Below are 111,611 nucleotides of genomic sequence, written 5' to 3' on the forward strand. Positions count from 1 at the left end.
TTTTATTGATTTACATTTAGATACTTGTTTTTTATATATTATAAAGAAATTTTAACATTTTTAACATATTACGAAATAAGAAATTTATGTAACAAATAATTGCAGAATGCGAGAACAGACACAAGTTATTTCAGGTACTACCCATGTATAATGTGCATCCTTGTTTTTCCCTCAAAAGTTTGGGCCAAAAAGTGTGCATTATACACAGCAAAATATGGTAGTTTATATGCCGAGTCCTCTGATGCCCTTTGGTAAAAGTCCAATGAAGGCAAAACTTTGTTGGAGAACACATCCACAGCCCTGGCCAGGTGGCTCAGTGGGTTGGAGTATCATTCCAGACACCGAAAGGTTACATGTTCAATTCCCAGTCAGGGCACATGCCTAGGTTGCACGTTGGGTCCCCAGTCAGGGTGCATCTGGGAGGCAACTGATTGAACATCACAAACATCATTGTGATGTTTCTCTCACAACAATGTTTCTCTCCTTCTCTTCCTCCCTCCCTTCCCCTCTTTTCAAAAATAAATAAATAAATGTTTAAAAGTCAAAACCATAAGAAAAAAAATGTAAGGAGATACCACTTCATACTCAAAAGTAAACTTATTATTTAAAAAGAAAATAAGCATTGATGAGGACGTGGAGAGATTGGAAGCCTTGTCCATTACTGGTGGGAATGTAAAATGGTGCAGACACGGTGGAAAACAATATGCAGAATCCTCAAAAAGGTGAACATAGAATAACCATACTATTCAGCTGTTCCACTTCAAGGTACATACCCCCCAAAAATTGAAAGCAGGGACCCAAATAGATACTTGCCCACCAGCATTCATGATGGTGAAAGGTGGAGATAACCCAAGTGTCCATCAACGGATGAATGGACAAACAAAATGTAGTATAGACACATAAAGGAGCATTTCTAGCTTCAAAAAATGAATGACATTCTGGTATATACTACAACATACATGAACTTTGAAAACATTATGCTAAGTGAAATAAGTCAGTCACAAACAGACAAATATTGTATGACCCCACTTTCTTGAGTTAACAGTAATAGGGAACTTCATAGAAATAGGAAGCAGAATAGAGGTCGGCACGGATGGGGAGAGGAATGAGGAGTTACTGGTTAGCAGTTACAGAGTTTCTGTCTGAGATGATGGAAAAGTTCAGGAAGGGGTTAGGGGCGATGGTTGCAGAACGATTGGAATGTGCTTAGTGTCACTGAACTGAACACTTAAAATGGCTAAAATGGTCAATTTTGTGTCATGTACATTTTACCGCAAGAAAAAATGCAGTTAGTGTATTGAATATAAAATGTTTTCGTAGCCCTCTCAAACCACCCATTTAGTGCCATTTAATTTTTTCCCTTTATTCAACCAGAATTTACCGAATGCTAACCAAATGTCGCTGTCTCTCATAAAGGACTTATAATCTGCTTGGAAAGTCATGGAAGTAAAATTGACGGGCAATCACGTGGTAAGTGCCGTGCCATTGGTAAGTATAAGGAATTAAGGAAGCACATTGGGTGGGAGCATTTAACTCAGACATCAAATATCTGGAAACACTTTCCACAGGATGTTAGTGACTAAGCCGAGGCTCAACAGAGAGAGAGGAGTTAGCCAGAAAATGGAACGGGTCTTCTCCGGCAAAAGAGAAGGTAAAGACAGTATGAGCAGATTGGGAAAATATGATAAATCGATGGGGGTAAGGCAGATAGAGGAAGGTGAATATTGGAGAGAATGGTGAGATTCAGGACATGGATATTTCATGTAAAATGGGAGTTTGTACTCTATCCTATAAATAGTTATTATATAAGATTCAGCACAGGCATCACGCGATCAGCTCTGCCTTTAAAATAGACCTCCCCGGCTACACTGTGGGGAATGGACAGGTGAGAGCCTGCCTCGCCACTCACACAAGGGAGGACTGATGCAGGACTGGAAGTAAGGCACTGGTAATGGCCATGGAGACTCGTGGAGTCAAAAATGTTCATGGTAATGACTCAGAAGACTAAGTACTGGTTGGATGTGGGTCTCAGCAAGACTCTCAGGTTTCTCGCTCGGCAAATTTGGTGAATGGTAGTACAATTCACTGAAATGAGGAACTCAGACCAAGTAGGTCTTGGACAAGAGACATCAATTCTGCTTGGAAATGTTGCATTCGAGGTGAGTATTGAGCAGAGATAGGTGACAACTTAGGTGTAGAGCTTTCGGGAAAATGCTTAATGTTCAGAGATAGATTGAAAGGCCCACTAAATTTAAAGAAGAATTTGTCTGAAGTTGAAGGAATCAGTGTCCAAATGTACAATTTCACTATAGACGTAAGTATATTCTTGCCATCTCGGGATAATTTAAGGAATGGAACAGCAACTCCATATGACATAAAAAATCAAACCATATGGGCAGTTGCCCACTCAACCTTGCATGTATTAAGGCTTATGAGAACAAACTTGTGATGGATAAATCTGGAAGCTTTCAAACTGGTTTTTATATGGAAGCAAGGAAAGACTTCTAATATGTATCCTGCCTGTGGCAAATCAAAATCCTAAGTCACTTCCCCTATTTCAGACAAATCATTTGAAAACCTTATCAACAATCAGAAAAGAGTGGTGAGCAAACAAAAGCAAGAAAAGATAAAACAAGTGTCAGTGTGCACTGCTCTGTTTTCTGTAACAGGCATTCACCATTTTCCCCATATCTGCCCTTCTCCCCTCCCACTGCTGACAGAAATTCATCTTTCTAGCAGATGGATTCTATCTGCAGAATTTCTGAGGAACTGCATCACATCCTATATGAAAAAAGAAAACTGGTTTAGGGTAAAAATAAATAAATAAATAGAAACCCTGAGATTGAGTTTCATTCTGTCATTTATGTGATTATGGACAAATTTACTAATTCGCTCACTCTTTCATTCACGCAACAAATTTTATAGGGTTCATTCCATATCACAGAACCTGTCCTAGTGCATAAAATAGTGAGTTAAAATGGGATTCTTGCTTGTAGACCAGTGGCAAGGCAGATACACAAACAGAGAATCACAGAGCAATGTAAATGCTAGAAAACTGGGCAAGTGATTGCACCCAACTCTGCTTTTTAAGAAAGCTTTACTGAAGCTTGAAAAAAGGAAAAGGTGCCTGTCAGGTGGGAGAGGTTTTAAGAAGTATAAGAGGGCAAACAGTCCTAGGGAGTGGGAATCAGAGGGGTTGGGGGTACACCTGGTTGAAGGAACTACAAGACTAAAGTCAAGGAGGCATTAGCTAGAATGAATTCGTATTTCAGAAGTTCCAAGTCATTTTCTACACTTGGAAAGCAGGGTAGGTACAATGAGTAACAGAGAAACGTGATAAAGGTTGATCCCTGGGCAGGGGCCACATCATGTACATTTTGCCTTGTTGACTGGACCTGCCTTTGAGGCATCCTCTTCTCTTTCCACACAGACTCAAGAAACACTGTCCTTTGGGGTAAGTGGTGCTTTTTCATACTGTCGTTGTCTCCTGCTCTCCACCTTGGAAACTCTCATCCACTATGTGGGGACTTTGACACTGTGTTCATAGGCTCCTGCCTAAATTCCATAGAATCCTATATTACTTGGGATTCTCCAGAGGAAAAGAACCAATAAGATATGTATGTTCACAGAGAGATATTTATTTTTAGGAGTTAGCTCACACAATTGTAAGGACTGACAAGTTCAAAGTCTGTATCGCAGGCCAGTATGCAGGAAACTCAGGCAGGGTTTCTGTGTTTTGAAGCAGAATTGCTTCTTCTTTGGGAAACCTCAGTCTTTGGTCTTAGGGCCTTCAACTGATTGGATGGGGTCCACCCACATGGAGGGAGGGTAATCTGCTTTAATCAAAGTCTGCATGTGTGTGTGTTAAATGTTAATCAGCTCTAAAAAAAATCTTAATGGCAACATCTAAACTGGTGTTTTACCAAACAACTGGGCGCCATAGCCTACCTAAACTGACACACAAAATTAACTACCACACATCCCTTAAGATTTCGAACTATTCAGCTATATTAGACAGGGGCTCAGCAGGAATCAGAATTCAATGAGATGGATTTTGTGAAGGGACTATCTTTAAAGGTATCATGAGGTTTAAGGGAACAACGAAGAGATGCCAAGGTATCTGTCAAGAACTATGAAGAATCTGGAATTCTTACTCTATTTGAAAGCTAACAAGGTAGCCTGTTAAAGTTTTCTGCATGCTGATAGAAGACATAATACTCCTAAGTCAAACACGAAGGACAGGTTATGACTGATAGCAATCACAGTAGCCAGAGAATCTGCATTTGTGTTCTGGTTTCCCATGCCCTAATTCCCAGAGTGACAAGGAGATGGCCAGATAACATCTTCACAGGCAATGGGTTGAGTTACAGGCCAGGAAACCCCGAGCTAAGGAACCCCAATCTTTTATAAAGGGCACTAAGCATGTTTGTCCTTTGCTTCAGAGGAAGACATTATCTTTATTATACTGAATGGTAAGTATGACCGCCTTTTGCTCTAAGGGGAGATACTGCCTTCACCTTCCAAGGCTATTTAGTATATATAACCATCCTTGAAAAGATGATCAGAAACAAAAGGCTGTTAATAACTCGTGCTCAAGTTGGGCGAAAACATGAGAGACTCATGAAGAATTCTCTCCTGACAGTATCTAGAAACCAATGGCGCTTAAAAGAAAATGTTATCACTCATAAAACCAAAATGCAAGAAGAAATAAAATCACCTGAGCCTAGTGAGAGCTGGTGCCTGGAAAACGGGCCACCAGTGGGAACTTCAGTCGTGGAGAGACACAGATGCCACTAGAGAAGCAATGTTGAAGCAGAGAGAATGGAAAGGAAACTGATCGCTCTTGCACTCTGATGTTTAACCATGTGGGTCAAAACCCACATGAAGCCAGCTAGCAAGAAAACCTGGATGACACAGTTGACAGGGGTCAGTCTCCCATATCCAAAGCAGCCCAGGGAGATGGTTGGAGAATCTATCTGGGATGCAGTAGAAGAGAATAATCAGCACAATATATGGTCCTCCAATAACCTAGCTTTGAAGCCCTGGCTGGTATGGCTCAGTGGATTGAGTGCTAGCCTCCAAACCAAAGGGTTGCAGGTTCAATTCCCAGTTGGGGGACATGTGTTGGTTTGCAGGCCAAGTCCCCAGTAGGGGGCATGTGAGAGGCAGCCACACACTAATGTTTCTCTCCCTCTCTTTCTCCTTCCCTTCTCTCTAAAAATAAATAAGTAAATAACCTTTTTTTTTTTTTTTTTTAAGTATCCTAGCTTTGAGGCTCCTTGACTTTATGGGATCAAATTATCTTCACTCACTCTGGTCAATTGCTCTCAAGGCTACACCCAACTTATCAACACCTAAGATCCCTCCACCTCTGAAATATTAAGCCTGAAAATAACAATCCCCGACCACACTTTCTAAACCTCCAGTTGGTTCACTCTCTTCTTCCCCAGGAGAACTGCTTTGCTTACCTGAGCACCACTGCTTCTTACATTCCATCAATTTCTAGTAGTTCCCCTCCTTCTTATTGAATCACTACATTTAATAATCCTTTCAGAGTCACTGAATGATAAGTTTCAGTCTTTTGGCTGCCTGAAAATGTTTCTACCCTATGCTCATTATTGTGTGATATTTTAGCGGGGTGCAAAGTCCTAGTCCACTCATTATTTCCTCTCGGAACTCTAAAGATATTATTCCGATGTTTTACTGCTTCTATTCTAACTGATGAGACTCCAATTTAATGCTATTTCCTCTGCAGGGGGCCTTTGTCTCTAGTGTCCTGCAGTTTCTCTATAATATGTTTACATAGGGACCTGTATTCATTTGTTTTACTCGTGAGTAAGCTTTCATCAATTCGAGTGATCAAGTCTTTTATAATTCTTAGAAAATTGTCAGCCCTGTCTCTTTGATATTGCCTTTTCTCCATTCTCTCTGCTTTCTTTCCCTGGAGACGACTATTACATGTGTACTGGATACCCTCCTCCATATCGTAACTGTTCCTTCATATTCTCCATCTCTTCTGTTTGTCATCCTGTAGCTATTCCCCAGTTCACTAACCATGCATTAATATGTAACTTAACCCCCTTAATTAGTTTTAATTTTAATAAAATTATTTTTTATTATTAGTAGTTCTACTTCTAGAAGTTATATTTTTAGAAGTTTTTATTTCTGGAAGTTCTACTTCTAGAAGTTTTATTTCTAGAAGTCCTATTTCTATTATTTCAAGAATTTCTAGAATTTCTTGGTTCCTTTTAAATCTGCCTGGTTTATTTTCAGTATCCTGTTCTTTCCTCAGGATTTCTGTATCTTCTTCCAGCTCTGATCCTTGTAAACTACTTATCTTATCATCTTTTCAAGACTGTTGGGTGAAAACAAGTTATCAGTATTCCAATTCTACCGTATCTGATAAATCTCTGCCTTCTGGGCTATTTCCCTTGTGGCCTGGAATCTGCCTATGAGCTCACCTTTGGTCATAATTGGTTTCCCCATTAGCGTCTCCTGGATTGCGGAAGCGAGCAACATAATGGCTTTAGATCTGCATCTTTCGGGCACAAAAATAATTTCACTGCCTAGGGTCACAATCTATCCAGAATCAGCTTTTATACTAATATCTCCTCTATAAGTATTCCCATTAACAAGAATAGGGTAAATTCAGATTCAAGTATGAGATGGGGCAAAAATACACTTTCTTGTTACTTTTCTTGAGAGCTTCTAGTTCCCACTTCCACTAAGGGGTAATGCTACCAGAATTGATTTACGGATCTCAGTTTCAGCTTGCTGCCTTGTTCTACATTAAGGCAATATTTCCAGTCCTTATGCAGCGGCTAGAAGCCCAGCCTCTAGAATACACATTCTGCTCTATATCCCTGGCTGATGCATCGGGTTTACAGATCCCTATTTCAGGCCTACATCTTTTCAGTGAGAAGGGGTGGCAGAGACCCTCATTGGCTCTTCCGCCATGATGCTACAACTGGCAGTTCCCCTGCATTGCTACTTTATTCATATCTCTAATTTCTTTGTTTCTCCATTGGCTTCTGGGAATGTTACTCCATTCATGGCTTTGGTAAGATGCCAGTTCAGCCTAGAATCCTCAGTACACCATTCAACCCCTCTACTTCCTACAGCCTAACAAGGTAGAATTCTTTATCCCGCCTCACCCACCTCAGAAACACTCAAGACTGGACATGTCTGAACAGCCCCTTTCTTATACCGCACCCATGACAAGCAGAGTACACAATGAAAGTACGGACTTTAGGGTAAAACAGCTAAATTTAAAGCCCAGTTCTGCCACTTATTAGCTCAGTAAGCTAGACAAGATATTAAACTCAGGGTCCCCAACCCCTGAGTGAAGCTCGGCTGAGCTCCACCCCACTTCCCGTGCCCCTCTCCATCCACAGCAGGCAAGCAAGCCATCTCACCTGAGTTCTGCCTCCCACGTCGTATTGTCCCCTCCACCCGCATTTTCCACAAAAACGGTCCCTGGCGCCAAAAATGTTGGTGACTGCTTATTTAACTTATCTAAACCTCCATTTTCTCTCCAGTAAAATGTAAATAATAACAATTTTTTCAAAGTGATTGTACAGATAAAATAAAATAATGAGGGGAAAGCGCTTAGCATAGCTCTTGACACTTTCAAGAAAAGTAGCTATTGTTAGAGTATAGAAAAAATCTGAGACTGATACTCACAAATATATTTTCTTCAACCTCAGCAAGACCATCTGTAAGGCTTAGAAACCCCTTTCACACGATGCCTTTTCCATTTCCCCCAACTGTGCTTGCAAATCTAGAGCCTTCTCCTCAAGTCCTGTACCACACACCTCTGACCCTACTCCCAGCAGGTACCTTTGCTTCCTGTGTCAGTAAAGACATCGAGAGTAGCGGATGCTTTCAACATCAGCTTGGGCAGCCAATGAGAGCAATCCGTCTTACTGACTTCATATGACTTACAGCAAATTTGGTCTTCATCTTACAAAAATTATTTGAGTACATACTGTGCACCAGGCAGTGTTCTCAGTCCTGTGGATACCTCCGTGAACAAATGAAATAAACACCCCCACCATGAATAGTTCACATTCTCCTGAGAAGAATAAAAAAAAAGATAAGTAAACTAGCCTGTGTTATAAAAAGTGGTAAGTGCTGTGGAGGAAAGCAAAATGCTGGCAGGGCTGTGATTTTAAATAAGGTCATTGGGAAAGTCCTCACTGAAAAGGTAACAACCACACCTAAAACAAAAACAAAACCAAACTAAACAAACAACTAAACAGGAACAGAACCACAGAAATGGAGATAACATGGAGGGTTATCAGCAGGAGAATGGGAGGGAGAGAGAGGGGGAAAGGTACAGAGAATAAGTAGCATAAATGGTAGGTAGAAAATAGACAGAGGGAGGGTAAGAACAGTATAGGAAATGTAGAAGCCAAAGAACTTAAATGTGTGACCCATGGACATGAACTAAAGAGGGGGGGACAGGATGTGGGTGGGAGAGGGTGTGCAGGGTGGAGGGGAATAAAGAGGGGGAAATGGGACAATTGTAATGGCATAATCAATAAAATATACTATTTTTAAAAAGGCAGCATCAGAGTCAAGGTGCTGAGGGAGTGAGGAAATGCAAAGTGCGGGGTCCTGAGGTGCAGCTACGCCAGGTGTGTTTGAGAAAAGCAGCGAGGCGAGCATGGCTGAAGAGAAGTGGGGAGGTGGAGACCTGCCAGGTGAGGCCAGAGAACTGATGAGGGCCCAGCTCGCGGAGGGCCTTGCCAGCCATTCCCAGCCTGCTGGCATCCTCTTTGAGCTCGATGGAAGGACTTCATGTTGGATTTTGAGTAGCGGGATGACATAGAGACTTACATTTCGATGGCATCACTCTGCTGCTGTGTTGACAACTGGCTGGAAAAAAAAAAGTAAGCCTAGACCCAGGTAGGCTAGATAGGAGACTTCGGAACTAATCCAGGCAGGAGATGCAGGTAACTCAAGGCAGTGGCACTGAAGGTAGCGAAGAAATGGTCACATTCTGCATGTATCTTGAAGCACCAACAGTTTTTTTTTCAAGTGAGATAAAACTGACATGTGACATAACTCAATGTTTGTATGCACTGCAAAATAATCACCGCAATGACACTAGTTAACTAACAGGTGTCACCGTACAAAGTCACAAAATTTTTTCTTGTAATGAGAACTTCCAAGATCTACTGTCTTAGCAACTTTCAGAAATGCAATACAGTATTATTAATAATCATGCTGTACATTACATCCTCCTGCGTATTTATTTTATAACTGGAAGCCTGTACCTTTGGACCCTTTCACTCTTCCTGCCCACCCCGGCCTGGCATCTGGCAGCCTCCATCCTGCTCTCTGTATCTGTGAGCCCGTTGTTTGTTTGTTTTTAAGTTTCCTCATGTAAGTGAGATCATATGGTATTTGTCTTTCTTAAGAAATTCTCAAATTCTGTGCATATTTTAAAGTGCCAACAGTTTTTGTTAATGGATTGGATGTGAAGTGGGAGACAAATAGAGGTTTCAAAGATGATGTAAGCTTTTTGCCTAAAGCAACTAGAAGGATAGAGATCCATCAAATTAGTTAAGAAATCCTGAGAGGACTGGGTTTCACGGGGGAGAATAAGGATGTTGAGGAATTTAGTTCTGCACATGTTAAATCAGAGATGTCCGCTTTCCACTGAAATGGAGATGTCCAGTAGGTTGCTGGACTTTGACAGTTGAAGGAGAGGTCCAAGCTGGGGCTACAAACTTAGAAGTTGTCCACATATCTTACTGCCATAAGACTAGATGGTATCCCCAAAGGAGTAAGTACAGATAGAAAGAACAGGTCTGAGGACCGAGGAGGGGGGAGTGAACACGATCAGTGAAGGAGACTAAGAAAAAGTGGCTGGCGAGGTGGGAGGAAAGCTGCATGTGCTTGGTGGTGTCCTGGCCATCGAGCAAGAACATATTTCCAGGAGGAGATGATGGTCATCTCTGTCAAATGTCACTGAGTCAGATAAGAACGGAGGATTGACCATTGGGTACAGCAACCTGGGGATAATCAATGAGCTGGATGAAAGCAGTTTGAGTGTAGCAGTGGGCGTGAAAGCCACTGGAGTGGATTTGAGAGAATTCACTCAACAGATGCCAAGGTTTGTGACGGCATTATTTCCAATAGCCAAATGGTGGAAACAGCCAAGCATCCACCGACAGATGAATGGATAAACACAAGCTGATATTCAAATACAATGGAATATTATTTACTCTTAAAAAGAAATGAAATTCTCATACATTCTACAATATGAATGAAACTTGAAAACATTATACTAAGTGAAATAAGCTACATAAAAAAGGAAAAATTATTACATTTACAATACATGAGGTATCTAGAATAGTCACATTCATAGACACATTCATAGACAAAGAGAGTGAAATGGTTGTGACCAGGGGTTAGGGTAGGTGTGGGAAATGGAAATATTGTCTAATGCTAGGGTGTCAAACTCATTTTCACTGGGGGCCACATCAGCCTTGAGGTTGCCTTCAAAGGGCCAAATGTAATTTCAAGTCCTTAACAGTTAAGGAGTAGTTATATTTATACAGTCCTAAAATTATTTTGGCCCTTTGAAGGCAACTTAAAGGGCCAAAAACTTAAAAAAAGAATTTAAAGAGAGGAATTGGAAAGAAGAGACAGTCTTTCAGGAAGTTTTGTTGTAAAAGGAAGCAAAGAAATGGGGCAATAGCAGGACAGAGACGGGGGGGGCCAAGAAAGGATTCTGTATAAATAAGGGAGAGATGACAAGTTCTTTGTATGTCTGCAGGAATGAGCCAGGAAAGAGGGGGAAATGGAGAGCAGAAAACAGAGGGCGGAGTGGCTCCCTCAGCGTCACCAAGTGAGTGAAAAGGGCAGGGTGTGGTGCCCAACAGCAGGGAAGCTCTGCTAGCAGCAGAGGGAGGGACGGACTCAGAAGGGAAGTGCTAGGATCCTGAGTTTTCCATGGACCCTAACAGGAAAGAGAACCCAGTACCTGGTTTTACACACAGGGAAGCTAAGTACGATTTGCTAATAAATTCTATCAATTCTCTTCTTACTGCTTTTCTTTTCTCTATGAAATAGGAAGTGTGATCATTATGGTACACAGAGCAATGGCACTCCAAAGATGTCCAGGTTCTAATGCCTGGAACCTGTGATGATGTCACCTCTCATAGCCAATAGTCACCTCTCGTGCAATAGTCCTTAAAAATGGAAGAGGAGAGCACTGGCTGGATGGCTTGGGTGGTTGGAGTGTCATCCTGTACACCAAAAGGTTGCGGGTTCAATCCCCAGTCAGGGTACACACGTAGGTTGTGGGTTGAATCCCCAAGCTGGGTGCATACAGGAGGCAACTGACTGATGTTGTCTCTCATCAATGTCTCTCTCACATTGATGTTTCTCTCACTCACTTGCTCTCCCTTTCTCTCTCTCTAAAATCAATAAAGACATTCTCAGGTGAGGATTTAAAAAGATTTTATTAAATGGAAGAGGAGAATAAAATACTGATACCTGCTACACCATAGATGAGCCTAAGTAAAAAAAAAAAGATGAAAACAACCTAAGTAAAAGAAGCCAGGCACACACAAAAAAAAACACAACATATTTTATGATTCCATTTATACGTTGAATGTCCAGAATAGGTAAATCCATAGAGATAGCAAATAGATTTGGGGTGGGGAGGTTGAAGGGTGACTGCTGAAGTATACAGAGTTTCTTTCAAGGTTAATAGAAGCTGGCCTATATTTGGTTGTGGTGCAAAATGCACAATTCTGTGAATATACTGAAACTATCTAAGTTACACTTTTAAAAATATTTTATTGTTTATGCTATTGCAGTTGTCCCAATTTTTCCCCCTCTCACCCCTTCCACCCAGCCCATCCCCCACTCCCACAGTCAATCTCTACACCATTGTCCACATCTTGGGTCACTCCCAACCCCAAATGTTATCTGACTACTCCCTTCACCTTTCACTCAGCCCCCACCCTGCCCCTCCCTTCTTACAGCTGTCACTCCATCCCACAATTCTATGCTGGTTCTATTTTGTTTGTTTATTTTGTTTATTAGATTTCACTTACAAGTGTGATCATATGAAATTTGTCTTTCACTGACTATTTCACTTAGCACAATAGTCTCCAGTTCCATCCATGCTGTTGCAAAAGGTAAGAATTCCTTATTTTTTACTGCTGCATGGTATATTATCATGTAAATGTACCACCGATTTTTCATCCACTCATCTACTGATGGGCCATTAAGCTTTTTCCAAATCTTGGCTATTGTAAATGGCACTGCCATGAACACAGGGGTGTATGAATTCTTTTGAATTAATGTTTCAGGAGTCTTAGGATATATCCCCAACAGTGGAATCGCTGGGTCAAAAGTTAGCATAAAAAGTTCCTTTTTAGCATTTTGAGGAAATTCCATGCTGTTTTCTGCAGTGGCTGCACTGGTCGGTCTACATTCCCTCAACAGTGCCTGAGGGTCTCCCTTTCTCCACAACCTCACCGGCACTGTTGTTTGTTGATTTATTGCTGATAACCATTCCGACAGGTGTGAGGCGGTGTCTCATTGTGGTTTTAATGATCATCTCTCGGATGGCTAGTGATATTGAGCAATTTTTCATGTCCATGGGCCTTCTGTATGTCTTCCTCGGAGATCTATCTAACTGTACACTTTAAACAGGTGAATTATGAGGTGTATGAAGTGTATCTTCAGTGCACCTGTTACTACAAATGTGGGAGAGAAACAGGAGATTGGGTCAGAGGAACATGTGACACTGGAAGAGGGTCAGAGAGTTGCTGACTTTACACTTGGAAGGAGACCATGAGCCAAGGAATGCCGGTGACCTGTGAGAGCTGGAAACGGCCAGGAGATGGATTCTCACTTGAGCTTCCAGAAAGGGACACGGCCCTGCCTAGACCTTGAGTTCTAGCCCAGTGAGACCTTTGTCAAATTTGTGACCTATCAACCGCTAAGATAATACTTTTGTGTTGTTTTAAGCCATTACATGTGTAGTAATTATTGTTATGGCTGTCGTCAATTATAAGTGAGCGTGGAGAAGAAGATATCAGAGGTTTGACAGAAGAGGGGGTGTTAGGAAGCAGTCATCTAAGAAAGCAAAAGAATGAATTAACTGGCAGAATGTATGGAACACACATTAGGAACACACACCAGGGAACTTTCCCCCACTTAGATGGCTCCTGTGGGAGTTCTGTTTCTTTATTACCCACCAGTGGGCAATATTTCATTGATCCAAAGACAATCATCTGCAACTCCACTTCTGGCAATATATCCAAAGGGACCTGAAACACTGATTCAATAGCACACAGGGGTGGGAAAACATAGGTTTATAGCTGTTCGTATGGAAAAATACATAATGCAGGGATAAATAATAACACAAGAATAAACTCTGTGTTTCAGGTAGTTGCAACTGTAAATCTACTTTTGCCTACCCCTGTATAGGCACCCCTCTGTTCATTGCAGCATTATTTACAATAGTCAAGATTTGGAAGCAGCCAAGTGCCCATTGGTAGATGAGTGGGTAAAAAAGCTGTGGTACATTTACGCAATGAAATACTACTCAGGCATAAAAAGGAAGTCTTACATTTTGCAACGGCATGGATGGATCTGGAGAGTATTATGCTAAATGAAATAAGCCAGTCAGAGAAAAACAAATACCAATAATGTCACTTACATGTGGAATCTAATGAACAAAATAAACAAACAAAATAGAATCAGGCTCATAGATATGGAGAACAGACTGACAGATGTCAGAGGGGAGCATGCTGAGGGGCTGGGTGAATGGTGTGGGTGAAGAGATAAAGGACAAAATAAACCTGATGGACACAGACAATGATATGGTGATTACCAGAGAGAAAGGAGGTAGGGGGAGCTAGAAGAGAGTAAAGGGGATAAATGGTGACAGAAGGAGACTAGACTTTGGGTGATAAACACACAATACAATACACAGATGATGTGTTAAAGGGTTGTACACCTGGAACCTATATAATTTTATTAAGCAATGTCACCCCAATAAATTTAATAAGAAATTTAAGTAAGTAAATAAATAAAGGGGAATTAGGAAAAAACAAAGATGACCATTCATCTGTTACAAGTGTGGCCAATCATTAGATCACACTCCTAACCTCAAACAATTTCTGGATTGGGTTATCAACAAACACTGTCCCCCAGCCAAATGAAAGCAATAGGAAGTTAACCAGTCTTAAAGAAGAACTAGCAAACAATAACTCAATTCTTGCAAAGTGAGCTGTGACTATTACTCAACCCTTAAGATAAGCCCCAGCCCAAATGTATTCACCAACAGAAAGTACACAGCTGAGGATTCTTCCCCATCTCTTTCTCCGGGTGGCCCTGTGAGTACAGACAAGGGAAATTCTCCCGGGGAAGAACCTGGGGCAGACATACTGAGCTCATTCCAATGTTAAGGAGGTGAGTTAACAAAGAGTTGCCCTTGAAATTTGTGTGTCCTATGATCTACTTTATTCATCTCCTACAGTAAGATATAAGACCTGTATCAGTTACCACTATATGTGGCTTTCATTCTCATTCTTTTCTAAAAGGGCTTTTTTTTCTTAAGTTGGGGATATCCTATTTGTCTTGCATCATTTTCTATTAGTTGTACTCCAGAAGAACAACATACACACATTTAATTTATGCAAATTCAAGTGGTGTTAGGAGAGAGAAACATTAGCACCAATTTGCTTGGTGAGTGATGACCAATAATAAGGAAGAGATGGAAGACGTGAATCTTTCATTTCTTCAGTTGGTCTCAGTTTCTGGGCACCTCTTGTGAGGTGGACCCCCAGCAGTCTGAGTGCAAGTCTGAAATCCCAAAACAAAAGCAGCAACTTCCTCCATAGAAGAACAAGCAGTCTGTTTCAACACTTGCAGGAAAACCCATGGGGTTGGGATTCCTCAGTGACAGCATGTCGGCCTCCAACATAAGCTCAGAAATACTACATATTATGCTTCAAGGGTAAGGTAAGGGATCTTCAAAGGTAATTTTCACTACACATGATTTTTAAATCTGTAACATATGCTTGTTATACTATTTAATAATTGTATTTTTATCTTCATTATATTTTTCTCATTACTATTTAGTCCCCTAATATTCCCTTTCCCCCAGAAATCACCACACTATTGTCCATGTCCATGAGTCCTTCTTCCTTTTTGCTCAGTCCCTCCACCCCATAGCCTCCCCTCCACAACTAGCTGTCATCTGCTCTCCATCTATGATTCTGTCTCTGTTTTGCTTGTTAGTTCAGTTTGTTCACTAGATTCCACATATAAGTAAAATCATACAGTATTGGTCTTTCTCAGAGTGGCTTATTTCACTTAGTGTAATGTTCTCCAGATCCACCCATGCTGTTTCAAAGGGTAGTTTTCTTCTTTTTACAGATAAGTAGTAATCCATTGTGTAAATGTGCCATAGTTGTCTTATCCACTCATTTATTTGATGGGTACATTTTGGTGATTGTAAATAATGCTGCAATGAACATAGGAGTACTTATGTTCTTTTGAAGTAGGGTGTTTGGTTCCTTTGCATATATAGTCCCAGAATGGGATCACTGGGTTAAAAAGCAGATCCATTTTTAATTTTTTGAGGTACCTCCATATTGCTTTTCACAGTGGCTGGATCAGTCTGCATTCCCACCAACAGTGCAAAAGAGTTCCCCTTTCTGCACATCCTTGCCAGCACCTCCTTTTTAATAACATTCTATTTTACTGTATAAAATAAGATAAAAATGAGGAGGCTAAATAAAACTGAATGTAGAAGCAAATAGCATGTGAGGTATGTTGGAGAGATATAAAAATAAGTGGGGCATGCATGTTCTGAACTACATAGAAAGGGAAGGAAGGACCAAGACATACCAATATTCATATTTCACTAAATATGCATGAGGCATATTAAACATTTGACATTTACGAGGTCTTAAATCAGCCACCCATAAATAATGCTGTTCTGGCCCCACTTGTCCATATGCCCAAGAAATGTAGATGAAATTCACAGCTAATTATCAAGCTAATTGATGAGATACAGCTACTTGCCCTTGCATCTTTCCAACAGACAAGTGTGTGTGTTGGCTCCACGCACCTTGAGTCTGCTCAGACCTCAACTCTGATCCCCATAGCCCCACCATCAGACAGGAAAGCTGACAAAGCAGGGGAAAAACAGTCTATGGCTATACCACCCTGAACACACCCGATCTCATCTGATCTAGGAAGCAGGGGGAAAACAGGTAGTATGATTCTTCCACCCAACTTGTAACTCATTCAAAATGTATGACTCTGCCATGGCCAGCGTGGCTCGGTTGGTTGGAGCAGCATCCCATAAACCAAAAAGCTGTGGTTCAATTCCTGGTCAGGGCACATGACTAGGTTGCAGGGTTTGGTCCTCAGTTGGGGTGTGTACAAGAGGCAATGGATTGGCGTTTCTCTCTCACATGTGTGTTTCTCTCTCCCTCTTTTTCTCCCTTCCTTCCCAATAAGCATGTCCTTGGGTGAAGATAAGTAAAATATGTATTACTCTATCCAACCTCTTTCCCCTTACTCTTTTTTTTTTTTACATAAACTGTGTGACTTGAGCTTCTTAGTTTGCTCTGTGAAACTTTCTTGTCTGTGGCCTCTGGGATAAGTTTGCCTGATAAGGGTCTTGGAGGATACCCCCGGCTCAAAGTCATGTTTCAGTGGCAGGAGCTAACTGTATTTAGAACCTTTGCAAAAAATTATAACTCTACTCTTTTGAGGGTCATTGCATTTGGCATTGAGCCCATAGTTTCAGAATTGTGTGCAACCACATCAAGGCCTGATCAACAGAGATCCCAGGTGTCAGAGATAAGAGAAGTAGCTAGTCACATTTTTTAAATAGTTTCTCACGGAGGGGGCAAGATATCTTCAGTTCTATGAGAATAGACTGCATTATGTTATAGAAAATGTATAAAAGTGGATGCGTGTGTGTAGTATACTATAAGACTGTCTACCTGGAATTCTTCCTTCCCCTAGAAACTGCCCTCAGCATCAACATACGTGACATGGATGCTATATGTGCTTGAGCACCCACTGCCTTGATTTCAGCTGATTGGTTTACAGACAGTCTGAGCTAAGGTACCCAACCTGAGCTAAGCCCCTTCTCTGGAATTTTTTAATTTAAGACCCAAAGAATTGAGGTCAGTTCTTCCCCAATGTAGACATTTGTGTAGCATATTCCTACAGATTGCAATATATTAGGATTTTAACCTGTTGCTTTGGGTTCTAGAGCCAAATTGCTTGGATTCAAATTTTGACTCTGACATTTCCTATCTATGTGAGCTTGGGCAATAGCTAAACCTCTCTTCAATCTCCTTATCTGTCAAGGAGAGAGAATTATAATACCTACTACATACAGTTATAGTGAATAATAGAACTCAGAATCATAGCTTAAACTCGATAAATGTTAGTCATCTTTACTCTTGACAAATCAAAATGAAGTATTATATTTTTCCCAGTTCTACTTCAATTCAGCGCTATTCAACTCAGTATTTTTTTGGCACACAAATTACACAGGCATACTCAGAGATATTGTGGGGTGTGTTCCAGACCACCGGAATAAGGCGAGTATCACAATCAAGCAAGTCATGATTATTTTGGTGGTGGAGGCACTCACCTTCAGTTTGTAAAAACCACAACACCTAGGAAGCATCATAAACCAAAGCACAATAAATTGAGGGATGCCTGTACTGCAAATATTAAGTTAACCTTAGGCGGAAAAAATGGTGCCAGAAGAGACATGGTCCCTGCCTTCACGGAATTGACAGTTCAATGGAGAAGGCAAATATTAAACAAATAATCACATAAATAATCTTAAGTACAAACTATGAGTTGTGCCACAAAGGATAAGTAGAAGATGGTGTGTGAAGTGACAGGTGGAATACCAGTCTAGTCTTTTTTAAGAAAACAATGTAATCCCAGACAAGAAAAAGCTGAAGTTCACCACTAGCAAACCACTATGACAAGAAATGTTAACAGAACTTTTTTAAGAAGAGAAAAAAATCAATCAAAACCATGAATAAGAAAATATTGCAAAGAAAAAATATTCTCTGACAAAGGCAAACACATAAAAAAAGCAGTGGCTTAACCAACACTTAAGTTGTTACAAAGGTTAAAAGGCAAATGCACACAAAATAAGTAGAAACTAATGACAAAAAAATGTGGAGGGGGTGAGTAAAAATGATAGTGATTATACAATGTGTTCAAACCTAAGCAATCATCAAGTTAACATAGACTACTATAAACATAGCCTGGTATAGATGAAGCTCATGATAACCACAAACCAAAAATCTATAAGAAATATTACAAAAAATGAGCAGAAAGAAATCCAAATAACAGAAAGTCATCAACATACATGAGAAGAGAGTATGAGAATAAGCAAGGAACAGATGGCTATAAAAACAATAAAAGGCAATAACTACATACCTATCAATAATTACTTTAAATGTAAATGAATTAAATGTTCCATTCAAAAGATGAATGAAGACAATCTGGTACTCGTATGAGCAATGTTACTCAGCCCCAAAAAATGAATGGAGTCTTATCATTTGCAACAACATGGATGGAGCTAGAGGGTATTGAGATAAAGTGAAATAGGTCGGACAGAGAGAGACAAATATCATATGATTCCACTTGTAAGTGGAATCTAAAAAAAAAGGAAACCAGGAAGACAGAGGCAAACTCATAGATACAGAGAACAAATTGCTGGTTCACAGATGAAAAAGGGACTCAGGGGCTGGGTGAAAATGATGAAGACATTAACAAGCATAAAAATAGTCATGGGCAGGGAATGTAAAGGACAGCTTAGGGAATATAGTCAATAACATTGTAATAGCATCTCTAACTGCAGTGCCACCTCTACCTGGCTGAGATCTAGCCTAAGAACAAGGAGGGTCAGTAAAGAGGTCTCCACACTGGTTGGTGGGAAGGCACGGAGAAAGCAATTGGCTACCAAAGCCACTTGCAAGAGCACACCCCCTACTGGAGGGGTGAAGGACCTCATCATTTCAGGCCTGGTACCACAGCACTCCGTAAAATTCGATGTTATCAGAAATCCACTCAATTTCTGATTCACTAACTTCCTTTCCAGCATCTGGCACAAGAAATTGCTCAGCACTTCCAAACAGAACTGCACTTCCAGAGTGCCCCTATTGGTGTTTAGCAGGCAACAAGTGAGGCCTGCCTAGTCGACCTTTTAAAACACACAAACCTGTGGTTATCTATGCCAAACATGTAACAGTTCTGCCAAGTAACACCCAGCTAGCACGCTGCATACGTGGAGAACATGCTTAAGAATCCACTATGATGGGAAACATTTCACTCTTTAAAACAAAAATTGTTTCCTTCCTGTTGTTGGTAGTTCTGAATGTTAGATATATTTTTTCCATGGTGTCAAAAATGTGCCTAAGTATATGATTCTAAGTGGAAAATAGGGGACAAAAAATAGGTATCGACAGATTTTCCATTTTCATTTACGTATGAATTTTTTAATACAAATGTGGGGACATAAAGCATTAATGCAACTCAAAATGTTTCAGTGAGCAACTCTCAGCAGTTCCACTTTGTAACAATTATAAATAAATCTGTTAAATTTTTCCAGACAATGCCAGCATTTGGATTTTTTTCTTCCTAATGACAAAATATTGTAATAGCTACACATGGTGTCAGGTGGGTACAAGACTTATTGGGGGGATCACTTTGTAAATTATACAAGTGTCTAACCACTCTGCTGTATACCTGAAACTAATATAATATTGAATGTTAACTATAATTGAAAATTAAAAATTAAAAAATTAAGTTAAGTTTAAATAAAAGAAAACAATGTAAGAGTTAGTAAGGGAAGAGAAGTTGGAGAAACCCTATCAGGTAGAGGAGTCATGTGCAGAGGCTCTGAAGTAGGAAAGATCTTGATGACTTAAGAAATGAAAAAAGGTCATCGTAGCCTGAATAGAGTGCGAAAGAGAAGAGGAAGGTAGCATGAGATGAGACTGGAGAAATAGGCAGGAAAGACAGATCATTCAGGACCTTGCAAGATGAGTCAGATACTAAAGACTCAAGATCTGGGAGGTTATCCCTGGCTGGGGTAGCTCAGTGGATTGAGTGTGGACTGTGAACCAAAGGGTTGTTGGCTCAATTCCCAGTGAGGGCACATGCCTTGGTTGCAGGCCAGGTGACCAATAGGGGGCGCATGAGCATCAACCACACATTGATGTTTCTCTTCCTCTCTTTCTCCCTCCCCTCCCCTCTCTCTAAAAATAAATAAATAAAATATTTTAAAAAATAAAAAAGATCTGGGAGGTTAGCTTAAGGATTTTTTATCAGGATGGCAGAGGTTGAAAATGAAGTAGGTGGAAAAGGGTTGTGAGATATTTAATAAAAGGGGAAAAATTAAGTATTTGTTCTGCTTTCTTACATAAACTAAACCACTAAGTAGTCATATAACTGATGAGGACAAATTTCCCTTTGTGGAAACATTGCAGCTAATAAATGAAGAAAGGTAGAATTATATCACCATTTTAAGTCCTAATGAATGAATTGATCCACGCATTATTCATCATTAGCAGTTAACATTACAGAGAGGCAAGCACACATTGGATGTCTCCTAATGGAAAAATATACAGCCCCCTATGAAGATATCTTGCCAAAAATAAAGTTTTAATCTGATAAAACCTCTAGATCTTACTACCGATTTACAGAAAACACAGAGGATGAGGGAACATGTTAAAGTACACCATGGAGATTGTGGCAAAAAATGCACAACAAACAACCTAGTTCCATAAATAACAATTTTAAATTACTGGGAAAACAAAAAAGAAAATATATAGAGTACTTAAAAGACACACCAACCAAATACAATATAGCTCCATACTGAAACAAACTGTAAAAAACATATATAGTATTAGTAAGTCTTGGAACTGTGAATACTAACTGTGTATTTCATATTAAAAATCGTTGTTATTTTTAAATTACGATAATAGCATTGTGGGGTTTTTTATGTTTATCTTTTTAGAGATAGACTAAAATGTTTAAATATAAAATGATATGATATCTGGGATTTGCCTCAAAATAATATGGAAAGGGGAGGTGGATGTGTGTGTGGATGAAGCAGCATTGGACATTGGTTGGATTTTGGCACTTAGGTGATATGTACATTCTTACATTTTAAAAAACTCTTCTTTCCATTCTTTATATGTTGAAATTCTCAAAAATGATCTTCAGACTTCTGGTCAAGATGGTGGCATAGGTAAACATGGTTTGCCTCATTGCACAACCACATCAGAATTACAACTAAAATATAGAATAGCCATTACCTGGAACCATCAGAAATCAAGTTGAATGGAAGTCTGACAACTACAGAATTAAATAAACCACATCCACCCAGAATGGTAGAAGGGGTGCAGATGCAGAATGGGCTGGTCCCACACCCGCATGTGGTGGGTAAAAAACTCAGGAGAGATATTTCAGGAGCAAGGAGTCCCAATCCCAAACCAGGCCATCTAGCCCAGTGTTACAGTGCCAAGAAGATAAGTTCCCATAACTTCTGGTTGCAAAAACTAGCCAGGATTAAGCTGGTTAAAGAAACTTCTAGAGTCCCAAGCAGTTCCCCTTAAAGGACCCACACACAACTTACTCAGACTACCTTCCTCTGAGCTCCAGCATGGCATAGCAGCTTGAAAGACACCAGTAGCACACAGAGAGCAACTGAAGTGTCTGGCATCAGGGTGAGAGCTGGAGGACAGCTTTCTCCCAGACAGAAAGGTGGGCAGAGGCTATGGTCCCTTTTCTGAGCCTTCCCCCAACAGAGCCACAGAAATAGCAGGCAGGTGCCATATCTGAGACTCCATCAACCTGGCTAACACTGTTTTCCTGGCCCTGGACATCCCCTCAGATTCCATCCCACCCAATTTACTGGGCTACCCAAACTGTTAACTGTGACCTTTCCATATAAATGGCTGATTTTGGCTCATGATTCACATTGGGGGATTCACAATTTCCTAAATCCTATCAAACAAGCAACAGCTGGCCTCAAAGCCCCCAGATCCTGTACCTCTTGTTAAGTGGCCCCAGGTCCAGTACTAGCAGCAGCCAACCTAGATTCATAGCTTGGCTTTGCCTGTGAATCTCTAAGCCCAGCACAAATAGCAGCCATCTCAGATTGTTTTATAGTTCACGCAGGTAGTGGTTGACATTGGCCTGCACCACCCATAAAACCCCAGAATTAGTGCACAGAGTAGATAGCTACAGACCACGTCAGAGCACTACCACCCTGCCCGTGCACAGCTGATCCTCCACAGAAGATGGAGGTTGGTGGTCAGGGCTGACAACAAGTCCTTGCAGTTGATCAATCCCTCCCATTGATCTGCCAATAGCAATCAACACTGAACTACAAGAGGAGGGTATACTCAGCTCACACAGAGAGCACACCTGGAATACCCAGCTTGGGTGATAGGGGAGGCTGTGCCATTGTACCACACAGGAAACCTACTATTTTAGGCTTTGCTACCAAGACGGGCAGTCATAGCAGCTCAACCTGATACATAGAAAAAAACACAGGGAGGCTGACAAAATGAGGAGACAAAGAAACATGATGCAAATGAAAGAAAGATCAAAACACCAGAAAAAGAACTAAACAAAATGGAGATAAGCTATCTATCAGATGCAGAGTTCAACACTCTGGTCATAAGGGTGCTCAGGAGACTTAGTGAGAACCTCAGCAGCATAAAAAAGATCCAATCAGGAACGAAAGATAGACTAGTTGAAATAAAGAACAATTTACAGGGAAACAACAGTAGTGGATGAAGCTGAGAATAAAATCAATGATTTGGAACATAAGGAGGTAAAAACAACCAATCAGAACAACAAGAAGAAAAAAGAATCCCCCAAAATGAAGATTGTGTAAGTAGTCTCCGGGACAACTTCAAACATTCCAATATGCACATCATAGGGGTGCCAGAAGGAGAAGAGAAAGAGCAAGAATTTACAAATCTATTTGAAAAAAGAATGAAAGCAAACTTTCCTAATTTGGTGAAGGATATAGATATGCATATCCAGGAAGCACAGAAAGTCCCAAACAAGATGGATGTTAAGAAGCCCACTCTAAGAAATATCATAATTGAAATGCCAAAGGTTAAAGATAAAGAGACAGTGTTAAAAGCGGCAAGAGAAAATCAGTCAGTTACCTACATGGGAGTTCCCATAAGACTATCAGCTGATTTCTCAAAAGAAACTTTGCAGGCTAGAAGGGTTTGGCAAGAAACATTCAAAGTCATGAAAATCAGGGACCTATAGCCAAGATTGCTCTACCCAGCAAAGCTATCATTTAGAATCGAAAGGCAGATAAAGAGCTTCCCAGACAAGAAAAAACTAAAGGTGTTCATTATCACCAAACCATTATTATAAGAAATGCAAAAGGAACTTATTTAAGAATAAAAAAGATCAAAACTATGAGCAGTAAAATGGGTATAAATACATATCCATCAACAATGGAATCTGAAAAACAAACTAAGCAAACAAGAAAAATGAGACAGAATCACAGATATGGAGAATGTTTTGATGTTGCCAGATGGAAGAGTGTAGTAGACAATGGTTGAAGAAGTGAGAGGATTAAGAAGTAGAACTAGGTAGTTACAGAACAGCCATGGGGATATAAAGTACAGTGTAGGAAATGGAGTAGCCAAAGAACTTATATGCATGACCCATAGACATGAACAATGGTAGGGGGATTGCCTGAGGGAATGGAGGATGCTGGGTGGAAAGGGCAAGGGGGGGAAAGTGGGAAAACTGTAATAGCATAATCAATAAAACACAATTTAAAAAATTCTCCATAGTAAAAAGGTTGTTTTTTAAAAGAAATTTGAAATGTAAAGTGGGCATAAGTTAATAACAAATTGGATACCTGGCAAGGGTAAGTGTGAGGGTGTCAGGGATGACCCTGGACCTAAAGTGGTACCCTTCTATGACTTAGAAAATAATAAGCATAGACCATGTTTACAAAAGAAAAGCCATCAATGTATTTGGCCTTGTTGAGTCCAAGGTATCTTTGAGACAACCAAGCAGAGTAGAGGCAGTTAGAGGGATAGATCTGGACAGCTGGGTAGAGACCTCTGGGCTAGTGGTATGCATGTAAGAATCAATAGCTTGCAGAGTTTATATAAGTGAATGGGATAGCCTAGGCATTGGTGCTCAAACTTGAACATGAATCCAAATTACATGGGGAGTTTATGCAAACACAAATGGCTGGGCCCCAACCCCAGAGCTTCTGATTCAGAGGTCTAGGTACAATTTAAGAATTTACATTTCTAACAATTTGACAGGTGATCCTGAGCTTCAAGTGCTCAATAAGACCAAATGTTGCTCAAAAATCCAGTAGGATGAGAGTAAAAAATGTTCTTTGGATCAGCAACATAGAAATTCTCGATGACTTTAAGGAGATACATTTTGGTAGAGTGAAGGGAAAATAAAAATAGAGGGATGAGAGAAGGTGCAAAAATAAAGAACCATAACAGTTTCTGAGAAATTTGGCTGTGACTCCTACAAAGGGGAAGAAAACTAGTGTTGTGGCTGGTGTGGAGGCGGGGCTGAGGGCAGATGTAAGCAATAAGATCAAATCACTGACGTCAAACCACTGCCCTGTTCCTCTAATATTTTTAAACATATTTTATTGATTATGCTATTACAGTTGTCCCATTTCCCCCCTTTATTCCCCTTTGCCCTGCACACCCCATCCCACCTGCATTCCCCCCGTTAGTTCACATCCATGGGTTGTACATCTAAGTTCTTTGGCTTCTATGTTTCCTACACTATTCTTAACCTCCCCATCTACCTTCTACCTACCATTTATGTTACTTATTCCCTGTACTTTTTCCCCTCTTTCCTATTCCAACTCCCCCGCTGTGATCTCCATTTCTGTGATTCTGTTCCTGTCCTCGTTGTTCACTTAGCTTATTTATGTTTATGTTTTTGTTTTTGTTCTTAGCTTCTGTTGTTAATAGCTGTGAGTTTGTTGTCATTTTGACAAGGGACTTAAGAGTTGGAAAATTTTAGTTTAAGTAATAGCTAATAAGCTTAGTTGTCAATGTAGGTAAAAGCTATTGTTCCAGGAACTGAAGGTATGACCCACCCTGACTCCAGGAGACCATAAGCAGTTCCACCTTTGTTCGTCAGAAGGACTGCGAGCAATTCAAGACGTTATCTGAGCCATTGTACTCTGGGGTGACGTGACCACTGCCCAAGACACAACTAAAGACCACTGCCTGGGGCACAGCTTAAGACCACCACCCAGGGCAAGATTGCTGAATCCAATTAACTTTTCCCTGAATTCCAAACCCCTTACCTACACTTTGTTCTCCTTATTAAAAGGGCCATTTAAAAATGAAATTTAAGATCGTCTACTAGGGTATGAACCCACTATCTCAGATTGCCAGCTATCTGAATAAAGTGCCCATAAAGATTCAATCCTTGTTTCTGCTTATTAGGTTTGGTAGTGACACACAGCCTGAACTCTGGTGTCTTTTCCAGTTTCAGTTTTACTGTTCGTATTTTTAATCTTCTTTTTCTTAGGTAAGTCTCTTTAATATTGTATATAATAAGGGTTTGGTGATGATGAACTCCTTGAACTTGACCTTATCTGAGAAGCACTTTATCTGCCCTTCCATTCTAAATGATAGCTTTGCTGGATAGAGCAATCTTGGATGTAGGTCCTTGCCTTTCATGACTTGGAATACTTCTTTCCAGCCCCCTCTTGTCTGCAAAGACTCTCCCAAGAAATCAGCTGACAGTATTATAGGAACTCCTTTGTACGTCACTGTCTCCTTTTCTCTTGCTGCTTCTAGGATTCCCCCCTTACCTTTAATCTTGGGTATCTTAATTATGATGTGCTTTGGTGTGTTCCTCCTTGGGTCCAACTCCTTTGGGACTCTCTGAGCTTCCTGAACTTCCTGAAAGTCTACTTCCTTTGCCAGATTGGGGAAGTTCTCTTTCATTATTTTTTCAAATAAGTTTTCAATTTCTTGCTCTTCTTCTCCTTCTGGCACCCCTGTGATTCAGATGTTGGAACGTTTAAAGATGTCCTAGAGGTTCCTATGCCTCTCCTCATTTTTTTGAATTCTTGTTTCTTCATTCTGTTCTGGTTGAAATTGTACTTATTCCTTCCACTCCAAACCGTTCATTTGAGTCTTGGTTTCCTTCCCATCATTGTTGGTTTCCTGTATATTTCCCTTTATTTCACTTGTCATGGCCTTCATTTTTTTCATATATTTACGAACATAGTCACCCAATTCTGTGAACATCCTGATTACCAGTGTTTTGAGCTATGCATCTGATAGGTTGGCTATCTCTTCATCACTTAGTTGTATTTTTTCTGGAGCTTTGATCTGTTCTTTCATTTGGGGCCTTTTTTTTTTTTTTGTCTCAGTGGGTCTGTTATGTAGTAAGAGGCAGAGCCTTAGGTGCTCACCAGGGTAGGGCAACCCACACCACTATGTTGTGACACTGGCTGTGGGGGAGGGGTCCAAGAGGGAACAGTGCTGTTTGCTCTGCTCTCTGCCAGATTTCAGTCATTTCCCCTGCTATCCACCAACAAGTTGGGCCCTGCTGGTGCTGGTTCCTGGGTGGGTGAGTTTGTGTATGTTCTAGGACCCTGTGGGTCTCTCCAACAAGCTCTCCTGTGAGGCTGGGAGTTTCTCCCACTGCTACCTCAACCCCCACAGGTGTTTTCAATCAGCAGTTTGAGGCTTTATTTCCCTGCACCGGAACCTTGGGTTGCGTGGTCTGTCTCACTGCCTCGTTGTTTTTCTTCCCAGTTATCTGCACGCGAATGTGGGATTGCTCAGTCCTCCAGCTGCCACCTTGCCCACCAGCCCCACTGCCTTGCCATGAGTCCTCTCCATCCGGCTGCCCATCTCCACCCCTCCTACTGGTCTGGATGAATATTTCTTCTTTAACTCCTTGGTGGTCAGATTTCCATACCGTTCGATTTTCTGGAAGTTCTGGTTGTCTTTTGTTTTCAAATTTGTTGTTGTCTTTCTTTTGGTTGTGTGAGGAGGCACAGTGTGCCTACCTACTCCTCCTGGCTGGATAACTAAGTTCTTTAGAATATTCTCCTAACATGCCAAGGTTGCAGGTTCAATCCCCAGTCAGAGCACATATAAAGAATCAACCAATGAATGCACAAATAAGTGGGAAAACAAATCAAGGTTTCTCTCTCTCCCTCTTTCTCACCCCTCCCCTTCCTCTCTCTCTCTCTAAAATAAATAAATTAAATTAAATAAGCCACCCATTCCCCTTCTGAAAATGAGTTGTATTTCAATACCTGCATCTTTAACATCTAAAGTTTTCAAAAACCAAAAGCATGGGACTTTAATCTCGGATATTCTAGCATCTTGCCCAGGAATGGGTAAGGTTGTTGGAGTGCAAGCTTCTTCCCTGAAGTCACAGGTCTTGGGAAACTGCCATTCTACAAGCTGATAAAATTGGCTTCCACCTTCATTTATTTCATCATTGACTCATTCACCCATTCAGCATTCATCAGATGCCTACTATGGGCTGGACACTGTGCTAGGCTCTGAAATTACAGTGGTGACAGACGAAAGTCATTAGAATTACAGTGGTAACTGGGAGAGTGTTAGAAAACTGCAGGGAGCTCTCAGAACGTATATACAGGGTCTACTGTAATCTGGGGAGTCACAGGAAGGTGGCCTTGAATGAGCGGTGGTCAAGAAGAGATCTGAATTGTTTATATGAAATGTCCAGAGTTGGCAGATCCGTAGTGACAGAAAAAGTAAATACATTAGTGGCTGCCTAGGGCTGAGGAGCTGGGGGTGTGAGGGGGCTGCTAATCTGTATGAGTTTCTTTTTTTTGGTTGATGACTGTGTTCCAAAATGTATTAGGGTGATAGCTGCAAAATTCTGTGAGTACACTAAGAGCCATTGAATTGTATACTTTTTTAAATGGGTGAATTCTATGGTATTTGAATTATATATCAATAAAGTTCATTATATTTACATATACGTGTATATACGTAGCTTAAGATTGAGAGGAATTCGCTAAGAATGAACTATTTCTTCACAGAGGGAATATGTGCATTAGGGGAAGAGAGTAGCGTTTTTTTTAGATTTTATTTATTTATTTTTAGAGAGAGGGGAAGGGAGGGAGAAAGAGCGGGAGAAAAACATTGGTGAAAAAAAAATCAGTTGGTTGCCTCTTACACACACCCCGTCTGTCCAGGGACCAAACCCACAAACCAGGCATGTGCCCTAACTAGGAGTCGAACTGGTAACTATTTGGTTCCCAGGCCAGCGCTCAATCCACTGAGACACACCAGCCAGGGCAAGAGTGGCATTTTTTAATCTAAGATTTTATTTGTTTTTAGACAGAAGGGAAGGGAGGGAGAAAGAGAGGGAGAGAAACATCAGTGTGTGGTTGCCTCTCACGCACCCCCTGTTGGGGACCTGGCCCGCAACCCAGGCATGTGCCCTGTCTGAGAATCAAACCAACAATCCTTTTCTTCACAGTCCAGTGCTGAATCCACTGAACCACACCAACCAGGGCAAGAGTGGCATTTTAGATGTGAAAAAAAAAAAAAATTCTGTGATGGGCATGTTCTTTGAAAGAGTACAACGAGAGATGAAATTGAAGATATGGAAAGGACCCAGGCTGCGCAGTGTTGTGAGGCCTCTGCTAAAGGTCTGGGACTTTATCTGAAGAACAATAGGAAGCCATTATTGGGTGATATACATTGTTACTGGAAAAGGGTCCTGACCCTGAGCTGGACTGCCTAGGGCCAGCCAGGAGTGTGTATGGGCTCTTCACTTCATATAGGGAAGATTTCACAACACAAGCCCAAGTGATTTTTGAAAGTACATTTATTAAAGCTGGGGACAGTGAAGCAGGGAAGGGCTTGAAATAATGGGAACAGCAGGAGAGCCAAACAGGACTGCCTTGGCTCTCTGGAAATGCAGTAAAAAAGAAGTGAGCCAAGGTGGCACTGCTTTAGCTCGCTGGGAACTGAGAGAAAAGGGGGCCTTGGAGACAGGTTCAAGGGGTGAGTCCAGCAAGAGCTGCCACTGCTCATTGCTGCCCTGGTCGCAAGTCTTGTGGGGACCCTTAGGGTTGCGTGATGCAAGCCTGTGGGGGAAGAAGACGGGGAGGGATAAGGGAAAGGGGTGCCTGCAGCTGGAGGGAGCACTTGCTCTGGGACCTTTGTTTGGAGGGGTTCTAAAGGCTGGGGCTTTAGGGGAGATTTTTTGGAAGGATCTCAATAGAATATTCATCAGCTTTATGCTGATGTACCAAAATGAGATTTATTCTCTTACTTCCTCTGTCCTTGGGTGTGGTTAGCAAAGAGCACTCTTTGGATGAATGCTGTCTATCTCCCTGAGTCACGTGATTTAAGCTATTTACCCTCTGGTTGGGGAGGAGAAGTGGAAACTGTTTACTCTTAAGTGTCCTTGGTTTGGGGAAAATAGGATTAACTAGATTTGCTGCTTGTTTAATTGTCTGTTTCCCTGTTCCACTGGTCCTGGCTTGGTAGCCTGTCCCATTATGGCCATGCACAATTCTGGCTACCAGGTATAGGGAAGGGAAAGTATATCTGGGAAACTAGAAAAGTGACATTTCAATTCTCCAGGCATGAGCCATTTGTGTCTTAGATTAGGATGGTGGCAGCAGAAATGGACACATTTGGCAGGATTCATTGATGGATTGGAATTGAGATGTGGTAGAATGGAGCAGCAAAGCTGACTTGCTCAACTGCGTGGATGATGACATGGGAAACTAGAAGAGGTACAGCTTCCATCGGGGGGCAGCATTAATTTTTTAATAGAGGTGGGGTGATCTAATGAGGGAGAGAGGTGGTCTGTGCAGTAAGGAGCTCTCCTCCATTGAATTCTTCAAGGCAGACTGGATAGAGATGAGCAGAAAGCATTCGTGCTCTAACATATGTTGTGAACTAAGTAACAAAGTTCCCATTCATTCAGCTCTAATAGTCTAGCACAAGAAAGTGACATTATTATTATTTTTTTTTGCCAGAATTTGGTCCCCCAAAAGTTCATGGCTGAAATAAAAAATGTATTTGTCTGAAATCTGAATTCCTTAGAATCATCCACACCAGGTTAGTAATTAAAGGTTCCTAATACTGTATATGTTTGTTTGTTTTACCTATGTACAGGAATCAGTTTCATCAAATCCTCCCAGCAACATTATTTAATTTAGTGTCAAAGAAATGTGCCTGTATTCCACTTACCCAAAGGCGAGCTTCTACTAGTCCAGGAAGAAAAAGATGGGAGACTGCAGAAGCCAGAGGCTGACCCTGCCCAAAGCCAAAAGAGAGAAGAGGGCTCCTACATAGTTAATCTTGCTATTTTTTTCTCCCACATCAGCTCCAAGAATCTAGCACTGTGTCCTAAGGGCCCAAACATATCTTGGTTAAGTGATTCTCCAGACCTGGAATAGGGAGTGAGGGCAGGTAAGAGGATGCTACAACTTGAAAATGTAACATGAAAAATAAGAAAGCACAAAAGGGAGGAAAGGGAGAGGAGACAATAGAATAATCTAAGGAAAGCTATTTTTCTGTGTGTCAGCGCTGTTAGTCTTGCCAGGAAGGGAGATGTCACCTCAGTCCATTGCCTAATGGTATTTTATTGACTGTCCTATTAAACACCTGAGGCGAGATAGACAGGATTAGCTTGACCACCATTAAACAGAAAACCACAGGCCCAAAATGGAGCCACTTGGGCTAAATTCCATGACCTCGCACCCAGATTTCATACCTGACCCAAATGCAGTTTCAACCTTTCCCAGGAATGCAGTCTTAGTCTGTCATCTGGGCCCATTCCAGCCCCCAGAGGAAGGTGAGGCAACCTGCCTGATGAAACCTCTTGCCTTCACCTGAGGACAGGTAGCCGTGCAGGAGACAATCCTTTCTTTTGTTTTGCTAATAACTTTGTTGCTCTTCCCTATTTCTGCCTTTGGAAGCTTTCCATGCTGTCTGGAAAACTTGCTAGATGGAATGCTCCATAAAGCCAGTTAGAGCCTGAGATTTACTTGATTGAATTTTTATTCTTTCTTTTTTTTTTTTTTAGTTTATTTCTTTTATTAACTGACAGCTATCAGCAGACAGGGGAGAAGTCCTGACCACTGCCCGTATACTGAATTGGAATATTCAAGGTAGGGAAGGAGGCAAATCTCTAATTTTGATCCATAGAATGGATAAAGGGGATAACATGAGGACATCAAAGGGAAGAACTGGGCAAGACTGGTAATGGGGAGTGTGTGGCTTGCTATTCTAATAGCAAGAATCGATGTTGAATTCTAATAGAATCGATGTTGAATCCACTTGTAACCAGGTGTTAACTGAATTTTTGTTCTTTGACACTACTTTGTTCTTACCCTGATTCCTCTCCAGTTTTACCCTGTGGCTCCCCCTTGCTCCTGAGCCTTGCTCTCCTAGGGTAAACATTCTGCCTTTTTTGGTTTTGCTTCTTCAAATCTCAGGGCAAAACTTTCTGGGCCAATTCACATCTTTCTGGTTTTCCTAAACTCCGAAATGGGAATAATAAACAGGATGATGGGAACAACAGTAAAACCTATGAATTACAGTTGCTGGGAGAATTAAATATATACATTGGAAAATGTGTTGGAAACTGCGGAGGACTGTAAGAGCCATTTTCATACCTTTATTTCGAAAGTGATTTCATTTGCTAGAATTAGGGTGCTAGGGTGCTTAGCTACTTTGGGTCTCAGGGAAAGGATTAACGTAAGATGTTACCCCGAAAAACCCACTTTTCTTCCAAGTGGAAATCAGCTCACCTTGCACATAGCACTTTGAAGAGGTGCCTTTCTGTTTAAAAGCTGGAGGCGTGGGAAAATAAAGTATGCAAATAGACAGCACCCGAGGTGCTCTAGGCCCCCAGGGCAAGAACCCCACTCCACCCCCAGGCACCCGCAGGTGGGGTTCACCTGGGGGGCGCTTCCGCCTATTGCTGTGAGCGCCCCTTTTCACCCCCTGATCTTGTTGCTGAGCGCGCGCCTATCATGCCTGGGGAAGCGAAGAATTAGGATCCTGGGAGTTTTAACTCTACCTGATTTGCCATTGACCTAGAACTCTAAAACTTCCGCAGGAGTACGCTCCACTCCGTGGAAAGGCCTGGGAAGTGATGGTGTAATAAAAAGTGAGATTAAAGGTCGTGGAAAGAATAGGCGTGGGTTTTGCAGCAGCTCTAAATGTCCTGTGTTGGGGGAAGAGACAGACTTGGGACTCGATTTCTCCCGTCATTTCAGAACAGCACGTCTTGCCAGTACGCCCAGGGAAATGCTAGAGCAATCTCAGAGCACTGAAAGGATGCCAAGAGATGCAAAAGGCTCTGCAGAGGACTGTAAGAGCCGTTTTCATACCTTTATTTCGAAAGTGATTTCGAATTAGAGTACCCGGCCAGGGCCAGGTCGGCTGTCTGCAAAGTGGAACCCTCACCTCTGTGGGCGGCCACCTCTTGGCAGGCCAGTTTCCAAGTGTTAAGTATGGGTGGTTTACTAGCTCACCGAAATGGTCTAGGGTGTTCCGGTTTCAGCCCCGCTACAGAAGCCACTCAAGAAAACAGTTTCTTTCGTTTTTAGTTCAAAGGGGAAAAATTGCAAGCGTGAGCCATGCCCAGAAATGCTTCTCTCGTGCAAGCAGAAAGCGGGCTGAGGGAAAAACTAGAAGACGAACTGGGCAGAGCTTGCAGCATATAATGTAAATCTGCGCGTGGGCACGTACTCAAAGGTGCACACACAGTGTCGAAACCCAAATTTTAAGCAGAGCGACTCGCCCACAGTTCAAGTCTGGTCGACCACGAACCGTTTCTCCTGCGCTTGCGTCAAAATTGTGGGTTCCCGCCCACCCCTGCTCACCCCGCCCCCGAGCTCGCCCCGCCCCTGATCCCGCCACGCCCCCTTTCCCTCCCCTTTCCAGCCCTGCTGCCTGCGTAGAGCATTGTGGGACACAAACAAAGTGCCCCCAAACAGGCTGGAGTGGAGCGGCAACGGCGGTGGCGCCGTCCCGCACGCGCGCCGCGGCGGCTCCCTCCCAACCTCCCCTCCCCTCCCCCTCACTCCCCTTCCCCTTCCCCCCAGCCAGGAAAACGCGAGCCGTCGCCACGCTCCCTAAAGCCTAAACCGCCGCCTGCCCGCCTGCCTGCCTGCCTGCCTTCCTTCGGCCAACCGCCCCCAACGGCCGTCCCCTCGCTCCTCCCCTCAGGCTTCTCTGAGCGCAGCGGGCGCTTTCCTCAGGCTGCCTCACACTCTCCCGCCCTGCGGGCACGTTGCTGCTGTGTGCCGCCATGCCCCAGCCGCGGGCCGTTCCCGGGCCTAGGCGCGGCGGCCCGAGATAGGGTCCCTCCAGCCTCCCGGGGGAGGAGAGAGGCCGCGAGCTGCGCGCTCCGCCCCCTCCCCCTGGGCTGTCGCTGCTGCTGCTGCTGCTGCTGCCGCCGCCACCTAGCTGCCTCAGCCTGGCGGGGAGGAGGAGGAGGAGCAGCGCCAGGCCTCCGGTCCGCGCCACCGCCCGCAGGTAATGGGGAGGGGAGGGCGCCGAGGGGGGCCGCGGCCATCGGCAGCCGGCCACCAGCGTCCTGGGGTGCTCCTGCCCAGAGGCGGGCACGGCGCGCCCCCCATCGGGGCGCCGGAGGAAAGGAAAGCCGGGTCTGGTCACCCCATCCGCCTCGGGAGACACCCCACTGAGTCCCCTCAGTGGCATTTAATCCTTCGGGGAGGCGGTTGGCCGAGGGCCCGCAGCCTAGAAGAAATTAGCCTGTCTTCCGGGGCGCCGCGCGTCTGCACGCCCGTCTGCCCACACCTTCGGCGGAGGAGGCTAAGGTGTTCCCCCCTCTCACCTGGGCGGGTCGGGGCGCCAGACCTGGCCGCCAGCTGCCTCGGGTCCCCTGCCGCCCGGCCTTTGGGACTGTGAGGGACGGGGTGGCACTTCCTAAAACGGGAGCAGACACGATCACCTCTTTCTCGGCTCTACCTGAGGATCACTCCTCCTCTGGCCGTTCTCTGCCGGCCTAACCAGAAGAAGGGGTTACCTGAGTGAGATAAATAAGTACGTTAGAACTGATGGGAGGAAATCACGTGCTTTGAGTTATATGAATCTTAATCAGAATTTAGAATAAAGCCCAATAATGCGTACTGCATTGGAACTTACAAAAAGGAAGGCAAACACTTTTTTTCACTATGTAGGTAATTGAGTGGCCCGGTTGCGCTCAGGGAAAAAAAAATCCTCTAACTTCCAGTTACTCTGTTAGTGTTTTATTCAGATATAGGCAAATACCAGAAGCACACTTCACAGTTGGATGGCAAATAGTTTGGATAGATAAAGATTGTTTTGCTTTTCTTATGGTTGTCTAGGGCTTCAGTTGGAACGATTGGATTTAAAAATATATTATGTAAATCCTCATTTCCTCCCTTAATTCACGTGACTGCCAATGGGTATTTAATTTTACCAAATGTAGTTTCTTATCATGGAATGTGAAAATAATGAAAGGAATGTTTTCCTGTAGTGTTGTACTTTAGGATGATTGCACTGTTAATTATGAAAACCAGATTTACGTATTTTATGCAAGGCTGCTAGGCATTTGCATATGTGATCTTATTTAACTCTCAGAATAACCTACCGATCTAAATTATAACTTGAGTTTTGTAGATGAGACACAAACTGAAGTGAAACTAAGGTGATACTAAGTAACGTACCTTAGGCCACACAACTAGTTAAGTAATAGAGGTGAGATTTGTGCTCACATATAATTCTATTGTATGAGTACAGGTACACTTTATTTTCAACTTTATTATGAAAAATTTCAGTCCTTTGGGAGTTGAGAAAACAATACAACGAATATCCCACTACCTAGATTCAGTGATTGATAGTTTGCCATCTTGATCCCCCCCTTCTCCCTTTCTCTGTGTGTGTGTACTGTTTGAATGCAGGTTGCAAACATCATGACATGCAGATATTTCAGCATGTATTTACTAAAAATAAGTACATTCTCCTACCAGTTCCAGTGATCAACATATGTAAATTTCCCTTAGTATTCCAGACTCTCTTTGGGAACCCCCCCCCCATCTCCCAATTGTATTCAGTCAAGATTCATGCACTGCGTTTGATGATTGTACCTTTTTTAAAAGAATAATACCCATCTCCTTTTTTCTGACAATTGACCAAATTGTCTTACAGAATGTTCCCACATTCTGAATTTGTCTGTTTCCTCATAGTATCCCTTAATTTATGACTCTGTCCCCCTGGATTTCCTGTTGCTGGAAGTTAGGTCTAAAGAAAAGCTCGATTCACTTAAAGTTAAACTTTCTTTGGCAACAGTATTTAATAGATGAGGTTATGTACTTGTATTTCATCATAGAGGAGGTGCATAATACCAGCTTGCCACACTATCAATTTCGCTGAATGTGACCACTTGCTTAAAGTGGTGTCTACAGAGATACAGTGTTACAAAGGTATGGTTTGCTTGTTTGTGATTTGTATGTGATGTCGTAGAGCTTTAACACCAAGCAAATACACTGTTTCTGACTGACTTTTTTGCTTGGTGATTTTAGTACCATTAACGACTCTATCCCAGTTATTTGCCTGGAGGTTTTCTGTAAGAAACGGTTTGTTTCTTCATTAGCCTGGTAAACTAAAGTTCCTCCTAGAAATACAAAGCAAATGTTTAGTTTCTTCTCTTTCATCATCAAGTTTCAGAGTAAAGAGCTGGGGAAACAGTCACCCCCAATGGTAGCAAGTGAGATTTTTTTCCCCTCTTTTCTATGAGATACCACTATAGGCTCATGATTTAATTAATTAATTTATTTTTATAACCGTTACAGTCATTTTTCTTTTTGGTGATCAAATTGTGCCAAGTGTGGACAGTAGGACTCCTTTCAAGCTAGCTCCTGAGTCTTTTTCACACTCGTCCTTGCCATTACCCTTAGAGTGCTCTTGGCACAAAGTATCCCAGGCTTGCCTTGTTCATTTCTTTGTTCTAGATCTGGAATGGGCTGTTTATCTAAGGAGTTTTGGTTCTTTTTAGTGAGAAATGGTGTATAAAAGCCCAGATCTGGGTGTTTGGCATGTTCATTGCTGCTGCAGTGCCATTGCTTTTAGATCCTTTCAGGGGAAAGACTAAAATTGATGTTTTACGCGCTTGGATAATCATAAATTCATAGTGACGTATCCAATTCAAATTTAACATTGCAGACTTTCCTTAACTTCTGTGATTCTACAGTTGTCTCTTTTTGTCTTAGATGAAAATGTTGGTGCTTAATAAAATCAACACACTTGCTTTATTTTACTATGTATATATAAAATCATTTCAAAATTACCATAACCAATATTATTATTACAATAAACTTACAAGTTTCAGATTTTTTTTTTTTTGCATTTTTGTCCTTCAAATTACTACAAGACTGATTATGTATAATCAGATTATTTACTGTGTTCAGAATTCACTTGAAAATACTTTTCTCTGGTTATGCTACCAATTTGATACAGTTCATTGGGGTTACATTTTTTATTTTAAGGTTTTATTTTTTAATTTTATTTTTTAATATGTAAAATACACACATGGTCCAAAAGTCAACAGTTCAAAAATGTTGTCAAAGTACGCCTAAAGAAGTCTCACGCAAATTAGTTTGTAGAATGAAGTATTATTTACCTTTGCCATACTTTTTAAAAGTTAACATATTCTCATATATCTTAACTGCAGAAAGATTAGCATTGGACAAAATATGTTCCTTACTTGAAGCATTATAAGAGCACTACTATAAAATTCACAGTTAGATTCTGATTCCGCTGGCAAAGAAAAAGCACTGAGACTAATCTGTAGAGGTAAGGAGAGTAGTGAGGTGAAGTTTTTCTTGAAAATCATGTTTTTAAAGAGATATGTAGTTGGTAGAAGTTTTATGAATCTGTGTTGTTTATACCACACAAAACTGACATACATATGCCATCTGCAGATATAAAAGGCACTTGGACATGTGATCAGTGAAGATAGCACAATTTGTTTGGATTGGGTAGAATTTGACAGAAATTACATTTATGTCTTCAAATGAGAGTTTAAGAGGGAGCAGTGGTTGTCTAAAAGTAGACAGCACAATTAGGCAGTTTGTTGGCTGCCTATGACCAGGTGCTGAAAAGCAAAAGGTGTCTGTTTTAATGTATACACCACCACTGCTTTTGGTCAGAGAAAGGACATCTATTTCCTTTAGGGAGTCCAGTGGGAAAATGGAGAGGGCTTATGCTTCAGACCCATTCACCCTCATTGTCTTTAGACTTAGTAAAAATACACTACTTAAGAGTATTAGAACACATAGATGATGAAAAAAAGGCCACAAACAGGAGCGTAGGTGCGTATAACTACAGAGCAGCCGGACTCTCTGTGGTCAGTTGAATGGGCTAAATACGTTGATGATGATTACTAACTTTTGTTGCACTCTTTCAAAAAGCCAGCACTATGTTAAACATTTTATACATCATCTCGTTTAAGTCTCACATTAACCTATGTGAGATTGGTATTGTGCTCATATCTTACTTAGCAAGTAAGAGCATGTTCAGTATCCAGGTTTCAAACTCAAGGCTGTTGGTCTTCAGAGTTAGCTCTTAACTACTTTCCTACAGCTGACAACTGAACATAACACATCATAGAAGTGAGTATATTTTCATTCACCATGAGTTAAACTACATGACTCATTTTTGTCCTATAGCCACACTGAGATCACCTGCCAAGAACCCCACATGCTTGTCCTGTCAGACCTTGCTTCAGAAACTGCATTTATGTAACATTTTCATGGGCATTTAAAACAGAAGAACATCAAAAATCAAGATGGACTGATGGATGGATAAATATATGATAAAGCAAGTATAGTTGAACGTAATTGGTAGAATCTAGGTTTGGCTATTTAGGCATTAACCTGTAAAATTCTTTAAATTTGCTGTGTCTAAAATTTTTTATAATAAAATGTTAGAGTGATTGAAATATGTTTTTATTATAAAACATTATTGACAGTTGTATAAAAACTGGTAACATGCTATATCCTTTATGTTTACAGTGGTCTTTTAAACTTTTAGTAACCCTTCCTGGCCTGGTAAAGGATAAAAACGTTCTATCACTGAAAATGATCAAGCACCAGAGACTGTTGTAAAGGGGTTTCCTTTATTAGTTAGGGGGTTCCTAATTAATTATGTTCCTTCCAGTTATAATCTTAAGCTATTTTAATGAACATTACACATATTGTGCATGTATGGGGGACACACACACCCTGTCCTCTGCTGGGATTTTGTATTGATCCCAGCAGAGGGGATCAATTTTCTGTGTGTGAGCGTTGAGGGCTGGTTTTGCTTTAAATACTACCGCATCCATGACTGAGACAGACAGTTTTTCATATACCTCAGAATGAGCACTTGAAATTTATCTCCTGTTAAGCCAAAAGCTACACTAGTTTTTCTTTCTTTCTTTTTTTTTTATTAAACTTATTGGGGTGATACTGGTTTTCTTTGTTCTTCATATTAGAAATACTCCCCATTTTAGGCAGTGAACTGGAAATCTGTAGATTCTCACAGGATATAAAATAATGATTATATGTGTGCCTTTAAAAATACAAAGATTATATTAGATTTATATTACATTCCTGCTTAAAGGGCACATTGAGTATTACATTAATTTCTTCACTAACGTTATTATTAGTGCCAAGGGTGACCTGAGCCAGCACATTTTTACATAACTGATCCTGGAATAAATCACTGACTTGTATCATTGTCATATTTCACAGTGATGATTCTCTCTTTTAAGAGTGAAAACCAGTGGATGAAACTTATTTCATTCCTTTTGGAGAACATCTTTTCTCCACATTAAATGCACTTCTATTTTAATAATTTTCTTTATAGCTTTAAAAAATACCTTAAAATTACAAATGATGATACCCAATTAGTTTGCAACTTTAATATTCTATATTGCTATCCTTCTACAGGTATTAAATTGTATATTTATGTTGGCATGGTTTGTTATTCATTTGGTTTTGATGGTTTTTGATGTATTCAGCGTTACTACAAACATCTCAGGATAGCATACAACCAATATCATGAATCTCTGGAATGAGAATTTTGTGGAACTGCTACCTTCCGGCTTTTGAAGCTACTTTAGATTATTCCTTTTTAATCATTTTCTCTTTAACTCAGTTATTAACCTCCTAAGTATTTGGTCCTAGCCTACTCTTACTAAGTAAGCATATATAATACTACCTGCTATTAAATATTTTATTTGCGCTCTTTAATAAAATTAGAAAATATTTTGGTCCAAAGAAAGAAAATGAAAGGGTCTTCAAAGGCTCAGGAATACTTGCTTTGCTTGATTTCATTTTTCTCTTTTACTGGTGTTTACTGGTTGTGTATGTGCTTTCATCCACTTCTACCTTTTTCTCATTTCTGCAGGACGACTCTCTGGGTTTTACTTTTTCCTTCACTCTCTGCTTCTCTTCCTTTCTGCTTTGGATTTTCCAACACTGCTCATTTCCCGTGTGTGTGTGTGTGTGTGTGTGTGTGTGTGTGTGTGTGGCTTTCCATTACTGTATGAGGACAGTTTCTTTTATCTTTGGTACCTTTTGTGTGCAATATAAAACTGTACAAGCCATACTTTTATGAGAATTATCTCTCTTCACAGGAATCATTGCCTCTCTCTGGCTTTTTGGCCCACCCAGTACCATTTTTCCACCCTATTTTCTTGAACTAGGTTTGCTTAGCTTTACTTTGAGAGGTAGTATAGCTGAGTACACCATTTGAGTTCAGATCTTGACTCATACTTACTAATTGTGCAGCCTTGGGTTAGTTCCTTCTCCGCACTCCATTTACCTTATTGCTAAAACAAAGATACCAAGTAACACCTATTTCAGAAGGTTGTATGAAAATTAAATTATTTAGAATGTAAAAAAGTACTTTTGAAAAAATGCCTGGTACATAATTGTATTTATTTGATTGCTATTTTTTAAGAGAGAGAAACATGTTTGTTGTCCTACTTATTTATACATCCACTGGTTGATTCCTGTATGTGCTCTGATTGGGGATCAAACCTACAACCTTGGCATATCAAGTTGACACACTAACCAATTGAGCTACTTGGCCAGGTCTGTTATTAACTAACAGTTATTATAATTTTTAGAACTGATTCAAAGCCAATGATTTTTATGACAGTTTATTGAGATAGAACTAAAAAATGATAAATTATTGCCACTACCAATCTGTAGTCTTCAATTTCAGTTGGTTCTTCAGTGTTTCCTAGCCATTCTTTTTATGTTCTCCACACATTACTCATGTTTCGTTTTCTTCAAAATTCTCCTGTGTCTCCTCCTTTTTCAACGATCTACCTCTACCTATAACTTCAAAGAGAAAAGCCAAAACTGTCAGACAAGAACTCGTGTCACTTCTTACCACCCATCTATAAACCTCAGTGTAACTGCATCCGTCCTTTCCTCTTTTTCCTGTTACTGGGTCTCCTGTTAAGGCTAGTTCTTTCACTTGTGTATTGAATCTAGTCCTTTCTACCTACCCAGAGAAGTTATGTTACCTGTTATTACCTGTTCTTGTATTTTAACTTTTCTTCCTTCTCTGAATCTTTTTCCAGCAACAATCAAAACATTCTCTGTGTATTTATTTTACCACAATTGAAAAAAATGTAGGGATGGGAAAATCATCTAGTAGCCCCCTGTTTTATAAAAATACCAGTATTCTCTGTCAAGCTCTTATTTCCCTCCAGCTAACCCTTTGCTCTATCTTTAGAACCAAACTTCTTAAGACTAAATCGTCTATACTCAAAATTTTCACTTCCTCATTTCTATATATCCTTTACCTTTGTCTATTGCAATCTAACATGTAACTCTGATACCCTTTCCTTATGTGCTATTACAAAGTCATCAGTGACTCCTGTGGCTAAATTAAATAGGCTTTGGTCTATATTTTATATGACCTTTCAGTAGCATTTGACCCTGTCAGCCACTCCTCCTTGAAATGTTTTACACCTTTGGTTTTAGAACAGTCCACCGTCCTGGTCATTCTGTGTCTCTCTTTCCCAGGTTTCCTTCTGCTAATCCCCAGCCCCATTTTTACCCCTTCTTTGTTTCCTTGATTAGTTTAGCTAACGGTTTATCAAGTTTGCTTATTTCTTGAGAGAAACAAGTTTTTTGTTCTATTTATTTTGGTTTTCTCTGCTGGTTTTTTTCTAGTTTAAGAGTAGGCCACTGATTTTTTTGTTGTTGTTCCAATAAAACTTTATTTGTAAAAACAGGAGGTGGAATGGACCATTGATTTTTTTTTTTAATCCTCACCTGAGGATATGCTTATTGATCAAGAATGAGAAAGAAACATCAGTTGGTTGCCTCCTTTATACATCCTAACCAGAGATTGAACCACAACCTTTTTAGTAGATGGGGCAGTGCTCCAACCAACTGATCCACCCAGCTGGAACACTTATTTTCTAATTGTAGTGAAATACACGTTAAAATTTTACCACCTGAACCATTTTTAAGTTATGGTTCAGCGGCATAAAGTACATTGACTTTGTTAGGCAACTATCACTGCCATCCATCTCCAGAATTTTTTTCATGTTGCAAAACTGTACTGTGCCCATTAAACAGTAATCATGACCATCCCCTCCCCAAGTCTGTGGCAGCCACCCTTCCACTTTCTGTCCCTTTGAATTTGATTCCCCTAGAAATGTCATATAACTGGAATCAGACAATATTTGTTTTTGTGACTAGCTTGTTTTACTCATCATAATGTTTTAGAATCATTGATATCAAAGTATATATCAGAATTTACTTTATAAAGCTAAGTAATCTTCCACGGTATGGTATGTACTACATTTTGTTTATCCATTTATCTGTCAGTGGCTATTGTGAGTAATGTTCCTATGAACATTTGTGTACAAATTGATGCTCACGTGCATACTTTCAGTCCTTTGGTACATATACCTATAAGTAGAATTGCTGGGTTGGAGCAGTTCTATTTTTTAATTTTGTAGGGAACCAGCACACTGTTCTCTAGTTTCCTACAGTTACATTCCCATTAACAGTGCACAAGGTTTTATTTCTCCACATCCTTGCTAACATTTGTTTTCTCTCTCTCTCTCTCTTTATGGTAGCCATCCTAATCAGTGAGAGGGGGTAGGGTGTGTGGTGGTAGATGATTGATTTTTAAACCTTCTTTCCATTTATTCACAGAAATATAAATTTTACTCTTAAGCATTGCTTTAGCTACATTCCACAGATTTTGATAATGTTGTATTTGTAGTACAACTCAGTTAAAAATACTTTTTAATGTCTTAATTCCTTCATCAACCTGTGGATAATTTCAAAGTGTATTTTGTTTCTAATATTGGGAGTTTCCTTGATTACTCATTAATTTCTAATTCTTTTATTTAGGGAAAAATGTACTCTGTATACATTCATTCCTTTAAAATTTATTAAGATTTGTTTTAGGTACCAGCATATGGTCTGTCTGGTGAACATACCATGTTGCACTTGAAAGGAATGTATATTCTGCATTATAAATATCAGTTAGATCAAGGTGGTTGGTGGTATTGTTCAGATCTTTTAAGTCATTGCTAATTTTCTTTTGTCCAGGTGTATCGATTATACTGATTTATTTTCCCTATGCCCAGTTCTGTAAATTACTGAGAGGAGTATTAAAATTTCCAACTTACTTTTCTAGATTGTCCGTTTCCTTAATGCTGTCAGTGTTTGCCTCTTGTATTTCGAAGCTTTGTTGTTAGGCACAGGCACATTTTTTGTTTTGTTTTCTGCACATTTCTGGTACTGTTTTTTGGCTTGAAGTCTACTTTATCTGATATTAAAAATAGTAGCACTAGCCTTCTTTTACTTATTGTTTGCATGGTGTATCTTCTAAAAATACCTATCTTTTTATTTAAAGTGAGTTTCTTATAAAGATCATATAGTTGTTTTTTTAATCCCCGTCTCTGCCTTTTAGTTGAAATGTTTAGTTCATTAAAATTTAAAGTATTAAAGTTTACATTAGTTTGAAAAGCAGACAGGTGTTAGTTTGCTGGGGCTGCTATGACAAAGCACCACAAACTGGGTGGATGAAAGAGAAGTTGCCTGTGTCACAGTTGTGGAGGACATCAAGGTGTTGGCAGGGTCGGTCCCTTGCAAGGGAAGGAGCCATGAGGAAGAACGGTCTGTTGCAGGTTTCTTTGCTTCTCGGAGCACCTGGGCTTGTGGCGGCAGAGCTCCAGTCTTCATGTGGCATTCTCCCTGTGCGCAGGTCTGTCTCTGAATTTTCTCTTTATGTAAGGATAGCCGGAATTATCTCAGTTTAACTTGATTACCTGAGTGAAGTAGCCTCTCCAAATAAGTAACATTTTCAGGTACTGAGGATTCAGGCTTCAGCCTATCTTTTTGGGAGAACACAGTTCAGTCCCTACCAAGACACATTTCAGTTTGACAGCAGTGCAAAGGCGTGTTGTGTAAAGCCCCTGTGTACTTGTGTACATATTTATAACATACACATTGGAACTCATCAGTACTAGGTGTGAACACTTAATTCTTTAGGGGACAAAAGACTTCTTTAAATGCCATTTGACTAAAACTGACTTGAATTTGACTTGCTCATGTTAAGGATCCAAAAGAGTGAATAAGCCCTTCAAGTTTTCTTTCTATTAATAATGATTTCATGTTAATAGCTGATATCCCTTAAGTACTGTGACTGAATTCTTCCAAAATGGTGGGATCATGATGGAGTGGGAGAAGGGACTATAATTTGAAATTTTTAGTCAGACCTCTGTTCAAATCTACATTTTATTATTTATAGGACAGTGGCAAGTTAATTTAACCCTGTGTTTCTTCATTTATAACTGCATTTTTTAAATCTTTTCCAGAGTGACATAAAGACACTTGGGAGTTAATAATTTCCAATAACTTAATAATAACTTATCTTCCCTTGATATAGAAGTTAACCATCAGCATGACTATAGCGACCAGCAGTGAGGGGAAAGTGTAATAATTTAATGTAATTAGTCTAGTTGAGTTATTAACTCCAGGTAAATCTGTCTTTCTCAAAGGTCTAAACTAGAAAGAACTTCTTTACATAGTAAACTGGTTGAAATGTTTATTTGATTAGAAAATAGCTGGTTATAAGACTAAATTATCTTTTTAATAAGTCAGATACAGTAACCCATTTGTAATTCTTTCTGAAAACTTAATAAACACTTAAGGAAGACGCACGGGATATAAATCATCATCAAGTAAATATTGCGTACACTTTTATCAGTGTTCAGAGTAAGTTAAAGCATGTTCTCAAATATGAGTACTCATGTGAAACCATTCTAAAAAGTTTGTTTTCTTTCACAAAGAAATATATAGATATTTGTTCTTGCTTAGATTGACAACAGAGTGACATGTTTTCTTAGAATAAAGTGTAAAATATTTGGTACTTTAGTATATGATTGCTATGTCCAGAATTTCCAGTGGTATGTTGAATAAAATGGTGAAAGTGGACATCCCTGTCTTGTTCCTCATCTTAAGGGAAACCATTTTAGTGTTTCCCCACTGCATAGATGTTGGCTGTGGGTTTGTCATACATGGTTTTTATCATAAGTGGGTGCTGTATTTTGTCATGCTTTTCTGCATCCATTGATATGATCATATAATTTTTTAATCTTTTGTTTGTGTGATATGTCATGTTAGAAAATATAGTTTAAAAAAATATGTTGTGTTATGTTGGGAACCACTCTGCCTGGTTTCAGGAATTGTAACTGCCTCCCATGGCTAAGGATGAGTGAACAACATACCGAATGCAAGTCACAAAGGAGACAAGCTTGTCTCTGGTAGCAAACGCTGCCTCTGCTTACTCCCCTGCCCCCAATGCATGGTCGGATGGTCGATAATGGGTACAACGCCTCAGAGGAAGGGCAACCTAAGCCAGACGCGATCACTTGGGAGGCCATCATGGAAGGACTGGGCGGGGGCTGCAACAAAGAGGGAGTGTTAGACCCTTGCCCCCCCCCCCCCCCCGGCTATTCTGACATAGTTGGAGTCCCTTTGTCCTCTTCCTGGCTCTAATCCACTTAAGCCTGAAAACCTGTGATGGGGGAGGCAGTGCAGCCTCTTGCCATCTAGACTGGGATCTGGAATGGGGTGATCTGGGCATAAGAAAGAATTCCTAAAAGTCCTGTGAAGCCTGCTTTGCTAAGAGCACTTTCATTCATATAATAAGGGTCCAAGCAGGAAATGAGTATGTCTCCCAAAGTTTCTGCAACCCCCTTTCCTGACAGACACTGACTCAGCCTAAACCTTTAGATTTCTTTGAAATGTTATCTACTGTTTGATCCTTGCCGCCTGTATTCCTGTGTATTACAACCCAATAAAAGCCATTGAGGAAGGGGCTCTCAGCCTTTCTCCTCTGAGAGATTGGCCACCTCTCCTCCCCAAGCAGATCCTGTCTTGGTAGTGTTACTTTCATCTGTGGGGGGTGGGGCAAAGTCGCCCCCACAGTGTTAACATGTAATGGACTTGTTTTTTAATAAATCAATTTTTACATTTCTAAATTTTAATTCATAATATGGTAACTTAGTAGATGTAGTTGACATAAATAACAACAGCTGTTTGGGAATCTTAATAAGTTTTAAGAATATAGAGGTCCTGAGACTAAAGAGTTTGAAATCTTGCCATCTAGTGTTGATGCTACTCTAACCTCATACTAAAGTTTGTCTCTTTCACCATTTTTCCATGTCACTTGCTGATTATCACAGTTGTGTAGGTGTGACATATTCATATGTTGCAGGATTTGTTGCGGGTATTTTGAAATACCCACAACAAAGCTGCATGGGTTCTTACCATTTCTGTGCTTATTGATTATAAATCAGTAAATGTGCTGGGTTTAATAATATGCATAATCATCTCAAAACTAAGCACAGAGAGAGCAAACTAATGAAAACTCAGGAGTAACGACTAAATGACCCTGCAAGACCATTATTATCTGAGAGGACTTCCGCCAAGATGGAGGTGTAGGTGGAAGCACTGTGCCTTCTTGCACAACCAAGTTTAAAAACAATAAAGTTTTAGCAACAAAAACACAGCCAAACCACAAAAAATTGAACTACATGGAAGTCTGACAACAACGAACCCTTCAGCCAAACTGGTAAGAGGGGCAGAGCCAGCAGCAGAGTGGGATCGGGCAGGAAAGAGCCACTGGACCGACCCAGGTGCGCGACCCAGGTGCACTCTCAGCGTTGGGCAGATCCCAGGTGTGGAGAAGCAGGCAGACCCACTGAGGGTGCAAGGCGGTGGACCCACTAGGGCTGATCGTGGTCACACATTCGAGCGCAGATAAACCGGTGAAGGAGTGAGCAGTGAGACAGACCGCGCAGGACCCAATGGCAGGAAGCTGCAGAGGGAACCGCTGTTGTTCCTCTCTGTCCCTGCCCCCACATACAGCGTCACAAACCAGCAACCTGGGTGGCCCCGCCCTGGTGAACAAACTAAGGCTCCACTCCTCACATGTAACAGGCACGAACAGATCAAAATGTGGCTCAGGAACAACTCAGAGCCCCAGAGCCGATAAATCTAAGCAATGAAGAAATAGCCAAACTTTTAGATGCACAGTTCAAAACACTGGTGATCAGGATCCTCACAGACCTGGTTGATTTTAGTCACAAATTAGAGGAACATATGAAGGCTAAACTAATTGAAATAAATGGCAATGCACAGGAAACCAATAGTGATGGAAAGAAAACTGGGACTCAAATCAAAGGAGTGGACCAGAAAGAGGATAAAAATGACCAAACAGAAAAGGATGAAGAAACAAGAATTAAAAAAAATGAGGAGAGGCTTAGGAATCTTCAGGACATCTTTAAACATTCCAACATCCGAATTATAGGGGTACCAGAAGGGGAGAGGAACAGCCACCAGTGGAAAACTTATTTGAACAAATAATAAAAGAGAACTTCCCCGTTCTGGCAAAGGAAATAGACTTCCAGGAAATCTAGGAAGCTCAGACAATCCCAAAGAAGTTGGACCCAAGAAGGAACACACCAAGGCACATCATCATTACATTACCCAAGATTAAAATGAAGGAGAGAATCCTAGAAGCAGCAAGAGATAAGGGGACAGTCACCTACAAAGGAGTTCTCATCAGACTGTCAGCAGATTTCTCAAAAGAGACCTTACAGGCAAGAAGGGGCTGGAAAGAGGTATTCCAAGTCATGAAATCCAAAGACCTACATCCAAGATTGATCTGTCCAGCAAAGCTTTCATTTAGAATGGAAAAGCAGATAAAAGTGCTTCTCAGATAAGATCAAATTCAAGGAGTTCATCATCACCAAGCCCTTATTATATGAAATGTTAAAGGGACTTATCTAAGAAAAAGAAGATAAAAAAGATGAACAGTGAAAGGACAGCAAACTCACAGTTATTAAGAACCACACCCAAAACAAAAGCAAATTAAGAGGACAGCTAGATCAGGAGCAGAACCCTAGAAATGAAGATCACATGAAGGGTTAGCAACAGGGGAGTGGGAGGAGGAGAAGGGGGGAGAAGGTACAGAAAATAAGTAGCATAGATGGTAGGTAGAAAATAGATAGGGGGGAGGACAAGAATAGTATGGGAAATATAGAATCTAAAGAACTTGTGACACGTGGTCATAAACTAAAGGAGGGGAATGGTGGAGGGGGTGTGCAGGGTGGAGGGGAATAAAGGGGGAAGTAGAACAACTGTAATGGCATAATCAATAAAATATATTAAAACAAAAGACCATTATTATTTCTTGGAAGTGGATGTAATTAACCCTCTTGCTCTAGAGAATAACTGATTTATCAGTAAATATAAGTAAGGCAGTATCTAATTTTGCCTGTGAAGAAAGAGCCTGTGAGGGAAGATTTCCAGATTTTGAAAGGAGATGGGAAGTGCTGAATCAAAAATGAGTACCAGGTTTTAAGCTCTGGGTAACTGGGCAATTGAAAGCCATTAACAGAATTAGAAATTTTATGGTGGGGTATCAGTTGGTAAAGAAAGAATCTGAGTTTATTTTCAGATGGTGAATTTGAAAGATAGCAAACACATTCAGATGGAGTTGTCTAGCTCTCTAGCTAATCATCAGAGGCACAGAATTAAAGTTTGGGGAGGGTGATAGAGTTAGAGATTCGAGATGAATTCAGCGAGAGGTGATAGGAGTTAGAGATCTATCAATAAGCTTATTCCATCCATTACTCAGTACTGTGTCCTATTCTTGTATGAATACTATATGTTAGGCACTGGACACTTTTTATGTACAGACAGGCCCTGACTTACATGACTGACTTAAATTTTTTTTTTATTTATGATAGTGTAAATGTGATTCACATTCAGTAGAAACTATACTTTGAATTTTGATCTTTTCCTCGCTTAGCAGTATGCATATTCTACTCTCTTGTGGTGTAGGGTTGTTTGCGGCAAATACTATAACTGAAACTCAACTTTTAAAATTCTGGCCCAATAGCTATTTCTTTTTTTAAAACATCATTTTGTTATAGAATTTCCCTGACTTTCTATCAATTTGACAATTTACTGTAACAAGACATAACTTTTCCCATCCCGGTATGTTTATTTTTACTTATATAAAAGCAGTTTATGCCCTGGCTAGTGTAGCTCAGTGAATTGAGCACGGGCCTGCAAACCAAAGGGTTGCAGGTTTGATTCCCAGTCAGGGCACATGCCTGGGTTTCAGGCCACGTCCCCAGTGCGGGGGCGTGTGAGAGGCAACCACACACTGGTGTTTCTCTTCCTCTCTTTCTCTCTTCCCCCCTCTCTCTACACATAAATAAATAAAATCTTTTAAAAAATAAAAATAAAACCAGTTTCTCACTTTCCAGATAGTTGATTATGAGTCTGGATAGATTGAATATGAGTTCTAGAAGTAATAAGATAAATTTTATTTTAATAAGAGCAATTTTTCTATATGGAAACAGAATTACTTCTACACTATTATCAAATCAATGGAAAGAGTGCTTGTTGTAATTTAGTACTGGCTCCAGATCCTGTTTTAACTGATTTTTGTGCAAAGCAGTGGACTCCTAAGAATCAAGTAATCTGGGTTTCACTCACATTTTCCATTAAGTTACTGACTTGGTTAACCTTTCTAAGCTTTTTAGCACTGTATCTAGCACCTAGTAAATATTTGTTGAACAAACTTCTCTTAAACTATAAAATAATCTCCTAATACCTCTTCTAGCTTCAAAATTCAAATTCCTCATTCTGTTTCTGGGTAGGGGGGGTTCTCAGTTGGGGGGAGTGGAGGGGAGGGAGGAAGGGAATGCCCCTTTATGATCTTTTTGTCCATCTTTATTTCTTTCACCTCTAAGATAGTGTTCAGGCCATGAATAGTAATGTCTACAGTATAAGAGAATGAAAACTATCTGTCTCAGAGTCATACCTCGCAGTCTGACGTATGGTTCCTCTGGAGACACTTAGTGTAGTAAACGAAGGAGCAGTTAGTGGAATTCAACACCTGAGTGTGTTAAGGAAGGAGAAGAAGAAAGCCCTGCCATATCACTGGATCCAGGGTAACTGTAGACATCCCCAAAGATTCACCTCTCTGCAGAACAACATGAAAGACTTAACATTGTGGGGACTGGGATTGCAGAAGACTTTGTCTAAAGTAGTCCAGCTGGTCACTGAGAAATAAGCTGGCGTATATCAGTAGCAAATACCAGGAAGTGGGGCATGCTTGACAGTAACTGGAGGTGCTCCACTGTAATATCAGTATGTCCAGTTTCCCACAAAAGATGATGAAGCACGCAGAGAAGCAAGAAAGTATGGCCCGTACACCAGGAAAAAGGCAGGCAACACAAAAATTGCCTCTGTGAGGCAGACCAGATGACAGGTTAAAAAAAAAAATTTAAAGTAGCCATTATAAGTATGTTCACAGAACGAAAGGAAAGTGTGATCAGCAAGGGAAGGTGTATGACAATTTTATATAACAGAGATAATAACAATAATAAATAGAAATTGTGAAAAAGAACCAAATGGAAATTCTATAGTTGAAAAGTACAATAACATATTATAAAAATCCACTAGAAGGACGTGACAGTACATTGGACCTGGCAGAGGAAAGATTTAGCAGACTTGATCATAGTTCATTAGAGATTAAGCAAACCAAAGAACAGAGGGAAAGGATCAACATGAACATGAATAGAGTCTTTCAAAAAATGTGGAATACTATCCAGAACACCAATATATGCATAATGGGAGTACTAGAAAAAGAAGAGGTAGGAGCAGAAAAAAATATTAGAGGAAATAATATCAGGAACCATGCAAAATTTTTTGAAGAAATAATAACCCATGCACCCAGGAAGCTCTGTGAACTCCAAGTAAGAAAATTGCAAAGAAATCTACAGGCATATGTATCATAGTAAAAAGTTGAAAGTTAAAGACAAGGAAAAATACCCCTTTTTAAAAAGACTTTATTTATTTATTTTTAGAGAAAGAGGAAGGGAAGAAAAAAGAGAGGGAGAGAAACATCATAGTGTGGCTGCCTTTCCCGTGCCCTGCACCAGGGACCCGGCCTGCAATCCAGGCATATGCCCTGACCGGGTATTGAACTAGCGATCCTTAGCTTCGCAGTCTGGCACTCAATCCACTGAGCCCCACCAGCTAGGACAGGGAGAAATATCTTGAAAGCACCAAGAGAAAAATAACTCATCACTTGCAATGGACCCTCCCCTCCTGCCACCATAAGATTAACAGCAGAATTCCTATTAGAAATAGGGGAGGCCAAAAAGCAGTAGTATAACATTCAAAGTGCTCAAAGAAAAAAAAAACTGTCTCCCAAAACTCCAATTCACAAAAATACATGCACCTCTGTATTCATAGTAGCATTATTTACAATAGCCAAGATCTGGAAACAGCCCAAGTGCCCACCAGTGGATGAGTGATTGAAAAAGCTGTGGTACACTTACACAGTGGAGTGCTATGTGACAGTAAAAAGGGAAGGAAGTCTTACCTTTTGCTACAGTGTAGATGGATCTGGCGATTATTATGCTAAGTGAAATAAGCCAGTCAGGGAAAGACAAATACAATATGATCTCCCTTATGTGGAATTTAATGAATGAAGAAAACAAAAACAGGCATAAATACATGGAACAGACTGGCAGTTGTTGGGGATAGGGAGGCACTGGAAGAAAGAAGGCAAAAGGATTAGCAAAAGAACATATATGCATGACCCATGCATGGACAGGAACAATAGTGTGCTGATGGCTTGAGGTGGGGTGGGGGCTGGGTGGAGGTGGGCAAAAGGGGAAGAAGTAGGGATGGCTGTGATAGCATAACCAGTAAAAAATAAAGAAAAAACTGTCAGCCCAGAATCCTATACTACCTTTCTAAAATGAAAGCAAAATACTTTCACCAATAAACAAAAAAATTTATTTCTTGCTAACAGACCCACCTTAAAAGAAATACTAAAAGAAGCTTTCACAATGGTAATTCAGATTCACACATGCACAAAAGAACACTGGTGTAAGAAAATACATAATTATACAAAAGAGTAGAAATAAAATTTTTATTCTCCTTGTAACTTTTTGAAAAGCAAGTTATGCCCTGGCTGGCATGGTTCAGTCGGTTGGTGTTATCCCTCAAAGGGAAGGTCACCAGTTTGATCCCTCTCATACACCAAAGTGTGTATGAGAGGCAGCCCATCAGTGTTTCTCTTCCTTCCTTTCTGCCTCCTTTTCCCAGTCTTAAAAAAAGAAAAGTGCATTGTAAAATGCATGTTGTAACGTTGGGCATGTTCCATAAAGACACGTGATGTGTGATATATTGGCCAGTAAAACCACAAATATGGTAGGTGGTGATCATAATAACGCATTAGTGTGCTTGTAACATTAATATATATAATGTGTATAATACTAAAATGGTGGAGGGATAGAGCTATATAGGAGTAATGTTTCTATATATCACTAATGTTAAGCTAGTAAAAAATCAGAAGCTAATTCTTTTTTTTAAACTTTTTTTTATTGATTATGCCATTACATTTGTTCTATTTCCCCCCTCCACCCTGCACACCCCTCCCCCCACCATTCCCCCCCTTTAGTTCAAGAACATCTGTCTCAAGTTCTTTAGATTCTGTATTTCCCCTACTATTCTTACCCTCCCACCTATTTTCTATCTACTCTCTGTGCTACTTATTTTCTGTACCTTCTCCCCGCTTCTCCTTCTCCCACTCCCCTGTTGCTATTCCTCCACGTGATCTTCATTTCCATGGTTCACTCCTGATCTAGCTGTCCTCTTAATTTGCTTTTGTTTTAGGTGTGGTTGTTGATAACTGTGAGTTTGCTGTCCTTTCACTGTTCATCTTTTTTATCTTCTTTTTCTTAGGTAAATCCCTTTAACATTTCATATAATAAGGGCTTGGTGATGATGAACTCCTTGAATTTGACCTTATCTGAGAAGCACTTTATCTGTCCTTCCATTCTAAATGAAAACTTTGCTGGATAGAGCAATCTTGGTTGTAGGTATTTGGATTTCATGACTTGGAATACCTCTTTCCAGCCCCTTCTTGCCTGTAAGGTCTCTCTTGAGAAATCAGCTGACAGTCTGATGGGAACTCCTTTGTAGGTGACTGTCCCCTTATCTCTTGCTGCTTCTAGGATTCTCTCCTTCATTTTAATCTTGGCTAATGTAATGATGATGTGCCTTGGCGTGTTCCTTCTTGGGTCCAACTTCTTTGGGATTGTCTGAGCTTCCTAGATTTCCTGGAAGTCTATTTTTCCTTTGCCAGAATGGGGAAGTTCTCTTTTATTATTTGTTCAAATAAGGTTTCCACTTGTGACTGTTCCTCTTCCGTTTCTGGTACCCCTATAATTCGGATGTTGAAGCGTTTAAAGATGTCCTGGAGGTTCTAAGCCTCTCCTCATTTTTTTGAATTCTTGTTTCTTCATTCTTTTCTGTTTGGTCATTTTTTCCTTCCTTCTGGTCTACTTCTTTGATCTGAGTCCCAGTCTCCTTTCCATTACTATTGGTTTCCTGTGCATTGCCATTCATTTCAATTAGTTTAGCTTTCATATGTTCCTCTAATTTGTGACTAAAATCAACCAGGTCTGTGAGGATCCTGATCACCAGTGTTTTGAACTGTGCATCTGAAAGTTTGGCTATTTCTTCATTGCTTAGATTTATCGGCTCTGGGGCTCTGAGTTCTTGAGCCATTTTTGGACTGTTCTCGCCCGTTATGTATGAGGAGCGGAGCCTTAGTTGTTCACCAGGGCGGGGCCACCCAGGTTGCTGGTTTGTGACGCTGTATGTGGGGGTGGGGTCGGAGAGGGAGCAGTGGCGGTCCTCTCCGCTTGCCGTGTCCGTCCGAGTCCGTCCCACTGCTCGCCCCAGCCTGTTTATCCGAGCGGAAATGTGTGAGTGGGCTGCCCTGTGCTGTGGGGTCTCAATTCTCACCTCTTCACTGGTTTATCTGCACGCAAATGTGCAACTGACCGCATACAGTCAGCCACGCCTCTTCCCTGTGTCCGCCTGTAGCTAGCCCGCACCTGGGATCCGCGCCTTCGGCTGCTTGCACACCACCCTGGTCGGGGATCTTTTTGGCCAACCTGCTCCACTGCTGGCTTCGCCCCTCTTACCGGTTTAGCTGAGCATTTCGTTGTTTTCGGACTCCGTATTGTCGATTTTCTGTGTGGTTTGGTTGTGTTTATTGTTAAAACTTTGTTGTTTTTAGATTTGGTTGTGCGCGGACACAAGGTGTTTCCACCTATGCCTTCATCTTGGCGGAAGTCCCCAAGAATTTTAAACAGTGAAAAAATTATCTTCAAAAATTGAAGTGATACATTAGAAAATATTTACTGAATGGATTCAATATGGCAGAATAGGAAGATTCTGAACTCACCTCTTCCATTGGACATACCAAATACGGAGCTACATCTGGATCAGCTCCCTCTGTAAAACTAGCTCCTCCACAAGAAGGGATAAAAGGACCATGTGAAGACTTATAGGAGGGGCAAAGATGTGACCTCACAAAAACTCAGCCCCATCATGGTGACTCACAATTGGGTGGGATCTCAGAAACAGAGAGCTTCTCCGTAGGGAGCGAGAGGTTTGTGTCCCACATCAGGTACTCTAATTCTTGGAGCCTGCACCAGAAAGATGTGTCCTCAAAATGTCTGGCTTTGGAAACCAACAGGGCTTACATCAAGGACATACCCACAAGGCTGTGGGGACTGGAAGGTCTGCTATTAAGGGGCTAATGTGCAAATCCCTTACCCTGGGACCCAGCACAAAAGCAGTGGTTTGAAAAGTGTCTAGAACCTGGGTAAAGGAGATTCATTAGCTACTCTTAGAGCATTCCCTGGAGGCAGTGGGGTCTGTTGGGTCTTTGTCTAGGATTGAAGGTGCTAGTGGGCACCATTTCTGTGCTCGTTCCACCTTGCTAACTGGTGGGTTCCATTTTTTTAACTCCTCCCTTGCTTGGGCCTGCAGGCTTGCCCCAGCTCTGGGCTCTCCATTGAGCCTGTTGAAGTCATTGGGTGCACACAGTTAACACAGGGGAGGCCCCTTAAGCACCTGTCTTTGGTGGCTAGTGGAGTCTCATTGCAGGGCCTCGTAATACTGAACCAATCAGAGAGTCAGTTCTCGGCAAGCTACTACACCAGGGTATGGACAGAGCATAGACTAAAACACAGTCCCAGTCTACCTGTGAAAAAAACCTGTTTACTTGTTCTAGAGCTTCAGCCTGCGGGGCTGGCTTCAGGTCCACCACACATCTGGTGGTTACGGAGGACCTCTCAGGGAGAGTACACTGGAGGGCGCTGTCTGTGCTCTCTGGTGTCCATGCAGCAGCTCACCAGAACTTCCCCAAAAGGAGCTGATACACTTGTCTAGAGCCACAATTTCTGCAGTTATCCTAGGACACTTTCAAATATGCTGGTCTGGAGACCGTCAGGGATTAGGACTGTAGTCTCAGGACTGTATAAACGTGCACACTTAAAAGCTGCTGCCTGAGAATTTGATTTCCACTGAGCCTGAAACTAATTGCTAACTAAGATCCCTCCTTTTGGAACACTGACCGCGTTTGACACAACATTGACAATTGGGACCTATCAAGAACAAACCAGCCCTGGCCAATGTGGCTCAGTTGGTTCAAGTGTCATCCCATAAACCAGAAGATCACCAGTTCCATGCCCATTAGAGCACATGCCTAGGTTATGGCTTCGGTCCATGGTCAGGGCATGTATGAGAGACATCTGGTTGATGTTCCTTCTCACATTGATGTTACTGTCTCTTTCCTTCTCTTTCCTCTCTCTAAAATCAATAAGCATGTCCTTGGGACAAGCATAAAAATGTTAAAAACAAGAAGAACAAAAAATCAGGCTGCTTAGACAATCAGAAAGGTCCCAGAAATACTCTAGAGTTAGGGCAAGGTTAAACACGTCCACTCCTTAAAGACTGGGGGAGGTAGCTATCTCTCCCAATACACAGCTACAGATACAGGTAGACAAGCATGATGAGGAAACAAAGGAATGTGTTCCAAACAAAACAAACAAGATGAAGTCCTAAGGTAGGGTGGGGGCAGGGAACCTTCATGAAATAGAAAGAAGTTATTGACCTAGTAGAGTTCAAAGTATTGGTCATAAAGATGGTCGCTGAACTTGGGGAAAATGAATGAACAAAGTGAGAATTTCAACAAAAAAGATAAAATAAATTTTATCTTATCTGGCAATAATAAATTGCCAGATAGAAGTCTCAGAGTTGAAGAATGTAACAACTGGAAATGGACTGTGTCCAAGATGAAGCAGAGCAGATCAGTGACCTGGAATAGGGGGCAATGGAACTCACCCAAACAAAGCAGCAAAAAGAAAAAAAAATGTTAAAAAGCTAAAATAGCTTAAGGGACCCATGCAACATTAAACAAAGCAATATTTTCATAACAGAAAGGGGCAGAACATTTATTTGAAGAAGTAATGGCTGAAAATTTCCCTAACCTACAGAAGCAAGCATACATCTAGGTTTAGGAAGCACAGAGATTTCCAAATAAGGTGAACCCAAGGAAATCCACATCAAGACAGATTATAATTAAAATGTCAAAAGTTTAAAAATCTTAAAAGGCTTCTCTTAAAATATTAAGAGGAAAACAACTTACTACAATCAAAGGAATCCCCATAAGACAATAAGCTGATTTTTCATCAGAAACTGCCGGCTGGCAGGGAGGAGCATGATTCATCAAAGTGCTGAAAGGAAAAGCTTACAACCAGTAGTCTACCCAGCAAGGTTATCCTTCAGAATTGAAGGAGAGGTAGAGTTTTCCAGATAAGCAAGAGCTAAAGGAGGTCATCACCACTAAACTGGCCTTACAGGAAATGTTAAAAGTACTACTTTGAGCTAAAAAGAAAAAATAAAAATTAATAAGAAAATAAAAAGTTCAATTATAAAGCAAATAAATAGTAAAGGTAATGCATTTGCTGCCTATAAAACTATTGTGAAAGTTAAAAGAGGTACAGTCACGTAGTACTTAATGACAGGAGTAAGTTCTGAGAAATGGGTCATTAGGCAGTTTCATCATTGTGCAGATTAGAATGTACTTTTACAAAACTAGTGGTATATAGCCTGCTGCTATAATTGTATGAGCTATACTTCTATATGACTGGCACTAGGTGTGTTTACACCAGCAGCACTGTAGACATGTGGGTAATGCGGTGCGCCATGACGTTAGGGTGGCTACGGTGTTACTAGGCAATAGGAATGTTTTCATCTCCATTATAATGTTATGGAATTATCATAAATGGGGTCTATTATTGACAGAAATGTCATTATGTGGCATGTGACTATAAAAATTTAACTACAGTAATTTGTTAAGATATACACAAAATTAAAAGATGTAAAATATGACATGTAAAACATTGGTGGGAGTAGTTTTTAGAATGCATTTAAAATTAAATTGCTTCAACTTAAATATATATATATATATAGGCTCTGATATGTAGTTGCCTCATGGTAAATATAAAGTAAGAAGATTGTCAGTGTAGCACTGAATAGTCATCAAATCACAGAAGATAGTAAAATAAGAAAGGAACAGAGGAACTACAAAAACAGCCAGACAAATAAGTAACATAGTTTCAGTTAGTACATGCTTGTCAATAATTACTTAAAATGCAAATGCAGAAGACTTTGAGTAACTGAATAGATCTTTTAAAAAATCACACACAAGACCGATCTAGATGTTGGCTATAAGAGATTCACATCAGATCTAAGAATACACACAGGCTAAAGTGAAGAGATGGAAAAAGATAATCCATCCAAATGGAAATGAAAAGATAGTAGGTATAGCCATACTTATATTAACAAAATAGACTTTAAAGCAAAGACTGTAATAAAGACAAAGAAGGAATTATATAATGATAAAGGAGTCACTCCCACAAGATATAACATTTGTAAATATTTATGCTCCCAACATAGGTGCACCTAGATATACAAAGCAAATATTAACAGACCCCAAGAGAGAAACACACTACAGTACAAAGATAGTAGAGGACTTGAATATACAACTTACAATAATGGATAGATCATCTAGAAAGAAAATCAGTAAGGACGCTTTGGCCTTAAGTTACATATTAGACCATATTGACTTAGATATATATATAGAACATTCTATTAAAACACATGGAACATTCTCTAGGATAGACCACATGTTAGGTAACAAAACAAGTTCTAATAAATTTAAGAAGATTGAAATTATATCAAGCATTTTTTCTGACCTCAATAATATGAAACTAGAAATCAGTTACAAGAAGAAAACTAAAAATCACAAATATGTGGAAATTAACCAAAATATTTCTGAACAACCAATGAATCAGCCAAGAAATCAAAGGGGAAATAAAAAAGAATAGCTTGAGACAAATGAAAATGGAGGCATACCATTCCAAGATCTGTAGGATGCAGCAAAAGCCGTTTTAAGAGGAAAGTTTTTAGCAGTCCAGGCCTACCTCAAGAAACATGAAAAGTATCAAATAAACAATCTAGTTTTATGCCTAAAGGAGTGAACTATTCAAAAGAAGGACAAGCGAAGCCCAAAGTTAGTAGAAGGAAGGAAATACTAAAGATCAGAGCAAAAATAAACATACGAGATTAGAAAAACAATAGGGAAAAAAACAGTGAAATTAGGACTGTTTCTTTGAAAAGATAAACAAAATTGACAAACCTTTAGCTAGAATTACCAAGAAAATGGCTCAAATAAAATTAGATATGAAGTTTCAACTGATATTACAGAAGTACAAAGAATTATGAGCACTTATATGCCAACAAAAGGAACAATCTAGAAGAAATGGATAGATTCCTAGAAACATACCATCTTTTAAGACTGAATCATGACAAGATAGAAAATTTGAATAGTAACCATAATAGTAAGTAGATTGAATCAATAATCAAAACACTTCCAACAAACCAAAGTCCAGGACCCAGGTGCATTCACTGGTGAAATTCTACCAGAATTCAAAGAAGATTTCATGTGCCTATCCTAAAACTCTTTCAAAAAAATTGAAGAGGAGGAATGCTTCCTAACTCAACAAGTTTGCTATTACCCTGATACCAAACAGGGATACCACAAAAAAGAGAGAGAGAGAGAAGGAGGGAGAGAGGGAGGGAAGGGGGAAGAGAGAGAGAATTACAGGTCAATATCCCTGATGGACATTGATGCAAAAATCCTCAAGAAGATGTTAGCAAGCTGAATTCAATAGTAGTAAAAGGATCATGCACATGATCAAAGGGGATTTATTCCTGGAAAGAAAGAATGGTTCAACATCCACAAATCAGTATGGCACATCACATAGAAAAGTCATATGATCATCCAGTAGATGCAGAAAAGGTATTTGACACAAAGTTCAGCTTTCACTTATGATAGTCTAAAGAAAGTGGCTATAAAGGGAATCTACCTCAACATAATAAAGGCCACATATGAAAAACCCACAGGTAACATCATACCCAATGTTAAAAAGCTGAAAGATTTTCCTATAAAATCAAGAATAAAAAAAGAATCCCCACTACTTTTATTCAACACAGTATTGGGAAGTCCTACTTATAGCAGATAGGCAAAAAATGAAAAAGAAATAAAAAGCATCCAAATTGGAAAGGAAGTGGTACAACTGTCACTGTTTGCAATTGATGTGTGATACTATATATAGAAACCCTAAAAATTCTACCAGCAAACTCTTAAAACTAATTAATGACTTTAGTCATGTTGCAGGATACAGATGTCAGTATACAGAAATCAGTTGTGTTTCTGTATGAGCTATCAGAGAAATTAAGAAATTCCATTTACAATCCATTACATGGGATAAAATGTCTAGGAATAAATTTAACCAAGGAGGTGAAAGACATGTACACAGAAAACTAGAACATAGTGAGGTAAGAAATTGAAGACACAAATAAATGGAAAGATATTCCAGAGTCATTGATTGTGATAATACTATTAACATGTCCATACTACCCAAAGCATTCTACAGATTCAGTTAAATCTATGAAAACTCCAGTGGCATTTTTCACAGAACTAGAATAAATAATCCTAAAATTTGTGTAGAAATACAAAAGATCAAATAGCCAAAGCAAGCTTGAAAGAGAACAAAGTTGGAGGTACCATGTTCCCTGATTTTACACTACACCACAAAGCCATAGTATCCAAACAGTATGGTACTTGCACTAAAACAGATGCATAGATCAATGGAACAGAGAACAGAAATACACTTAATGCATAAGTGGTAAATTACAACAAAGGTATACAGTGGGTAAAGGACAATCTTTTGATAAATGGTGCTGGGAAAACTGGACAGATATATGCAAAAGAATTAACCTAGACCACTATCTTATACTGTACACAAAAATTAACTGAAAATTGATGAAGGACTTGACTGTAAGACCTAAAGCTGTAAAATTCCTAAAAAGAAGACATACATAGGCAGTAAAGCTCATTGACATTGGTCTAGGTGTTGAATTTGGAGATATGGCTCCAAAAGCAAAGGCAACAAAGAAAAATTAACTAATGGGAGTACAGTCTTCTGCACAGCAAAGTAAGCTATCAAAAAAAAAAAAAGGCAACCCGAGTGTTGGAAAATCTCCTATCCAGTAAAAGTTTAATATCCAAAATATTTAAAGGATTCAATTAAAAAACGAACATAACTTCTAAATGACCAATGGGTCAAAGAGGAAATTAGAAAACATTCAGAGGTGATTGCAAATGAATTTATAATATATTAAAATGTATGGTGTCCAACCTTAGCAGCACTTAGATGGAAATTTATAGCTGTAAATACCTATATTTGAGAAGGAAGACCTCAATTAATCATCAACCTTCAACCTTAAGACACTCTAAGAAAGTAAGCAATCTAAACCCGAAGCAAGCAGAAGGAAGGGAATGTTATAATGGAACATTGAACCATCAAAAATAAAATTAGAATACAATTCCATTCATAATAGTATCAAAAATAATTACTTGGAAGTAAATTTAACAAAGGAAGTTTAAAATTTATACTCTGAACACTATGAAACATTGTTTAAAGGAATTAAGGACAGTTTCAAGTAATAGAAGAACATCCCTTGCTTGTGAATTGTAAGACTCAGCACTGCAAAGTGGCATTTCTCCCCAATCTAATGTACAAATGGAGCGCAGTCCCTATCAAAATCCCCACTGACTTTGTAGAGATTGGCAGTAATAATCATGGAGTTGCAAGGATCCCAGAATATCCAAAACAACATTGAAAAAGCTCAAATTCATAGGACACACACTTTCTGACTTCACATTACTACATAGAAGCAGTAATGACAAGGTATTTTGGTACTGACATAAGGATAGATGTAGAGAACAGGGGAATAGATTTGAGAATCCAGCTATAAACCCATACATTTATGCTGAATTAATTTCCAGCAGAGCAGGGTGCCAAGACCAAAGGGGAAGAGTAGTCTTTTTAACAAATAGTGCTGGGTCTACAGCCATACCACCCTGAAGGTGCCTGATCTCGTCTGAACAAATAGTGCTGGGAGAACTTAGCCCCATGTGAAAGAATGAGTTTGGACCTTTACCTCACAAAATAACTCAATGAATTAAAGACTTACAGAGCTAAAACTATAAAAATCCCTAGAAGAAAACAAGAGGTAAATCCTTATGCTGTTGGATTTAGCAACAGATTTTTAGATATGACACCAAAAGCATAGGTAGCAATAAATAAATAAGTAAACTTTTTTATCAAAAAGTAAAGCTTTTGAACTTCAGAGTAAGCCATCAAGAAAGTAAAAAATTACAGCCCACAGAATGGGAGAAAATACTTGTAAACCATATATATCTGATAAGCAACTTGTATCGAGACTAAGAACTTTCACAATTCAACAGTAAAAAGACAAATTATGCGGTTAAAGAAATGGATGAAGTATCTGAGTAGACCTTTGTCTAGGCAAAATACACAACTAGCCAATAAGCACATGAAAAGATGTTCATTATCAGGGAAATAATACAAATCAAAACCACAATGAGATACCACTTCACATCCTCTAGGACTGCTAGAATCAAAAAGTCAAATGTCAAGAAGTGTTGAGGATGTGGAGAAATAAGAATCCTCATACACTGCTGGGGTAAATGTAAAGGTGTGGTCACATTGGAGAACAATCTGACAGTTTCTCAAACAGTTATAGTTACCATAGGACTCAGTTTCATTCTTAGGTGCATACTCAGGAAAACTGCAACTTATGTCTGCACAAAAGCTTGTACATGAATGTAAGTAGCAGTGTTATTCATAATAGCCAAAAGATGGAAATAACTGAAATGTCCATCACCTTACAAATGACTAAAGAAAATGTCCTACATCTAGGCAAAAGAATACTATTCGTCCATAAAAAATAATGAAGCACTGATAACATGATACAACCTGGATGAATCTTGAAAACGTGCTAAGTTTATGAAGCCAGCCACAGAAGCTCACAGATTATGTGAAATTCATATGAAAGTCCTGAATAAGGAGATTTGTAACAACAAAAAATAGACTGGTGATTGCTTAGTGCTGGCAGAGAGGTAGAGATTGAATGTGTGTGTTGGGCAGGGGCTGATAGCTAGTGTATTCAGGGTTTCTTTTGGAGGTGATGAATAATCTAGATTGATGACTGTAGTACATGTGATGAGTGTATCTTACTTAATACAGCTGCTTTATAAAATACATAGTAATGCCATGGCTGGTGTAGCTCTGGATTGAGTGTGGGCCTGCTAAAGCAAAGGGTTGCAGGTTCAATACCCATGTGCCCCATGCCTAGGCTGTGGTCCAGGTCCCTGGTTGCGGGGTGTGCATAAGGCAACCACACACTGATGTTTCTCTCCCTTTCTTTCTCCTTCCCTTCTCTCTCTAAAAATAAATAAATAAAACCTTTAAAAAAGAAAAATATGTATATATAGTCATGTTATTATCACATTAAAAATTAACAGTGCTTTCTTGATTATGACATACTCAGTAAAAATTTCAGTTAAGTCATAAATTTTTATTTTATGCATTGATTTTTTTTCAAATAAGATGCACATAGTATGACTGGTTCATAAAATCTTTTAGGTTTCTTTTAATCTATAAGTTTCCTTTCTCAGTCCTTTAGTCATCTTTTTCCTTTCCATTTGTTAGTGGAAATAACCAAGTGTTTTGTCCCGTATAGTTACTCCTTATTTAGACTTTGCTGTTTGAATTGTAGTGGTGTATGTACCCTGGCATATTTCTGTCAACCTCTGTGTTTCCCGAGAATTGGTACTTGCATCTAGAAACTTGAGCAGATTTCATTGTCTTACTGCTCTCTTTTTGTGAAAGTATAAATCATTGTTCATGGGGGGAGGGGTGCAAAATTGGTACTCTTCTACTTCTGGTGCTCCATTTATTAGCTAGACTATTTCCGTAAGAGATACTTTCTTCATATTTTATCTGATTACCTCCAAAATGCCATTTGTGTTGGGAAGGCAGAATAAATTATTTATTTTTTCCTCTATTTTAAAAACTAATTTTCAAAAAAAACGACTTGGTTCAGTAGCACCTTTTTTTTCTTTAAGAAATTTATTTTATTTTTTTAAATTAGGTTACATTTAATACTTTGTATTAGTTTGAGGTGTACAGCATAGTGGTTAGACAATTAATTATGTACTTTCCAAAGTGTTCCCCCTGAAATTTCCAGTGCCCATCTGACACCACACATAGTTATTACAGTATTATCCACTGTGTTTCCCATGCTGTACTTCACACCCCATGACTGTTCTGTAACTGCCAGTCCGTACTTCTGAGTCCCTTTATGCTTTTCACCCAGGCCCTCCGCACCCCTCCCCCCTGGCAGGTAGTATCTTTTAAAGGTGACAGATTAGTTTTGTCTTTGTTTTTAGTGTCACGTGAACTCATGACTTGAAATATATTTCATGCGTTGTAGATTACTGTTCCATTTTGGCCATTCAGAACCTCCTTTGACTTGAGTCTCAACACATCCCTAATAATCTCTGACGGCTGCCTTGCTCTCTGCTAAGCTGTTAGAGGTGGGCATTTGGTGGCTCAGAAGCGTGCTCAGCCATTTTTCTCAGAGGCCATGGTTCCTTTTAGTGGGAATTGGAGTTTGAAAGCAATTCTGGGTGTGAGGATATTTATTGCTGAAGACTAACTACATTGTGTGTTCATTCTGATACTTTTAATTCAAATTCGAGACTGTAAGTTTAAATTGCAACTTTTTCTTCACCTATTAACCAATAGTAATGAGTAGGTATAGGCATTTTAGATAACCAAATCAGGTAGAAATTTTATGGCATATATTTATCCATTCATATATTTCATTGATTCTTTTGTGTGTATTGTGCTCAGTATTGGACAGGATCAAAAGATAAATTAGGCACCATAAAATGTTCCACCGAATCCTTTCGCTCTGCCTCTCACGATTTACATTTCCTCTGTTCCTCTTCCCCACACATTCTTCAGATGTCTTCAGCTCTAACTTTGAATGGTGAAATTAATTTATCAGTGATTTACATAAAATGCCTATTTAGGTCCAGCTCTGGCCTCTTCCCTGAACTCCAAACCAGAATGGGCAACTTTCAGATTCAGCATGCCTAAAACAAAATACTTCTTTTCATTCATCATTAATCCCTACCAAAACCTGTTCTTCCTCTCATTCTCCATCTTGTTTGGTGAAAACACCGTCTACTCAGTCATCTGTGTTGGAGTCCCAAGGTCAGATTCCTCTCTCCTAACTACGCCCCACCCCATCCCATTGCACAGCCATACTGTGATGGTTTTAACTCCTCCATATTCTCAGGTTTTCTTTAAATCCTCACCCAGGGACATTTTTCCCATTGCTTTTAGAAAGAGAAATACCAGTTGGTTGCCTCCTGTATGCCCAGACTGTGGATTGTATGTGCCCAAAACAGAGATTGGACTGGCAGCCTAGGGATTGGACACAGCCTAGGTATGTGTCCTGACTGGGACTGAGCCCGCAACCTTTGGATTTTGGAACGACACTCCACTTAACTGCACACTAGCCAGGGCTTTCAGGTGTGTTTTATTCGGCCTTTTCAACTCAAAATTATCCTCACTGCCACCAACTTGGTTCGATTTTATCATATACTGTCGTACTAGCTACCCTTAAATCTACTCTCGATGTTGTCCCCAGATAATGTTTTAAACATATAGATACAACTATGCTATTCCCCAATGTCTACCCATACCTATGGAATAAGGTCGTAGGTCCTTAGCATTGCATAAACATAAGAGGCCAGAGACAAAGTAATATTCTGAGTCTCAGTTTCCTCTCTAAAATCAGAATATTATCATTTTACCTCATGTGAGATAATATCTAAAGCTCCTAGTGTTACATCTGCTACAGAGTGGACAGTTATCCAGTAGAAACGATATTTTCATCTGTATCTATCTCCTAACAGTTATCTTAAACTCTGTGTTCTTCCCCTAAACATTCTTCTCTGTCCTTGATTAGTTTTAATTACAAGATAGGGTAAGAATGAAATTATCTCAGTTTAGTTTTAGCTTAATTAAAATCTTGCATCATTTGTAAAGTTAACGTCCAGTTTTGAGATGTGGTCAGTTATTTAAACATGCATATTCTTACTAAATACCACTTTTTCCCATCCAAATTACTTTTAAGGTTAGCAGTCTTTCATTACTTTTTTAAATATCACCTTAGGCAGCCACCTTACTTTAATATGCCAACTACTAATATTTTGTATTAGGCATGCTGAATTATCAGGTCCTCTGATAATTCTTATGAGCTAATCTTCATAGCAAAATATACATATTCACAGTGTGCTCTTGTCCTATAAGAAATAGAGTATACATTTTGAAATTTGATCTCCATTTCATTTTTATTCACATTTTTGGTAATAATAGTAGCTAACATTTGTTGAATGCTTACTTTATGCCAGGAATTGTGCTATAATATTTTAATCCTCTTGACTAAGATTTAATGCCTGATTGGTAAATGGAAGAGTCAGAATTCAAAATGTTAGATTTGTGTAACTGAAATCATTCCCTTTTAACAACTAGGCTATATACCTTATTTGGCAAAAAGTTTTCAACCCAACTACAGAAAAAGTCATAGGATTTTTTTTCTTGAAGTCTGTATTTTTTTAGCAGCCAACATTTTGCTAAGAATGCACAACACTATTCCAGAAATAATATGGAGTCGGAGGGTTAGGAAGGAAACTATTTCTGAATTACCTGCTAGTTCAAATTACAAACTATTACACAAGGACATCTTTATTAATGGTGCATAAATTTTGCATTAGTAATTGGAATTAATAAATCTTGCATTACTTAATTGGAATTAAGTAATATATATCTTTACTCAGGAATTTTAAATGATGAAATACATAACTTTACATGTGTATATACACATATACATGCTCATCTACACAGAAAGGTATGAGGTGTTTAACAGAATTATCTATGAAAATTTTAGGTTATACTTTCTGGCTTCTGAGTGGTCCATATACATATGACTTTTTCAAATAATGTCATTCATGCCAAGTTTTGCCACAATGTATGATATTGTAGTATTTCCAAATTATATTTCTCCATGTAATTTTTTAATGTAGAGTGTATAATGAGACTAAGTTTCCATAGCTGTGTGTTGGGAAACTCATGTAATAAACACCTGGCATATGAAGCATGTTTTCAGTCTGACTTCCTCTTTCTCTCATTTCATACCTCTGGCTGTCACACTTTGTACCATGTATGCGCAGCCATTGTATTGAGCAAATTGGAGTTATGGAAGGTACTCAGAACTCATTTTTTTGTCTTCCACTTCAGTGTCTCTTCCACTGTCCATTTGAATTTATTCTGCAGGGTTAATTTTCTCTTCAGTCCCTTGAAGGGCAAGTCCTAATAACCTTGCTAGTCATTCAGGAAATAGTTATTTTCCAAAACTTCGTTCAGAGTTAAATGTTTCTCTCTTTGCCCACCTCAGGCCTTCTGCAGGCCTGCAGTAAAAGGTGAGGGTTTTTTAGCTTCCTCTTGCTTTCTGTCTCCTCTCTCCTCTTTGCACTTTTACTCTTCTTCATTTTCTTTTTTTCCCCCCCTCTCTAAAGATTTTACTTATTTACTGTTAGAGAGTGGGGAAGGGAGAGAGAGAGAAAGAAAGGGAGAGAAACGTCAGTGCGCCTCTTGCATGCCCCAAACCAGGGACCTGACCGAGAATTGAACCAGCAACCTTTAAGCTTGCAAGATGATTCCCAACCCACTGACCCACACAGTGAGGGCTCCTCTTCATTTTCTGACTGTAATTTCTGGCCCTTCCAGGATTGGTAGAGGCGAGAGCTGAATAAGAAATTAAAGTCTTTAATAGTAATAGCAACTGCAACCAATGTTTTTATAGCATTTAGTCCAGGCTGGTGTGGCTCAGTGAATTGAGCACCAACCTGCGAACCAAAAGGTCACCACTTCAGTTCCAGTCAGGACACATGCCTGGGTTGCAAGCTAGGTCCTCAGCTGGGGGCATGCGAGGCGGTGACCTCACACACATGCATGTTTCCCTCTCTCCCTTCCTCTCTCTCTAAAACTAAATAAATAAAACCTTTATATGGTATTTTGTGCTTGGTACTATTATAAGCACTATATATGTATTAAGCCAGTTATCACTCAGACCTCTCTAAGTTCTCTTGTCCCTATTTTACTGCTGCAGAAATTAAGGTACAATTAGTGATGTGCCAAGGTCACAGATATAAATGGCAGAACGAGGATGCAAATCCAGCATTCTGGCTCCTGAGTCCTGTTTCCAACATTGCACTGTATTGCTTTTACATACTGTTGGGAGATGGTAAGAGTACTTCCCAGTTTGGGCCAGAGTTCAAATCAGCTTGTACCCTTTAGATTTTTTTCTTTCTTTTTTTTTTTTTTTAAATATTTTATTATTTATTTATCTTTAGAGGGGAAGTGGGGGAAGGAGAGAGGGAGAGAAACATCAATGTATGGTTGCCTTTTGTGCGTCCCCTGCTGGGAACTGGCCTGCAGGGAACCGGCCTGCAACCCAGGCATGTGCCCTGACTGGGAATCGAACCGCGATCATGTGGTTCGCAGGCCCGCGCTCAATCCACTGAGCTACACCAGCCAGGGCCCTTTAGATTTTTTTCAAGTGTGACACATTTTCTGTAGGCCTGAGACAAAGAGTTAACATGCATCCCCATACCCGAGCAGGGGAGTAGTGGGGAGCGGGATAGTGTTTGGAACTCAGAATACACCAATCATTCTCCACAAAAATCCTTTTCTAATCTTTAACTCTTTGAACCTTGAAAGTAGACATAATCCAAAGTTGAAAAGTAGTTTTCCACTAACTCCATGATTGGGTGGTCTTGCACCTCACTTTATAGTATAGTATCTGTTATTTGGGGCCTCCACCCAAACCAAGATTGGAAAAGTTGCACTTAACACCTTTTGCATATATCTCCAGATATGCTATTTAATTTCTTCCTCTTACACACTTTTGTTCATATTGTCCCTAGATTAAGACGGTATCACTGGCTCTGAAGGCACGTTTTTCTCCCTGAACCACATGATCCCCATCAAAGCACTCTTGATATTCAGGATTTTTTAAAAAGAAGCCAGTTTACTGGGATGTAGGAAATAAAGAACTTTATATAGCCTTCTGTTGTCTTCTTCATCTCGTTCCTATCAAAGAGGAATCAGTAAATGCATTCAGTGATGGCTTGCTCAGACCAGTCCTAGCTGTCTATAGTGTCTCATTTTAATTACTTGTGGAGCAACTATAAATTTGAGCGGTTAACTCTAATTTATGGTCAAGATAATTATTTTAGTGTCCTCACCTGGCTGTCTTTGCCCAGAGCTTTATGCCTGTTGTCCTTTCTATGGTGTTATTAGACAGGGGAGAGGACCTGGTAGATCACTTCATCTTCCCATATTAGAAGATTCAGCTGGAAAGCCGTATATTCTATCTAATATACAGCTTTTTTTTTCTTTTCCCCTTCACAAATACATTTACCTGCATAGAACATTTGAAGGGATGTTATATAATTGATTGTTTGAAGTTTAAACTGACTTTGCCCTATGCATGCTCACATTTACAATATCTTCATGCCCATTAACAAGTTGCAATCCAATATACAGTGTACAGGGTGCAGCATTCTCTGACCTCCTGTGTGATCTCCTGATAACCCGAAACTCCCTTCTGCCTCATCACTTGGCAGAGTTTTACTTTCATTAGGCCTGTCCTCTGTGATGCCTCTTCTCCCCTTGCACATTGCGAATTAAGTGTTCCATTTTTTGTTTTTGCACAGCACTGCATCATACCTCTTCTAGTCTTAGGCACTTATGTCTTCTTTATAAGGATAAGAACTGCAGGCTTATTGAGGTCAAGGACAATGTTTCATTTTTACTTGTGTTTCTCCTCCCTTCACCTAGGAAAGTTCCTCACATCTAGTAAGTCAGTTATTGAATTAAGTTTTTATAATGTCAACAAAATCAGTCAGTGTTATGATTTGACTGTCAGAATACCTGATTGAGCCTTACTAATATGTGTGTCCAAAACAGGGAGGTAAAAATAGTAAAGGACACTCCGTTATAAACCTGCCATACCTGTCCTATTGTGTGCAGTTCTGAGCACTGGTCATAATGACCTGTTGAGAGTAGAGATCATTCAGAGCCTTGCAATCTGAATAGCAAGGGTATTAATCAGATTTTAAGGAGCACTTAAAGGAACAAGAGATACTTAGCTTAAAGAATAAAAGCGGTAGGGGAAAAACCTTAGGAAAGAGTGGGATGTGATTGCCATCTCCAGTTTTTGAAAGCCTTTTCAAGGGGAAAGAAAAAAAGAAGAATAAACACCCATACTCCTCAAAAGAGTCCCTTGAATGCGATGGAAGCTGTCGCCCGTGCATGCAGCCATTCTATAGGCACTTTCAAAAGGGTCGTGACTTCCTGCGGGAATCCATGAGTCTCCGGTGAAGGCCTCATACTGTCCTGCTCTGTGTGTATGCACATTCACACAAGGATGGGGTTATAGTTTACATAATTCTTTTATCACATATTTCACTGAGTGCATACATATAACTGTAGTTATTGAATGTTCACTGTAAGTAATTGTGCATCCATTTAATACTCAGAACCAAACATTTGTTTCTTCAGGCCCATTAAATACTCATTTTTAACATCATCTTTAATCGGTGGTTGTATTTTTGAGGCATTTGATACCTTATTTATCCAAAAATAATTTACAAAAATTATTCCCCCAAATTTGCTTTGTTTTGCATTTATTTCAGTACCAGCTATTTTATTTTTTAAAAGTTATTTAGCTTAGGTAAAACAATTACTGTACATGGCCGTGCATTCTGCATTGGGAAAGTGCTGTGGCCTGAGGGTCACAAGACCCTGATGGGCTCTGGCTGTGCTTTGGTGGTCACCAACCCACGCGTTGGCCTTCCCATCTCTGTCAAAGGGCTGCCGCGAGCCTCCTCGCCTCGCAGGGAGGGTGTGAAAAAGAGGTGGGGGAAAGCACTATAAAAACTGAAGCATTACTAGATTGCTACATTAAAAGTCTTGGAGAATTTTAGTTTTTTATATTCTTAGTAAAGAAGTATAAAATCTATTAATAGCAAACCAGGTGTCTTTTTTTCTTTTAAGGAAAATCCAGTCGTTTGATTGATTACTGAACATTTTTTTACAGAAATTTAATTCCAGAAAGGTTTTATTGTAGTAGTAATCTAAACCACAACAATAACCACTTTTATTTGTTGAGGATTTACAAAGTGCCAAATACTGTGCTAAAGCATTTACTACATACATTATTTCATTTGGTTCTCATAACAGCCACTGAGGAATTGTTAAGGAGAGCATTCAAGCCTATCACATTCTAAAACCGGGACTCTTAACCCCCTGTATTTAATCACTATGTTCTAAAAGAGACAGTATATGGCATTGAAGTTAAATAGGTTCTGGAAGTTAAATAGGCTACCCAGACCTGCCACTTAATAACTTCTTTACTTCACAAGGTAATTAACCCTTTTCTGTCACATGGTAATAATGCTCTGATAGAAAGACAGTTGAATAAATTATCAAATATGAAGCAGTTAGAACTGTGCAGTTCATTAAAACATTAGCTCATACACTGCACTGATTGGACAGTTTGGGGGGACAAGTAAAAGGAATTAAAAAATTTTTTTTGCCTGTGAAGGTTTCATGAAGAATTTTACTTATTAAATTTATGGGAGCAACATTATTTAATAATGTATAATTTTCAGGTGTAAATTTCATTATAATTTAACATCTGTATACTCTGTTATGTGCTCCACTCTCCTTTGTGTCAGTATGTAATGCTGACCCCCTTCACCTCTTTACCCTCTACCACCGTCCTGTGTTTTGTGTCCACGAGTTTGCTGTTTTCTGTTACATATCCCTCACATGGTAAAATCATACAGTTCTTGTCCTTTTCCATCTGATTTATTTCACTCAGCATAATATTCTCAGGACCCATCTATGTTTTTGCAAATGGCAGTGTGTCACCTTTATGGCCGAATAATATTCCATTGTATATGGGGGGGAAGTAAGCCTAAAGATGTTTATATGGAAAATAATATAATAAATAACAATATAAGAATAGATCTATCTTTATAAATAAGTGTTTTTTAACTTTTCAGCTAAACATCTAGAAGTGAGATTGCTATTCTTATTTTTTGAGGAACCTCCCTACATTTTCCATAGTGGCCGCACCAGTTTACATTCCCACCAGCAGTGTAGAAGGGTTCCCTTTTCTCCTTATTCTCTCTAATACTTGTTGCCTCTTGTCTCTTTAATAATAGCCATTCTCATTGTGGTTTTGATTTGCATTTCCCTACTAATTACTGATGTTGAACGTCTTTTCATATATCTGTTGGCCATCTTTGTGTCTTCCTTGGAAAAGTATATATTCAGGTCCTCTCCCCATTTTTTACTCAGTCTTTTTGTTGAGTTGTGTAAAATTTTAATATATTTTGGATATTAGCTCCTTATTCAGAAGTATCATTTACAGATATCGTCTCTCATTCACTCGGTTGCCTTTTGTTTATTGATGCCTTCTTTTGCTGTACAGAAGCTTTTCAGTTTGATATAGTCCCATTTGTTTATTTTTGCTTTTTTTCCCTTTGCCTTTGTAGTCAAGTTCACAAAAACATCTCTTGAAACCAATATTCATAAGCTTAGTGCTTATGTTTTCTTATGTGTATTTTATTGTCAGGTCCTACATTCAAATCTTTCATCCATTCTTAGTTAATTTCTGTGTGTAGTATAAGGTCAGAGTCTAGTTTCATTTTTTTGCATGTGGCTGTTCAGTGTTCCCAGCATCATTTATTGAATAGACTTTCCTTTCTCCATTACGTATCCTTGGCTTCTTTGTCGAAAATTAGTTGCCCATACGTGTGCCATCTATCAGCTTTTTGATTGAGCACAGTGGCTATGTGAAAACTACCTAAATCACCTATTTCGATTACTAACTAAACCATCAATTAATGCTTATTTTATGTATTTTAGGTCAATTCTGATTCATTTGCATCCTTGAAGAGCATCTGTAGAAGAGGAAGGAAAAGATGGGTGTGAAAACATTTACTCATAGTTCTTCTTCTCACAGCCAGGAAATGCTTGGAAAACTAAATATGCTGCGAAATGATGGACATTTTTGTGATATCACTATTCGTGTCCAGGACAAAATCTTCCGGGCACATAAGGTGGTACTAGCAGCTTGCAGTGATTTTTTTCGCACCAAACTTGTAGGCCAAGCAGAGGATGAGAACAAAAGTGTGTTGGATTTGCATCATGTGACAGTAACTGGTTTTATACCTCTTCTAGAATATGCTTACACAGCCACTCTGTCAATTAACACAGAAAATATCATTGATGTTCTAGCTGCAGCCAGCTATATGCAAATGTTTAGTGTTGCTAGCACCTGCTCGGAGTTCATGAAATCAAGCATTTTATGGAATACACCCAACAGCCAACCAGAAAAGGGTCTAGATGCTGGACAAGAAAATAACTCTAACTGCAATTTTACTTCTCGAGATGGAAGCCTTTCACCAGTATCTTCAGAGTGTAGTGTGGTAGAAAGAACCATCCCTGTCTGCCGAGAATCCCGGAGAAAGCGCAAAAGCTACATTGTTATGTCTCCTGAGAGTCCTGTAAAGTGTAGCACTCAAACAGGTTCTCCCCAGGTGTTGAATTCTTCAGCTTCCTACTCAGAAAACAGAAATCAACCAGTTGACTCTTCTTTAGCTTTTCCCTGGACTTTTCCTTTTGGGATTGATCGAAGGATTCAGCCTGATAAGGTTAAGCAGGCAGAAAATATCCGGACTTTAGAATTACCTGGCCCATCTGAGACAGACAGAAGAATGGCTGATTTTGTGACTTGTGAGAGCACAAAAACTACCTTGCCTCTGGGTGCCGAAGAAGATGTCCAGGTCAAAGTAGAAAGGTTAAGTGATGAGGAGGTTCATGAGGAAGTATCCCAGCCTGTCAGTGCATCTCAGAGTTCACTGAGTGATCAGCAGACAGTGCCAGGAAGTGAACAAGTCCAAGAGGACCTTCTGATTAGTCCACAGTCTTCATCTATAGGTACTGTGCTTTCTGTGTTTTCCATGACGCTGTAGTGAAGTCAGAATAAGCATTTTTTAAGTGCTTACTAGATTAAAGTTTTGTGCTAGGTCCTATAGGAAATATTGGGAAGAATAAAACACAACTGGATTTTTTTAGATACTACTAATACTGTAAATTCCTTTGTAAGTTACACATTACATTGGGGAAGAAAGAAAATAGTTGAACGATATTTGATGGGACAAAGGCAGGTAAATATAGATATGTATGAATGAATTGTGAATTATTTTCAATGCAGAAAATACCAGTTAAAAAAATCCAGTTAGTGTTTTATTCTTTATTAAAATATTTATTGAAAACATGTGCCAAACTTTGGAGATACATGATAAAAAAGATAGTTGCTGCATCAGAGTATTTAGTAGTCTAATTGAGGAAGCAGATGTGTAAATGAGTGGTTACTGCTAGACTAGAGGCCTGAACAAAATATTATGGGTTCCCAAAGGAAAGAACAAGTTAACCTATATTTAAGCTGGATGCTGAGTAGGAGTTTGCCCAGGCAAGGGAATGACATTTCTTTGAAAATGTATAAAAGCACAGAGGTGTGGAACGATATTATGTTTGGTAGACAGGGAATTCAGTGCAAAATGATGTGAATAAAACAGAAGCCTGCAGATATGGAAAATAAGAGCAGATAAGACAAAATGCATGCGTGAGAGCATGTTGTAAGAACTTTGAACACTGACTGGTTTCAGGTAGGATTACATTCAACTGCATGTAACAGAAGCCCTTCAGGGTAGTAGCTTAAACCAAACAGGATTTTAATTTTTTTTTTTTTTTGCATGAAACATTCAGAAATAAGGAGTCCAGGACTGGTATAGTGTCTGTACAGTGTAATCAGTGACATGGGCCTGTGGCATATTTATAATTTACTGGTCTTATTTTGTCAGTTTCATTTGTATGCTTACTGCTTTGTGGTTACAAAATGCTTGCTTGATCTTGAGCCTTGTATTCTAGAAAGGGGTAGTGCTTATATCAGGAAAGCACAACCATTCCCAGAAATTCCTTAAAAATTTGTGCCAGATTTTGTCACATTTCTAGCTGCAAGGGAATCTGGGAAGATACGTAATTTTAGTTGGGTGCCTCAAACAAAATAGAGGAGAATGAATATTGTCACACAACTAGCAGTGTGTGCCATAGCTAGGCCAAGTAAGCTTGGATTTTATTCTATTGGTGATAAGGAGTCTACTTTAAAGGGAATAAAAGAAATATTTACTGATATTTTAGGGAAATTAACTTGGCGTTGATACGCAGGTAGTTTGGTCCAACCAATTACCATATATTTTTCCTTGTATGAGTGAAGATGCTTAGACTAAAACTATAAAGAAAATAGTCATATAGCCTTGGCCAGTGTGGCTCAGTTGGTTGGAGCATGGTCCTATAGACTAAAAGGTTGCAGGTTTGAGCCCTAGTCTGGGTGTATACGAGAAGGCAAACAATTGATATTTCCCTCTCACATTGATGTGCACATCTATCTGTTTCTCCCTTTCTCTCTCTTTCTCTCTTCCTCCCTCTTTAGAAAAGCAGTGAAAAAAAATTCTCAGATGAGGATTAAAACAAATGGCTATTAAAAGAGTTTGTAAATGTAAAGTAAGAATCATTACTGCCTGGATGATATGAATAGGTGGATTGAGGGTATAGGAGGGGTTGGAGTACTCTGGTGACTAGGAAATATATTGATAACATTATACAGAGGTGGGCAAAAGAAGTAAGTTTACATTGTGAGTACACAAAACAGTTATTTTTGTATTTGTGTATTGTTTTCTTTTTAAAATTATTATTGTTTTTTAACCCTCACCCAAAGATATGTTTATTGATTTTAGGGAGAGAGAGAGAAACATATTTTGGAGAGGAACATTGATCAGTTACGTCAAACTGACTACTGTTTTTTGCTGCTAAGTATTATTAAGTACTAAGGGCACTTAAACTTTTCTGGTGATGAAAAATAATTACAGTGGCCACCCACTAGTGAGCATTTACCATGTGCCAGCCATTGTTATAAGTTTTTTTTAAAGATTTTATTTGTTTTTAGAAAGAGGGAGGGAGGATGAGAGGGAAAGAAGCATCTCTGTGTGAGAGATATATCGATCAGTTGTCTCTTGCACGCCCCCAACTGGGGACCTGGCTCACAAGCCAGGTATGTGCCCTGACTGGGAATCAAAATGGCACCTTTTGGTTCTCAGGCCAGCACTCAGTCCACTGAGCCACACAGCCAGGGCCACTGTTCTAAATGTTTTAAATACACTACTCATTTTTTAGCTGAGGAAGAGAAAAAGTAGCCCCCTAATGTTTAGAAACTGGCCTGACAGTGACACAGGGCCCAGTGGTCACAGGTAGGGCCTGATGTTTTCCTGTTGGACATAAAACAGTCTCACTGCACACCTGGGTCAGACCAGGTCCTGCGGCCTAAGGCAAAACACATTTATGTGGCGTTGTACAAACTGTTAGAATGAGCACATTTTCGCTTTCATTAAAATATCACAAGCAAAGGTTTGTTTGCTATTAATGAACTACCCAGCCTCAGCAGCTCAGATTTTTCCAGTTGGTGCAGCACAGCTTATTTGCATATGTTTTAAGACAATGGCAAAGTTCAGTGTTTGATGAGAACAGTCTAGGTTGTTTAGATCTACCCCTCCCACTGAAGACAATGATATGATTTTGTAAAGGTGCCTTAAAAGCATTTGAAAAGATGGTTAATTTTAGGGGCAGCCTGCCCCATAGAGGTAAGTAGATGTCAGAACACTAAAACCAGGTTTTCCCTAAGATGCATGCCAGAACTCAAATGGCTTGGGTTCATCAACTCAAAAAGTGACAGAAACAAAAGTCAGGACTCAGAAGATGTGAAAGTTGTGAATTCTTAGAGTAGTTGCTCTACACATTAAGTAGGGACCCCAAACTTCTATACCAGTGGAACTAAACCTGCTGCCCTTCCTCCAGACTCCAGGAGACTGTAGAAACAGCACTGGGCAGAGTAGAAGGTTAAATGGCGAAAGAGGGGAACACATTCCTGAGAGGTAGTGGCCACCACCCAGGCCTCTTGCAGATTTACATCTTGACTGCTGCTTTCAGGGGTAGGCCAAGGAATCTCAGGGAATTGGGTGTAAGTAGTGCCCTCCAGTAACCTAGCAGAAGGAAACATATCAAGCTTCTCTGAAAAGGGACATACTCACCCTAACTTCAGTAAATTGGTCTCTTACAAAGAATTTTCGGGGGCAGTGACCTCTGTCAAAAACAACCAGGACACACAATGTAATGTGGCAGGCAGAACCAGTGTGGTGGTGGGGAGTGGGGAGCAGACAACAGAAATAAATTGGCATAGTTTTCATACACATATAAAATATGCTTATTGTGTTTAACAAAATAAAAAACGTTTGAACCATAATTGCAGAGAGCAGTAAGCTAAAAAGTGTAATATAGGAGATTTGAAGGAAAAAACAAATAGGACTTCTAGGGGGAAACAATGACTGAAATAAAAAAAAAATCAGTCGACATTTTGGCAGCAGATTGGACTTTGCAGAAAAAAGAATTGGTGAGTCAGAGGATAAATTAGAGGAGGCTGTGTTAGTCAGGGCTCTCTAGAACCAAGAGGAGAGATACAGAGATTTGTTAGGAGGGATTCGCTGACATGATAAGGAGGATGAGAAGTCCCACAAGTTGCCTTCTGCTGGCTGGAGGCCCAGGAAGGGTGGTGGTGTGGTTCCAGTCCACACCCGGATGCCTGGGAATCAGGAGAGCTGGTGTCCAAGGACTGGAGAAGATGGATGGATATCCCAGCTCAAGCAAAGAGAGCAAATTTGCCCTCCTTGCACCTTTTGTTCTGTTTGGTCAAGGGATGGGATGATATACCTACTTGCATTGGTGAGGATGATTTTTACTCAGTCTGTGGATTCAAATGGTAATCTGTTCCAGAAACACACCCACATACATGCCCAGAAGTAATGTTTTACCAGCTGTCTAGGTGTCCCTTTGCCCTGTCAGGTTGACACATAAAATTAACCCTAGAGACAGAAAATGCAGTGGAGAAGATAAGGGTTATCATAAGGTTATCAATATGCAATAAAAATACCTTTCAAGAATGAAGGTGAAATAAAAACATTTTCAAAGAAGCAAAACAATTGGCAAATCATCACTAAAGAAAATTCTGAAGTGTGGCACATATATATAATAGAATATTACTCGGGCATTAAAAATTAAATCTTGGCATTTGTAACAACATAGAGCAACCTACAGGGTGTTCAGCTAAGTGAAACAAGTCAGACAAATACCATATAATTATACCTATATTGGAATCTAAAAAACAAATGAGCAAACAAAAGAGAAACAAACTCATAGACACAGAGAACAAATTGATGGTTGCCAGATGGGAGCGGGCAGGAGGGACAGGTGAAAAATGGATTGGGAACTACAAATCGGCCATTACAAAACAGCATAGGGAGTGGTTCCAGCCGATCATATTGTAGTACCTGTGTTATGGTGCCCGGTGGGCACTAGACCTATTGGGCAGGTCACTTCATAGGTTATGTAAATATCTAACCACTGTGCTGTACCCCTAAAACTAATACTGAGTTGAAGAAGAAAATTCTTTAGGGTAGCCTTCAGGCAGAAGTAAAGTGAACACAGAGGAAAGGTCTAATATATGAGTAGGAATAAAGAGCAAAGAAAGGTAAGAATGTGAACAAACATAGATAAATATTGCTGTATAAAAGTAATAATGTCTTGGGCTTTGTCAAAAATAGTAAAATATCAGTAATTTGTAAATCGCAGAATAAGAGTGAGTGGGAAATGGAGCTAAAGTGTTCTAAGATACTTACACAGTTGTGTGTGAAAGTTTATTCTTGCATTACTGTATATTAATTATTGTGTTATTTCCCATACAAACAACCGTAGCCTACTTTTGCTCCACCCCTTATTATTCAGGAGAAAGTAAATGTTTTGTTTAATTTTAGACTTTGATAAGTATGGGTCTAATTTCTAAAATAACTAGTAAAAAAGAGTGGGAAAAGATTGTATAATTTTCAAACTAACAAAAGGGGAGAAATGGAATGATTATTACCACTCAGATTCAACAAACTGATTCAGAAATGTATAAAGAAATACAAGGGGCCAAGAGTAGCTAAGATGTTCAGGAGAAAAATGAACAGGACAAGATTTGTTCTATCTGATACCAACGTTTATTATAAAGCTGTGCTAACTAAAGATTGGCATAATGCAAAGACAGCCAAGCAGATGGAACTAGTAGAAAACCTGGAAACAGACTGTGCTTAGTGCACTGCAGAGAAGAAAAGATGGGCTTTTCAATAAATGTTTTCAATCACAAAATCAACTCCAGGTGGATTTTTAAAAAAGCTAAATGTCAAGGGGAAAATATAAGTCTTTTGTAAGATAATTTGAGATAGGGAGGGATTTTGAAAAAAAACAAGATAAAAAAGTCATAACCATAAAGGAAAAGACTAATAAATTTAATTAAATTAAAATGTAAAACTTTTGATAGAAACCATAAAAAGAAAAGTCATGGAAGAGGGAGAATATATGTTGAATGTATCACTGACAAAGGGATTGTATTTGAAGTAGAAAAGAACTCATAATAAGAAGCACACAACTCAATAACAAGACTTGAACAAGCATTTCCCAAAGGAGGGGATTCAATAAATATACAAAAAGGTGCTCAACCTCATTAGTAATAAGGAAAATGAAACTGAAACCACAATAAAATATTTTAATGGCATATATTTATTTATATGTAGACATAATGACAGTTTTATCTCTTTTCAATGCCTAACCCTCTTTTTAAAAAATTATTTCATTGTTCAATAACAGTTGTCTGTATTTTCCCCCACCCCCTCCAAACCTCCCTCCCTCCCTTGCTTCCACCCTCCCCCTTGGTTTTGTCCATGTGTCCTTTATAGTAGTTCCTGAAAACCCTTCTCCTCTCCCTCTCTCCTCTGGCTATTGTTAGATTGTTCTTATTTTCAATACTCTGGTTATATTTCGTTTGCTTTTTTTCTTTTGTTGATTATGTTTCAGTTAAAGGTGAGATCATATGATACTTGTCCCTCACCACCTGGCTTATTTCACTTAGCATAATGCTCTCTAGTTCCATCCATGCTGTTTAAAGGGTATAATATGCTCCTTCTTTTTCTCTGCTGTGTAGAATTCCATTGTATAAATGTACCATAGTTCTTTGATCCACTCATTTGCTGATGGGCACTTAGGTTGCTTCCAGCACTTGGCTATTGTAAATTGTGCTGCTATGAACATTGGGGTGCATAGGTTCTTTTGGATTGGTGTTTCAGGGCTCTTCAGGTGTCAAACCACAATAAAATATCTTCTAGATTGGCAGAATGTTTTAAATCTGACAATACCAAATATAAGGATGTGGGGCAACAGAACACCAATGTAAATTTAGTATAATCACTTTCTGAAAGAGTTTAGCATTTTCTAATAAAGTCAAAGATAAATGTCTTATGACCCAGCAATTCCATTCATTTCTGAGTTTAGATATCCTAGAAACATGCATGTGTGCATTCAGTTGCTTGTACAAGAATATTCACAGCAGCCTTACCCATAATGGCCTGAAACTGTCTATCCAGAGTAACATAGATGGGTTATGAACGTCATACCACCATTTTTAAACTTCACTTACCTGTAACATGGGTAAGTCCAAAATAAGGAAAGAAGCATGACACGAGAATACATACAGTGTGACTCAGTTCATGTAAGTTGACAGCCAGCCAGCTTAACCATAATGTATATGGTGAGTAGCAGACTTCCTTTACGGGTGTGATAGTATTTCAGACTCAGCTGCCACACGGTCTCTGCTGCAACCTCAGTCATTCCACCCCATTGTAGTGTGATAGTGGGTGGTACATGGCTGTGCTCCTCAAAAACGACCCCTGGTTCGTGAGTACGTGTATTTGAGGTAAAAGTCACTTTTAAAAAGAAGAGGGGACAAGGAGAAAGGAAGGAAACGATAACCATTGAAGTCAGAATAAAGGTCACCTCTGGGAAGGAGGGGTTTGTGGTTAGGGAAGGGTTGAATGAATGGGGACCCCTAGGATGCTGGCAGAGTCTTAGTGGAAGTGTCTTGTTGGAAGTGCATGGGTGTTCACTTTATAGGTATCTCTTCAAGTCTTTGTAAAAATTATATATACAGTAAGTTGTATGCCACAATAAAAAAAAATTTTTTTTTTAATGAAAATTGTTCCCCTGATCAGTTTGGCTCAGTTGGAGCCTTATGCCATAACTGAAGGGTTGCGGGTTTGATCCCCTGTCTGGGCATGTATGGGAGGCAGCCAGTTGACGTTTCTCTATCACACTGATGTTTCTCTCCTCCCCTCGCTAAAGAGCCATGAAAGAATGTCCTCAGGTGAGGATCAAAAAATTAAATAAGTAAATAAAAATTGTCAACAAGCAAGTGCTGGCAAAGATGCAAAGAAAAGGGAACACTAGTGCACTGCTGGTTGGATTTCAGACTGGTGCAGCTGCTGTGGAAACAGTGTGGAGTTACCTCAGAAAAGTTAAAATGGGACTGCCTTTTGGCCCAGCTATCCCACTTCTGGGAATATACCCTTAGAACTCCAAAACACCAGTCAGAAAGAATGTACGCACCCCTATGTTCATAACACTATTTACCATAGCCAGGATCTGGAAACAGCCCAAGCACCCATCAGTGGGTGAGTGGTTAAAAAAGCTGTGGTACATTTACACAATGGAATTCTACTTGGCCGTGAAAAAAAAAAAGAAAATCCTACCCTTTGCCACAGCATGGATGGATCTGGGGGGTATTACGCTAAGTGAAATAAGTCAAAGAAACAAGTGCCATACAGTGTCACTTATATGTGGAATCTAATAAACAAAATAAACTGACTGACAAAAGAGAATCAGAGGCATGAAAAACATGGAACAGACCAACAGCTGTCAGAGGGGAGGGACCGAATGAAAGAAGGTGAAGAGATTGGCCAGAGAACGTGTAAGCAAGGCCCGTGAGCACAGACAACAGTGCAGTGAAGGCCGGGGAGAGGGGCGGGGTGGGAAACACCTGTGATGGTGCCAACAAAAAAAAAACCTAAATAAAAATTGTATGGTTCCTTAAGTAACCATTATAACGTTTATTTTTATATAAATTTTTGTTTAGTTTACATTTGAATTGCTCTGCTGGTTTCTAAATTTTACATCAAAGAAATATTCATAAAACAATTTAATAATAAAGGGCCATTGCTATACATATGGTTTCTTTTTAAATCAGATCAACATTTAAAGCAAAATATTACAAAACACTTTTGATTAATAATTCAGATATACAAACCCCTGGCTGGTGTAGCTCAGTGGATTGAGCACGGGCCTGTGAACCAAAAGATCAGGGTTTGATTTCTAGTCAGGGCACATGCCTGGGTTGCAGGCCAGTTCCCAGCAGGGGCCAGTTTCCCAGCAGGGGATGCACCAGAAGCAACCATACATTGCTATTTCTCTCCTTCTCTTCCCTTCTAAAGATAAATGAATAAAATTTTAAAAATAATAATAATAATAATAATTCAGATATACATATACATAAGTCTGTTTTTAAAGGCTTAAAGATACAGCTTGCAATTGACAGCTCATTTACACCAGAGTGTTGATGGTGGTCGTCTTTTATTTCCAGGCTCAGTAGATGAAGGCGTCACTGAAGGGTTACCCGCACTGCAGAGCACCTCCGGCACTAATGCTCATGCAGAGGAGGACGATCGGTCAGTATGTCATTTTCTCTTAAGGGCTACGCTCGCAACTTTTAAACTTAAGTATTTTATTTGGGAATTATATAAAGAGTTTATTGAGACTATAATTTAGTGTATTTTTCAGAGTAATGAGGTGGCATCATCACATCATAAATCAGACCACTTATACAATAGCGTGTAGCATTTCCAAAACTCCCAGTCCCATCACTTTAATGTCTGTATCGGGTTGGCAGACTGGGGACCACAGGCCACTTCCAGCCCACCAACCTTCATTTGTAAATCAAGTTTTATTGGAACGAAGCCACCCTCAAATTTTTATGTATTGTCTGTGGGCAGCAGAGATCATGAAGTGGGCAAAGCTAGAAGTATTTACTGTCCCGCTACAGAAAATACTTGTCAAACCCTCATCTATCTACCCATAATCTCCAAGTCACTTTCAGGTTGACCCTCCCTGCTTAATATTTCCGCATGGATGTATAAAGGGCATTTCAAACTTCATGTGGCCAAGACAGAACTCAGGGCTTCTAACTCCCCTTCAAAGCCTGCTCCGCCCATCTTTCCCCTCACAGTAAACAGCACCATCCCCCCAATTTCTCAAGCAGTATTTCCAGAAATTATACTTGTTTTTTTCACTTAGTTTCCATCGCCCCTCCCCATATTTAATCCTTAAGCAAGTCTCCACATTTCTCCCTCCAAAGCATATCCCATATTGGTCCACTTTTCCTCCGTCTCTGCGACAGCCACCCTTGCCTAAGTCACCATCTTTTGCCCTGACCACGACAGTAGCCTCAACTGGCCCCCGATTTCACTCTCCCCCTACTTGGGTCATTCTCCATGTAGCAACTAGAATTACCGTGTTTTTTAATTAAGTCAGGTCATATATGCTAAGCAGTGGATTCTTACATGTTTCCTATAGATTCACACTTAAAATCTAAACTTGCTAATGCCTTTTGAGGCCCTACACGATACAATTTCTGCCTGACTCCCTTCAGACTAGCCTCCCCGCATGCAACATTTTAGCCAGATAGGTCTCCTTTCAGTTCATGGAATTGCCTCTGCTTGTTTCTGCTTTGGGGCCTTTCTGCCACTTAGGGCCTTTATTCTCCCTGAAATGTTTCTCCCCTGATTTTCACATTGTTGGCTCCTTCTTGACCTTCAGGCCACTGACTAAACATCAGTCCTCAGGGGAGCTTTCCTGACCACTGGTCTCAAATAAAGCAGCACTAATCACTACTTCACCTCATTTTTACTCTGTTCTGATAATTTTCTTAACCATTGTCTGTCTCTGACCACTGAAAATAGACTCCACTGAGTTAAATCCTCAGAGAGTCTAAGACAGGCTTAAAAACTGTGTTTGTTGAAAAGTTGAAGGATTCAAAGACCTCAAACATCAATGGATGGAGAGACTTCTGCCAAGATGGAGGCATAGGTGGAGACGCCGTGCTTCCTCACACAACCAACTTTAGAGACAACAAAATATTAGCAACAGAAAACACAGCCAGAACACAGAAAATTGAACTTTTTGGAAGTCTGATAACAACAAGTGCTTCAGCCTGACCAGTAAGAGGGGCAAAACCAGCAGCTGGTGGAGCAGGGTTGCACAGGAAAACTAGGTCAGCCAGACTCAAGCACGTGGCTCCCAGGCGTGGGGTTGCAAAGGGCCGACCCAGTGAGTGACCGGAAGATCTGGCGAGGGTGAAGGGGGTAAAGGGCGGCGGGTTGACTGTGCTGGTGCATTCCTGCGCAGATAGAATAGACCGGCAAGGGAGTGGGCAGTGAGACGGGACCAAGCGGGTCCCAGCGACGGGAGACAGCAGAGACAGCAGAGACGTCCGCCATTTCCCAGCTCTGACCCCGCCCCCACATACAGTGTCACAACCCAGCAACCTGAGCAACCCTACCCTGGTGAACACCTCAGGCTTCGCTCCTCACCCAGTGGTGGGAAGCAGGAGAGGGGGACGCCATTTCCCCACTCTGACCCCACCACCACATACAGCGTCACAACCCAGCGACCCTGCCCTGGAGGCCCTGCCCCGCCCCTAAAGCTCCGCTCCTCTGGGCGCAAACAGACCAAAATTGGCTCAAGAAGATCTCAAACCCTCAGAGCCCATAAATCTAAGCAATGAAGAAATAGCCAAACTTTCAGATGCACAGTTCAAAACACTGGTGATCAGGATGCTCACAGAACTGGTTGATTTTAGTCACAAATTAGAGGAACATATGAAGGCTAAACTAATTGAAATGAATGGAAATGCACAGGAAACCAATAGTAATGGAAAGGAAACTGGGACTCAAATCAAAAGAATGGACCAGAAGGAGGATAAAAATGACCAACCAGAAAAGAATGAAGAAACAAGAATTCAAAAAAATGAGAGACTTAGGAACCTCCAGGACATCTTTAAATGCTCCAACATCCAAATTATAGGGGCACCAGAAGGGGGAAAGGAACCGCCACCAGTGGAAAACTTATTTGAACAAATAATAAAGGAGAATTTCCCCAATCTGGCTAAGGAAATAGACTTCCAGGAAATCCAGGAAGCTCAGAGAGTCCCAAAGAAGTTGGACCCAAGAAGGAACACACCAAGGCACACCATCATTACATTAGCCAAGATTAAAATGAAAGAATCCTAGAAGCAGCAAGAGCTAAGGGGACAGTCACCTACAAAGGAGTTCCCATCAGACTGTGAGCTGATTTCTCAAGAGAGACCTTACAGGCAAGAAGGGGCTGGAAAGAGGTATTCCAAGTCATGAAATCCAAAGACCTACATCCAAGATTGCTCTATCCAGCAAAACTTTCATTTAGAATGGAAGGGCAGATAAAGTGCTTCTCAGATAAGATCAAATTCAAGGAGTTCATCATCACCAAGCCCTTATTATATGAAATGTTAAAGGGACTTATCTAAGAAAAAGAAGATAAAAAAGATGAGCAGTGAAAGGACAGTAAACTCACAGTTATTAAGAACCACACCTAAAACAAAAACAAGCTAAGAGGACAGCTAGATCAGGAGCAGAACCCTAGAAATGAAGATCTCATGGAGGGTTAGCAACAGGGGAGTGGGAGGAGGAGAGGGAGGGAGAAGGTACAGAAAATAAGTAGCATAGACGGTAGGTAGAAAATAGGGGGGAGGGAAAGAATAGTAGGGGAAATATAGAATCCAAAGAACTTGAGACACGTGGTCATAAACTAAAGGGGGGATGGTAGAGGTGGGGTGTGCAGGGTGGAGGGGAATGAAGGGGGGAATAGAGCAATGGCATAATCAATAAAATAAAAAAATTTTTTTAAAACCTCAAACAAGGTTTATTCTTGAATAGGTAAACCTGGCAGAACAGGTTAGCACCAGAGTCATCTTTAAAAAAATTAATGAAGGTATAAACAAATGGAAGTTTGCCTAGATTTCTTAATTTCACACATTAATGAGGTCGTCTGTTCTGTACTGGATACTGTGGCAAGTGGTAGAGAGATGAGAGGCGAAAGGCGTAGCCTTCACCCTCAGACCAAACCACCTTTGGGGGAGGGAGAGAGGTTGGAGACAGGCACATAAACACAACCTCGAGTGATCTGCAGGGGGTTCTGTTGCTCTGCATGGGAGGGTGCCTACCTAAACCACTGGCGAAGGCTGCCAGAGGGCGGGGGCTTTGCTACATTTCATAAAATGACTGTGGGTGTTATCTAGGCAAAGAAGGTCGGCTAGTAGAGGAAGTTAAATGTACAAAACCCAGCACTGGGAGAACTATTAGGAACTGTTTGGTATAGGGTGTGTTTGTGGGGGGGAGTACGACATGATGCAGGGCTGGGAAAGTAAACAGAACCCAGATCACGAAGAATGCTTTGCACAAAGGGTTTTAGACTTTATTCTGATGATAACCGAACCAATGCAGGCATTTCCACAAGCTGATTGAATCAGAGAGGTCCTTGTAGAAGGACGGATTAGAGGGCTGTGGGGCTGAAGAGAATGACTAATTCGGGCTTGTATTGACGAGGTCCTAAATTAAAGCAGTGGTAGGAAGCAAAGGATTTGAAAAATTAAGGATACCTGAGGTCAGATCGTTTCTGGTACTTTCTGTGGCCATATGTCCTTGCTTAAGATGCCGGCCATTCTGGACGGTAACATTTTTCATCTGCTGTAAGTGAAGCTTGTCGTGTAACAGTTAACAGTTTCAAAATGTCTTTTAAATGTTTTTCTTTTGTCCGTTTTAAGTTGTGCAGAAATGTTTATTCAACTCAAAAATCAGAGCCTAGTTGCCTTCTCTGGTCTGTTTTTTAGATTGGAAAATGTTCAGTATCCCTACCAACTCTACATTGCTCCTTCTACCAGCAGTACAGAGCGGCCAAGTCCAAATGGTCCAGACAGACCTTTTCAGTGTCCGACTTGCGGGGTGCGCTTCACCCGCATTCAGAACCTGAAACAGCACATGCTCATCCACTCAGGTAATGTCATCTTCCCTGTTGAGGCATAAATGAATACTCTAAAACATTTTATTTTGGAATCCCGGTTAGAAATAGAAAGCAGGTGGTTTTAAGTTAAAAAATATATCAGTTTCTCTGGGAAGTCAAATGAGAACAGATAAGCCTAGGTCCATTGCTGAAATGGTACAGGGTCAGAAAGTTGTTTGCTTATTTTCTATAGGCATAAGTATTCTGATTAAAACTTAGAGCTGTGTGTGTGTGTGTGTGTGTGTGTGTGTGTGTAAATAAAATTCTGGTCATACTGGGGGGTGGTGTATATGTGAGGTAGAGAGGCATAATACAGATTGTAAAGGAAATGGGATTAAAGGGTATGTGCATGTTCGTGTATGTTCTTTGTACTGTTCTTACACCTTCTAAGTTTGAAATTATTTCCAAGTAAAAAGTTATTTTAAAAATTTAGTAATATAATTTAGCTTCAGTTCTGCAGTCGTGAATTTCTCTGTGCCCTGGCTAGTTAGCTTTGTAGTACTTTTTTAGTATGAAAGAGATTTTGGATAAACAATGTGCAAATGGTATTTGAACTTCAACTTCAGGTGAAGTTCAGTGATCACATAAAGGCAACAAAAGTCTCATAGGTAAAGCACTGACCCCTGATCAGCAAGAAATCCTCACTGTTGTCTGCAGCTGTGTGACCTCCCTTTCCTCTTGGTAGATGGGTCTGGTTGTCCCTGTGGCTAATCCAAGTTCCCTGTGGCTTTGTCCATCATCAGGTCATATTTTGAAGGTTTTGCGATAATGAATTTGGAGACCATTAAAGCAATTTATAATATACAAGTGAATTTATACAAATTTTTTCTATCACTATTACATTAAATGCCCCAAAACCCAGATCATCAAATGATAGTTCTGTCATTGATTATGTTCAGAGAAGTTAGACTTTGTCTCCTGTCCTCTCATTTCCTCTGAGAGACGGAGTGAAGAGTAGCCATGGATTTTTTTCACATCCTTTCAATATAAACCTCAGCACTTGAGTGAAATGAAATAAATATTAGGTCAGGGTTTGGGTCCTGTGTAAATACTGTAGTTAAGTTGTGTGTTGAAGTCTGTAAACAGATGACTAGAGGGTTTTCAGAAATGAGCCTGAGTGTGTGTTACCTACTTGACCTCACCTTCACTCGCCTTTCTTTTTTAAAAAGGCAGTAATGACTTTGTATGTTCTGTACCTTCTCTGAGATAATGAATTGGAATTCATTTTTGTGGTGGTATCTGTCCTTTTCAAATTATCTATTGCTACAAAATTACAGTTCAGAAATTTGTGAGGTTTATGACCTTTCACTTCGTTTTGTTTTTAGATAATATTTTGTTTTGCTTTGTTTTGTAGGAATTAAACCATTTCAGTGTGACCGCTGTGGAAAAAAGTTCACCAGGGCTTACTCGCTAAAGATGCATCGCCTAAAGCATGAAGGTAAACGCTGTTTCCGGTGCCAGATATGTAGTGCCACTTTCACTTCCTTCGGGGAATATAAGCACCACATGAGGGTTTCCCGGCACATTATCCGCAAGCCTCGGATTTACGAGTGCAAAACATGTGGCGCCATGTTCACCAACTCTGGAAATTTAATCGTGCACCTGAGGAGTCTGAACCATGAAGCGTCAGAGCTAGCAAACTACTTCCAGAGCAGGTGAGGCGCACAACAAAAACCGAACCAGGAAAACTGCTTTCTAAACTCTCCTTTCCTGCTTTTAGGGCAGCCTGCTTTGTCTTTTCCAGGCTGCCAGGGAATCAGTCACATTCCTTTTAAATTCCCACTGTCCAGTACTCCAACCTCCTGATCTGATAAAGTTTTGCTGAATCTTCTAAATATATACAATTTAAAATATTATATTTGAAATTAGAAATTTTGTCCTGCAGAAGTAGGCTAGTCATCCTCTGGGGTTTTGTTGGGGAGTCTTGGGGTGGTTGGTGGCGGGGGGGGGGTTGTTTTTTGTTTTGTTTTTGACAATACAAGAGCAAAGTAACCCTGTGGATCTTAAATAGACCTTGTCGGAAAACTTGCCATGTCACGTGGTACTCCATGATAGCAGACTACCTCTGACTCTGGATGTTAATACAATTCTTGACCATTTTTCTCTATTTTAATTTTATATAAAGGAATATACAGCAAGAGAGAAATTTCAGTAGCAAGTATAATGGATATGATTACTTGGATGAAATGAAGTTTTCCTTTTTTTTCTTTCAACTTAAAGCGTCATTCTTTTATTATTAATAGTTTATAATAGAATTACCTTTTTGATTTATAGCTTATCAAGGAAATCAGGTTCTAGTTTTAGCTTTGCCACTAACTGCTGTTGTAATTGAATGTGTAACTTTACAAATGAAGAACCTTAAAAGTTAGAAATAGATAAAATGTAAGTTTTACCTGCAATTTCTAAGGTCCCTTCTAGATACAAAATTTTGAGTTGTCTATTTTTAATACATCTGTAGGAATGCTCAGTTTCTTATAAAATGACCCTTAAATTTTAAACCACTTTTATTTTTTAAATCTTATTTCTCAATAAATTCCAAATACCCTGCATGATTTTGTTTTTCTCCTCAAATCAGACATTCACTTTGCTTAGTGGAATTGTTTCTGACGCCGAGCACCTGGCTGTCCTATTTCTAACCCTAGATCACACCTGCCACAGTGAACACTGTCGAGACTGAAGCAGGGCCCCGTTCACCACCGCTGTCATCTGCGCCTTTCCTGCTCAGAGCCCCTCTGTCTTCCACTTGCCTTGTCTAACACGGGGAGAGAATATATCATGACATCTTAAACTGCTTGTAGATGAGCAGATTTTAGTTTTTTTATTAATATTGAACAATTAAATTATAAGTTTAAGTGTATTATTGACATTTCTAGTATAATGAAGCAATAAAGATTTACATAAAGCATCTAAGATGACTTATTTCATAATGTTGATTTTAACTATGAAAATGCATTAGCAGAAAATTTAGTAAATATAAAAAAGTATGAAATACAAAAAAAAATCAAAGCCCTTTGCTGATCTCGCCACTTAATATCTACTGTTACTAACATTTTGGTAATTTTACATCCAGTAATTACATGCTTATAATTTATATCAATAGACTATTAAATGCTTTCAATATCATTAAACTAAATAGTCTGTGAGGGCCAAAAGGTAACTAACCTCATGGCATTTATTTCCAAATTCCGATTCAAATGTAATTTAGCAGTTTTCATATAACAAATCTTTTTTTTTTTTTAAGATTTTATTTTTAGAGGGGAAAAAGAAAGAGGGAGAGAAACATCAATGTGTGGTTCTTGTATGTCCCCTATTGGAGACCTGGCCTGTAACCCAGGCGTGTGCCCTGACTGGGAATTGAACCAGCGACCCTTTGGATTTGCTGGCTGGCACTCAACCCACTGAGCCACACCAGCCAGGGCTCATATACCAAATCTAATAGCAGGACAAATAGGTTTTTTACATTTCTCTAAGTAGTATATTTCATAGAAGGTGCATAAAGATTTAGTTCCTTAACTATCTTATATTCAAGAAGTAATACAACTATGTTTATTAACCTTTTAATAAGTATGTAGTCCAAGAAAGGTTAGGCATAAGTTATTCAAATGCTCTTTGTTTAACAGAAACTCTGCTACAGAAAATAAGAAAGACTACCGTATTTTGTTGTGTGCATAGCCACTTTTTTGCCTAGATTTTTGACGGGAAAATAAGGATCCACATTATACATGGGTAGTACTAATTCCGTATCTATATCAATATTTTTCATTCTTTTATTTATGCTTATGTGTTAAAAGTGTAACTCTAGAAAGCAATAACAATCCATATGTAAAGTAATACCCTGGAATATGATTATCGGTTTTGTTTCTAAATATAAATAAAAATAATTGAAATAAAATGAAAGATTTTTTTCCTGAAAATTTGGACCAAAAACACGGGGGTGCCTTATACGCAGCAAAATACGGTATTTAGGTGGCCGGGGTGACACTGAGTCTTACCTACTGCCGGTGGGAGTGAGAGTGGTAGACGGTGCTGATGGGTCACTTCAGTTCATATTTAAGACAGTTTAGCAGTTAAATTCCTGAGTTTAATCTTCACTCAGGAAGTAGAAAAATAAAAAAATTCAATCTCGTTTTGCAAATCAGGTCTTTTTATTGTGTCTTGTTTATTACTGGGTTAAAAATTAACTCCTGTTTCATCCTTTGCCTCTTATCTAGTGATTTCCTAGTACCGGACTACTTAAACCACGAGCAAGAAGAGACCCTTGTTCAGTATGATCTTGGAGAACACAGTTTTGAAAGCAACTCCTCTGTTCAAATGCCTGTCATTTCACAGGTCTCCTCAACCCAGAATTGTGAAGGCACTTTTCCCTTGGGGTCTTTTGGTGGGCTGGCAGAAAAGGAGGAAGAAATGCCAGACCAGCCAAAGACCAGTGCTTGTGCCGAGGCAACCAGAGATGACCCCCCAAAATCAGAGCTGTCTTCTGTAACTATTGAGTAATTTCATGTTTTGGCTTCAGTTTGGTTTTTGGAAAGTGCCTGTGCTTGGTCTTGTACATTTAAATTTAATTTAATTTTTTAAACAAAAATGGGTTTGGGAAAGAATTTCCCTTTTTACTTTGTAAACCCTGCAATTGATGTTTTATTTTTTGTAATTGGGAGGTTGCTTCTGTAAGCGCACAGTAACATGATGTCAAAACACGATACAAACTGTGATACTGAAGGAGAACCAATTGGCTTAAAACATGTGTCAGTTTCTTCCTCCAGTTTTCAAAGTAGGCTAACAAGGCAGTGTCAGGGAAAGGAGAGACCGGGTGGACGCGGACCTTCCTGAGATGAAAGTGCACACCAGAAATGGCGCACGGAGAATTGCTGGACAGATGGCCTGAAGAGATGTTCACTCCCACCCGGACACTATACAATATTTGTAAACGCCTGTTGTTTTTAGAAGTATTGATGATAAGCTTTCGAAAGAATTATTAGGGTAAATACTTCTGAAATCCAACATACTTTTTTTTTAAGCTTTGTCATTTCTATTCTGGTTTTTCATAGTGAAAATTTGATATTGGGATAGGTATTCCCTGTACCTTTATAGTGCCAGTCTTCAAAATAACAAAAAAACCTTACCTTTGTTCCTCTAAAGAAGGCAGAGAACCATGATTGAGAATAGTCGAGCTATGCATGAACTGGCTGGGCATGGAGAATGTAGTCTGTAGATCCGGTTTCGTGGGTACTCTTTAACACTGCTTCTCTGGCTAGAACTGTTGTTTACCTGTCTGAGTGTTCATGTCTAGCTAATTAGGTCACTGCCTGAATTAGTTTTCCTCTTGCCCCATCAACAATACTTGCTCCTGCATACACAGCTGTGATACTATATAAAGGAAAAATATTGGAGATATTCTATATTTTATATGTAGGTCTATGTATTATTGTTGGGGATGTTTTTTATTATGCTGTTTTGGACAACAAAGAATTCTGTTAAGGCTATGTTCTTAACCCAACTAAGATTGTTTACAAAAATCCCACATGACAGTGATACATTGTCCTTGTTCCAAAATATTTTTAGACATTGCCAAGTTTATTAAAGTCAGTTAGTGTAGTTTTTACACAATGTAAGCAATAATGTAAGAGACGCGAAAAGGCTGCAACACGGTGGTCTGTGAATGATGGTTATAAATCTGGGAAAGAAAACAATTGTTGACTAAAGAAAAACTAAAAATCATAATATCACCTCTTCTGCTAAAACAGGAAACTTTCTGATTTACAGTTCAGATTGATATGATCCTCTAGGCTGGAGTATTCCTTCCATCTTGCACCATTTCAAGTATCCCTTACACCTTGATCCTAAATATTTGAGTTCATGAACAATGAACTTCTGAGTAGCTCTTTTTCTGTGTATATACCCAAAGTTTAATAATTATGAAAGCACCTGATTAGATCAGAAAATAAAATATACATTACTATTCAACACATAAGATCGGAATTTATCCAGATGGTAGACCTTAATAATAAAATATATTTTTAAGTTTTAATGATTTGATTGTTTCCTTTTTTTAAAATTTGCTAATTCTGTAATTTATCCCCACAAATATAAGGAAGGGAAAGCAAACTCATTAAAGATTTTTTTTTTAGGCTAATTTTCTTTCAGCCCCTTTTCATAGTCCACTGCTTTTCACCCATTTCCACCCCTCTGCTCTCAAACAAGTGTGCAAGGCCTTCAGGAAAGCCGGCACACGGGTCCTGAGGGCCCCCACCGGTGCTGCTCCTGCTGCCGCTCCAGGACCGGGAGGGCAGGAGAGCTTCCCGCACAGACTGGCCGCGACGGCGCTGCCGCGTCTCCACTGGAGAGGCCCGGGGTTTCTGCACTGCACGCCATACACTTCGAAAACTGCTATGCCTGCCACCAGATACGTGTCGGAGTTAATTTTTAAATCTTAACATGGACAAGACAAAGAATAGGTAAACTTATGACCAGCAGTTGTTGCCCTCAGTTCTAAGAGTTATTCGAAAAAAAAAAGAAAGAGAAGGAAACAAATAGGGTCAGAGAAACGTATTAAGAGTTACTTGGGGATTTTGTTGGCTGGAAGCGCTTTAGCGCGTCTGTCCCAAGAACTCAACCTGGGAAGGCCCTCCACAATCCCGTGTCCTCAGAGTTACTGCCGCTGGCTGTTGGTCCCAGGTGGAAACTCTAGACTTTCATTGGTAATTATGAATTGCACAGATCTCCAGGTTTTATGAGGAAGTTGAGTGTAGTACTGGGAAAAATGTTTGCTTGGTCGCTTGTCTACTCCCCAGTTCTCAGCAGTGTGATTAACCAGCTAGCATTTAACATAAAGCGATAGAAACAAGGGCCTCTTCTCTCTCTTTCCTGGAGGCCCTGCATTTTTCTTGTTACACAGTTCAATGATATTTATTTAGCTTGTGGATCTCTTAAGAAACTAAGCTGCAAGGAATAATTGTATATAGAGTTAATTAGATTTATTTAAAATTCATTTAATTAAGGGATGTTTGGATATGTAATTTTTACCAGAATATGTGGAGAACTTTGCAAACAGATGAAAGCCAGTTACATTATCTTATTCATTAGAAATTATCAGTATAACTGAATAAAAAATTCCAGTTTCGAATACTTAATCATAGCTGTCTAAGGCCCAAGAGGGTAACTGTGATATTTAAAGGGCTTAAATTTTAGGATGCAGGATAAATTGCCTTTTTAAACCAAGTATTTTATACAAGAAACATTTATGTCCCGTTTTTAAGCTACCAAATGGGTGTGTTGTACTTGAGAAGTGAGCAGAGACGTGCAAGGACACCAGGTGTCACGGTTCCTGCCCGTCCCCCTTTCTGTTTTGAAGGCGTATTCTAACCGTGGGTGCATCTGACTCAGAAACACAGGGGTTAATGTGGATGGGTTTTTGAGTTTTAAGTTTTCTGTAAAGGAAAGCAAATGGAATTTGTCCACAAATTAAATGGATTTTTCTTCATGTGAATTTCAAGTAATCTTAATTTTTATTTCAAGTAGTCAGTCATGCATTTAGTTCCATTGCCAGTTTTTGAAGCTCTTGATTTCAGTGAGGCAGAGTATTCTCAAATGTAGCCTCATTCGGTCTCACATGGTCAACACTTCAGCAGCCACTCTGGCTGACCATGATTTGATTCCATGTTACGACATATGCCCCTTAAGCTTTAAAAGAAAACAAAAAAACTTCCACTTGCTATTTTATCAAACAGAATGGACTAGTCCTCACGTCTGATGTGCTGACCGTTGGTAATGCTGTGACCTTCTGACTACTGAGCCCGCCTCTCCTGATGCATACGGTTCCCAGGGAGCCTCCTTCACAGCACGCTCTTCCGTCTCTTACTATTTTATATTCCTGTACTTAATCTGAATGGAGGCCAGTTGTCTAGTTCAGTGGCTTTTATTTGGAAGATTCTCAGATCATGCTTCAGACTCTTAGCTCCATAGCCCCTGAAAAATGCATTGCTGTATGATGACTTCTACCAGCATACCACATGGAGAGATTTATTCTTACTACTTGATGAATGAACAATCCTAAAATTGTAATGTTTAACTGAAAGGACTTTGAGATTTGAAGGATTGATGAAGAAAAGAATTAGAAACTTTCACATAGCACTTAACTCTGTTTTCACTCACCTGCAGAATGTGAAGTTATAACTCTGAAACATACATCCAAGTGAGGGAAATAGTTTCTAGATGTTAACGTTAACTGGCCAGGGGTGGCTCGTAAAGTTCACTTTGAAAGGACTCAAAGTTGCTAAAAGGTAGTAAATATGTTTTTTTCACTATAAAGTTATTGACATAAGATGCTTTTATCTATCATATATTTAGATTTTGAAAGTTACTGAGAGACATCTGAGAGAATATTTATAGCTAAACATAGTCTTACAGTCTTTAAAATCATCGAAATTTAAAGAGTAATTTCTTATTTTTTCCTATACCCATTTTTATCTTTCAATTGCTATCATGGAATGTAGTAACAATAGAAAGTCCTTGGCAAAACACATTTGCAAAAAGCAATAGTGATTCATAGTAAACAGTGAAGTGAAACAATCAGTTTCCAGGTTCAGCTAAAGAGCAGACACTCTGGATATTTTATTTGTAGATTATACTTACGTTGAGATTTATAAATGGAACGTTAAGTCCGTCAAATTATGGGATGAAGACTCCTGGTGACATTATAGTTGTACTTCACACTAAAGTATACAGTTAGATATTTCACTTTATCATAGTGATGATATTTTTATGACAGAAAGCAACAGAGTCATGTCTTTAAGTCTTTACAAATAGTCTCTGCGCAGAAGTGCAGCAGCCTTGTTGGGATCTCACTTTGGCGGCATCTGGAAGCTGAGGCTGCCTGAAGTGCCCGTGGACTTGAGCTTGCTGCGCTCCCTCTGTGGGACCCCAGCCCGCACTGACTGATGCCCAGGCTCCAGCTTACACAGTGCTTTACAAGGAACTTAAGAGTTCAGACCATTGATAGAAAACAAAAGCTTAAAAAGAATTTTTAACTCATGCTTTGAATTTCAGTTTGAAGTGCCTGGTTTATAAAGTCAAAATTTTTTATTGTTACCTTTCTCTTCAGAAATTGAATGATTTTTCTGATTAAGCTTAAAGCCCTGGGTCAGTTGTGATGATGTATTATTGATGAAATTTCTCCTTGATGGTTTGGAGGACTGAACTTGAATAACTTTATTCAGTTGCCCTTGTCCCAAATGCCGTCTAACCACACCCAGCTTTCATTATTCAGTGAAGGTAGAAAAGTCTTCCTGTCCATGAATGTTTAGGTTACCAAAGTATGTCACCTGCTGCGGAAGAAGTCTTCCCGCCTTAGGAGGGACCGTCATCTCTGAGCGTTCTGCGTCCCTTGGTGTTATTGGGGGCTGTCCGTTTAAAGGTGGGGAAGCCTGTCGGGCAGCTCCTAGAAACACCTTTTTCCAGAGAGAGTCTTTACTGTGAGTAGGTTGGAAGTGTGTCTTTTGAGTTACCAGTTGAATGTTCCCGCCGATGGATGCCGCGTGTGCGCGGGGTCTGCTGAGAGCAGCCCGGCGCGTGTGGGGGGCGGTGCTGCTCTGTCTGTCAGGGGCCAGGTGTTCGGAAGGAGTCAGACCAGTAAACTTGATTCATTTTCCTCTTTGTACAAAGCGCTGGCTTCAAATGCCTCTGCTTCAAGATATTTTCAAAATGCAGCAGTCCCTAAAAGGGTAAATTTTGATTTCAAACCAAGTCCCAATAGCAGATTTGATGTTTCTGTCCTTACTGGTGCTCCCGCATCAGACAGATGGCCTGCCTGTCCCAGGGCCCCCTGAATGGCACCTTATGTCTACTTGGAGGGTGGTCGGCGGCTGCTGTGCACCTCCGCCACCTTCCCAAAAGCCATTTGATAAAAGTCCTATGTAGCCTATTTTAATATTTAAATATATATATTTGTGAGAGATACTTTTAGAACAGACTTCTACTTTAAAATTCCTGTATCCCCATTTTTAAGAGTAAATTTAACCTTCCAGGATTATGACATGTAACGAAATGAGAAAGTCGGATGGAGGGAACACGCCACAGCTCAGTGATAGACAAGACTGATGTCTGGTTGAAGGAGACAGACGGGAAGGGGAAAAAAGTGTTTCGATGTAACAAATGAATTTTTACATACACTCGTTTTGTTTCTGTAATACTTGCTGCTACATTAGCTCAGTATTTTACAGAGCTAACAGATAAATCTGGCTCCTTTTAAAAACTGGAGTACTTTCTAGTGCAACCAGCCTAGAAGGAAACTGCACCCCGGTCTTCCGGACGGGCGCCTGCTTTCTCTAGCTGATGCATGCTTTAATATTTGCCTGCAGCCCGACACCAAGGCAGTGCGGGGAAACTTGCTAGTTCCAGCATTGTGGTTCTCTCGGGGCACTGGCATTCTGTGAAACCCTTGGGGGAGGGCAGTGCTGAGGGGGAGTGTAGACTACGTGACGTGGATGGGTGTTTCGTGTCTTCCGCCCTCTCCCAGAACCGGTACAGCTTCCCTGGCTGTACCAGTCCCCAGCTCACCAGCTTTGTACCCAGTCGTCATCTCATTCAAGTATCGCTTTACTTGGTGACAGTGGCCATGGCTAAGTTACTTGGCATGTTTGACTTTCAACAATAACAAAAATGGTTTTGGAATTTGCTTTATTTCCTAAAAATGTACATGATGTCAGAACTTTACATTTTGTATACTAGTATCTGGCTATTAGTATTTTACAGGAACCATAGTTCTTGGTGACTACATATATATATATTTTTGTGACTTTTTTGTAAACCAAGTGCCGTTTGAACGTTACAATCATTTTTAGAGTTACTGTAATCGATGTGAATATTATGTTTGTTCAAACCCGTTCTGAGCCTATAGTGTTTGCTCTGTGCACATGTGTGTATTGTACATATTCTGTATAGTTCTGTTGTACTGAAATACTAGCTTGTTTGATATAAGGAAAGTATGTATTGAGTAACTTTTTGCTAGCCTGGTTGTTTAATCTTTTTTAAAAAGGTTTAAACTTTTTAAAAAAAAATCTTTAAACTGGCCTTTATTACATGGTCACAAATAAAGTTAAAGTTAGAAGGGATGGGCAGGGAAAAACTAGTTTTGAGTGTCTTTGAATAGAAATATAAGACTAAGATACGGATTTTTTTCCTCATTAAAATATCTTTAATGCTTTATGGAGTGCAACTTCCTGCTGTTGTTATTTTTTTGTTGGCTGGAAGGAAGAATTGGTAGTGTTGGTTAAGGTCAAGTGGGTACGTAAAGTCAGAATGATGCCCAAGGAAACACACAGTGTACGACTAGAGTGTCACGTTAGCCAGCACCTGGCAGCATCCGGGGCAGGTAGAGGGCACGGACAGTCCGCAGGCTGCAGTGACACCAGGGGACGCGAAGGGCGCTAGGGAGTCATTACACCCTGCGGCTCACGTGCAGAGCTACTTCCTGAGTGGTGGGCGCATGATGGGAAGGTGCCCTACACCTTCCTGAAGTTACTCTTTATCGATTAGAGCCCTATGCTGACCTTTTAATGATAGCTTAACAACCAGGGAGTAGACAGGAGGGATGGGGGGGGCGGAGCAGCTCACGGACGAAGCAGCGGCCCTGTTGGGGCTTGGGAGGGGCTTTTCACTTGACGTTTGTCCTGATGTGGGGCTGAAAATCACTGGTCTGTAGACTGAGACCGAGTCAAAGAAGATGATTTCACTGACCCCAGGTTCCCAGGGTGGCTTCAGAATTCAGAAAGCAAGAAGGTAAACTTGAAGCAGCACTGTCTCCTGCTCAGTGAGTGGGTGTTCTGATGCCAGTTTACCAGCCACTCGAGACTGTTGGTTCCTCTGCAGCCGCACACACAGACAATACAAATGCAACATGTAGGATTCACAGTAAGCATGTCCTAGTTTGACTGGCATGTGAATTGCGTACCAGAAAAAGTCCTTCCAGAGAATGACGCTAATGGTAATAACTGGGGCCGAGCATGTCCACGGCAGAGTTAGGGTTAATAGTTTGGACACTGTCGGGGATATTTGTTCTAAGTGCCAAACTGAGACAGTAAACAAAATAAAATTTACCAATATGCCCAGAATTTCAGTGGGGGGAAGTTGCTTGTAACATAAAATCCAAAGTTTAACATGATTCGTTGTTTTAAACATTTTCTTTATTTTTAGAGGAAAAGAGGAGAGAAACATCAATGTGCAAGAGAAACATGGATCGGTTGCCTCTCCCACATCCCCAAACTGCGGACCCATGCAACCAGGCATGTGCCCTGACTGGGAATGGAACTGGTTCCCAGGCCAGCCAGCGCTCAATCCACTGAGCCACCCCAGCCAGGGCAGTAATTCATTTCATATATGGATAAATTGTTATTCAGATGGGAAAACTGGGGGCATTTCAATCTAGAAAGAAATGTATCAGCAAACTGATTTATAACTAGGGTTTAAACAGCCTTGGAAACAAAGGGAAAGCTGTTGTTTTCTTAAACTTGATTGGTGTACTTGAATTTTCCTACAAAAATATCTGAAGTTCCTATACCTACCTGTTTTACATGTAAGCAGACAAGTCATGGCAGAAGCTCTGGGTGGGCCCTGCTTAGAGTCTTTTTGCAGGATTCCCACACAGGGTCCCCCACCCTGCTTTCCATCCCTGCCTAATTTTTTCCACAGCTAACAGCGCCGGCTGCCTTTGGCTGAAGGTCATTTGGCGACTACGCGAGTCTCACTGACCAGAGAACCAAAAAAACTGGACAGGTACAGAGCACAGCCGTGCACACAGACCCAGACACACACGCCCCCAGGGGAGGGCCGTCAGAGTGAGTTGCCTCTGATGATTCTTGCCACTTGGAGGCTGCTGGGAAAGTGGCTTTCGAACATAAGAAGTGATCAGAGCAGAACCTGTGCCCGTACTGCGCCCTGCCTCGGGCCGTGGCAGGCTCTCTGGCAGTCCAAGCATGAATGGACCTACATGTGGTGGGACTGCCCATAGAATAACTTTTTTAAGAGATTTTTAAAATTCATTTTTAGAGAAAGGAAAGGAGGGAGAAAGAGAAACACCAGTGTGTGGTTGTCTCTCGCGCACCCCCTACTGGGGACCTTGCCCACAACCCAGGTGTGTGTCCTGACTGGGAATCGAACCAGCAACTCTTTGACTCATAAACTGACACTCAATCCACTGAGCCACACCAGCTAGGGCCAGAATTCCTTTTTTGTAATACTCAGCTTTATTGAATGTATTGGGGTAGCTGGGTAATAAAGTTACATCGGTTTCAGGGGTACGGTTCTGAAATATACATCATCTGTATATTACATTGTGTTCACCACTCAGAGTCAATTCTCCTTCATTTATTCTCGCTTTACCTTCTCCCACCTCCCCCCACCCCCCTTTCACACCGACCGCACTGTTGTGTCTGTGGTGGGGTGTTTTGGTATTTTTTGTTTTGTCTTAATCCCTTCACCTTTTTTCACCCAGTCTTTCAACACCCCTCCCCTCTGACAGCTGTCAGTCTGTCAAGAACAGAATTCTTGCTCTGGTCTCTGGGTTGCAGGTTCAGTCCCTGGTCAGGGTCTGTAAGAGGCAAGCAGTCCATGTGTCTCTCACACCAATGCTTCTTGCCCTCTCCGCCTCCCTTCCCTTCTCTCTAGAATCAATAAGCACATTCTTGGGTGAGGATTTAAAAAAAAAAAAAAACGGTTCCTTATTGAACGGAATGAGTCTACCTGCAAGATTCATAAAAACACTTTTCAGGTGTTTTAGAGTATATAAAATGCTAACACTCTTAGTGACAAGGCCTTCTGAAACCCAGGGAGGAAGGAAAGTAGTAATAAATGTGTGGCCCACATAAATGCTACCCATTAATAAATGCCCTTCCCGCCCATTGTTGGCAGGCCTAGACTCACCCGAAGGCCAGGCCGCTCACGGGGCGGGACCCCGAGGAGGGGGCCAGTGCTTCCCACGGCCACTGAGGAGAAGCCAGGCCTCTGACCCCGCTGGTTCTGGTGGCAGGACCGTTTCTGGGGACCAGCCTTTCAGGAGACCCTGGAGAGAAGAGGATGACAATACTGGCAGGACCTGTGAATTCAACAATGCAAGTGAGTGTCCGTCTGTCATGCCAGGATCTAGTTCTCTTAAAGGGAGCGAGGTTAACTTTTTCTTAACGAGGTAAAACTATTGCACATGACCCTGTCCTGAGGTGCGGGCTGGCCGTGTGCCCCCACCTGGCTAGTGCCTGGGCTGGGTTGTCTTCCCCACCCCTGTGGGTATCATTTCTCACACTTTCTCCATCCCTGCTGCTGCTAGCTCCACTCAAACCTCTGGCTTTCTGGCCCGGTAGAAACAGCCCCTCACTGCCCTGCCCTCTCTCCAGTGGGCCCCTGCAGTCTACTGTCCGGCTGCCACCAGTCTCTCTCTTGGCCCCTGGCCTGCTTGCCCGGCCACCCCTCGGCCCTCATTCCCACTCACCCCTAGTTTGGGCTTGGGCTCCCTCCTGCCTGCTCTCATAGCAGATTTTGTGTAGCTCCAAACCACTTCTCCATCACAACGTCCTGAAAATCTACCTCTTGCGGCAGTTGTGAGAATTAAATGAATCGTATGTAAGGTGCTTAGAGCGGCACCTAGTGTACAGTGACTAAGTTTGTCAGGACCCGCCACTGAACCCGACCCCAGGCTGTGTGTTTTATGCGTGTGCCCCCTGCTCTGCCCCGCGCTCGCAGCTCTGAGGGTGTTGCTCAGCAGCGGCCATAAGCTCAGCTCCCAAAAAGCTGGCAGGCACTGACCAGGGACCCTAGGACTCGGCACCTAGAGTTTCATTTTCATCAGGTAAGCTGCTGATTTGTCCCTATTCTCACTTCGTGGGTATCCCAGTCTTACTTTTAAATGAGGGTCTAAGTGCAAGGCTCTCTGGGGTCACGGGTCCTGACTTCAAGTCGGGTCCGCGGAACATCTGCCATCGGCCCGGCCAACATTCCCCAAATTGTTCTCGGAAACTCCGGGCCCGCCGCCGCCTTCCCTTCGTCTGGCTCGTCCTCCGAGTCCACCCCCAGGGCCGCTTGTTCAGGAAGGTTCCCCGGAGCTTCCCCGCACTGGGTGGGCTTTCCTACCGGGTTCGAAGGGTGTTGTACGCTTTTATCGCTCCGGGGCTGGGCTCAGCTTATGTTCCATGAGGACAGGGCCCTGCCAAGGTGCCCTCAGGCCCGGGGTTGGGTGAATGAATCAAGTCTCCGACCTCAGGAGCTTATGGTTTCTGGGTAAGAAAGACATCGAAAACTGACATAGAAGTAACTGGTGGCCATGACAGAAACACCACAAAGTGTGATTTGCTGGGGGTCGCGGACGGCGCCCTGGAAGTAGGAGCATTAGAGGGGGCCTTCCTGGGAAGAGGTCGGGGGTTCACACCGGCAGAAACGAGGGCAGGGGCGGCCGGCGCTCAGTGGAGGGAGGTGGAGGGTGGAGGTGGAGGGTGGGGGTGGGGGGCGGCGGAAGGGGCGACGTTTGGCAGCCTGCGGGGCCCTGGAGGGGGCGCGGGGAGGCGATGCTTTAATACTGGGCTGGAACCAGAGCGCAGAAGGCCTGAGGCGCAGTGACCCGAAGCGGCAGGAAACGCGGACCGGCGCGCACCTCCGGCCGCTGCATCAGAGCGCGCCGCGTGCAGCAGGTGCATCGGGCTGCAGCCGATCGCGGGCAGGGGGCGCGGGCCGAACGCAGAGCCCTCGGGAGGGCCCTTGGCGGTTAGGGGGCGCCCAGAAGAAGGTCGTAGGCGTGGGGAACGGGACCGTTGGCGGCAGGGGACTCCACGATCTTAGGACAGGCCTCGTCTGTGAACAGCGCACACCGACCACCCGCAGGCCAGTCAGCCCTACTCGACCAAATTCGCAGGCGACCTGCCTTGTGTTTGGGGGAAACTGTCCTCGAGAAAATAGGGTGAGAACTCGGCAGAGTCTGAGCCAGGCTCCGGTCTGGCCTGGCCGAGGGGAGTCCCTGTTCTCCTCCCCAGGAAGGCCACGCAAGCAAGCCATTCAGCGGGTGGTGCTTTCTAGCAGAACCCAGCTTCCACGGATCGGGTGGGTGGGGCCGAGGCCCCAAAGGCATTTCTCGAGCCCGCCCCCGTCCCCCCTCCCCCTCCCAGTGCTGCAGACGGTGCAGTTCTGCTCCCGCTGCCCTTCAACAGGCCCGGGCGCCGCAAACGTGGCCGTGGCCAGAGCGAAGCCTCGCTCGCCCTGTTGGAGTCTGCACCTCGGTGGGGAAGGACCAGGGACGGAGGCCGGACCGACGGTAAACGAGACACACGTGGCGTCAGCAGGCAGGTCAAAGATCCGAGGTCCGAGGAGCCGAGGGCGAGAGCGCTGCAGGCTGCGGGACGGGCTTATGCCTGCGGCCGGGAGGCCAGGGTCCCACCCGGATGGATTTGGTTCTGAGGTCCCTGTGGACAGAAGCCAGAGCAGAAAGAGGCAACCCCAGAAAGACGAAGAGTGAAACAGAGAGACCGGGCCTGGGGGTGGTTTGTTGGTGCACACAGTAGGTGTCTTCCTACACAAACTCGGGGAAGGATATTTCAACACGATCCAAGGCACAGGGTGCTCTGAGTTGGGAACGGGGCTGAAAGGCCCAGGACCGGCAGCAACTGCAGGTTTTAATTTTTTTGTGTAGCAAAGCTCATTCTCCCTGCAATGCCATTGCAGAGACCCGCATGCGCCAAATCCCCAGGCACTGCCTGTTCCACAGGGGCACTGACCGCGCGCACACACTCCCACGTGCGCACTAAGCCCAGAAGTGCGCACGCGCGGCTGCATGACCGAGCACGTGATTGGCCAGCAAATGTGAAGTGCGGTTTGCGGGACAGTTTCTCTTCCCCGAGAACTTCCTGACAGGTGAGCAAATACATGTAGCTGCCCTGGAAATTTTTATGAAGTGCCTTTTAAAGAAATGGAGCGAGAAACGTCTATGAAAAGGGTGAGATTTACACAGGAAAACGTGCACATGCGTGGAAAAACAGCACGGTTCATCCAATAGTGCCCAGTGTATGCCAGGCACATTTGTGCAGGATTCCTGCCCACAGCCGGGGTTCCACACCCCTCCGGGCCTCCCACACGGTGCCAGTGTGTGACACCCGTGAGAATTCAAATCCACTGACAGCCTGGAGGTGTTTCCACGTGGTCCCGGGAGAAGGACTGGCAGAGATGAGCTTTGGGGGAGAGTGAGCATAACTTCGCCTTGCACACCATATGTGCCCACGTTTGAATGTACGTATGTGTGTATGCACACGGACAGGCAACCCACAGGGCTGCCATGGGTGCCCAAGCCCCTCACAGAAAACATATTTGCCTGTGACCTATGTTCATCCTCCCCTATACTTGAAGTAGCTCTAGACTACTTCTCCCTAACACAACGCAAACGCTATGTAAATAGTTAGGCTGTACTGCTTAGTGCATAATGATTTTTTTAAAAGCTGTGCATTTTTAGTACAGATGCAGCCACCTAACCATTGTAGGCCCATGGACACAGCACACCTCAGCAACAGTGTAACCTTTGCCGGATATTTTTGGTCTGAGGTCGGTTGAACCTGCCGGGCAGAGCCCATGGAGCCAGAGGGCTGAGTACAGATATAGATGTATCTTCTCTAGGTGAGAAGCAGGACTATCTGAAGAAATGTGCCCTCTCTTTTGTTAGAGGGCACATCTGTAGCCCCATGGCATCGCACTGCTGCTGTAAGACCACGCCTGCTAAAGTGCCCACTCCCAGGACTGCTGACGGACCCTCCTCGCTGGTGGGCCGGTTGGGCTGTGGGGCCCTGAGCCTCCACCCCTGCAGCACATGGGCCCAAAGCCCCTTGGTGCTCAGTGACTGAGTTCAGGGGAGTCTGCCATGGCCTCCCTCTCCGCGCCCCCCAACCACCACCCCCCGTCCCTGCTGTCAGCAGGAACCTCCACTCCGGAGCTGGACTGAATGTCCAGCTCTGTTTACAGGCACCAGGTGTGGAAGGTCTCCCCGCATGGGCCGACTCTTCACCTGGACCCTGTCACTCACAGCCATCCATTTATTCTGGGGATCATCGTCTCCCTTGTGCATCAGAGGATTTTCCAGTTCTTCTGCACCATAAAGCTCAGTGGTGGGGGGGGGGTGCGGGGGAGGATGAACAGAGCCAGGAACAAAGGAAAAACCCAGCAGCTCAGCTAAGTCCAGCAACGCCCAGCCTCCAACAGGAACCAGATGTCTCACCGAGGCCTGGCCAACAGCACAACACTCAGCACCTGGGTTCCCACACCCTGGAACGGGGCCTTGAGCCTGCTCCCCTCACCCATCCTTCCTAGAGGCCATGGTGATGTCAGGTAAGTTGTATAACCTGTTTTCAGTGCTTACGTGCAAATTCGGCCCTTGCTTCCCATAAATTATAATGCAGTCCTATGAGTAATCTAAGCACCAAATAGAAGTTCACTGAGCCGAGGAGAAGGAGAAGTATTGGGAGGTCAAGGCTGACTCCAGTTCAGACTCAGTGCGTTAATCTAGGGTGACAGGCGCACGTGGCAGCAAATGCGCTCACCTTTCCGGAGCTCCAGACTCATCAGGTGGTAGCCAGACTGTGATTGTTTTTAGGAAGCGTCAGTTCTACTCTCTGCCCATTTAAGGTCCGCTCCTGCGACAGCAACACAGGGCGGAGCGCGGTGGGGGGGTCAGGAAGTGTGGAGTCCAGCACGTGTGTGGGCCCCTGACCTTCCCTGGCCCCATTTCTTCCCCACGGTCATCGCCAGCCCCGCCCCCCACCCCCCAGTAAGAAGTCAGTCAGCAACGTGGCAGTGGAAGTACACAGTGGATAAGGGGCCATCCGCTCACCAGGTTCTGGTTCATTTTTTAAGTATGATATGGATCTCAACACACTTCCTACGTCCTTCATTTTCATTCTCCATCATGAAGAAACACCTAAGCTGTTCCTGGAGAAGCTATGCTCTTCATCGGCTTCCCGAGTATTTGATGCGAACAGGGCTGGAGAGCCAGAAAAGAACAGCAAGAAAGCGGTAAGGGCTAACGTCTTTTACTCTGGAGAAGAAGAGCTTTAGGGATGTGAACTGTTCCAGACGCCTAAACAGGACGAGTCCAAGCTCTGGGCTAGGTGCTCTGGGGCGCTTCCTGGGGCCTCTACACCCCGAAGAAGAGAAAAGAGAAGGCTTGGTTCCCCATGGTGGTGACCGTGGTCCCCAAAGCCCTTGGCCTTTAAGACTCGTTCCAGCTCAGGAATCTGCCCATGGCCCCTGTGTGACTCGACCCTTAGACACAAACCCACAGAGATCTGCCACCAGGTGCGGGAGCGCAGCACCCACTGTGGGGCTTAGAAGCACCTGCCGGCCTCCCCCGAGTCGGGCTAGGTCTCCCATGGTGAACCACTGGGATTGCCGATGTGCATTCATATCTTGGGGACGAAAGACCACCTTCACGATGGGTCTGGACCTGGCCTTCCCACATGAAGGACTCCACAAATTGGATGGGAGAGGCTGTGGAGAGGAAGTTGCCCAAAACTTCCTTCTAGACTCCTGCTGCTTTATGAAATGTAGCGTGTGAGTGCCCCCTACTGCCCGCACCTAGAATGAGCCCCAAGGCAGAGAGGGATTCCAGCTTTTAATTGGAATCTTTCTTTGCCTTTAATCCCAAACTTACCAAATATTTCTTTAAAGATTTTATTTATTTTTAGACAGAGGGGACGGGAGGGAGAAAGAAAGAGAGAGGAACATCACGATGTGATGTGCGAGAGATACACTGATCGGTTGCCTTTCACGCACCCCCAACCGGGGACCTGGCCCACAACCCAGGCATGCGCCCTGACTGGAAATCGAACATGCGACCTTTCAGTTCACAGGCTGGTACTCAATCCACTGAGCCACACCAGCCAGAGCACAAAATATTTTTTAAACCAAATTAAAAGGCTTTTGTTTAAAATAAACACTCAGTGAAACAGCTCACACTGTTAGCCACTCACTCATTTTTCAAAAACCTTTGAGCTAGAACCAAATGGGATAGTCTTTTCAGCTCTGATTGCTACATTCCCCCAAGTCTCAGTGAAAATCCTTGTCACTGGTGAGCAAGAAAGATTTCTGTCCCCCTCGCCCCCCAGCTCACTTTGTGCGCCGTCTTTGGGTCGGGAAAGCTGAGCGAAGGGGATTTCCTTGGGCCCGGCAGGACCCGGCCCATGTTGCATAGCCGTGGGGGGACTTCCACCCTGTTTCCACTCACCACTCGCAGCCAAGATACCCTCATCGCTTCTGGCCTCGGTTCCCTTTGCTTCCCTTGAGCTTCGCCCAAGGCCAACCAGCAGTCAGCAGAAACGAGCGGCTCAAGGGAGGAAGATGCGGGGCAGCTGCTGATGCTCCTGAATCAGAGGTCAGAATGTGTGGTTCCACTGCACACAGCCAAGACCTCAGGGAAACATTCTCTCCCTCCCTCCGCACTGGCCCCAGGCAGAGGAATAAGAGAAAGCAGATGGTCTGGCCCCTGAGGAAGGGAAATGCCCGGGGGCTGCTGGGGGTAGCCAGGGAAATGGGTGAGGGAAAGATCTTGAAATGCTGAAGGAGCCATTTGAGCCCAGCTAATGAAAGTTCATTTTGGCCTTTTCCTTGTGCACCTCGGCCACTGAGTTTATTACCTGGACCCAGCATCTCAAGGCTTTAGGTAGAGCTTCCAGAAGGCAGTACCAGACTCTGGATGGAGTTCGACAGCTGGGTTTGCATCCTTCCTCTTCTCTCACTGAGGAACCTTGAGCAAGACAGAGCACCGGCCCCAGGCCTCGGTTTCCGCAATGAGAACGATGAAGTTGACCCCGTAGGGCCGTGACGAGTGTGCAATGAGATGATGTGTTTGAGGCACTCAGCACATACACATATGTGCGGCTTGTTCCTGACACTCATACATCACAGAGCAGATGACCTTCCAGCATCCTGCCCGTCACCGACACCCAGTGGGAGACATCAGGGTGACCTGGAACGCCATTCGGCAGCACAGAGGTACAGGCAGGTGAAGGTGCAGCGAGGCCAGTGTGGCTCACTTGGTTGGAGCGTCGTCCCATAAACCAAAGGTCGCAGGTTTGGTTCCCTGTCAGGGCACAGGCCTGGGGGGGTGGGTTCAGTCCCTGGTCGGGGCCAACCGATTGCAGTTTCTCTGTCACATCCATGTTTCTCTCCCTCTCTAAAATCAATAGGCATGTCTTCGGGTTAGGATGAGAAATTTTTTTAATTAAAAATAAAACAAATTTTGATTCTGGGGACTGTTCTCTCAAGGGGCTGCTGTGTGCAGAGAGGTCAGCCTCCCTGCTGGCCCGGGCTCCCCTCCCACACCCACCAGCCATGTCCCTGCAGCTCGTTGGGGAAAGAGCACAGGCAAAGGGTGGGAGAGTTTCCTCCCTGAGTTAAACAAGTGCACATGAAGTTCCAGAGGAGAGGCTGCTGGTCTCCAACCAAGGGTGGGGCAGGGAAACAGTGACACCTCCGAGGTGAAGGACACATGGCGGGGCCTGGGGGGAAAGCAGAGGGCGCCAGGGGAGAGGGAAAGTGTGGTCGCAGCCCAGGAAAATACACGAGTCCCACTGTCCCTCTCCCCTCCAGTGGGGAGAGTCTGAGACCATGGAAGAACCAGACAATGGAATGGACTCCGCCTCCGCCTGGAAGCGGCTCCGCATAGACTTTTTAGGAAACAGTTGGAGGCGAGGGCAAAGGCAGCACGGAGTCTCTAAACTGCAGAGGCAGGGTGTTGATGGAACCGAAGAATGGGGGACGGGAGGGAAACAGGACAGGGTAACGGAACCGTTTAGACCCGGAAAGCCGCACTTCAGCACAATCTGATGGCACCTCTGTAGGCACAGGAGGCCGCAAGGCAATGCAGGGGATGCACTTCCGCTCCTCCTAATGCCCCGTGGCAGCTCCCTCTCCTCCTGCTGCCTCTGCCACAGCTCCTCACCCACGGAGAGCCCGCTGGGTGGCAGGAGCCGGTGCCACCACAGACACACCCAGACACAGGACCACTTGCTGCTCAGAAGCTCCCAGCACCTTCCCTTCCGGTCGGGCAGGCCCGTGGTCGTTGTGCTGTGTGAGGAGCTGGAGCCAGGCCGCCCCACCATGTAAAAGCAGGTGATTCCTGCTTTGGGGATAAATCCCAACATTCTCTGGGGTCATTTGGAGGCTTCCCAGGCTCCCTTCCTGGTTGTCACCCTGCAGAATCCCAGCCCAGTGACCAGACCTGACCTGCCCCACCTCTCCCAACTCTCCCTCCCCTCCCCCACCCAACCAGCTTCACTGGGCACACGGAGGTGGTGGGGGCTTCTGAAATCCACCCTCCTGCTGGTTAGGTGGACCCACAGACCCAACTGGCAGCAACGTCCCGCCAGGCTGGCAAAGCAGACGGAAGGCACGTGCATCGCAGCCGAGAGCTCCTGAGGTCCCTCAGGGAAGGAGAGGGTGCCCTGTGTCACAGACAGGCCCCATTCCTGTGACATAATCTAGCTGGGTCCCCAAAATACACAGCCTATTTCTCCCCCCAAATGTCTGTGTGTGTATAAGAACACACCCACCTCACATTGCCAGCTGCAAGTGTTCCATGGGATGCTTCACACTTGGTAGCTGCTCAGACATAACACCCACCTACTGCCCATGGGCCACCTGCAGGCCACCTTCTGTCCAGGTCTGAGGGCCAGCAGGCCCTCACTGCAGCTGGGGGGAGGGAAGTGAACGGCCAAGGACTGACAGGGAAGGCTTTGTGCTGGGCCCCCTTGGACATCTTCACTGCAGGAAGCAGCAGACAGCCTTGCACGGACAGTTGGACATGGGGTCCTTCTTGTCCCAGCTCACCTCTCAGCCTTGGCCCACCCCCAGAGGGCAATGGAGCAGCCCCTCCCCGGCAGGTGAGTGCTGGCTCCCACTACCCTCAGAAGCCTGGACGCCAAATCCTGCGAGGCCCCCTAGTGGTTGAGTACCGTCCCTGCAGCCCTTGTGGTCCTGGGCTGCTGACTTCCAGACTGGGCCCTTACTTACCTGGTTAATAAAGTCAGTCCTAACTGATCCAGGTATTCCTGTTGCTCCTGCAGAATCTAGGTCCCTGCCATAGGATGAAACAGTCACAAAACTTTAAATATTTTTGACTGGTGGTGGAAAAAACTAAGAGACTTCAAAGTAGTTTGATGGGGACTAGAGAGAGGGATAGTTTCAAGATCCTCACAACTGAAAAAGGCGAGTTGGTCCAGGAAGGACTCCGCTGTGCTTCACCGAGCCCGTGGAGGGCACCCAGCCAACAGCGTGGGGCCTCCCCCGGGAAGCCTGGGCTGCTCCCATCAGCTCGCGCACGGGCTGGAATGCCAGCCCTCGGCCCCACCCCGGCCACCTCCTCTCACCCTGCAGACCTCAGCTGCACCTGAGTCCCCATGGAGTCCCACACCTGCAGCTGGAGCAAAGGGTCCGAGGGTCCCTTTTACCAGGTTTGCCGAAGGGGTCTGCAGGCCCGCCCTCAGAGCCCACACAGTAGGGAAGCAGTGAGGGGTCGGAAGAAGCCATTTCCACCCGGAAGGGGACTCTGGGCCTTGCTCCACACCCTGAGATCCACACCCCGAGACCGCCTTAGGGTCCCCAGAGATGCCACATGCAGAAGACTGCAGGACTAGCTACATAATTTGGGGGACCCCGTACAAAATGGAAATGCAGGGCACTTATTCAAAAATTAAGAATTTGGCCCTGGCCAGTGTGGCTCAGTCGGTTGGAGCATTGTCCTGTAAACTGAAAGGTCGGGGTTTGATCCCAGTCAGGGCACATATAAGAGGATCACATACATCAAATAAGCATGTCCTCCAGTCAGGATAAGAAAAAATTATTAAGAGTTGAAGGAAAGCAACACAGAGCATTAAGCAAGTGCTAGGCCCTTCAGAGCAGGGCCTGTGCCCCTGCGCAGTGACAGCCCCAACTGGCTGTTGGAAGCAGGTGAGGGACTGCCTCGCTCTCACGACCGGACTCCAGTGCGACAACAGGAACGGCTCTCCAAATGCGCTTTCCTCCCACGCCCTGCGCTGTAGCCCTGGCTGCAGCCACACTGGGCTGCACTAATCAGATTTTATTTTGTCGCGTGCTTGGGGCTGGACTGCTTGCATTTAAAATGCAAACGTGTGCAAAATGGTTCTGGCCATTAGTCCCTCCCGCAGCGTCCCTAGGTGAAGGCAGGCCAGCAGTGGACCCGGGCAGGCCTCTGACCCCAGCTGATGCAGTGGGGGTACACCACCGCCACCAGCCTGCAACACTGTCCTCAGCAGAGGGGTGGACACAGGCCAGTTGTCCCTCCACTGTCAACTAAGACTACCAGTGCTCCTGTTTTAATTAGAGGTATCACTGCTGAGCCTCAGAGTGATGAGTTTGACTTCCCTCTAGCTACAAGTTCTTATCTCCAGTGAGAAGCAACCTGGGGCCCTGGCTGGTGTGGCTCAGGGATTGAGAACCAGCCTGCAGATCAAGGGGTTGCCTGTTTGATTCCCTATCAGAGCATGTGCCTGGGTTGCAGGCCAGGCCCCCAGGAGGGGGAGTGCGAGAGGCAGCCAAGTGATGTTTCTCTGCACACATGGATGCTTATCTCCCTCTCTTTCTCCCTCCTTCCCCTCTCTCTAAAAATAAATATTTTTAAAAAAGAGGCAGTACCGGGTTTCGCTCCACCATCTTTTTAAAGGCACTGACCCTTCACTGTGCTTCTAGTTGTCAAATGTTTGAAGCTTCCTGACAGGCCTGCAGGGCACGCCTGCAAGACACAGCTCGGGGCGCCCGGCGAGGCTGGCTCTGCTAGCCCATGGACACCCGATCAGGCAGTGGTTCTCACACATTAGGTACCTTAGAATCTCCGAAGCACAGAGGGCCGGGCCCACCCTGGAGTCTGATGCAGGGGGTCTGGGTGAAGCGTGAGAACGAATCTGCACCTCTGAGACCCACCGGGGGTGCTGCTGTTCCCACACAGGGACACTCAGAGACGGTGTGCCCAGCCCCTCCACTGCAGACCACTGAGACTCCTGGAGAGGGTGGGCTGACCCTGAACAACTAACTGCAGGTTTGACCCTCTTCTCAGGTGGAAGACAATGAGCCTGAGAAGTCCCAGTGAACTGCAACGGAGCATGTCAAGGACCCTGTGCCATTAGGGGACAAAGGCATCTTCTCAAGGAACTCTGCTGGGGACCCTGCCTGCGTTTCTGACCCAGCGAGGATGTTTCCAGCCCGGTGGTGGGCAGAAGAGGGTGCTGGGAGCAGGCGAGAGCCAGGCTGGCCTCCCTGAACCCCAGTGCGTGAGCCAATACGTCCGCCTGGGCCAAGGC

At 41.8% G+C, this 111,611-nt stretch overlaps 1 protein-coding gene across 4 annotated transcripts; it reads left to right on the plus strand.

Moving 5' to 3' along the window:
• The first annotated feature begins 33,028 nt into the window (after window positions 1–33,028).
• On the plus strand, window positions 33,029–97,491 carry ZBTB44 (zinc finger and BTB domain containing 44). 4 transcript variants are annotated; one of them, XM_037145156.2, is made up of 6 exons: window positions 33,501–33,587; window positions 72,037–73,110; window positions 81,785–81,869; window positions 86,123–86,286; window positions 87,647–87,947; window positions 90,504–97,491. In XM_037145156.2, the coding sequence occupies exons 2-6, from the start codon at window positions 72,093–72,095 to the stop codon at window positions 90,784–90,786; spliced, it is 1,851 nt and encodes a 616-aa protein (XP_037001051.2). In that variant the 5' UTR covers window positions 33,501–33,587; window positions 72,037–72,092; the 3' UTR covers window positions 90,787–97,491. The 4 variants fall into 4 exon arrangements, with proteins under 4 accessions (XP_037001054.1, XP_037001051.2, XP_037001052.2 ...); XM_037145157.2 differs by having other exon boundaries at window positions 86,177–86,286; XM_037145158.2 differs by having other exon boundaries at window positions 87,647–87,730; window positions 90,504–90,597.
• The last annotated feature ends 14,120 nt before the right edge of the window (window positions 97,492–111,611 follow it).

The sequence above is a fragment of the Artibeus jamaicensis genome, unplaced genomic scaffold (genome assembly GCF_021234435.1).
Source record: "Artibeus jamaicensis isolate MK-2021 breed Jamaican fruit bat unplaced genomic scaffold, CSHL_Jam_final scaffold_660, whole genome shotgun sequence".
Lineage (NCBI taxonomy): Eukaryota > Metazoa > Chordata > Mammalia > Chiroptera > Phyllostomidae > Artibeus > Artibeus jamaicensis.

Coding starts and splice junctions, on each gene's coding strand:
- ZBTB44 (XM_037145156.2), top strand. CDS start 72,093: ATGGGTGTGAAAACATTTACTCATAGTTCTTCTTCTCACAGCCAGGAA. Junction 86,287..87,646: donor GCACATGCTCATCCACTCAG/GTAATGTCATCT, acceptor TTTGTTTTGTAG/GAATTAAACCATTTCAGTGT. Junction 87,948..90,503: donor GCAAACTACTTCCAGAGCAG/GTGAGGCGCACA, acceptor CCTCTTATCTAG/TGATTTCCTAGTACCGGACT.